This window comes from Dermacentor variabilis, chromosome 2, assembly GCF_050947875.1.
Source record: "Dermacentor variabilis isolate Ectoservices chromosome 2, ASM5094787v1, whole genome shotgun sequence".
NCBI lineage: Eukaryota > Metazoa > Arthropoda > Arachnida > Ixodida > Ixodidae > Dermacentor > Dermacentor variabilis.
In genome coordinates this window covers 25,317,218-25,461,396 of record NC_134569.1, presented here as the reverse complement: position 1 = coordinate 25,461,396, position 144,179 = coordinate 25,317,218, and the positions used below count along the sequence as shown (strand labels likewise).

Genomic DNA, 144,179 nt, shown 5'->3' with positions numbered 1-144,179 from the left:
CACACAGATTTATCAAAGAGCAATTATGCCGGTATTTCGTTTCTTTTTAAGCGCATGAACTATAAGAACTAGTATTACATTAAAGGCAACTAAAAGCGAGGCGCGTGTGGGGCGTAAGGAGAGACAGAAAGAAAACACGTCGCCAGTAGGGCCAACTAATCAGATTTCATGTTTTGTACTATACTGGTTCTGTGATTCAGTACCACACACAATAAAAGATCGCATGAGTGGGCGAGTGGCATTCACTTTGTGCTGCCGAAAACAGAGCAATCATCCGAACCACGTGCGCGTATCTAAGCAGTCCGAGATTGAAGATATAGAGGAGGTTAACTGAGACAAGGAATGTTTGTGCTCGCCTCGGGTTTGTTTCCAGAGAAGTCTGCAGTTAAAACGAACACGCACGACCCGCGCGAAATCGCACATCTGCGGCGCCATTCCTAGGGTGCCAGCGGTGTCAGCTTCAGCCTATAGAAACACCCTCCTCTATCTCGCCGGCGCCGTCAACACCGTCTCTTGATACGCGCTCGAGCAGATTGTGGACAGCAAGAAGGGTGCAAGCGAAAGGAGCAAGACTGCATGCACTTTCCGACTCCAGCGCGCGCCCACGATAGGTCACTCAAGCGTTGGAGAAGCTAACACGATCATGGTGCAGTCACCAGCTGTCTTTTTTGCTTGCATTGCCTGCATTTGTGCGCTGCGGTGTATGGGTCAAGGATACCAAGGCGAAGATCCCACTGAAAATCACCACAGCGAAGGTAGCGTCAAGCTGTGGGCGCTTTTGGTGGCCGGTTCCAGTGGTTACTACAATTACAGGCACCAGGCCGATGTGTGCCACGCTTACCACTTGCTGCGAAACCACGGCATCCCAGACAACCGTATCGTGGTGATGATGTATGACGACATAGCCTACGCCGAGGAAAACCCGACGCCTGGCGTCATCGTGAATCACATCAACGGTTCCAACCTGTATCCGGGAATGGTGAAGGACTACACTGGCGATTTGGTTACCCCGGCTAACTTTCTAGACGTTCTACAGGGCCGGAGACCACGCGGTGGAGGCACGGGAAAGGTCATTGCTAGCGGGCCACAAGACCACATATTCGTATACTTCACTGATCACGGCGCTCCAGGCTTGATCGCGTTCCCAAACGACGTCCTATACTCTAAGAACCTGAGTGAAGCCATCAGGTCGATGCACAATAAGCGTCAGTTTGGCAGGATGGTGATCTACGTCGAAGCATGTGAATCGGGCTCCATGTTTGCCGACGGCATGCTTGCGAACAACGTCAGCGTCTATGCCACGACAGCGGCCAACCCTGACGAGTCTTCGTACGCCTGCTATTGGGACCCAATCCGTGAAACATACCTGGGCGACGTATACAGCGTAAAATGGATGGAAGACTCGGACAAAGAAAACTTGAGGAAGGAGACCTTGATAGATCAGTTCAATATTGTCAGGAGGGAGACGAACACAAGCCATGTAGAGGAGTACGGAGATCTTCGCATTGGCGCCATGACTGTTAGCCAATTTCAAGGTAGAAAAATGGCAGAGCCTGTCGTCTTACCGACCGTGTCATTGGAAGCAGTTGACAGTCGCGACGTGCCAGTAGCCATTCTGAGAAGGAAGATAGAAGCAGCTACTGACCAACGTTCAAAGCAAGCCCTTGAGAGTAGGTTGGAGAACATTCTGGCTAATAGGTCCTTTGTTAGAGAAAAGGTGAGTGAGATAGCCCTCCTGCTTACCTACGGAAACACAGAACAAGCGAACACCTTGCTTACTGCAAAGAAACGCATATCAGACTCTCAGTGCTACGAGAAAGTGGTCAATAGTTTCCGCAGAAAGTGCTTCGATCTTTCCGCCAGTCCATATGCACTGGGCCAACTGCAGGTTCTTGTGAACGCATGCGATGCATATGAAGCCAGTGAAATTAAGGCAGCCATCAGCGCCGTGTGCACGTTTCCCGCAGTGAAAGGTATTGTGTAAGCAGGTTGCGCATCTGGCATTTGAAGACACTGAAAAAATTAAAAAAGGACATTTCAGCGTGTATGCGTCCGTGTCACTTTTGAGTGAAAGTGAGGATGTCTGCTTTGTTTTTGTTGATGGTAACATTTGGTGAATGTGTGTGCTTGTGCAGTCATTGTTTGGTCGAAGGATATGTCGGCTCAATGCTAGGCACCACAAGAACGAATATTCCAGACATGCATATACTGCTATATCATTTCCAATGAAGGCATGCCACTGGTTGTGACAACCACGAGGACTAGCACATAAATACATGACACTCTGAAACAAAATGTACCAATATGCTTACATGTATGTTAAACACAAATTTGTACGCAAACAATTCTAACTACAAACCGTAGCCAAGTACAGCGAGCTTGAATGACTGCTTAACACTTACAATTCACCACAAGTGTAGTTCACTTGGGTGAAAAACACAGCTATAAGATTTTTTTTTTTGCAGCATTTAAGTTACGGCAATTGCAAAACGGCCAATTTTAGCGTAAGGGGACGCTTGGCAAGCCACATTTCCTACTAAAGTTATTAAACTCTGGTGCTGCAATCATTCTGTTACCATGGGTATTTCTAGAACACTCTAACCATGAGAATGACGGGCAGTATACATGTATTTGTCGCATATTGGTGAAGGGAATCAAACTGCGCAAAAGACAGTACGCAAGGAGAGACAACAGACACTGCGCTTACGCACATGCACACATCCCTTACGTCCTATCTTTTTTTCCGATCTTTGATGAACTTTGGTATGCACCAATCAGCTCAGTTCAGAACACTTCTAAATTTGGTGCTTGTGGCTTACCATCTTCTTGCCGCTCTACTCATGACGCTTTATCTTTCAAAATTTCAAAGCAATCATGATTTTTTCTGAATATATGAATGCAATATGCATCAGCACATATGAATAATCACTGTGAATTCTTGCCTTTGTAGTGTAACATATCGTTTGAATATCGTAAATGCGCAAAGCCGCAAAGATGTTTGAAGCCGAAAGAAATGTATGCAAGTACATGTACTGTGATGTGTGGCATATACCGTTTTCAATATTCCTTGACTTTGTCGGATTTTCTATTACTTTCGCAGCGAAAATTTAATGAGTAAAAAAAAAGATATCAGAAGACAGCAATTGTGTTTCACAGTGAAGCTATTGAGGGCTGCTTTCCCCACTGTTGTGCCCGCGGGTAGAAAAAAATCCCGAAGATAGTGCAAACCGGGCCGACCCAGGAAGTAGGTGCAGTTCGCCATTAGGGGTTCACATACATAGTCTCGCTGGTCATTCTTATTGACTGAGTGGAAGAGCACTGACTTTTTCAACGCAATTATTTTTCAACGTTCAAAACGTTGGACAGCCCAGAAGAGCCGGATATTCGCAGCTTACACCACCAGCAGGAAAAAGCTAAGTAATAGCGTTTTGTTCTGTCTCCTGCAGTTTAGTTTGATATCTACTCAATATTCCCATGGCACACGATTTGTGGCCGTCACCACACGCGATGCAGTCCTACACCACGCCCCCAGCGTCACTACCCCCACTGCCGAGACGGCTGAAGAAGTGGCCATCGCCCTGGCCACTCTAGATCCCCCCTGTCACACCATTGCGTGTGACTCTCACTCAGCCGTCACTAACTTCAGCAAAGGCCGTATTTATCCCCAAGCATTTCGCATCCTCTGCCAGGCACCACACTCTAAAAACAGCATGATCTCCCTGACATGGATCCTGGCCCATACGGGCCCTGTCCACCCAATCCCAACGAAGTCACCCACTCCATTGCGCGAGGCCTAGTCAACCTCGCCGTAGTCACCGGAGACGAGTTGGACACCAGGGACAATCTGACCACTTATAACGATCTCATTAAGCCCTTTTATCTCAGTCGCCGAACCTTCCCCCCCCCCTCACCCCAAGTTCAGCCGGGCGCAGGCTACCACCCTGCGTCTGCTACAAACAAACACGTACCCTTCACCCGTCTGCCTCCACCTTATATTCCCAGACATTTACACTACCATTAACTGCCGGTGCTGTAGCATTCACCCGGCTACGCTTCCGCATATGCTGTGGGAGTGCCCAGCACAGTACACAGAGACTAACATCACGACTCCCTCGTCGAGGTTGCTTGAGGCTCTGCGGAGCTCCGCCCTCGACGACCAAACCTGGGCGACCCAGCACGCCCGTGAGGCGGCGGCGAGGCAAGCCCTCGACGTCCCCTCATGGGAGGCTTAGGTTTAGCCATCATAAAGTGCTCGTCCTACAATAAAAGTTTATTCCCCCCCCCCCCTACGCACTGCGGGAATCGATGTAAGCGAAGCATTCCGTGCTGGATGCTTTGATTGACGATAGTTAGCGGTGATGTTGACGGTTAAAGCTTAATTTCTTTAACGTTTAGTCTAACATGAGAGTGGTGAGCTTATGTTAAACGTTACCTTGCGGGCACCACTGCTGTTTGTCTGCGTAGTACACAGAACACAGGGAGAGGCGTTTGCTTGAGGCGCTGTTGCGCGTCACATATCGTAGCCTCTGAGAGGGTTGAGCATAGTCATTGCCTCACATGGCACATCGCTTTGTGTCAAAAGTATTAAACTTGAACGGGGCTGTACGTGCCAAAATCACAATCGTATAATGAGGCACGCCGTAGTGTCGGATTCCGGATTAATTTTGACACCGTGATGTCCTTTAACGTGTCCCAAAAGCTAAGTGCACGTGCGTTTTCTATTTCACCGCCGTCTAAATGCGGCTGCAGCGGTTGGAATCAAATCCACGGCCTCTAGCAATGCCATAGCCGCCAAGCTAACGCGGCGGGCACAGAAGTGTTAATTTGACGGTCGACCGCTACCGTAGTGTCGCCTGGACCCTGCGGTGTACTTTAATTAATGCGGCTCTGCTTCTGCACGCCCTGCGTAGTTTGTCCGCTTGAAATATTTGCATGGTGTTTATTTTTCAGAAAGAGCAGCAACGTACTGAACCATACCGTACCCGCAACCGCCGTCGTAAAGTAGCAGCGTTTGCTTGCCTTCTCACGTCACGTCCCCCCTCCTCCCGTGTACGGGAACTGCCTCTTCTCCTCCTTCCTCCCTACAGTTCTATCTACATCCCCTCTGGACTCGCACCTTAGCAGAAACGGAAGCGCTGCAGTTTCTGCAATGCTTCTGAGGGAATTCACGGATAATTACAGCTGTCAACAGGCTTATGTGGCGATGGCCAGGGAGCTCCAGAGGGCATTGTGCACTAAAGTGGAAAGTTGGGCTAGTTGGTGAGTGATCATCATACCTTGCTGGTGAAGCAGCGCACTGACACGGACACAGTGAAGACAAACAGGAAAAGACGACACTTGCAGCGAGTGTCGTCTTTTCCTGTTTGTCTTCACTGGGTCCGTGTCAGTGCGCTGCTTCACCAGCAAGGCATTGTACACATTCGACACGGTGGAATGAAAACGAGTTTCTAGCGTCGCCTTTCCTCTCTGACTCGCTCCTGTCATGTATGCACACGCTGTGAACTCCCCCTGACGCGGTGTGCCTGACAGCAGTAGCTGCAGCAGTGAGAAAGTCGAAGGAAAAGGCAAAGAAAGCTCCGCTTCAAAAGCGACAGATTCATGACAACACTGAGTCGAGTGTGCCGTACCAAGCAATAAAGTTTTATATGCCACACTTCAAGCACTTACCATAGATGACCTGGGTATCATCCCCGCCCGTTGCACTGAGTGGCAAAGCCCCTTCAATAAGCCCCTGCATACATATCTTTTTTTCGCTCCATCGACCCCAAACGCTCACCCAAGGCAAGCAGGCAATCTTCAACAATGCATTAGTTTCGACACTGTGTCGGTTTCAATGTGCTAACATTTGTTCCCTCACCGCAACAAGGCGTGCTTTGGCTTTTTCGGAATCGGTAAGGTGATGCGAAAGAACATCACCTCTGCTTCATCAGACCCTACCCAACTCTGTTTCTTACGAAGGGGCCTTGCCGTCTAGACAGGATTGAGGGTTGGGCATGTGAATTCAGCGCCACCACTTGTAAACATTCCATCGCATAAGTAGTTTACAGCACTGTGGAAGCTGCACGACTTCCTAGCCAATAGGAAGGCCGAATGCCCCGAGATGTGTTCAACCGCGCCACGTTGTCTGCTCAGCGGCTGCTGAATTCGCTGTATACGACGTGCATGCCCAACGGTCCTAACATGTCACGTATCGTTAAAAAGTATCATGTACTAAGAAAAAAACTCCCTAATCCTACAATTAGTCAGACAGTAACTCCCGGAACTATATTAGCTGCGCAAGGAGCTGTGTGCGCCTCGTACGTCTAAAATGCTGCAAACGACTTGTGAGGCGTAAACGGCCACCAACCGATTTCCTACCTCACGGCTGCTTGGTGCAGTAAAATTTGCGATGTCCGTTCGTTTTATATTGCATTATAGTGCACCATATTGTTGCGCCATAGTGCAGCGGAGCCCAAAGTACCGGCAAAAGTACCGGTACCGGCAAAGAGAGAGAATCACTACAAAAGCGTGGTCCATTGTCACGACGTGCAAATTTAGTTGGAAGCTTATAGGGGTACGAACCAGGGGTTGGCTAACATGCGAAGTTTCTAATACGAATCTATTATCACGAAATAATAATTCACATTCGAAAATGAAACATCTTCGAATGCGAATAATTATTGCGTGATAATAGATATTTTCGAATGCTTAAAACTTGCCAAATATTTCGCAACAGACGTCTGTTAAGGCCTCGTTACTGTTCTCCGTTTGCTAAACAAAGTATCGCAAATTATCAGAATGGAAACAACCGAAAACGTATTTCGTTATTATTATTATTATTATTATTATTATTATTATTATTATTATTATTATTATTATTATTATTATTATTATTATTATTATTATTATTATTATTATTATTATAACGAGATACGCTTTCGAAGCAATGGCGAAAAAAAGTGGATAATGCAAGCTTTGCTTTCGGTTTCGCGGCGGAAGCCTATAGATGACAAGCCGTGATTTTAGCTTGTAGTCTGTAATTTAATGCATTTGGCAGTCTAGTACTGTATAGCAGTTTTACAATCGGCCGCCACTTCCCGCTTTTTCCCAATGAGCGAAACCACGTCGATCACGTTTTCATGACCAAGCCAGTGCTGAAACAACTAGTGAAAAGGTTGGCCCGTGCGATTGACCCCTGCGCCACGTCGCGTAGCACGTACGCGCAGGTTAGTCTCCACGAGGCCAAGGACACGAGAAGGAAACAGGGGAATAATTTAGTGAACCTTGCCAATTTTTCTCGCTCGTCACGCTTCCCTCAAAGAATATCTAAGTCTGAACAGCGCGAAGGGCGGGACACGAACGACAAATCGCTGACCTACCTTCAAATAACGTTTATCACGTGCTCCACGCGGAATATAAGTACACAAAAGAGGAAGGAAATTCCGACATCAATACAAGTGAATTCGTATAAATTGCCACAATTAAAGGAGAGAGAGAGAGGTAGCCCCAACAAAAGCATGATCACAGCCATGATATAACAGTAATAATAATATTCTTCTTTTACTAGTGCGGCTGCTTCTTTAAACAGAACTTAGGACCGTTTTCCGAGTGCACCAGCTGGAAGCTCGCAGTCTTTAAGCCTACAATACCGATTTTGCTGCTTAAATATGCGGAAAAGGCCAGCGCGCTCCGCTTACGTGAACACTGCACTAATTTCGATGGCGAAGCCAGCGCCTGAAAGGAAACGGCAAATTCTAGCGACTATCGTAAACCGAATTGAGACTCTAATTGTCAATTTTAGAAAAGCGCCAATGATCGTAAAATTCAAGCATGTAAAAACTCTTCATTTCCATCTGTGTAGTCAGAATAAAAGACAAATATCACGAGGATTGCAATGTGGGCTTGTTGGTAATGCATCTTCAAGGGGAGTACGGTAGCGCGATTAAAAGACGGGACAAAAGAAGACACATAGGGGCACACACAGCGCTAACTTCCAACAATGTTTATTATCGAAAACCAGGTCATACTTATACACTCAGCCAACATGAGTCACAGCCACGTGAACAGATTAACAATCAGAGCGATACATTTTGTGATATGTTAAGCCATGCGCAAAAATTTCAGTTCTTTTTCAGAGAGCGCCAATGATGGTTTGCTGATACATGAATCCCCTAGGGCATCAATCTGCTCGGCTTCTATTATAAGTCTAGTGAGTTCGCACTTATTTCTACCGGTAATTATTGTTGATTCGAAGAGAGGGGAGCACTTATGTTGCTTACAATGAAAGGAGAAAAACCCATCTGATACGAGTTTGTCGACTTTATTTTTGTGTTCGCGCAGTCTATCATTAATCCATCTGCCCGACTGTCCGACGTAATACTTCTCACATGATAAGGGTATACGATATATAATTGATGTCTTACATTCTCTAAACTTCTTCCTGTGTTTAACTTGGCACCTAGGGGAACTATCTTTCTTTTCTGGTCTTGTTTTCCTGCACAGGCTGATTAGTTTGTTGGGTGCTGAAAAAACCACATCAGTGTTACCTCGGCGGGCAATTTTCTTTAGGTTGTGCGACAACCGGTGGATATAAGGTATCACTGTTGGTCTTTTTTTCTCTCGGTTACTATTTCCTTCCGCTCGTTCAGCAGTCGCTGATTGCTGCACTTGCCTAAGTATTCCTTAACGTCATCGAAAGTTGCTGTAATAATTGGCCAATGTCCCTCAACGTCAAAAAAAACGTCGCTACCTACTTTCCGTCGTCGCCAATAATTTATTTCAGCTAATTACGTTATCGCCGGTTCGCAAATATGTGCTGTGACTTCTTATAAGTACATAGGCATTAACTTGTCCAATAACCTCGGTTGGTCCTCGCACATTTGCAGCATTAGCAATGAAGCCAATCGTGTACTATGCTACCTGCGCCGTAATCTACGTCTTGTTCCCCCCTCTGTAAAACTACTTGCATATTTAACAATCGTTCGACCCAAACTGCAATACGCATGCTCAGTGTGGGACCCACATCAATCTAACCTGGCAACAGCACTGGAATCCATACAGAATCGTGCAGCAAGGTTCATTCATTCTGACTACTCTTGCCACACTAGCGTTACTAAACTTAATCTCTGAACCTTCCAACCCTCGAGCATCGCCGCAAAACAGCAAAACTGTGCCTCTCTTACAAATTTTATCACTCGCTGCTTCACCAGACCGACATCACGCCTGCGCATCGCACTTCATCCCGTCATAGTCATTCAAAGGCTGTTTATCCCCCTCCAGCTCGCACCACCGCTCATCTTAACTCTTTCTTCCTTCAAACAGCGAAAGACTGGAACCATCTACCTGCCGAAGCGGTGCACCACTCCAGTTCAAGGCATTCACTGGAAATGTGATCTAAATGTGCCCATCCACCATGTAAAACCCCAAATGGAGTATTTGATGTACGAATAAATAAATAAATAAATACTGAGGCAGAACAAGCGGATCGCAGAGCGTGATAAGGTAAGCTGGAACATGGCAGAAAATGGCATAGTTTCGGTACCTGCGCACGTGACTGCACGACCGTGGGAACAAGCAGGCGAAGCGGAAGTACATCTTTCTTGCTTCGGTGCGAAGTAAAACAAAAAACGCGCACACATTCCGTTTGTGTGCTTTATTAGTTCTCTAAACTTCAATTCGTCAATTCAAGCAACAGATCACACAGATAACAGATGTTGTCTTGAATAATTCTCAAAGTCACGTGTCACCACGAGCGACGTCACACTGCGGACACGATTACGTAGGCGCAGGGGGGTACGATACGTCACCGTCCAGCTTGGAGCGCGGCGGCCGAGAGTGAAGAGGGAAACGGCATTCGGATTGAAATTTCAGATCTTTCCCCGGCGCGTAGCGATGTAATATCTTGCAGACACGATTGTTATCGCGCAATGTATGCTCTGCGCTTGTCAGCTCAAGATGGCCAGACCTGGTGAGGGGCCCTTTAAAACTCCTCAATGATTAAAAGTAGCGCCATCTCCGCCACTCTCCCCCGCTTCGCGCTCATTCGCGCTCATCTTAGATGGAAATAAACATATAAAATAATGTATGCTTTGGATTCACGACAGGGATAGTGTGGGCCCATACGTTCGCGTCTCTGGCTGGACAGGTTTTCGCTGAGTACAGTTTGTGAATCGTCGCTAGTAGCTGTGAAGCGCGGCTGCCTCGAAGTGTTCATCAGAGGTAGAAGCTACAAATATGTTTTGAGTACCGCCGACTGTAACCGCTCAGTTATACAGCTACGTCGTTAAGGCGAGCGGAAGCGATGACTGGAGCAACATCAGCCAATCTGGCATGACGGCTTCGCCTAGCGCCTTACAATAAACATTAAATTTGTTACGTTGGCACTGACTGTGCGCTGATAACCTTAGCTGGGTACAGCGTCCGGCTCCTGCTTCTTTTTGCCGAAATCACGCACAATCAAAGGCTCAAAGTGGTCATCAGAAAAATTATCCTAAATATTAAACAAAAGATAAAAAACGTCCTACAGGAACTAAACATCATACGCCCCGAAAACGATTCGCCGCGGACCAACATTATTGGAAAAAACTCAATAAGGATATCGTAAAGTTTGATCGAATGAGCAGCTTTTCCCACAGAATTTTCACAGCTGAAACACATATTGCAAAAGTGTTATCGCGTGCAAGTCTGATTTGTTTCTTGAGTATTCTAACAGTTTAATTGACGCTGCCTTTTTTCCACGGCTATGTTCAAGTTGACACAACCCGAAATTGCAAGTTGGCTTACACCCAAGTTATAAATTGCCCCTCCCCCCCCCCCCCCAAGTACAAGTTGGCCTTATCGTTCCTTATCGCTTATAAAGTTACTAATTATCTACATTTAAACAACTATAACGATTAAATAACTTCGCAAATTACGCATTTTTGTGCAGATACAAGCCATTAGAGATTTCGCGTGACGGGCAAATTTTCCTTGGGTATTCGCCGAAGAATGCTTACGCATTAAAAAACGTGCGCACTACTGCTCAAGGAAGGAAAACTGCGTCGACATGGTGCACAATGAAGGAGCGCACGAAATCCGCGGTAACATCGTACTGTGTGAAAGCATGGAAATAAATACCTAGGATACACTGCGATGAGCAAAACGTGAACAAGGTGAAAGGTTTCGACAAGTGGACTTGTCTTCTTCAAGGCGACGTACGCTTTCCTCGCCACAGTATATATAGGTGGGGTTCTTCTAAAGGGAATAGGGTGTGAGGGTGGAGGGTGCGGAAACGAGGGAAGGTCTGTCATCGTGTCGAAATGAGAGTAAAGGAACGCCGTGCACAAGGTCAAAGCCGGGGCCACCCCGGTCTGTCAACGCACGCGTGTTAGCCAGCGCATCAAGGGCGTCTGACACGCTGGCTGAAAAAAGAAAGAAAAAAAAGGAATGGAAAGGGGAAAGAAAGGGGGGGATACGCCAAGAAGTAAAACTACGTGTTGTTGCCTATAGCTTGAAGTTTAGCATAGCGAATAGATTTTAAAGCTCCCTTTGAAACGTTTATGCCTATTGGTTGCAATGTCTTGAACTCATGGATAAGGTATGATTCTCTGTATTTTCTGTACGTCGCCTTGAAGAACACAAGTCCACTTGTCGAAACTTTGGCTCCTGCATTCACCTTGTTCACGTTTTTCTCATCGCCTTGAATTTCCATCTCCCGCATTCCCCGTGTTTTTCCTAGGATACACTGCGTTATTTAGAAACCTGCTTACCTCACGAAGGCGCGCGGATGTTGGCGCATTGAAGTTTGCGCAACCGAACCAGTGAATCCACATCATTCTTCGCTCCCCAGCATACCTGGCGGACGGCAGCGTAAAAAGCTTTTTTTTTTCTTTCACTGAACCGATTACGTCAACCGTAGGCCCGCAACTCATGACGAAGACTAGAAACAACGCCTAGCAATGCGCTGCTTTATGTACGCGCTCACGACGGAAATTACCGTCCCCATTTAAACCACTACTACGTACTGTACGGCGCGTATTCATTCAATGAATGGAAAACGGCGCCGGAGAGACTTCTGAAAGCGCGCGCTTTCTTCTCAGATAAAAAAAAAGCAACAGAAACGGAAAAGCGCGCGCTGTCACGTAACGGCGGTAGTCCGATCGGAAATGGCAGACGGGCTGCGGAGGGTGGGGCGATACAAGAGCTCACCTCTTTCAGTGACTGCGGGGGTGCTGCAGGGGTTTGTTGTCAGCCCCTTCCTTACCAAACTCGCCCTGTACCGGCTGCCCCTATAGCCCTGCCGATCGACCCCCACTAGCACGTCTATAGTAGGATACAACTTACAAAAACTGCAGTTGGCAGCCATGGCACACGGACCTCGCGGGGTTGTGTTACAGCGCCTGCCAATCACAGAAGAGAGAAAATCGTCGTCATGCGACATTTTCTAAATGGCGTCGTACTTGATACCTCTGGAGCGCCTGCTCTTCTTGAAGAGCGTTTTCATCGGCGGAAGCTATGAGGTGGGCAACAGACATGTACAAAGTGTATGGAGTCTGAGCATTTCACTGTTCAAATGTCCGCGGTACAGTTCATTTCACTGCTGACCCCGCTTTACGCACGAAACTTCATTGCTAACTGAAGTGAAACTTGACAATAAATAATTGCAGCGAAGCAAGCGTTTTATTTCAGTTCAATAAAGAATTTGACTTTCACCGTTCCGCTATAATAGACAAGTGACAACGTACAAGATTACGCGCTTACAATTTAATTTTTGTGGTTACTGCCTTATTTAGGCAATAGGGAAAGATTGAAGTACGAACTAAGGGCGAGGGCGGGGCTTCACTGCAGACTTGAGTTGTATCCGACTATAGTCATCCATCTACGCGGGTTGCATAGCCCTGTTGATGCGTGCACCGTCGCAGTCTCTCAACATGGCACGTCTGACCCTCCAAAGAGCCCTCGACACCGCTGCCGCCTACTTTAGCAGCATTGGTCTGACCATCTCGGCAAACGAGATAGAGGCCCTGTTGCTTCATCCGAAAGCAGCTGCCCGCCGCTGTGCTTGCTTGCTCTGATTGCGACCTCCGAACCCTTCCCAGCCCGCTACGACGACTCGCTTTGTAAAGACAACAATGCGCCTCAACATCCCAACGGCACCGGCATGTCTCGCCACGTTCGGCGGACCGAGTATTGTTAGTAGATTCGCTGTCGCCTTCACTGTTTGCTTGGAGCAAGAGAACTCCTGGAAAAGGATGTTTCGCGTTGGTTTCCCACGGACCCCAGATGTCGTCGCAGTCAATGGTCAGACGCGGTGGCTACTGACTGCGGGGTCAGCTCTGGGATAAGAGGCACCTGCTCGGGTCAAGACCCCTGTCTACAAGAACCCTCTCACGTCGATGTGTTCAATGAAACCAAAGTGCGGAAGTGAGTATCTGAACCCTCCCCCTCAAAGGCGGGTTGACTACGATGAGCTTGGACGCTCCCATTGGTCGAAAGTTGAACGGCCGTTTTCCCTCACCTAGGGATCTACGGAGGACAGTGTTTTTAAGCAGCCGTTCTGCGGCTGCTCAGTGTGCTTTCTTTTTCAGTCATGCTACACTGATGAAATGTAACGTTCCCCCCCCCCAACCCTCATGTATATACTGTAAATAAATACCATATTCCTCGTTCTCAATAAAAGCAAGTCCCTCCCTTCAACAACGTCCTTAGCGTGGATGAGTCGGACGACGGCATGGGCTAGCTACCATCTATTTCATGCCCGACCCAACACTTACAATACCATGGATCACGGCGGTCAGGTACCTTGATCTACGGATAGTCTACCCGCTGACGTGGTTCCCCGCTACAAAGGGGCTGCTTGTCCACACCACTCGGGTTCGCAAGGCAGTATCTCACCTTCTTGCCCAGGGGACACATCTATACATCCAGGTGGGCCCTGTGGCTCTATGACGCCGCTGCCACACCACGCCTGCGGTACGCCCTTCCACTGGTTGCACCTTCCACTGGGCGTCTCGAAGAGACGCTCCCCAACCACTTCCCTCCAGCAGACGGCAGTCTCTCTCCTCCACGAGAGGCACGGGGAGCACCTCCACATTTTTGCCGACGGCTCGGTGGTACTATAGACACAGGCTCATCAATGGCAGCCTGCGTAGCACCCGCTCTACAGATGAGTAAGCTGTGTCTCCTCCCGGTACATGGAAGCTCAACAGGAGCGGAGGTAGCAGGCCTCCACCTTGCCGTCAACCTACTCGCGGAAGAGATGCCAGCAACCCCGGCAGCCATGTTCTGCGACTCCTAGGCGGGTGTTCTCAGCCTGCAGATGCCCAAGGGGCCCAGCCTGGGGGTCGCCCTACTCTCGACCAGACCCGCCTTTGTTGCTCAGTGGCTATGGTGTTAGGCTGCTGAGCACAAGGTCGCGGGATCGAATCCCAGCCACGGCGGCGGCATTTCGATGGGAGCGAAATGCGAAAACACCCGTGCACTTAGATTTAGGTGCACGTTAAAGAACCCCAGGTGGTCGAAATTTCCGGAGTCCTCCACTACGGCGAACCTCATACTCAGAAAGTGGTTTTGGCACGTAAAACCTCACATTTTTTTACTCTCGACCAGGCTAACGGCACTCCTAGAAGCGGGCTGCTCGTTGTCCTTGCGCTGGCTTCCAGCCCACGTGGGGATCACGGGCAACGAGAAGGCCGTAGCCCTTGCAAGGAGTGCCCACCACTCCGCGGTCTTTCTCAGCTTTGCAGTGACAGCTGGAGACTTTACACGGCACAAGCTGCGACGACATCTACTGGTTTGCCACCCGGACAAGCGGATGTACCTGGGCCGCCCTCCGCGGCCACTGCCGCAGCGTGGCCTTGCTCGCAGGAATACTTCGCTCTTGCTGCGCTTGAGAGTCGGCTGCTGCTGGACAAGGGCATATCGCTACCGGCTTGGGCTCGCCGCTTCACCGGCCTACGGCTCCTGTGGGGAGCCTAAACACTCTGTGAAGAAGATTGTGAAGACGCGTTTCGCTGTACCGTCGCATCGCCAACGCGCGGCTCGGATCTGCGCGCGCTGCTGGTTGCTGGCGTCGTTTTGGACGGTGCCTCGCCTTTCCCGGTCGCTGTGCCCTTTGCATAAGGAGCCGCTAATAAATCTCTTCTCAACTGGGACACCTGCTCCTGGCCTGCCCGGCGTACCTCTAACATCCGTGCGTGCATGCGGGTGCGCCGGAGAAAATAGTGTCCTTTCTTTTAACCAGGCCGGTGCAGACGAGTGTACTGGGGGTAGAGGCTACGATGTCGCATGCTGTACCTGACTGACTGAACTGTGGCCAATCATAACAGGCTGCGCGTCGTTTTCGGCATTAGTAGACTGAAAGCGCCTATAACGTTGCACTTAACCCGACTTCGCACCCAGATGCGTATATTCCCTTGCCTGAGCACTAAACGCCGATGTGTTTCCTTTCAGCAACAAATTTAGACAAACTGCAGCTACATACGTGCATCGCAAATGCGCAGCGCAGCGCCTGATGACAACTCCTGTATGCATACAATACAGCGCGCAGTCTATAACAGCATGGGGTAAGATTATTTTACCTTCTAAGAAGATGAGCTCACCTACCTCTGTGGCACACGGTCACTCCAGCGCTCGGCTGCCTAGTGAACTAGAATATATTCTAGTTCACTACAGCATGGATATTGGGGAGATGTTTTCACAATTCGCTCGTCTGTCTAACGAGGGGCTCCCGCGCCCCGCCACCTTCATAGACGACACACGTCACGTGCACGGCAGCTTTTTTTTTTTTTTTTTTTTTCCCCCGTTTGCTTGGCTCGCGACGAGTGTTAACCGGGCGCGTTCTCGCGCGCAGGATGGTTCGCTTTGCTCCACGTGCGATCGGTCTGGCCTGTTTATTAACAGCTAGAACGATCACTGGCTGCTGCCAACGTGCGATTCGCGGTTATTTCGTCACGAAGAAAGTCGGGCGAGTGCGCAAATCGGTGGCGATTCACACCGCTGTCAAGGGGACACTTTCGATCGTGGACTACCTCGATCCAGATAGAACTAAATTCGGACCGAGCGCTGCTAGTCATTTTCAATCGCAATTGACTTTGTCCGTCCTTATCCAAAGTATGATCTAAACGTTTGATTCGGATTGACCCCAATCGCTAATGAAAGCAGAGAAGCCTGTATGCAGTGAAAGCTGGTGTTTAGAGGATGAACGTTTGCATAGTTGCGCGTGACTTGCTGCGCCTACTTGCGTGAACGGCGCGAATTTGGGCACAGATAGTGTTTGATGATCTCTCTTAAAGCGCTGTAAATTTGTTCGCTTATCACTTATAGTTTTCGTGCTATAGAAACGAAGGAATTTCACATTCTTATCTAAAGCAAACGAATGTATGCTTCTGTTTTGACGGGTAAACCGAAGGCATAGGTATTTAATCAATCTTTTTTTTTTTTTTCAGAGCCACTTAGCCTTAGGAAACAGTTCTAGAAAGCCATTATATATAGTAATCCTCGGTCCGTAAGCTGCGTAAAATTTTTTGTCCAGTCCATGCTTAACAAAAAGAAAAAAGGATAAAATGTAAGAAAGAAAGTGGGGCGGTTATTGCCTAACTTGGCTATCTTTTTTTTTTTTTGCAGTGTTTACATTGCGCCACATTTTTTTATCCCTCTTTGTTCGTTCTTTTTTTTTTTTTTGCTTTTTGCCTTTAACAACTGCATAAATTTTGTCACTCCCGTTGTTATATCTGTTACACTATATCGATTAGAGCTAGTTTGTTTGGTTTTTCTTCTTTTTTCTTTTCGTTATAATTTGATTTTCTTGCAACTAATATATTATTATGCTATCCACTGTTATGCTGCCAACTATGTCACAATTCTGTTGTAGTTACTAACCGAGGGTCCCGTTTTCAGTATCATTACTTTGGGACCCTCGTCTGTATATTACATTTATGTACCTATGTTTTTTTTCATATGAGTAAACTTCAACTTCATAGTGGATATGGCGTTGCACTGCTAAACTCAAGCTCACGGGTTGAAACCAGGTCGCGGAATTTGATGGGAACGAAATGGGAAAACACTCGTGCTTGTGTTTAGGAGCATGTTAGGAACCCCAGGTGGTGAGAACAATAATCATATCGCCAGACCTAGCACGCCCGAATTTTTTTAATTAAAGAAAAAGAAGGTAGCTGCGTCATTCGACGTTTTTCTAGAGGTGTAAACGAGAGAAATTATTCTCGAGTCTGATTTCTGAGAAAAACACGTTACGCTTACCTCACATTTCATACCTAAATGTAATGCCGGCCGTTCCCAAAAATACGTTCGCTCAACTGAACAGCTTCTGCATTAAATACGGCTGCTTTCATTTATCTGATGCACTATCACAAGGACAACAATGAAGCAATTAAAAGAACGGCATGCCTCACATACACGTAGAGATAGTTGTAGATCTTGTTTGAAGTCGTAGGCGATCTCACCGCTGCCAACCAGATGTTTGGATCCGGCTGCTGGTACGATCTGTTGGGAACTCGGCGCTGACGCCCGTGGTTGTACCTGGGTCGCAAGCCCCAAGGGTAGCGTTGGCCTGGCGGCCTGGGGTACAACTGGAAGCATCCGAAGGTCCCGGCAAAGCATGAGTCGACTGGTAACAACGAAACAACTTGTTTATTTTAACATCGCAAAGAGTTGGCGGTCAGGTTTGACCGTAGTAGAGAGACGGGAGAGCACTTCACTCAACAGAAGAAATCGGAGCCCTCCTCTTGGCGTCCGGGGGCAGCTGTTTTTATACTCTCGCAGTTGAGGGCAAGAAGGAACCCCTCAAAAGACGAGCACGTGAATGTACAATGGGCTAATGGTGACGCACACTGTCGTAGCGATGCCGTAGCACCATGTCGAGCACGATCTCGTAGCACCCCGTCGTGGCGCTGCGCACGATCTCGTAGCATCCTGTCGTGGCGCTGCGCACGATCTCGTAGCACCCTGTCGTGGCGCTGCCGGTCGGACACAATGACTGAAACGAGAGGATGGTCCCTGCTTTGGCATCGCCTGTTTCGGGCACAATGACTGGAACGAGATCCCTGCTTTGGCATCGCCTGTTTCGGGCCCAATAACTGGAATGAGATCCCTGCTTTGGCATCGCCTGTTTCGGGCACAATGACTGGAACGAGATCCCTGCTTTGGCATCGCCTGTTTCGGGCCCAATAACTGGAATGAGATCCCTGCTTTGGCATCGCCTGTTTCGGGCACAATGACTGGAATGCGAGGAAGATCCCTAGGCGGTCGCATCGCCGCAGACGCACCTGGAAACACCTGGCGATGAGTGTTGCGGCGCCGACGATCGGGCCAAAATGTCTGCCGCCCCGCCGCAGTCGCGCCGGCAAAACCACGTGTCGCAGGCGAAACGCAACAGACCGCCCCGCCGGGGGAAGGAGATCCCGATGGACAGGGGACTGCATCCGCTGTCCGGAGGGATGTCGCTCGATGATGCTCATAACCGAAGTCGGGCGTCCCTCGACGTTTCTTGAGCGCAGCGCACAGAGAAGGCCTCGTTCTCTTGTTCAGGTTCGCACGGGACACTGCAAAGTGACTTCGGGAGAGTTCACATTTTTGTTCTCGTTCCCGGCAAGCGTTAGAACTACGCTGAAACTCAACCGCTCAGTCAGCAAGCACGGCACAACCCTCACTAAGCCCTGCCAGGCTCTTTCCCCTTTTTATACCACTGCCTAGTTCCTTACAGTAGTCTAGCATCACTCAGAACGCGTCCACAAATTGAAAAATTGCACTAGAAAGCATATCATCACTTTGAAACACTAAACAAAAGCAATATGTTAAAAAAAATCCTGCCTCAGGAAGAAAAACATCAGTAACAAACAATTTTGAGGCTGATTCCTACGTTAGGGGCTTCGACTTAAGCCATCGGCGTTACCGTTGAGACTCCCCTTTTTGTAACGCACCTCAAAGGAATATTGTTGTAAAGCGAGGCTCCAGCGCAGGAGGCGGCCATTTTTGGGAGAGATGGTCTGCAGCCATTGGAGAGGGCAGTGATCCGTCTCAATGATAAACCTCGAGCCGGCTAGATAGCATGACAATTTCTGAACGGCCCACACGAGACACGCACACTCTTTCTCGGTGGCGCTATACGCCTGCTCACGACTGGTCAGCTTACGACTAGCATACAGGACGGGGTGTTCTACTTCTCCATTTTCCCGTTGGCACAGTACAACGCCCATGCCTCGCTCACTAGCATCGCACTGAACAATGAACCCTTTTGTATAGTCTGGCGATCGTAGCACAGGCTGGCTTGTTAGGGCACTCTTTAGGGCGCTAAAAGCTCTTTCCTTGGTCTCGTCCCAGACGACTGTTTGAGGCTCTGTCTTTCTTAGAGCATCCGTCAGGGGAGCCGCGATATCAGAGTACCTAGGGATGTACCTCTGATAGTAGCCGGCGACACCCAAGAACGACCGAATATCGGTCTTGGTGCGCGGTTGCGGAAAGTCTCGCACAGCGGCCACTTTTATTTCAGAGGGGCGGCGACGACCCTGACCAATCACGTGACCGAGGTAGACAACCTCGGCCTGTGCTAACTGGCACTTAGGAGCCTTGACTGTCAAGCCCGCTTCGCGCAGGCGGGTTAGCACTGCCCGCAAGTGTGTCATATGCTCAGACCAGGATGCGGAGAATATCGCTACGTCGTCTAGATACGGTAAAGCGAATTCTTGCTGTCCCCGCAACACTTTATCCATGAGACTTGAAAAACAGTATGGCGCGTTCTTCAAACCAAAACTCAACACTTTAGGACGGAATGTTCCCATTGGTGAAATGAACGCCGCATACCTACTAGCCTCTTCTGTAAGTGGAACCTGCCAATAACCCCTGACAAGATCTAGGGTGGAAATAAACTGAGCGCTACTAACTTTCTCAAGGCGCTCCTCGATGTTAGGGATCGGATAAATTTGATCCTTAGTGATGGAATTAAGCCTGCGGTAGTCGACGCAAGGACGAGGTTCCTTGCCCGGTACCTCAACTAAAATCAAAGGGGAGGTATAATCACTCTCACCTGCCTCAATAACACCGAGCTGGAGCATTTTCTTTACCTCAGCCTCCATAATATCGCTCTGGCGGGGTGACACCCGATACGCCTTGGATCGTACTGGCTCTGTGGAGGTAAGTTCTATATCATGAGTAAGTACAGAAGTCCTACCAGGCCTCTCAGAGAACAGACCTTGAAACTCTTGTAATAGCTGGTGTAGTTCGGTTTTCTGCTCGGGCGACAGCGGTGCTTTACTGATAAGGTCACTAATGACTTGACCGGTGTCTTCCCTGTTCGTCACTGAGCCTAGTCCCGGAAGCTCGACCGGAAGCTCTTCAGGAACGTTTACCATCATGCACACCACTGCTTCCCTTTGTCTATAAGGTTTGAGCAGATTACAGTGGTAAACTTGCTGTGCTTTCCGCTTTCCTGGCAGACTTATCACGTAGTTAACGTCCGACAGTTTCTGAACAATTCGTGCTGGGCCCTCCCACTGCACGTCTAGTTTGTTGTTTAGCGATGTGCGCAATATCATGACCTCATCGCCAACCTCAAAACGACGGGCCCTGGCTGTCCGATCATAATAAACCTTGGCCCTCTGCTGGGCCTTTGTCATTGCTTCACCTGACAACTCCTGTGCCCTTCTTAAGCGTTCGAGGAGCTTAAGCACGTACTCCACCACGACTGGGTCGTCGCCCCTACCTTCCCACGATTCTCGAAGCATGCGAAGCGGAGATCGAAGCGAGCGACCGTACACCAGTTCAGCTGGCGAAAACCCCGTAGCCGCATGCGGCGCGGTCCTTAAAGCAAACATCACCCCAGGCAGACACAGCTCCCAGTCAGTTCGATGTTCAAAACACAACGCTCTCAACACGCGCTTCATGACGGAGTGGAGCTTCTCAACGGAATTCGACTGTGGGTGGTACACTGAGCTGTGTAGCAGCTTTACCCCACACCTTTCGAGAAAAGTTGTCGTCAAAGCGCTAGTAAACACTGTGCCCTGATCTGATTGGATTTCCGCAGGAAAACCAACTCGCGCAAATATGGACAGTAGTGCATTGACTATCTCAACTGAGCTGAGTTCTTTAAGCGGCACTGCTTCAGGGAACTTTGTCGCTGGGCAGATCACAGTCAAAATGTGTCTGTACCCCGTGGCTGTTACCGGCAGAGGTCCCACTGTATCAATAACGAGCCGTCTAAAAGGCTCCGTTATGATAGGTACCAATTTCAACGGCGCCCTTGATTTGTCCCCTGGTTTGCCCACCCGCTGACAAGTGTCACATGTCCTCACGAAATGGTCTGCGTCCCGAAAACACCCTGGCCAATAGTACTCTTGCAAGAGACGGTCCTTAGTTTTCTTAACTCCTAGGTGTCCGGACCACGAACCCCCATGTGACAAGCGCAACAGATCCTGACGATAGCATTGAGGCACGACCAGCTGATCGAACTCCACTCCTCTGCGGTCTAGATACTTCCGGTACAGGACTCCCCCTCTTTCCACAAAACGCGCAGTTTTCCTGGCGATACCTTCTTTGACATTGCAGCGCACGTTTTCCAGGCTGCCATCCTTTTTTTGCTCGGCTATCAAAGCCGACCGGCTGACTTTTAGCAACCTATCAAGTCCGTCTGACGTAGGCGCGATGAGCAAATCAGTAGATAGCTCTTCTAACTTTCCCGAATCGGGATTTTCCTCTCCAGTATCTGGCGCCTTCAACGCTACAGACTCAATTTTATTCAGTTCGGGCGTGCTCTGAATATCAGCTTGCTGCGCCTCTGACCCTTTTTCGTTGTTTGATAACGTCGGCCCCGCAACTACCGCCTTTGCAGCGAGCTCCCGAACCTTCGATCTGGTTAAGGCCTGAACACTAGCTTCACCAAACAAAAGCCCCTTCTCGCGCAGGAGGTGATCGGACCTGTTTGAAAATAGGTACGGGTACTGGGGTGGCAGCATAGATGACACTGCGGCCTCCGTCTCAAGCGCTCCGAAAGGTCCTTCAATAAGCACTTTTGCTACCGGCAGACACACGCTATGAGCTTCCACGGCTTGCTTGATCCATGCGCACTCGCCCGTGAACATATGGGGTTCTACGTAAGATGGGTGAACTACATCCATCGTAGCTGCGGAATCGCGAAGCACTCGGCACTCTTTCCCGTTCACGAGGAGGTCTCGCATGTAAGGCTCGAGAAGCTTCATGTTCTCGTCCGTGCTGCCTATTGAAAAAAACACAACTTTTGGTGTTGTTTCCGGACACTGCGCCGAAAAGTGACCCGGCTTCTGGCACGTATAACAAACGCCCGCTCGCCTCATCTCGAACCGCTTTCTGCGTTCGGCTTCGGCTGCCGTCTCTTTACGTTTGGTCGGATTGCTTTCACTCGCATCCCCACTACGCGTGTCCCCCTTAAATCTCATGGGCGTGAACCTTGGCCTCTCAGACTTGGAGCCAAATTCACCCTTTTGACCGTCCTTAGCTCCGCGAGCTCGACGCGTCACAAACTCCTCGGCTAGCTCAGCGGCTCTAGCCACCGTACTCACGTCTGGCCTATCCAAGACCCAGTATCGCACGTTCTCCGGTAACCGACTATAAAACTGTTCTAGCCCGAAGCACTGCAGAACTTTATCGTGGTCACCAAACGCTTTCTCTTCTTTGAGCCACTCCTGCATGTTCGACATAAGCCTATACGCAAACTCTGTACATGACTCACTTTTGCCTTTCTCATTTTCCCGAAACTTCCGACGGAACGCCTCCGCAGACAGCCGGTACTTTTTTAGCAGACTCGATTTTACTTTGTCGAAATCCTCTGCCTCCTCTCTATCCAAGCGAGCGACTACGTCGGCCGCCTCGCCGGGTAACAAAGTGAGCAAGCGCTGTGGCCACGTTTCCCGAGAGAACCCCTGCTTCTCGCACGTTCGCTCAAAGTTAACCAGGAACAAACCAATGTCCTCTCCAAGCTTAAACGGCCGCATCAGGTCAGTCATTTTGAACAATACGCGTTCTCCTGCACCGTGTGCCTGACTTCCATTACGAGCGCGTTCCATTTCTACCTCAAGACGCTTCATTTCCAAAGCGTGTTGACGGTCACGCTCTTGTTGCTCTCGCTCTTTCTGTTCTTTACGTTCACGCTCTTCTTTTTCTTTTGCAGTCTCCCTCTCTTCAATAGTCTCAAGGCATTCCGACAGCTCGTCATCCTCAGCCTCTAACTCAAGAATAGCCTTTAGCAGTTCTGGTTTTCTGAGTTTGTCTGAGACATCCAGACCCAACTCTCTTGCAAGCTCCAACAATTTCGGTTTGCGCAACGACTTCAAATCCATGGCTGCTCTGAATGCTGCTTTCTCTACTGCTTACTATTGTCTTGCCGCAACTAACCCGGCAGCAACGACAACCACAATTACCAGCTCTGTTTCTGACACTAACAAAAAGCCTGGCAAAGCTCAGAAGAAGAAAGTCCCGCACTCACCAAACCTCGCAGGCAGGAATTCCACGCAGTCGTTCCGCTGCAGGCAACCAGTCGTCACACAGGGCTCGTTGCACTGCTCCCGGATCGTCGTTGAGCTGCTCAGCATACAGTCAACTGCATCTCTTCGCTGCTGGCCTCCGTTGTCGCGATCTCGCCGCTGGCAGACCGTTGTTTGAAGTCGTAGGCGATCTCACCGCTGCCAACCAGATGTTTGGATCCGGCTGCTGGTACGATCTGTTGGGAACTCGGCGCTGACGCCCGTGGTTGTACCTGGGTCGCAAGCCCCAAGGGTAGCGTTGGCCTGGCGGCCTGGGGTACAACTGGAAGCATCCGAAGGTCCCGGCAAAGCATGAGTCGACTGGTAACAACGAAACAACTTGTTTATTTTAACATCGCAAAGAGTTGGCGGTCAGGTTTGACCGTAGTAGAGAGACGGGAGAGCACTTCACTCAACAGAAGAAATCGGAGCCCTCCTCTTGGCGTCCGGGGGCAGCTGTTTTTATACTCTCGCAGTTGAGGGCAAGAAGGAACCCCTCAAAAGACGAGCACGTGAATGTACAATGGGCTAATGGTGACGCACACTGTCGTAGCGATGCCGTAGCACCATGTCGAGCACGATCTCGTAGCACCCCGTCGTGGCGCTGCGCACGATCTCGTAGCATCCTGTCGTGGCGCTGCGCACGATCTCGTAGCACCCTGTCGTGGCGCTGCCGGTCGGACACAATGACTGAAACGAGAGGATGGTCCCTGCTTTGGCATCGCCTGTTTCGGGCACAATGACTGGAACGAGATCCCTGCTTTGGCATCGCCTGTTTCGGGCCCAATAACTGGAATGAGATCCCTGCTTTGGCATCGCCTGTTTCGGGCACAATGACTGGAACGAGATCCCTGCTTTGGCATCGCCTGTTTCGGGCCCAATAACTGGAATGAGATCCCTGCTTTGGCATCGCCTGTTTCGGGCACAATGACTGGAATGCGAGGAGGATCCCTAGGCGGTCGCATCGCCGCAGACGCGCCTGGAAACACCTGGCGATGAGTGTTGCGGCGCCGACGATCGGGCCAAAATGTCTGCCGCCCCGCCGCAGTCGCGCCGGCAAAACCACGTGTCGCAGGCGAAACGCAACAATCTGCTGTGTCCGGTGAAAAGGTACCACATTTGGTACCCAGTCTTAATGGGTTAACATGGCGAGACTCTCAAAAAAATGTTTTCGTTGCCTGAATAAAGTTAGCAGATTTACAGGCTGCCACAGAGTGGGGCGTTTATATTGAATGACGACTAGGAACTCGTTCAGCAGAACTGATTAGCACCCTCTCGGGAACGATTGCGCCTCTGCGCAACAGCCTCGGCTCTCATTCGTAAGGAGTCCTCGCTTGCATCGGCCCCTAACGATCGAGACTTCAAAAATGCTATTACGCGTTACATACGAACGAAAACGGCTGTTCGATAATTTTAATATTGAATTCTGAAGTCGAATACGACCAGCATATACCATTCGATTAGACTATATGTTTCTACTTCATTTCGCCTGCTGGCACATTGAAGGAGATCGCCAGACAAGCCACAGAGATTAAATTTGTAAAGAGTTCCCGGTCTCCCCGATTTAGTCTGTGTACATAGGCAATATTTGTTCTCTAACACTACTGTTCATATTAACGTCCAAAAATTGCCTTGATTCCTCTTCTCCGAAAGTCGACTGGTTCACCTAGTGCTATAGTGCAGCGTTTAAAAGGAACACGGCCATTCCGGTCGGGAGCTTTCACTTCTTCGATCTGCGCATTTAGACTAGTTGATATTTTTCTCTTGCATATATGCCGTGCATATATATGTCTAAGTACCCCTAGATTTACCTAGAAGTGCACTGGTCATCTCCATCTCTTTCCGCCACGCAATTAATAAACCTAGTTTATTTCACTATAATATTGCTTTCTGAGATCATTTTCCCTGATCAATATTCCATCAAGGAGAAGCGCGCGTAAAATGACACGATATCAATAAGAGAGAGAGAGAGAAAAAAAACATTTATTCGAACCATCGAGGTGGTTGCTCTTGAGGTCGAGTGGGTGGTGTCCTCATTCCAGGACTCCACTGGCCATGGCTGCTCGACGTACTTGCTGGACGAGAGCTTCTTGTCCCGCCAGGGTATCGCCGGTCAGCTGTACCTCCCACCGCTCAAATGACGTGCTAGGCGTCTGTAAGTGTTGAGGCTTGCCCCCGCACCCCCACGAGATAGAGAAGAGTGTAGGGCGTGTGTCGCCGCACCAGGGGCAGATGCCGCGATATGTATGTGGGAACATTTTACTGTATTTGTGTAGGTTAGGAAATGTGTTTGTCTGAATAAGTCGGAGAGCTACGGCATCTTCAGTGCTGAGCTTTCTGTGAGGCGGAGGATAAATCCTGCGGTTGAGTCGCTGGATCTCGAGTCGGTCGCAGTAATTGGACGGCAGGGGCATGAAGGTAAATGGTGGGGATTGATGAGACGATTCGTCTTGCCCCGCTCGATTGATTAGCGCTCGAGCTAGGGCGTTCGCCCTCTCGTTTCCCTCCAGACCCGCGTGGCCCGGCGTCCACGTGATTTGATGGTATTCTTGCAGCCTCAGGCCTAGAATCTGAGCCGCCAGCAGCGGTGTTCGTCCGTTGGTAAAGTTACGGCAGGCCTGTTGCGAGTCGGTAACGACATGGACTTCCCTGCCTACCCTGTCTTCTTGCTTTATTACCAGCGCCGCGGCTGTGGTCTCAGCCGCAGCTGGGGTCTCTGCCCTTACGGAGGCCGCGAGGGTCAAGGAGTTGTCTCTCCCGTTCACGGCGGCTACCGCGAAGAGGCCCCCTACAGGGTACGCCGCCACGTCCACGTACGTTACGTACGGGTCACCCTTGAATTGTCGGCGCTGTCTGTCGACGCGAGCCTTGCGTCGTCCTTCATGGAGTTCATGGCTCATGTGCTTCGGTATCGGGTTCGCCTTGATCTTGCCTTTGACCTCAGGCGGGAGTGATCGTTGCCCATCGAGGGCACGGAGATCCGTTGCCGTTCCGGTCCGGTGGAGGATGGCTCTGCCCGCCGCCGTCTTCTGTAGTGTGGGCTTTTGCGAAGCCATAACCGCGTCCGACAGCTCAGCGAAGGTGTTGTGGATCCCGAGGGCCGCTAATTTCTCGTTTGAGGTAGTGACAGGGAGACCCAGGGCCGTTTTGTACGCGCCTCTGATAATGGCATCGGCTTGTTCTTGGTCGCGTTTGTTTAGCGAGTGATAGTGATACGGCATGCTATACGTGATTCTGCTGATCACCAAAGCCTGGAAGAGGCGAAGCGTGTCCTCTTCTCGCATGCCCTTGCGGCTCCTTGTAATTCGTTTTATAATCCGCGAGATCTGGTTGGTGGCAGACCTTAGGGTTTGGATGGTGTGGGAGGCTTTCAGGTTGCTCTGGATCCAAAAACCCAGAATCCTAGTCTTATTGCCTTCCGTAATCTTCTGGCCCTCAAGATAGAGGTCGATAGGGCCGGGGGACTTGTAGATTCCTCCTCCGTGCACCCGGATCACCTCGGACTTTTCTGGCGCACAACGCGTCCCGCTCGCTGCCGCAAATCTCTCCGCGGCCGTCGCGGCCTCTTGAAGGGTCGCCTCTTTTCGCGCTAGGGAGCCCTTGGTGGCCCAGAGCGTGATGTCGTCTGCGTACAGATAGGTGGCTCCTGTGGCAAAAGTTGCGTGTTACTTATAGAAAACAATGTTAAATACAGCAGTTAACCTGCATAAAACTACAGTTGTACCGACCGACAAGTCACGGGTGCACCAAAGCAAATAAAACCATTAAAAAAATTTACCGCACAGACTTTCTGCGAAGAAAACTGGGCGTCCGCCAGCGCCCACGCAACGAACGCGTGCTCGCTATAGCAGACGATGCCCTTGACAACGGCAGAAAAATTGAAGACGTCGTGTATAACCCATGCCTCAAACATGTATACGTAGCAAAAAGTGGGAGTATAAATTTGCAGTTGGAATAAAGCACCATTATAAGAGCGTACCTGCATAATCGGTCTCGGCGCTCACAGCGAAATTAATATGCTGCGAAGCGAGTCTTCGCCCCAATTCAGTACCTTAAATCCAGTTCGCTCGCAGCGCCCTCGCAAAATTTTTCCACTCGGCGCTTCAGCGGGAGAGCGCCGTTCGCGCCGTTCTCTGCCATTGTTTAGTACACTAATTCTGGGGCTTTTCCCCAGCCCCAGAATCTATTAAGTACGTTCAGGGGTATGTGAAATGCGCGGTTGGCATTGTCTTACGAGATTAAGCTACCTCACGGAGGAAGGAAACTAAGGAGAGGCCCTGACGTCACTCTTTGTGAAGCAAAAGTGAAGCCGGAAGTTGGCGTTGCTCATGGCGATGCTCCGCCTTTTGGGCCCCCCTCCTCTCTTGTTTACATCTTTCGCGAAACCACGCCGCGCTGCGCGTGGTTTCGCGCGCGGAGCGCGTGCGCTCGCGCAACATCCGGCATAGCACGGTGCAGGTAACACAGCGCAACAAGACACGGTGACTAACGCAAACCCGCCCACACAGCGCCTACCACCAACCTACCAGAGCAACACGTGTGAGCGCTCAAAACCATAACAGCGCCGCCATTGTGGCCCAAAAGGCGTGGCCATACAACAAAAAAAAATAAAAAAGCTGCAAAAAAATGAGAACCTACTACGTCATTTCCGCCACACTTTTCTCCTAGCGCGCGGAGGGGGTAGGGCCTCTCCTTAGTTTCCTTCCTCCGTGAGCTACCTTGTGGAAAGTCATATGTAGGGAAAACCGGACGTTGTGTTAACGATCGTTTTCTAAAGATGAAGTGCCAACAGAGCCAGCACACTAATGAAGAAAGAACAATGATAGGTCAAGGTGCCTTGTCCTGTCATTGTTCTTTCTTAATTAGCATGCTGTCTCTGTTGGCGCTTGATCTTTTGAAAGCTATGAACCAACTAGCTCCACAACATGTGCTACTTAATGATTGTGCAAGCGAACATGCACTTTTAATTAAAAGGGAATGCACATTTGCCTGTGCATTGTCAAGCTTGCATGTGTTCACGATTTCCAAAAAGTAAAGATCTTGGGTAAAAGCTAAGATACTCCTGCCCAAGAGCTGATGGAAGCTTTCTATATACCTCTTAGAGGGAAGGCTTGCGTAAGTGACATCTGTTTCTTTAATGGATAGTGAGAAGCGATATTGACATTGAATCAGCGCACTTGAATTTGACACGTTCACGCACACATAGGGACATATACGGCGCCTATGTATGTCCTATTTGCGTGTGTGTGGACACGTCAGATTTAAGTGCACTGCTTCAATATCACGGCTGGCCAACTAGCCCGTTAGCATCTATTAAATGAGAAGCGTTTTTTGCACTGCTTACCCGAATCTGTGGTTGTAACAATGTCATTACATGCTTCGCACATGTGCAACTGAGAACATATATTGACGAGTGACGAAGAATAAAGGTAGTTTAACATTACTACTTGTCCGTGCCCCTTACTGCGTCCTTGTGTTGAATTTTGCGTAGTACATTTATTTCCTCGCAGTACAAACCAACTCACCCAACAACGTCTTATAAATAAACACCCAAGTTAAGAGGACGAATTGATAGCCAGCGCCGTAGCACAACTGTGCAACGTACGCGTAATGCTAGGTTGTGGGTTCGGCTCCCACCGAAGACATGTTATCTTTTCGTCCACTTTCATTTCCCTTTTCATCATTCCAACTTAAAGAACAATTAATTTGCCCGATGCTTTCCTTGGCTTCGTCTGTTGGCTTCATGCGATCATGATTAACAAAATCGAGCCCCTCAGTTCCCCTTCTTCTCTCGTTTAGATGTGTGCATCTTTTCACACCAGAATTCCGACATGTCGCTAGACTAAAGCTACCTTCGCTAAAATAGCTTGATTAGGAGCTAGATTTTGAAGAGAAAAAAAAGGCGCTAAAACAGCTACTTGTACTAAATTAAATTTTTGGTAGCTAGTTGAGCCCAAAAGTAGCTAGATTCAGCTATAATATTCCTAAATTGGCAACACTTGTGTCAGTCTCACTGTCGCTCCCACATGATCACACATTGTCATGACATGACAACACAGTATCGTCCTGGGAAACAATAGCGAAACTGTGTAGAAAAGCAACTATAATAAATTATTTGCAATGTTCTGAGCTAGACTTGTGTAAGTTTTTTCTAGCATTCATTTAATACAAAAAAAATTTTTTTTAATTGGGCCTAGAAGTACAACTGTACCAGACAATGAGATCACAAAATACAAGCCTATAGTTTCTAAATTATCAAGACTTCTGTGGGCAAGTGCACTTATGTTTATGTGGCTGGATTATCACGTACATAATCGTGCAAGCAGATAGCATCGAACAAGAGCAGGCGAAACCTCACAAAACGTTTGAAATTTTGAGCATCGCTACGGTCTGGCTCTATGGAACGTGGCTATACCCTAATAAAATGCAAATTTTAACACAGCGACAGTGTGCAAAGACCACTTACAAAGCAAAACAATTTAAAATGAGCAACAGGGCCACAGTTGAGAAGAAAACCAGCTTGTAAATACCAGATGAAAAATTTCATCTGTGCAAAACAAGCTCATTGTCCACAATAAACGCTACGTGTACGACGCTGCCGGCAGCAGCATTAAAGAGCTAAACCCGCCCATTTCTGGTGATTCAACTAACAGTGTATCGCGACCTTCAGCGCCAAACTTGACTGGCAAAACATCACCATAGGTAAGCGCGAGGAGACGTGGTGGTTTGTTGCCAGCACCCAGTGTGTCTGTACTTTTGGCAAATGTCAGAAGCGTACTTAATAAGCGTGAGTCACTTGAATCAGTTGTTGACATGTGCAATTCATCTATCATTGCGCTCACCGAAACCTGGCTTCACCCAAACATTACTGACAACGAAATATTTCATGACGCACCTAGCTTCAGCATTTATCGCTGTGACCGTGAATCACGTGCAGGAGGCGGTGCTATGTTGGCTACTTCGTGAGCTATTCCGTCTTCCTATATTTCTGTTTAATCTAATCTAGAAATTGTGTGGGCGCACGCTTATATCTGCCATAAAAGCTTTGTGTTTGGGGTTTGCTATTGTCCACCCAATAATTGCTCAAATTTTGCTGCCCATTTACATGATGCCATTGACACCATTATTGAACGTCATCCTAACGCTTTCATTTTTCTCCTGGGAGACTTCAACTTTCCCAACATTTCCTGGTCTTCTGAGCCCCCGGCTTTGAAACCGTTTTCATCAGAAAGCTTTGACTTTATTAATCTTTGCTCGGTATTTTCTCTTTATCAGCTTGTCTCTCAATCTACTAGGCTATCGCACAATACAGCAAATACGCTTCACCTTATACTAACAAACTGTCCTGATATGGTCTCTGATTTATCGTATCTGCCAGGTATTAGCAATCACTTAACGCTGTGTTCTGAAGTAAAATATTGTCAGTCAATAAACCGGAGTCCAAAAGTCCCTTCGTAATTACAGTAAAACCAACTTTGAAGCTATTTAATAACGAACTGTCTACTTTTCTCAATGTTTTCTTAGATGATTTTGAAATCCGTACTGCTGAAACTAACTGGAATATGTTTACAACAAAAGTACATGAACTAATAGACAAGCACGTACCTATGCGCACTATTTCTTTGCATTCAAAAGCACTTTGGTATAACTCGAATTTAAAACGACTTCGTAACAAAAGCATTCTCCCTCCGAGCAGCGGTGGGATGCATATGTGAAAGCGAATAATGCTTGTCTCCGCATTGAAATGTTCTCGTAATAATTTCCTACAAAATACTCTCCCAACTATGCTCAGTAATGATCCAAAAAAGTTTTGGTGAACCATTCACCCCAACCTTAATATCGAAATCACGTTACTTGACCCTTCTGGTGACGCGATTCCAGTTGCCGACTGCTCTGTGGTATTAAATTATGTATTTTGCCGTAATTTTGTAACAACCTCGACTACAACACTTCCCAACGTGCAGTGTTTTGATTGTCTAACAATGGATCCAGTAATTATTCAACCCCTTGGCATCGAAAAAATTATAGAATCATTGAAAGTGTCCTCAAGCCCAGGAATTGACCTCATCAATGCGAAATTCTTAAAAAGTACCAAAATATATTCTACTATTATGCTATCCAAAATATTCCAACAATCAATTGATGAATCCTCACTGCCATCCGACTGGAAAGTTGGAAAGGTGGTCCCAGTTCTTAAATCTGGAAGTAAAAATTCACCCCTAAACTACCGCCCAATTTCACTAACTAGTATCCAGTGCAAAATTCTCGAACATGTTCTTTACACAGACATTGTTAATTTCCTTGATGCCAACTCGTTCTTTTCGAAAGCTCAACATGGTTTCCGCCGATCTCTTTCCTGCGAAACACAGTTGGCTTCCTTTACACACAAGCTACATACAATTCTTGATTGTCGTTCTATAGCTGACTGTGTCTTCCTAGATTTCACAAAAACTTTCGAAAAAGTTTGCCACAGTTTACTTTTCTTTAAATTAAGCAAATTGAACATTGATAGGAAACTTCTCTCCTGGATCAAATATTTTCTAACCGGACGCTCACAATTCGTGTCTGCTAACACTTATAGTTCCCCGTTGAGGCCAGTTCATTCTGGCGTGCCCCAAGGTTCAGTGCTCGGCCCTCTCCTGTTTCTCATTTATATTAATGACTTGCCGCAATGCGTGACCTCTAACATTCACTTATTCGCCGACGATTGCGTAGTCTTCCGAGAAATTATTGACCAAAATGATGTTACGATCCTTCAAAATGATATCAACTGTATATCTAATTGGTGTAAAGTCTGGCTGATAGAACTCAACACAACAAAATGTAAGGTATTACGCATCTCCCGTACAACTTCTTGCCCCATTTCCTACTTGCTCGAGAATTCCGCTCTCGAATCTGTAACATCCTATTGCTACTTAGGTGTCCACATAACTTCCTCTTTCTTGGTCTCTTCATATTAGCAAAATAATTAGCAATGCAACCCGCTCGTTAGGTTACCTCCGGTGCAATTTTTCATCTGCTCCTGTTTCTTTAAAACTCCTCCTTTACAAATCTTTAGTGAGAAGTAAACTCGAATATGCCTCTTCAATCCCGGGCCCCAGCACGGCTATATTAACCTCTGCCCTCGAGTTTGTCCGAAGTAACTCTGTTCGCTTCATTCTAGGAAACTACAGTCGTACTGCCAGTATCACTTTAATGAAAGAGTCCCTACAGCTTGCGTCACTCGCCTGTCGCCGCAAGTTTTCTCGCCTATGTCTCTTCCACAAGATATACTACAGTCCCACCCTACACAACGACCTTATTCTCTTCCTCCATCATACATTTCCCCTCGTTTTGATCGTGCACAAAAGGTGGGAATAATGTCATGCTTAACGCAAACATGTTATCAATCATTTGTACCCCGCACCTCACAGGACTGGAACCACCTTAATGGAGCAATCACGTCCACTGTTGACTATTCCCAGTTTCATAATGTTTTAAACACAAGTGTATTGCAACGTAACTAACCAACTATGTAATTATATTTGTTATTGGTCAATTGCTTGAATTTTTGTTGCTTCCCGCAATTATCTCATCATTTTAGCTAACATTGTATTAGTAGAAGAAAAACCTGTATGGTGTCTCTTTTCCCGTATGTTCCACTCCCCTCTGTAATGCCTCTGGCACTGAGGGTAATACTAATAAATAAATAAATAAATAAATAAATAAATAAAAGTGCTACTTCATGCCAGATGCACCAGCTGTTACGTCGACCTTATCCTACCAATCTCAACCAATTAATGTTAGTCTGCTCTAAAGACTAGACAGTATCAAATTCTTTATGATGACAAAGCACTAATGCACTTAGGGACACAACTTATGTGCAGACTAGAACCTGCACGAACATGTGCCAGGTGCAACAGTAACTCTATGGAACCTTATATACATAGTTTCGTTTTTCACCATGCAGAGTAGGAAAAAATTCGGCTATTTTCTGGCAGTACTTGCTGCTTATTTTATTAAGCAGAGTGAGAACATGATAAGTTGCATAGTTCACATCCGTGTGTTCACATGACAAACTATAGATGGGATGGAAGAAAACTATGAAGGTGGAGTTGGAAGCCTCCTCCACTACGCCACATAATTGATAAAAGTACAAAGTACTAACACATTAGAATTTTTAAATAACACAAACAACAGTATTGAAAATGCTAAATTGCAAGTTGAGTCGTATTAACAAGCACATCACAGAGAAATTGGACAATGTGCGCTGCAGCAAGCAAAGTGGATGAATGCTCTGCTGCCACTCACTACACATTGTTCAACAGAGGGTAGGCGTGGCAGCCTAAAATTTATCCAACAGCAATCCTTTCTACTTTACCAAAGGATGACATCAATCAAAGCTTGTGAACACAGCAACAGGACATTAGCAAATGATTCAAGGCAATATGTGCAACAGAAAAACTCAACCTGGCTCTTCCACGTTCCCTTACAAGGTAAGCAGACGAATTATTCTTTATAGGCTTCTAAGTCAGAGCTTCTGATACTGATCTCCGTAAAGTTCTAAAGCTTTCCAGAACACTCTTAGGGTCCAATACGCTAAGTGGATGTGCCTCTATCCTTCTCCTTTATTACTGCTGTAATGTATGCATTATTCACTTGCTAATGATGCTCATTTGATTTGATTGCAAACTTTCATCTGCCACTTGACTGACCAAGTATGGATGCATTTTTACATAATAGTCTGGGTAACAATATGACTCATCAGGTATGGATATTTACTAAACTTCTAATCTTTTCCAAAGAATATCTTGGTAGGCAAGAACATTCAGTTTGTAGTACCCGATGTGCATGCCTCAACACTATGTGAAAGCCCTAGAGATACAGTAAAAACAAAACAGTCTGGGAACTGCTTCAACAGTGAGGGTTCAAGAACTGTGCAAGAACTGCAAGATGTACTACTATGTTCTTGGACAAGGTCCTTCCTCAACACACAGCCTGGCCGAGCTACTCTTTGGGCAGTGAGCCTCTTCCATCCAGGTCCACTGTTTCCATACCTGCAGCATCGTCATTTTCACTATCATAATCCTCCTCGTCCTCCTCTGAACTGTCCTCATCCTCGACGTCTGATGTGGTCACCACTATCAGGCCAGTAAATAATGACAGGCACCGGTCACACTTCTCAATATGGCACACACGAACACGACACTGCCGCATGTGTTTGTCCTTCAGATGTTCAGCCAAGTCCTCCACACCCTTCTTACAAGCAACACACCAACCAAGCGCAGGGACACCTATCTCCAGTGGAACAGAGGGGGCTGGTTTCATATGAACTGCCTCCTCCACTTTTATTTCAGGGACTGTAGGCTTACAGACAGGGTTTGCCAACATGCTTGAGCTTTCTTTCAGCTTAGAATTTGATACAACAGTTGGAAAACTTGTCGCCTTAGTGACTGCTGTAGCTGCAGTGGCCAGAGCCGAGAGAGGCTGCTTTGTAGGCAAAGAGGCAATTCGCTTCATCTCAGAGCTAGGCACACCAGTTGCTGGAATGGCTAGTTTCTTAGCCACCGCAGAAGTAGACGGTTCACCCGAAAATTGCTGCTTTGCAGAATTTGAATCGCCACTCACAAAAGCAGGGCCTGCAGCTAACAATGGCCGCTTTACAGAATTGAGATCAGCACTTCCAGGAGTAGAGGCTGCAGCCAAGAATGGCTGCTTAGCAGAATTAGGATTGGCAGTTGCAGAAGTAGAGGTTGTAGCCAAAAATGGCCGTTTTACAGAATTGGCATTTGCACTTGCAGGACTAGAGGTTGAAGCCAAGAATGGCCGCTTTGCAGAATTGGTGTCAGAAACTGCAGGACTAGAAGTTAGAGCCGAGAATAGCCGCTTCGCAGAATTGGGCTGGCATGTTGTGGGAGTAGAGGCTGCAGCCAAGCATTGTCGCTTTGAGGAACTGTGCTGAGCCATTGTGGGAGTAGAGGCTTGAGCCGAGAATGCCCTCTTTACAGGGAGATCCTTTGGGGCTGCTGCAGATGACTTGTTTGTGGTTTTAGCATGTACTTTGCGTACATGGTTTTCAAAATGCTCATAGAGGCCAAATGCTGCAGCACAGACAGTGCATTTGTAGGACAGGGTGGCCAACTTTAATGCCATTTTATGCACCTGCAGAAAAACCAAAATGCAATACATTTAGTGCAGGTTTACAATACTGAGTCAATGCAAACAACTGTTACAGGTTATAACAAAAATACGAAAGGTTAGGGCTACAATATTTTTAGAAAGATTGGCAATAATGGCAATGCAAACCTAGCTTCTGAAACAGCCGTGATGTGGTTGCTCATTCACAAATACCTTATAAAGATCAACTTCGTGATGCAACGAACAAATGCATTCAGACAAAAATGATAAAATGACTGCCACTTGATCTGTGACACTCACTATATGAAAGGAAATCTTTGTCCTTGGCGCAGAATAAGTTAAAACACTGAGCTAGATTTAAACACCAATATAATCTTACTAGCATGACTTCTTGCAAATTTTTGTAAAAGATTTCAAGGCCTACATGAGAACCTGCTTTACTCAGCACATGTTAATACCCTTTAAAGGGCAACTACGACGAAATTTCACATTGCATAAAATTGCACATATACCACTGAAGCAATTTTGGCAAAGCCACAAGGCTTGTAATTGTATATATATGTTTTTAATTATGCATTTTACACAGCACCTAAGCAGACAACATAAGCACCTGGTCCTTGTCACTACGAGTTAAGACCCAGCAAGACGCTTCCAAGATTTTTCAGCATACTACTGCGCCACTTTATCTTGAAGGCATGCCGAGGAGTCGCACATTTTAGGTCAAGCGTCACTTCCGGCGAGAGGTGATGATGCTTATTTGAGCTTCGGTGCCAAAACTGGTTATTTTTCAGCTGTTCATCATGTTTCTGCTTGTATTTCAAATAGGAAGTTTTGCATGGAGGTTCCTTTAGGTCTACACCATATTAAAATAGGCTTTTTAAGTAGTTCAATATTTCGCTGCAGTTAGCCTCTAAATGAGCAGACGTCATTAAAAATACTTCTGTGGATACCTAATAAAACATGTTTTTCTTTTCCAGTGTATATAGAAAGGAACTACAAAGGTAAAGCATCCTCATAGGTGGCAAATAGCAAACTTCTTACCTCACTCATGTGAAAAACCAGCTTGGCAGCATAAATGCGGCCACATATTGGACAACGGCCGGCATCCTTACTACGTTTTGCCAAGGACTGCATGTTGGGTGTGATCATGCCATGAGAGCCTAGCAAATGGCGTTCCAGCCCCTGGTCAGTGAAAAAACGCCTCTCACACTTCTGACAGTTGAGTGGCGGGCGACAGGACAGCGTGGCACGATGGATCACCATGTGGTGTATCCGGTGCATATGCAAGCGCAGGTGCCCCAAGTCTTTGACGTAGCCATCACAGATCTCACAAACGACAAATGGGATGCTTGGGCCAGTGGCCTCCACGGACTTGGGTGCTTGTGGTTGTGTCTGCTGCTGGGCTTGCACAGGAGCTGGGGCACGAGTATGCAGATTCGGCATGTTGAAGGGTGCCTGACCAAGAGCCAGAGTCTGCCTGGCGCTTCTGTTGTGCAGTGGGATAAGTTCTGAACCATTCCCTACAAGCTGGAACACTTGGTTCGATAAATAATCTGGCTGCATCAGGGCTAGCCTAGAATGTGCTTGTCCATGATTACGGTTCAGCGTGGGAGCTGATCTTGGTATTTTGGGTGGCAGTGGCACTCTTCCCCGAGGTGCTAACAGCGCAGGAGCTCCCCTTTGACTACGTGTAGCACAAAAGCCCTTCTGTGGACCTTTAGCACCGCAGCCTAATGTCGACAATGTTTTTTCATAACTCCTGACATCATCTAATGTAATGGGCTTAGCTGTGACTCCTGGAGGCTCTAAGTCATAAGAGAGATGCTGGTTGGCAGCAATACTGAAAAGTTTTTCACAACGACTGACATGGGATGCAGCCTTCGTTTTCAGATTGGTCTCAAAAGTACAAAAAGGGCACTGATGAAGGAGCAGTGGGGGCTCTACAGTTGCCTGTCGGTTGTGCATAGCTTCCACATGGAATACAAAGGCTTGCCTATCCCGAGTTGTAAAGCCGCAAAAGCTGCACTGAAGCTCCCGTCGTGGTGTCAAGTGTGGTGTCAGTAGGTGGCCTTCTAGAACAAGGCTTGATTCAGTCTTAAAATCGCATAACCTGCATGACCTAACTTTGAGATTGTAAGGAGCATTTGCAATTCTAGATTTTTGGTACACTTCAGCCAGCCTTCGACAGTCATCGATCATCTCTTGTGGACAGTCACCTGCTTTCTTTATCTCATGTTTCTTTAGCCTTAATTGCTCTCGGTTGTACACTTCTCGTGCTCTGCACAAGCCAATACCAATGAAGAATTCACCAACTGTGCTTCCAAAGAAGTCATCAGTGGAGCTGCCCACTTTACCCAAAGGCAACACTCTTTTCTGTTGTTGCTCTCCCTCGCAGTTCTTGTTTTCTGTCAAAAAGTAGTCTGGTTCTTTTACGAGTAAGGGCGTCACCAACGAAGGAGCTTCAAGCACGGCGTCGGACTCTTTCATGCGGAAGTCACCAGCCTTCGAAGTAGATGCTGGTGTGTACCTGCCAATTTTTATGAAGCGATGAAGAAACTTTGACACATTAGGATGACATTTCCCTCCTTGGTCCTCTTCATCTTCACTTTGCTCTTCTTGTTCTGTTACTTCTTTATTTGTTTCAGTGAAAGAAGAGTTCTCAGACTCCTTTGAAGGCACATAGTCATCTACACCATGACCACATGGTTCAAAACTACTTGATGCTTTGAAGCATGTTTGGCTGTCACGTAGCTCAGATGAATTGCTAGCAGGTTTTTCCACCGATGCCTGACGTTTGTCTTTGTGATCCCCATGTTCACTTTCACTATCATTATCTTCTTTTCCACCTTTGTGTTTCCTAGGTTCAATGGAAGAAGAGCCATGTCGATCACTATCATTTTCCTTTTCCTTTCCTGCTTCGTTCTTTTTAGGTTCAATGAAGAAAGAGCTATGTCCTTCACTATCATTTTCTTCTTTGCCAGTTTTATTTTTTCTTGATTCATTGGATGAAGAGTGATGTTCTTTACTATCATTTTCCTCTTCGTTTCCTGCTTCATTTTTTCTAGATTCACTGGAGGAAGAGTAACATCTTTCACTCTCCTTTTCCTCTTCTTCCCCTGCTTCATTTTTGCTAATTTCAATGGAGGAAGGGCCCTGTGCTTCCTTATCATTTTCCTCCTTTCCAGCTTTATTTCTTCTTGATTCATTGGAGGAAGAGCGATGTCCCTTGCTATCATTTCCCTCGTTTCCTGCTTCACTTTTTCTAGATTCACTAGAGGAAGAGTGATATCCTTCGCTGTCCTTTTCCTCTTTTTTTTCTGCTTCGTTTTTGCTAGGTTCAATGGAGGAAGGGCCATGTCCTTCATTATCATTTTCCTCTTCTTTTCCTGATTCATTTTTTCTAGGTTCAATGGAGGAAGCACCATGTCCTTCACTATCATTTGGCCCCTCTTTTCCTGCTTGATTTTTTCTAGATTCAATGAAGGAAGAGCCATGTCCTTCACTGTCACTTTCATCTTGTTTTCCTGCTTTATTTTCTCTAGGTCCAAATGAGGAAGAGCCATGCGGATTGTCTGGGCAAACAGTCATCTCATCAGTGGCACTGCTACAGCTTGTCTCAGGACAAGTTGATTCCATAAGATTAATGCTGCATAGTTTAGGTGCAAGGCTGTCATCTTTACCCAGCTTTGGCAGAACTTTGCAAATGCAATAACCATCCTCACTTGCACTATTTTCTTCTGCTGACTGTTCTGCAGTATTTTTTATTTTATTGTCAGAAACATTCTCAGGCTCTGTTAAAGTCCCATAGTTGCCTTTCATACCACCACTGCAACTTGGCTCGCAACAGGTAGAATCTGCAGCATTACTGTCAGAAGACTTGCATGCAAGCCTACAGTCTTCTTCTGCCTTGGGCCAAACTTCTCCTTTAACATCCTCATCTTCATTCTTCTGTTCCTCTGACTGTTGTACTTTTTGGCTAGTTTTATTGTCAGAACAGTACTGGGGCTCTTTCGAAGTCACATAGCTAACTTGAACAGGACAACTCAGCTCAGAGCAAGTTGAATCCAGAATGTTGTCACATGGTGTAGAAGCATAGTTACCATTTCCTTCTGCATTTGGCTGAACTAAACATTTAAAGTCTTCATCTTCAACTTTTACTTCCTTCTTATTGAACTGTTTTGCTGTATCTTCATTAGTTTGCATGCTAGAAGGGCCCCCAGGCCTTTCTCTGATCCCACAGCTGTCTTCAGCAGTACCACCACAACATGCCTCTGAACTAGGCGAACTGATGATGCTATTGTCGCATGGCCTTGATGCATGGTTGCCATCAGCTTCTAACTTTGGCCAAACTTTACCTTCACAGTCCAAGTTATTTTCATTCTGCCTTTCCTCTTTGGTCTCTTTGCTAGCATTAATGTGAGAAGGATTCTCAAGCCTTGATGGAATGGCAACATTACAGTCCAAATTTCTATTTTTATTCTGCTTTTCCTCTTCAATCTCTTTCCCAGCTTTAAAGTGAAAAGGATTCTCAGGCCTAGATGCAATGGCAGCTTCTTTCTCCACGTCTACATCCGCTGCAGCTGCTTCCATGTTGCAAGTGCTGCTGTAGGGAAAAAAAAAAGAAAACACACTATAAGCTTTATTTACTGGCTTAACGTGAAAGTGCATTGAGTCAAAGAAACCACTGCATATTATGCTGCACAACATGATGCTGGAATAAGGCTCCGAACTTGCTTAAGTGTCTGGATCTCCTTTAAAAGGCAGCTGTGTGCTTCTGTGCCTTTCTAGTGCATGAAACATAAGCATGACAGAGTTGAATAAAAATCCTCATACACAGTAACACAATAACCTAGCTAGCCAATCACTTGATATAACAAGAGGTGCTTGAAAGTATCGTTACAATTGCAGCAAGCATTTGTAGTAAAGATGCACATGAGCGTCCTGGGACCTAGTAAGCTTAGCAAAAATTATTCCTAATATCATGTACAACTTAGATGGCACAGACATTGTTCTGGTAACAATGAATCAAATTTGGGTGAGCTTCTGTAACTTCATGCTAGACTAAACTGCATAAAAACAACAAAACACAAAAAGCTAATAGGTTTCATCCCACAAAATAGAGATGGCTGCAGGACGTCAATACACTTAGAAGCTTCAGTACCCCTCCCCCTCTCCTTTGAGCAAAGTAGCAGGTTAAAGGCTATTACCTCAGATCAATCTGTATGTTTCCTAAATAAATTCTCTCCCTCCGTTTACAAAGCCCATGTTATCTCATACACTTGCCTTAGCTACTCCAGGGTAAAACAACACAACAGTTGCATGCGAATTATGTTTCTTTCTTCCCTCCATAATTTTCTTGAGAAGCAACCCATCTACATTACCAGAAAGAGTGCGTAATCACACGAGACCAAAAGTGGGCAATCACAATCCTTGCTTTAAGATGGCCCTAGATGCTTGACCCCAACCAGCCCTGATCGCAATGGTCAATGAGCACTATGAGTGAGAATGCTTTTACTGCCTCCGTAAAGCATTATTTGAACCAAGATGAGGTAAAGGTGTAGCACACCGGCAGCCAATCTGGAATCTCAAATTAGTGTTTAAGAAAAGGAGATAGGGCCCACAACTCGCTCTATTTTACGAACTCCTTTGAAGGCATATCTTCTCAAGAACCACAGGGCATGGCACACTAAAATATTATACGTGCCAACCTGTGAACATTAAAATTTGTGATATTCCCATGAACCTGACACAAAAGAGGGTTGGATAGCAGATATTTTATTGATGCAAAAGCATCAAATGGCTCACTGAGCGAAAAAGCAAGCATCTGTTGTCTGTAACAGCGAAACAGCAAGTAAATTCCCATTGGCTGCGATTCCACAGCATGAGCATGCCTTGATGGAGCAGTGCAGGCAAAAGGGAACAACTGCTGCTGCGGAAGTGCACCAGGTGTTGCATGGGGGTAGAGGGCATCGCCATGACGCTGTGTCACCATCGCTCTCTCTCTCGGAAGCGTGTGTTATCCACGCTTTCCTAGTACATGCAACCTCTCACCTAGGTTCTAACTGCACCTCAGTAAGGCAAAAGCAAAAGGCACCAAGCTTCTCAACCTGCTCGCTTGCCCACGAGGAGTTTCTAACTCAAAGGAGCACCAATTGGACATTAATGCTTTCAAATTCACAATTCATAGGGGTGTTTAGGTGTCCTCGAATTTTAAATACTATTTTAAATAGATCTAGTATATGTCTTCCTTTTTGTCCTATAAAGTCTTATTGACATGATATCTCCGACTCATTTGATATAACAGCTGAAACGGGAAAAAACGGCAGGAGAAGATGAACTACCAGTCTATTTAATCAAAGATGGTAGAGACATAATGCTTGAACAACTAGCGGCCCTTTATATAAACTGTCTATCGACTTCAAGGGTCCCAGAGAACTGGAAGAATGCCACCATTATACTAATTCACAAAAAGGAGACGTTAAAGAATTGAAAAATTATAGGCCCATTAGCTTACTTCCAATATTATATAAAATATTCACCAAGATAATCTCCAATAGAATAAGGACAACACTGGATTTTAGTCAACCAAGAGAACAGGCAGGTTTCAGGAAGGGATACTCTACAATGAATCACATCCATATCATCAATTGTAATTGAGATCTGCAGAGTATAATCCGAGAAATACACAGAGTATAATCAGCCTCTCTATATGGTGTTCATAGATTATGAAAAGGCATTTGATTCAGTCAAGATACCAGCAGTCACAGAGGCATTACGTAAGCAAGGAGTACAGGACGCTTAGGTAAATATCTTGGAAAGTATCTACAGAGATTCCACAGCTACCTTAATTCTCAGCAAGTAAAGTAGGAAGAGACTTATAAAGAAAAGGGTCAGACAAGGTGACACAATCTCTCCAATGCTATTCACTGTGCCCTTGGAAGAAGTATTCAAGCTATTAAACTGGGAAGGCTTAGCAGTAAGGATCAACAGCAAATATCGCAGCAACCTTCGATTTCCAGATGACATTGTCCTGTTCAGTAGCACTGGCGATGAGTTACAACAAATGATTCAGGACCTTAATAGAGAAAGTATAAGAGCAGGGTTTAAAATTAACATGCAGAAGACAAAGATAATGATGAATAACAGGGCAAGGGAACAAGCGTTCAGGATCACCAGTCAGCCTCTAGAGTCGGCGAAGGAGTATGTTTACCTAGCTCAATTACTCACACGGGACCCTGATCATGAGAAGAAAATTTCAGAAGAATAAAAATCTTGGGGCACATTCGGCAGACACTGTCAGATCCTGACTGGAAGCTTACCATCATTAAAAAGAAAGGTGTACAATCAATGCATTCTACTGGTGCTGACATATGGGGCAGAAACTTGGAGACTGACAAAGAGGCTCAAAACCAAGTTAAGGACCGTGCAAAGAGCGATGGAACGATGAATGTTGGAACGATGAACGATGAATGTTAGGCATAACATTACGAGACAGGAAAAAACTGGTGTGGGATCAGAGAGCAAACAGGGATAGCCGATATTCTAATTGACATAAAGAGAAAGAAATGGAGCTGGGCAGGTCATGTAATGCGTAGGTTAGACAACCGGTGGACCATTAAGGTTACGGAATGGATGCCAAGAGAAAGGAAATGTTGTTGAGGACGGCAGAAGACTAGGTGGGGTGGTGACATTAAGAAGTTCGCAGGCATTGGTTAGGACAGGACAGGGGTAATTGGAGATCACAGGGAGAGACCTTCGTCCTGCAGTGGACATAAAATAAGCTGATGATCATGATGATAATGATGAACAGCTTTCTGACAGCCAGTTTCAGTTCTGTTTCTACTGTGTTGTGACGTCATGGTGCAGAAGGTGGTCACGTGGGACCAGGCTATTGCAACCTTTTGACACTCTCTCCGGCTCGCTCGATCATCTGCTATGCTGCTACATCAGCCGTCATGAGTAGTAGCATAGGAGGCAACCGAGCGGGACAGAGCGAGTGTCAAAATTCCGCCATGTCCTACTCCCACATGACTACTATCCCCATCATGAGATCACGACCCGGTAATCTCCTGGGTAATGAAACGAAAACTGGCTGTAGAAAAGTTCTTATATTGAATTATTACGGGCACTTCAAGGCTTGCCAATATTTCTTGTAGGGTTTAGAGCTCTAAGCCCTTCTGTTAATGAAAAAAAGAAAGAGTCGAAAATATTGTCAGTGCTCCTTTAACTCTCAAACAAACAAGTAGTTGGCATTACAATGTCTTAAATATGAGTAATACTGTAGAGAAAAAATATGCCGATGGTCATGATACTCCCTAATACAAAATCTGAGTGCAGCTCTAGACTTGTTTTCACTTCGCGATATATTGGCTGGTGCAGACATTCTCCTCATGTGGCACGTTGCAAATGAAGAGAAGTGTGGTGTGACTGCCTCCTTATTCGGGAGATCACGAGAGGCAGTGTGTGAATGACGCATGGGCACAATTCACAGCAGCTGCTGCCAACAGACCTCTACTCATGCAATGCAATGCTTTGTTTCCATATATGGTACTGGTGGACACACTCGCTGCATGCCTTATCGATGGCATCATCGGTGAACAGGTGACGTGTGCTAATCTGGTGCTATCTCTTGCGATCATTGCTGCAAAACACGTCTCGCGCAGCACTACGCTTTTCTTCACATGCTTTCACCATACCCTCCTTCTCCACTGCACCTGCCTCCTCCGATGCGCCCCACGTTCGCTCTTTCATCCTTCGCTGTGCTCATTCGCTCGGTTGTGCCAACGCTCAATGCAGGAACAAGTGCCTACGAGCTGCGCTGAAAAAATTTTTTTCCTAACCTGAATAGGACCACTGAGAACTACTCCAGGCATGCCCTCAAGGCGGCTCACGCAGGCCTCAGGTAGTGTCACCATGGCTGGTGTGAGCCATTGTGAGAGCACTCTCAGGGCAGTTCTCAGTTCTGAGGCTTTACTGATATAGCAACCTGCACTGTACACGAATATAGTTGGCCTTGGACCTCCAGCACTGCTTCCTGCCAGATGGCACCAGATGTAAAAATCGCCTTAAGCGTTGAGCACCTTAGTTCCCCTACCACCATTGTCATCCTCACAGGGCAAAGAAGTGGCAAAGAAATGGCAAAGAGCTTTGAAGCAGCTCTGGAAGCAGCAAATTGGGCACTTTGAGCAGGCTTACAGCAGGAATTGTCAGTTATGGAGCAGAAGATACTCATTTAGGAACACGCTAGGCAAAGCTCAACATGAGTGAAATGCTGGCTAATCGAGAAAATGTGTTCCTTATTTGACTTTGCGCAGCACTGTTAGGTTCCAGCAAATCGGTTCTGCAAAAGCCTGCAAGTTGCAGGAAAGTTCATTAAAGTCAAAATTACCATAACCTGACAAAGGATATTCATATGCATATAACAGAAACTAACTTACATGCTGGATGTGACAACTAAATAAAGGCAAGAAAAGGATTACCAAGGGCTTTACGTGAACAGCTCCCATTGTTTGCTGATAGGCTTTTGTTAATGCAAGAGCTTTTTTTTTTCCACTGAGCACAGGCAACTAATATTTAAGATTAATTAGCTAACATTATTCAATTTAGTTATTAGATAAGGTATCAATGCAAAGGTTGGGAAGGACATTTAAGAAATGACCGATAACAGCATTTAAAGTAACTTATGTCTTTGTGTGGTCCTTTCTTCCGACACACAAAAAACAAGAAATTTAAAGGAAAAATCAGTGTGACGACATGTCACCGTGCCAGGGATATCAGAAGGGTTTGATAAGACCGAAGATGCACACCAAAAGCTGCTGACACGTTGAGAAAAGAGCGTGGCTACTCATTCCAAGTGCTCATATTGGACAAGGTTTGCGTTGAGATTGACACAATCTATAGGGCGCAGAGTTACCTCCTTGGTCATGGCATGTTTGCCAGTATTCCACATAACTTGGTGAGAACAAAAACAAGGGAACTCTGATATTTACGAAACTAATAAAGGAAATAAAATGTTCACTAGCTTTCCAATCCACATCATCAGCCAATATTTCGCACCAGCTCAATTATTAGGGCTGCCACATAAAGCCAATGTAAAACAGCGACCAATATCTCGGACACCAAATGATGAATTTAGCTTGGCTACTAGGGCTAAATGCTAGCCAACACAAGGCTGTATGGGTACCACTGAAAGCTCACATCCTGCAAAATTTAGAGTCAAACTGAAATTTGTGTTTTGGCACAGGTTGGCCCAGCTCAAGGTATCGCGCAAGATGGCACAATTGGCACAGTACTTCTATCCCTGCCCTCACCATCAAATCAAGTAACTCTAGCACCCAACCACTGATAAGCTATCACAGTAATTATGACCAGTTTCCTAACCCTGACGATACAAATCTTTTATTCCAACAAGAACGAGCAAATAGACTTGCCGTGATAGGCTTGGCAAGCCAAGTAATCCTGTGCTCTTTTGCTGCTGTGCAAAGCCCACCTCACAACACAAACTGTCACACACTGCCCATATGTCTTCAGCCCAACACAGTGATGGTGGAGATAAAAACTTATGTTATTTTACTAAGTAGTTTCCTACAGTGGCCTTAATACCATTATAACTTGTTGTTGGGCAAGTTGGTTGATATTTGTTGAAGCGTTAAGGCGCCCAGCAAGAGCGCCTTAACGCGGCAGCGGTGAGCTCTTCATATGTGTTAGTCAGCCGTAGCTCCCGGAGGGGCTTCATGCTAGTGCTTGCCGGAAGGCCAAGCACCGTCTTACAGGTGATTCGAATCAATTTGTCCACCTGGTCAGTCTCGCTGCAGCATGTGGCTTGAAAGGGCAGTGCGTAAGTGGCACAGCTAATCACGAAGGTTTGCACCAATCGCAAGGTGTCCACCTCCGTCATTCCCTCTTTGCTGTGCGCGGTTCTGTTAATAAGTCTGGTGATACTGCTTACCATGCGTTCAAGTTTGGAGAGCGTGATGGAGACACTGCCTGTCTCTTACATGTGCGTCACGAGAACCCGCAGGTTTGCTGTCCTCTTTACGAGTTCCCCATTGAGAAAGAGTTGTAGGGTCGGTGCTCAGGGGTGCTATAATGTAAAGCTATTCCAAAATTTTCTATTCCAATTCTGCAATAAGCCCTCCGCGATTGGTCAAAAACTTTTTTGAACCACCCCCACTTCACCTGTCAGTCACGCGACGTCACGAAAACCACGATAGCTTTCCATCTGATATGACACGTACACACTGATTATGCATGATTGGACGGAACAAAAGAAAAATAGTTATTTCTGGTTCGACGCCTTTTCGCCATTAGCCCTCGGCTATTGGTAAAAAATTTTCAGGCTGCACCCACTGCACCTGCCTGTCACGCGACGTCACAAAACCGCAAAAACTCACTGCGTCGAAGTCGGGTGTACGTGTTAAAGATGCATTAATATGCCAAACAAAACTGAATTTCCTTCTGAACAACTGCAGGCTGCTCCGTACCGAAATGAATAAAAGATGGCTGCTGCCGATCGCTCAGGCACTGGCTAATCGCACCTGCCGGAGAGCTTGGGTTTTGTACAATAAAACTTTTTGCATGGCCATGTAACATTTTCGAGCACTTTCAGCACATTTATGACCTCGCCCTGATTCTTCTTTGCTGAGGTTCCGTTTTAGTGGCATTCTTAATCTTCTGCTGCATGCTGCCGCAATTTCAGACCAGCCACCTCAAGCCAAGTAAGGGAAAGCAGATCAATCACACATGCCTGCACCAGGCTCTTCATCCGGTTATCGATTTTCCGTGCACTGGCTCAGCCCCATCAAATCCCTCTCCACTTGAGAGTGCTCCTCGCATCTTGTCAGCCAGTTATAGAAGAGAAGCCGCTCACTGTAGGCAATGTTATTCGTTTTTAAAGCAAACAAAAGTGACCTTTTATAAACGAGGAGAGCGTTTGACTGGTCCGTTCAGACAACCCTGTGAGTCACCGCCAGATGCTTGTGCCGGCGGTTACACAAATCTGACATCAGGAGATTGGAATAAAAACATATTGGAATAGTTTTACGTTACAGGGCCCCTTTTCGCTTGTGTATTCTTGGATCTAATGTGTAGGTATGCCGACTTGGTTGGGGCACATTTCATGCCTGCTTGTTCTGTGAAGGTATGGACCATGTCAATGGTTCTTTGGAGAATGCCTTGCCAGTCGCCGTACAAGCCTCGAGTGGCCCATGATGTGATGTCATCAGCATATATATCACATCCAAGATATTGGTGCTCCTCCAGTTGTAGTGCCAGTTTGCGTAGGCCAATGTTGAATGGGAGCGGTGATAGTATAGAGCCTTGAGGAGTGCCTCATCGCGGCAGGTCATATGGGAGTGAGCATGTCGTACCTATCCCAATATGGGCAGTGCTGTTGTTCAACAAGTCTTGCTCGTAGCAATATATTCTATCACCACATCTTACGTCCTTGAGCCTCTCAAGAATCGTGGAGTGTGAGATGGTGTAAAATGTTTTTTTAAATGTCGAGTGTGAGCAAGACCCTGTCTGGACTTCCTGATGGGGTGTTCAGGACTTTGTCTTTCAGCAGTAGGAACGGGTCTTGGACCGATGCCCCTCTCCTGAAGCCAAACATTGTGGCCGAAAACAGGTCGTTTCACTTTATGTGTCTCTCGAGTCTGGTGAAGACGACTCATTCGAAAAGCTTGCCCAGACAGTTGGTGAGCAAGATGGGTCGTAGTTGGCCTAGTTCGCGTGGTTTCCCCAGCTTTGGTATTCTAATAACGTTTGCCGTTTTCCATTCTAAGGGTAGTTGGCCATGGGGTTCCCATACCATGTCATTAAAGAAATCGGTTAGCTGTTGGATGGCCGAGTCACTCAGGTTTTTCAGCATCGCATTGGTAATTCGATTAGGACCAGGTGCTGTGTTCTTAAATGTTTGAGTGGCGGCGTAGAGTTCTGTGAAGCTGATAGGGGCGTCCACGTCCACATCTCCGTTACCTTGGCTGCGATAGTTTCTGGAGCTAGGTGATGGGGTCTGTGCTTCTCTAGTGTAAGTGTCCTTTAGTAGTTGGAGGAGCTCTTCTTCCATTCCTGGGTATTCTCCAACGAGTTTCCTCATGGATGAATCCAGCATGCAACGGAGGATAGCCCAGGTTTTCTTGGTGCTCAGGGTGTCTTGTAGGGAGTCGCAAAAACATCGCCAATTGTTGCTATCTAGCTCTAGCTCTGGCGTAGGTGTTGGCTTCTTCTGCCAGTTGGTCCATCTGGCGTCGGAGTTTTTTACAGTTGTGTCTTTGTCACTTCCAGCGCTTTGATAGACTTCTGCAGGTCTCCCAGAGGTGTGCCAGGTGGTTGTCCACTGCCAACGTTTCCGGCATGGTCTGATCTTTGGTGGTGGCATGGTATATTTTTTTAAGAAAAGTGCTCCATTCTCCTGTATAGGTTGGTGTTGAATGGGCTGTCTACTGTTTCTCTCTGTAATTTTTTCAATCAGTGAGTTTGGTCGTAACCAGGGATTGCCGTTCTTTTGCCGTGTCGCAGGTTATATTTATAATATGGTCACTGCCTAGCATCTCTTCCAGGCTGCTCCTAGCATCTCTTCCAGGCTGCTCCAAGCAACTCCTCTGTCGTCACTGCCAAAAGTTAGATCAGGTGTATTATCACAATTCACACTGTTGCCTACCCTGGGAGGGACGCCTGGCAGCATGATAAGCAAGAGTTAGAATGTATGTGTCGTCCTGAGAAGGTTCCAGTCCTTCGCCGTGTCTCTCATGTATCCCCACTCTGAATGCCAGGCGCTGAAGTCTCCGAGGAGAAATAGCCTATCATGTCGCACCGAGTAGGGTGGATATGTGGTTCAGTAACAGTGAGAAGTCGGCTTTTTGGTCTCTGGGTGAACTGTAGACGTTAGCCAAGACGCACTTTGGTCATCCTTTCTTTACCGGCCAGATTGTTAACCACTTGCTGCCTAGAGGACGTCTTTGAGTAGGTCTCCTTCTGAAGCTACACAGTACTGAGTCCACTTTATCGCATCTTCAGTGGCTTGCTTGATGACCAACACTGGAATTCTATGGCAGAGATTCATTACCCTTGCCTTCAGCTAATCAGACATCTATCTCAATAATGTAAGCATGATCTTTCATGCAACCCCAAAGAAAGAAATAGAGTGGAGAGAGGTCAGGTGACCTAGCCGGCCAATTTATAGGCCAGTGCCTTCCAATTTGTTGCGCATGAAATGTCACATCCAGCCAGTTTCGTGCTCGGCTGCTGCTGTGTGCTGGTGCCCCACCTTTCTGATACCACATAAGTGGAAGATGTGACAGCGGGACTTTGCTGTAAAATTCATCCACCACTTCTTGAAGGATTTCGTGAACGTAATGCTATCGAGTCAGTGTGTGATCGAAGAACATGAGACTAATTATAGCACCAGCGTAAATTCTGTGCCACACATTTAATGACCACTGGTACTGGTGCCGATTACGCTTACCCAGTATGGATTGGAGTCACTTTAATAGTGTGTATTATGCAAACTTAGCTGGGTCCCGCATGATAGCATGAGGGTATGCAGCCATAAATGCTAGAACATGCATGCATAGGCTAGGACTCAAAGATGGAGTCTTTGCCGCTATTTCTTGAAGCTGCAAGTTTCTCTCAGGTTTTCATAATTTCTGATGATAGTTGTTGCGTTTGGTCTACCATCACACTTCCATAACTGATATATATTTGCGACCTTCCTCATGTTGCCATTTCCAGCTCCCAAGGCAAGGCCCATGTTTACTTTCTGCTCATTAGAGGGACATGGCGACTGGGACGAAACAAAAACCACCTTTAAACCTTTTCACTGACATTGTCAATTGTGACATTGTGACATTGTCAACTGTCAATTGCTTTTGTGGTGATAGGTTCTGTGGCAAAAATAAAAAAAAAGTACTATCCCTGCACTTTATCTACGCTAAGACAACAGCTATCACAGCTTGTTTCCAACTAACACCAAATGTGACGTGTTACTTCAGCCGGGGCGCGGCAGATAAGGAACTAGCTCGATCAAGATATTTTTCTTTATTTGCTTTATTTCGTTCCAGCTAACTGGGAGGGAGCCTGTTCGAGGGCGCTGCTTTATGATGCAGGTAGGAGTGCAGTCACATGGTATTTTCCGTGTTCGCGAGGTTTATTTATCAGTCGGGAAAATTAGCACGAAATTTGTATGTCACTATAAAACACCACAGTTAGATGTCTCTTGGTTGAGCATACAAATGCCTCATTGACACTGCAACAATTAGGACAGTACGTCCTGAGTTAGATAATTATTTAGTTACCTAATAAATCTCAGAAAAAATTACTGGAAGCTGCTCCACTGTACTGGAAACAATATGCACTACGTTTTCGAGTAATGCACGGCTCTTTTTTTTTTTTTAATCTTGGTGCATGATAGTTAATCGGGACACCCTGTATATATTTATGACCTTGGCAGCAAGTGACATTTCCTTACCTAATAAATGTTGTAAATTATTACGTTTTTTTTTTCATGAGTCATTAGCATTGCTTACTGAAAAGAGAAGCAATACTAAGACACATATCATGAATGAATGAGGTTTTATTATTAATAGACAAGATATAGTACAAGGCAGTATTATACAGGAGGAGGTCCCGAGGTCAAAGACTGTAATGGGACCTCCTGTACATCGTATAAGCAAAGATATAAATAACAACAGTTGCAACAAATAGCGTAAAATATTCAAAAGATAATTAACTTAGTATTGTTTTAGGTTTGGCAGTACTAAACAAATCAGCAGCAGACATGCTAGTAAAAAAGTATAATTATTATTCCATTCGACTAATTACAGAACTATAACACCATTTTGAAAGTAAATTGATAATGAGACCTAACCAAATGAACTTTAATTTGTGTTGTATAGCCAAATGTACATTTGGAGGGGAAAATATACTCATCTAAGTGGTTGCAGATGATAAAATGTGGTCTTTTAGTTGTCGTTTAAATTGAAATGATTTGCATGACTTGATATTAGGAGGCAGTGTGTTGCAGAAGGAAACGGACGAAAGTTATTTAGTGCAAATCACGTAAGATTAGTATTCATTAGTCAAGACTGAGGTATCAGACTGTTGCGGTAAGCGTTATTTAGTTGTCGATATAAAAACGTACCAAGACTAAAGTTAATAAGCTCGTCCACAGTAAGAATATTATAGTTATGTAATAAGTATTTGGAATTGAAATGGTTAGGGCTAAATGTAATTATTCTAACAGCCTGGTTTTGCAGTACTTGTAATGATTGTAAGTGGGTACGATACGTATTGCCCCAGCATGCAATGCAATATTTTATATGTGAATGGATAAATGAGTAGTATAAAGAGAGTAGTGTTTCCTGGTTAAACACACACCGAGTTTTTAAAGGTGTCCTTATTCCATATGTTGCCCTCCGCCTAACGTTGACTACATGTTGATGAAATTTAAGGTTAGGATCAAGTTCTACACCCAAGTAGTTACAGGAAGTACTACACGGGATAAGATTATTACCAAGGTAGAGCGAAGGAATGAATGCGGATGAGCGTTGGTGGGACGTCAATAAAACAAATTTAGTTTTAGACGAGCTTATATTGAGCTGGTTAATATTGCACCAATTTAACACGTTATTTAATTCGGTATTAAGTTTAGAAACTAGGCTCCATACACAAATGTCAGAGTTAATGATAGTTGTGTCGTCTGCATAAAGAATGAAGTTAGAAGAAAGCAGGCAATTAGGCAGGTCGTTAACATATATTAAAAACAAGAGTGGGCCAAGTATGGATCCCTGAGGTACACCCATGTTTGTTGTCATTGATTTAGAAAGACCACCATTAACTCTAACTTTTTGTGTTCTATCTTTTAAGTAATCTTGTATCAAAGTTAATGCAGGACCTGTTATTCCGATAGATTCGAGTTTAAAGGATAAAATGTGGTGGTTAATTTTATCAAATGCTTTAGTTAGATCCACGAACACTGATCCAGCATACATGCCCTTGTCGATTGCCATCTTTAATTGTTCAGTTAGGGCGATAAGAGCAAGTTCGGTTGAATAGCCCTTGGATTCACAGCCCTTGAATTCACATGGATTTCACACGCAGTTGACAAAAGACTCTGCTGAAGTGGTCACTGAAGTTTACAGGCTCTTTTCAGGGTCAAAAAAGCATGCAAAGCAATTTGAAATGAGGTGAACATACAGCAGCATATTCATTCTCTAGAGATAGGCTATCCATACCCTTAGATATAATTGTTAATTGGCTACCTCCTTCCCTTTCAAAAATAAACTTTATCCTGTTCATATATTTAAACATATTGTATATGTGTATGGTGTTTACAGTGGAAAAAGATATAGAAGAGGCAGCCGCCGCTGATGCTTCTAATGTGCCTGTCCTCCTATTGTCAGGATTTGCAGAAATAATGCGAAAGCATGAATTAAAAGCTGTGCACGTCCATGCCAACAATGAAGTGGTAAGCTATCAGCTACAATAAAATTTTAGGCGAAAAGGTCGAGGTAACTCCAAAGAAACCTCAGATGATGTGGGTGACAAAACTATGCCAATGACACTTTAGGTAGCAGGGGGGGGGGGGGGGGGTATGCTCTGCCCCCTCCAGAAAACTCCCAAGGGGGCTTGTGCCCCAGAGCCCCCCGTAGTCGGCACCTATGGGGTAGATAGCCGAGGGACCATTAGTGTTAAAAGATGGGTGCCAGGGGAAGGGAAGTGCAGTCGAGTACAGCAGAAAATTAGGTGGGGTGATGCAATTTGGAAATTTGCAACTGCAAGTTGGAATCAGCAAGCCCCAGACAGGGGTAATTGGAAATCGCTGGAAGAAGCCTTCGGCCTGCAGTGGACATAAATAAAGGCTAAGGATGATGATCTCAAAACTGGTATCATCCTGGGGAGGTGTTCTCTAGGAGTTCACCTAGTGGAACGTCCATTTCGGCCACTGCTGATTGGCTGGGGCCACTCAGCTCCTCCTCTCTCATACAGCTGCATCCAATCAGCAGTGGCAGAAATGGACAGTCCTCTAGGCAGACTCTTACAGAATACCCCCCCTGTAGACTAAATTCAAGTGGATCCGTCTTGCAAACTTACTGGCTACAATGTGAAAACTGCAATATGTGCCATATTGTACCTAATTAGGAAGTTATTTAGTGCATTCTAGTTAAATACCTGGATATGTGTTTCAATTTCTCGTATTAATAATGTCCACCTCTTCGAATAATACAGCTCAAGGACTAGAATTATGCTATCTGCCACAGGTGATTTCTAAAAATTCCCTCAAAAAACCTAGACATGATCATGTGTGTGTGTGCGTGTGTGTGTGTGTGCGTGCGTGCTCGCATATGTGAACGAGAAGAAAGGGAACTGAGGGGCCCAATTTTTATTAATCGTATCATAAGAAGCCAACAAACAATGAGACTAAGGACAACATAGGGGAAATTACTTGTACTTAATAACTGAATTAAAGAAATGATAAATGACTGCAAATGAAAGTGGATGGAAAAACAACTCACAGAACACTGCACGCATAATGAGATGACGTGGGTTAGTATCCCACCTGTGGCCAGTTGTTTTTTCATCCACTTTCATTTGCATTAATTTATCATTTCTTTAATTAAGTTATTAAGTACAAGTAATTTCCCCTATGTTATCCTTAGTCTCATTGTTTGTTGGCTTCTTATGATACGATTAATAAAAATCGGGTCCCTTGGTTCCCTTTCTTCTCATTCATATTATGAGGGTCTCGAATCGTGCAACATTAATGCCTTCAGGTAGCATGTATGGGTTTATTGACCAGTCGCTGGCACCCAAAAAGATCATGCACTCATGAGGCCTGTTGAAGAAAGGATGTTCCACATCCGCCACCAAGGTTTGTGAGCAGTGGCACTGGCTAACACTCTAAGGGTTAATTCTAGTAGTAAAACATATCATCATCGTCACTGGCCTATTTTATGTCCACTGCAGGACAAAGGCCTCTCCCTATGACCTCCAATTACCCCTGTCCTGCACCAACTGATTCCAACTAGCACCTGCGAATTTCTTAATTTCATCACCCCATCTAGTCTTCTGCCGTCCTCGAATGCGTTTCCCTTCTCTTGGCACTCATTCTGTAACCCTAATTATCCACCGTTTATCTTACCTACGCACAACATGACCTGCCCAGCTCCATTTCTTTCTCTTGATGTCAATTAGAATATCAGGTATCCTAGTTTGCTCTCCGATCCACACTGCTCTTTTCCTGTCTCCTAACGTTATGCCTAACATTCTTCGTTCCATCACTCCTTGCGCGGTCTTTAAGTTGTTCTTGAGCTTCTTCATCAGTCTCCAAGTTTCTGCACCTTATGTTAGCACCGGTAAAATGCACTGATTGTACACCTTTCTTTTTAATGATAACCGTAAGCTTCCAGTCAGCATCTGACAATGTCTGCCGTATATGCTCCATCCCATTTTTATTTTTCTGTAAGTTTCCTTCTCATGATCATGATTCCCTGTGAATAAATGACCTAGGTAAACGTATTTCTACACAGACTCTAGAGGCTGGCTGCCAAGCCTAAACATTTGTTCCTTTGCAGGCTATTGATCATTGCCTTTTTCTGCATAATAATCTTCAACCCCACTCTTACACTCTCTATGTTTGGGTCCTCAATCATTTGCTGTAACTCATCCCCAGTGCTGCTGAACAGGACAATGTCATCTGCAAATTAACCGAAGTTCGCTGAGATATTTGCGGTTGACCCTCACTCCTAAGCCTTTCTAGTTTAATAGCTTGAATACTTCTTCCGAACATGCAGTGAATAATATTGGAGAGATTGTCTCCTTGCCTCAACCCTTCCTTTATAGGTAACTTTCTATTTTTCTTGTGGAGAATCACAGTAGCTGTGGAATATTTGGAGATATATTCCAAGATATTCACGTATGCCTCCTGTACTCCTGGATTATACAATGCCTCTATGACTGCTGATACCTCTAATGAATCAAATGCCTTCTCATAATCTATGAAAACCATATAGAGAGTTTAATTGCACTCTGCATAGTTCTCGATTACCTGACTGATTACATGGATGTGATCCATTGTACAGTACCCTTCCTGAAGCCAGCCTGTTCTCTTGGTTGACTGAAGTGTTGCCCTTATTCTACTGAAAATTGGTGAATATTTTATATAATACCGGAAGTGTGCTAATGGGCCTATAATTTTTCCATTCTTTGACGTCTGCCTTTTGTGGATTAGTATAATGTTGGCATTCTTCCAGTTCTCTGAGACTCTTGAAGTTACAAGCCATTTCGTAAAAAGGGCCGCAAGCTTTTCAAGCATCATGTCTCCTCCATCTTCGATTAAATTGACTGTTATTCCAACTTCTCCTACCGCTTTTCCTTGTTTCATGTCTTGTAAGGCATTTCTAACTTGATCACTAGTTATAGAAGGACAGCAATTAACAGAAATTAGAAAATTAAATTATGGGGTTTTACGTGCCAAAACCACTTTCTGATTATGAGGCATGCCGTAGTGGAGGACTCCGGAAATTTTTTCCCCCTGGGGTTCTTTAACGTACACCTAAATCTAAGTACACGAGTGTTTTTGCATTTCCCCCCCATCGAAATGCTGCCGCCGTGGCCAGGATTCGATCCCACGACCTCGTGCTCAGCAGCCCAACACCATAGCCACTGAGCAACCACGGCGGGTCGTGATTAACAGACTTCGATGGGCTAGTTGGTTGCTGACTTGATGGAATATGGTTATAACAGCGCATTTTTTAGAACAGGACACGGAAAGAATGCACACAGAACAAACGCCGAAGGAGCCTCTGTAACCTGTTCTTTACTACTTAATACCCTAAAATACCCCAGAAAGTGGCTGGGAAAACGGCGCTGCGGTAGCTCAACTGGTAAGAGCACTGCACGCATCATGCGAATACATGGGTTCGTATCCCACCTGCAGCCAGTTGTGTTTTCATCCACTTTTACTTCCTTTGTTTGTTGGCTTCTTATGATATGATTAATAAAAATTGGGCCCCTCGGCTCTCTTTCTTCTCGGTGATTCTGATCATGAATAAGTTTCATGCTGTTGCACTTGCTGTCGGGTTGAGAGCTCATGAAACAATTCACAAAGCAATCAGTGCAAACCGGCTTAACGTGATGTTACCTTTACACACCCTCACAATGTTCTCCTCCTCCTGCATATCAGGCTCAATACGCTTTAAGGTGTTTTGTCAGCTTAGACACCTATCCAACATGCTCCAGCAACTGTTTACATGTTTACTCGCAGCCGTTAATTCCCCCCTGAGCCACACCAGCATCAAATCAAACTTTGGGGTCTTACGTGCCAAAACCACGATGCAATTGTGAGGCACGCCATAACAGCGGTTATTGCATTAATTTTGACCACGAGGTTCATCTGCAATATTCAACCGCATTCCTGCAAGCTCAGTGCAAGCAGCTGCACAAATCTCAAGTCAGCTTTAGGGCTCTCCTCCCTATTTTGTATGTCAATTTCATTCGTACAACCCTTGCACCGTTTCTCCGTGCTTGCAATGTCTATCCAGTAACCCAAATCAGCATTCCTTCCATGACAAGATCAAACGCAGTCGCTTGTGCACGCAGCAATATAAGCTTAATAATGCCTTAATAATCTGATTGAACTTTCAAAAGCTTTCAACTCAATAAGAGGGATAACTAAACTAATTTATTCCTTTTTATTTTGCCAATTTGTATTTGCCCTCTTGAATATGTGCGTAAATAAATGGTGGTTTCCCCGCAATGTTTTCATAGTAAGAACAGCAACAAAAGAAACCGATTATTGCTAGCACCATCATACCAATAATGGTTGTCACGTGGCCATGACACGTGCTAAAACACCACGGCCAGCATAATCATTTACCAGGAACGTCTAGAACGACATTGGCAAATGAAAACAACTACTATAAGATGAAATACCGCGCAGGCGGAGATAACATTAAGGCTATCGCTATCAATCACAAAAACAGCACTCTCCTCAGTTAAGGTGTTACAATGCGTGGCAAAAACTATGAACAGAGAAATGAGATTGAACATTTGAGTGGCGCGGGATCGGATCCCGACCGTGGCGGCCGCATTTCTGTGATGGCGAAATACAAAAACGTCCGTGCACCGTGCATTGGGTGCACATTAGATTAACCTCAGATGGTCAAAATTCATCCCGATTCCCCCACTACGGCGTGCCACATAATTATATCCTGGTCTTGGCAAGTAAAACCTCCGAATGTTTTCTTTTTTTTTTCTTCTTCTTTTAAGAACATTCGAGCAAGGAATACAAACACCGCGCAGCAGGCTCAGATAGAAGGATAGAGCTTAGTACACTTGCCACTTGATGCGAGCACACTATGCCAACTACGTTGACACTAAACACATGGACAGCACAGCAGAACCGACACGCTAGTGTACTTGCGCGGAAAAAAGGCTTTCGTTCAAGATACTGTCAAAACTGCGAGAGTGGCGCCATTTTAGAAAGGGCTGGCGCGCGGGCGTACATACGTCAGGTTCTGGTTGTTGGTTCTGATTGGTTGGCGGTTGTCTGACCAATGTCTGACCATGTTGCCAGATGGAGCGATGACAACGCTGATCGGCTGCTGAGGCCTGAGCTAACACAGTACCGGTGCTGGTAGTACAGGTGTACAGGGGACAGCAGCTTGATCAAAACGCACAAGATGCATTTGATCGAGCGTCCGTGGTACGTGCTTTCGGTGCCTCTGAGCAATTATGCACACAGTCTCTCGAGCACTGACGTGCGCATAGTTTCTCCAAAAGAACTCAAGAAGTGAACTGAGGTAAATCCAAGGAGGTTAAAACCAAACGCCGGCCATTGTTTTTACGTTTCTGCGAGTTCACCTATCCCACAAAAAAAGTGAGAAGGTTTCTCATGAATTACATTCTTGTATTATAGCTTTGAAAGTTTGAAAAAGCATGTTTCTAAAGTTTACACAGAACGGCAGAACACACATATCAGTGCATTAACATTTTGTGACTGATATGAACCATATTTTCCTGTAGCTTTTTATTCTTCATTCCTTTTTTATTCCTGTTGTCTCTGGACGAAGCCTGAATCATTTAATAATTCTGGTGCAACCATGGTGGATATATTTGCCCACCCACCGCATCGACAACATTGGGAAACTCTATGCCGACAACGATCGACTCTCACGGGCTGCAGGGTTTCGTTACTGCGCCAGCCAATCACAGTATTCGAGTTCTTAGACTTACAAATTTCCTTCGAGATGCTTGATCATGTGTGGGCCTATATGCCGCGTTCTAAGACCATTTTATCGTTCTCCTCTTCACACTCGAAACTAATTAAGAGAGCCGTAGCTGTCACCTGTTTGAGGTCAGCCCTTTTGAAGTCATGCCCGCACAAGACAGCTGAAAGTTTTCAGACCCAAGTAAATAAGTTGAAAGAGGCAATCTTTTCTTCAGCCCTTCTTCAGGCGCTGTTGTGGAAGCTGCGGCACAAGGCGCGTGAGCAGGAGCAGCTAGGCGACCCCCCTCAACAGAGGCCTCCTAGAAGTCATGCCCTAGCTATGTGCGCAAAATGGCACACAATCTGAAGAACGTGGCGGTTAGACAGGACATTGGACTCGTGTTCTCAACCCCCTGCAAGCTATCCCAACTATGTAGGCGCGTGGCGGATGGTCCGCGCAAGGTCGCCTGTACTACTAGGCACGAGTACCAGTATACGTGCTCTGTGCCACCAATGTGGTGAACCAGTTTCCGCTGTGATACGGCAGTGTTTACGTTGGCCAAACTGGCTAATGTATTAATAATAGACTGCGGCAGCATTTCCGCTCCTTGAAGGGTGATAGATCTCCCCAAATACCACAGGGAATGCAAAGGTTGCTACGCCAAATTCAATCAAGTCATCATTGTCTATGGGAGACTCTAGACTTGAGCGAGAAATTACGGAAGCGGCACACATGCGCAGACCTTGCTTAGATGCGTGTGTAAGTGAGCCTTCAGTGGCTCTCCTAGATAAAGAAATCCGGTTTTTGATTAACCTTCGCACTTTCCATTGTTGTTTAGGATGTTTTCTGCCCCGTGTGTTTCATCTTGTTCTTCAGTATGTCAAGGCACGCTGCGCGCAGACGCGACCTTTTGCTGCTATGAGTTTCATGGTAATTACACGTAATAAACCTCAGTTGCTAGCTAGTTACCGCTCCTCCTGTTCACTCCTTCGTCTTACGTCCCGTCTGAAGTCGCGGGTCTTTTCCTCAGTACACTCTAGTAGTAGAAAGGTTCGATTCACCAATAAAACCGAAACTAGTTCGGCAGAACCGGAACCGGAACTGCTAGAATGGCTCGTAGCAGCTACGACTCGAGCTACACTCTACACTTCCCAACAAATGCGCGTGCGTGAGTTGTCTGTACTAATCTAGCAGACGGCATACATTCAGTTCGCCGAGTGTTTAATTTCAATCGCCGACCTAAACGTCGTCGTACATGAACCGCATCGAAGGTAGGAAGTTGTTGTCATCCCTAAGTTGAACGAATAATCGCCTATCTTTTATGCAGGTTTCTTGAAGACGTTTCTGCTGGAAAACCATAAGCATGATCTTGAGGCTATTCTGGCATCTGACGATGACAGGCGACATTATTGCCTACGAGTCAAGTAAGAGAATATTGGGATATTAATTCTTTCACCATCATTCCTGTTCTTCCATATCAGTACCACCTGCATTAATTGCTGTACTGCTGTTGGTGCAAGAATGAACCGAGTCCTGCGTGTTGGCGTGTGACATTATATTTAGCATTGTGTTCGGATATGGCACCATCTTCTATGTGTACAATTATGCTTATTTTCTTTTAGCGGTACTACACTCTTTGATGCCAGCGTGGAGTTCGGGGAATCCCTCCTCTACTACCCTCTCAAAACCCTTGATTCCATGAACACATCCGTGGCTTTGGCATTGAGAGATGCTCTGGATGATTGCTCAGTTGGAGACAAATACGTGAGGCTGGCTTTGATATCACTCTCCCTTTCTCTTTAATTACATATGCAATCACACTCTATAACCATGGTTTGAGTTGCTATTTAAATTTCTTCATATTTATTGCACATGTGCTTATTGCCTACACGTCTGCTTGCGTGTTGTCTTTTGCCTTTACTAGGTAAAGATTACTGACCATTGGAACTGGCTCATTGTCCAATTCTCAGCTATACAGCCGGTTTCCTTTTAGTGTCGGATGGTTTTAGCTGGTGTTAGAGCAAGTATAGTCCACTCGATCGGACCGAATGAACCCTTTTACTTGGGCGCCATTCTTTTGTTTGTTTATTTACTTTCTTACGCGAACTTTACAAGCTCTAGAAGGACCATTCTGTGAGGGGTAGCGCTGGGGTTAAATAATGTAAAGAAAACAGCATAAACGAAGAGAAACATGGCTTGAGAACACAAGAAAAGCAAAAAGCAGATTAAAGAAAGCAAATCCCGTACTGTCGACAAAAACTGGACGATTTTCAAACACAAGTTGTTAACACTAATGAATACACATACACCTTTAATTTCATTCCAACTTAACATATCAAAACCGTGGTATCATAGAGCTGTGCGAACTCTACAAAATAAAAAGAAACGCTTTTCAAAATATTTAAACTACTAAACACTCCTGCATCTTGGTTAATTAAAACAAAAATACTGCGAAACCGCATATTGTCGTGCTGTTTGTAAAGCTAAGCATAAGTTTTTTTCGCATGACTTACAGTTCCTAATGACTAACAATCCCAAAACATTCTGGCGTACTGTTTCCCCGGCTTCCTCTCCGACTAACTTAACACTACAGGATGAAACCAGTAATTCGATTCAACAAGAAAAATGTGCCGATGTTTTGAACGAGTACTTTACATCTGTATTTACGAAGAAAAACTGCTCAAATATTCCTAGTATTGCTGATGTCAATTATAGGTATATGAACCGCATAGAGTTAACCGTAGAAGGGATCGCTGCCATAATAAAGAAATTTAAATAATAAAAGTATCCACAAGCTCTGGTATTGATGAAATCAACACTAAAATCCTCAAACTAACAATAATCCCTTGCAGTTTAATCCTTTACCATATCTTCACTCAGTCATTATCTACTGGTACACTTCCACATGATTAGAAAATTGGCAAGGTGATACGCATATTCAAATCTGGAAACAAAAGTAATGTAAATAACTATAGCCCCATATCCCTGACTAGCATCCCTTGCAAAATACTTGAACAGATAATTGTATCTAACATTGTGCAACATCTAGAAAATTACCATTTCATTTTTTACCAACAACACAGCTTTAGAAAAGGCTTGTCATGTGAAACCCAGCTAATAGAATTCACCCATGACCTATATTCTAATATGGAAAGTAACACACAGACAGATTGCATTTATGTCAATTTTTCTAAAGCTTTCGATTGTGTAGCACATGGCCGTTTAATTACTAAACTGTCGTCCCTTAACCTTGATTCTTTAACTATATCATGGCTCTATAAGTTTTTATGCCTACGCAGATGGTTTACTTGGGTTAATAACACCTCATTTATGTTATCTGATGTTACTTCCAGCGTTCCTCAAGGCAACATCCTGGGTTCTTTATTATTTCTTATCTACATTAATTACCTTCCATTTTATATAACATCTAGCATCCATTTGTTTGCTGACAATTGCATAATATACTGTAAAATTATAACTCACGCAGATCATCTGGTACTGCAACAGGATCTTGACAAAATCACTCTTTGGTGCTCGCAGTGGCAAACGACAGTTAACGCTGACAAATGCAAACCAATGACGTTCAGCTGAAAGCAATCAAACTCAACTTACACATGCACTCTTAACAATAATTCTATATTGGTAATGCCCAATACAGATACCTTGGTATTAACTTCACGTCTAATCTTTCTTGGTCGACGCACATTAAAAAAATTACTCCCATGGCATCGCGCACACTAGGATACTTGGAATGTAGTCTTCATGTGGCACCTTCCATAACACGGAACTAGCATACCAGACAGTTGTTTGTACACAACTCAAATATGCATTATCCGTCTGGTCACCTCACCAAGTCTATCTAATCAACTTACTGGAATCTGTGCAAAACCGTGCTGCACGTTTCATCGCTCGAGACTATAACCGACTCTCCAGTGTGCCTAACCTGAAGACTACATTATTATTATTATCATTCTTGGAATCACGTAGGAAAATAGCCACTCTCTGTTTATTGCATAAAATAGTCTACAGTGTGCACGAAAATGCCTTACCACTATCAAAACCACATCAAATATCTCGCAGGCTTCGTAATCAACTTAGTTTTACTCGTCTTTTCAGCCGTACCCAAGCCTTTAACACATCTACGCTTCCACGTGTAATTGGTCAATGGAATGACCTCCCTGATGATGTCGTCTGTATTCATGACCATATGGCATTTAGAAATAAAATACTAACCATCTATGACTGTTTTTGCTAACCACATGATCACTTAAAATCATGTTTATAGGTTTTATAGAGATATCATGTAGACCCACTCAATTTTGTATAAAACCTACCAAGTATTCTATTATTACAATGTTACACCATATCTACTACATTTTACCATTGTATAATACCTGGTTCTTGAATTTCTTATGTTTGTTTTCGTGTTCTTGTCAAAAATTATTGTCTAGTACACGTTACATAATAATCCTACATGGAGCCTGTGAGGTATTTGTAAAATAACATAAAATAAAAATTAATATGAAATATGCAGGATACAGCAGAAAAAAAAGAAAATGTACAAACAGCTGGCATAGATAACAAAAAATGAGACAGACGTTATTATGTGGCAACACTTCATAAAAGGTTAATTACCTGAAGGCTCAGATATCTGGAAACGACTTCATCACTTCATCGGGAATGCTATTTTAAGGACAAATGACCCAAGGCAGCATGGATGAGTTGTTTGAGAGTGGCCAACAAAAACATGCACCTGAAACATAAATGAATATGATATGGCTTGGCAGAATGGTGCATTGCCAAGTGGCTTAGTCAATTTTTGTCATTGTAAGAATGTGCTTTATTTTGCCATACTGTCATGCAAAACTCCTCAGTATCCTCATTTCTATTTTATGGCCACTATGCTGTGACTTTGCCCCTCCTGCATACATTATTTCCACCACCTTAATGTAAAAAGAAGCTGATTAGCTTGGCTGCTTCTGAAGCCTTTTTCCTTTGGCCTCCTTATGTTCCTTATATAATAAATATGCATTCTAAAAAGAATTCCGGCAGAACCCATCTGAAGATGAATGTACGATTAGCATTAAAGCAACATAGCGACAAACCGTATTGCCACAGTAGAGACACAAATTTATTGCAGTCTCGCTGGCAACAACAATGCTAAATGATACCATGGCACAGTATATCTTGTTCTAATCATGCACTGCACAATAGATGAAACTCTATAGTATCGCTAGTATCCTCGCTGCAACTTTGTTACAATGACTCTCCATTAAGGTCATCATCATCATGATCATTAAGCGGCCGTGTTCTGTCTATTGTGGATGGGGCTTTATCGCTTTAATGTATTTAAGGCCACACACCCCTTGTGTCACCTTGGCACATCCATTCTAGGAGATTGGTCAAGAATGGGCACATACCAATGTTACATACACAGTGCTGAAGTTGTCTCTTTGGGCACATACCTAGTGGTGCATACCGATTGACCCAAGTTGTCTACTAGGCTAGCCAGCAGTGAGTTCTCCATTCGGCCGCATACCCAGTGACAGGTACCTCGGCAAGACAGCAGCCAGCACACACCTAGTGGCCCAAGGTAGAAGGCAACTTTGGTCACTGGGTGAAAGGGGTTACATCCAAACTGAAAAGTGGGTCAAGTTACCAAAGGATGCTAATTGCATTAAAAGGAGTGGCACATTCATGTACATGTAACAAATTATTAATTGAATTAGCGTTCTTGGGAACTTCACACACTTTCAGGGAACTATCTTTCTATCTGTTTTCCTGCCAACTTGAGTCACTGGGTAGTCCGATGTTTAATGGGTACAGCATTGAGTTGCTGTTCTGAGGAAACAGGGTTCAAAGCCAACTGTCGGCCTTGGGTCACTGCGTATGAGCTGCTCTCCAATTACAAAAAAATCATTAAATATTTTTCTGCTGCTGGGTAGAATTGAACCCACATCATTTATTCTCGGGCAATCTTGTCTGAATATATATACGTATGTGCCACATGCAAACATTGCACAGCGCCATGAGATGGCACGGCGTGTTCATTGGGAAGCACGGTAGAGGAACCCGGTTGCATACACACCTCATAGATTATGCGTACTTGTGGCGGCAATAAAGTGTGTCACTAATTGCTTTAAAGGGGCCCTGAACCACTTTTTATTGAAGTGTAGAAAGGCAGTTGAAGTGAAAATAGGCTATTTCAGAAATACTTTGCCACAAAAAGTACCTCGATGCGTTCAGCAGAACCAGAGTTATTGGCAATAAAACATGGCTTCAGCTGTAATCCTGTTCCTTCTTCAATGCCTTGCACTGTGAAGGCTATGATGCAGTGGGGCATGCCCACAATGCTCCACCTTCTAAGTTTCACCATGGCGTGCAGTTCAAATTTCATTTTGGATGTTAACATAGACTTCTGCCTTTGCTGCCCACGACGCGCTAAACATAAGCATAACACGGTTGTCCTCAGCCAGCCACAGTGTGCTTCACCAGTGGACTCGTGGCAGCACCCTGCGGCAGCCGCGGTGTGTCTACGCCATGTAGCCGCCTGCAGCTTGATGTCAGCTATTGGCCAATAGCAGCTGTCTAATGGGAATGAGGAAATAAATTATCCAATCGTGAAATAAAGCGTCCGGAAGAGAGTGAGGACAGGGCCTTCTGTTGGAAAGAGAGCGTTTGAGAGAAAGATTACTTTGCGGTCCACTTGCAAGCTCCTCTCACCACATACAACAGCAAAACTTGGCTGAGATGTTCACAGCAGCATATGCTACCCGTGGACTATGTTGTTTCATCAAGCCCAAGGGGTGGTTCAGGACTCTTTAAAGCTAATCACATTAATGTCGTGAGATGGGTTTTGCTGAAATTTTTTGTTCGTGGAACTACCAGTGAACGCAACTAATTCTCATTATTCACGATGTGCCATCAGAGTTTCATCCATACATCATGTTGAAGTGGCTTGCCCTAATTGCATGTAGCTGCTGTATAAACTGTGAAGCTGTATATTATAACGGTGAGGAAGCAGCTTGCTTGCCTGCTTCAAGCTGTGCAGTTGACTATCAAAACAGCAGTAGAGTTGTTTTACATTATTCTGCAATGTTAATTCTCCCCATGAGATATGGCTTGACAAAACTCTTTTTTTTTTCTTTTTAGTCTTGCAGGAATTTGCTCAGCAGCTGCAACAGTTTAAGCACATATATTCTGTTTTTGTAATGAAGAGCCAATCTCGCTCTCTGTCATTGCCTCATAGGCTATATTTTGCTGCTTTTTCAGAATTTGAAAGAGAAAGTCCATCTTCGACTTGTAAACCTCCCTCAGTTCATTCAAACAGCCACACTGCCAAAATGCAAGCAAGTCTCAAGATTTCAGGCCATAACTGGTAATGTCCTGCACGCATATGCTCCTGTGCTCACATGTTAGTGCTGTGCATAGCTTGTTTTAAATTAATCATGGACTGGACTGTCAGAAAATTCGATATGCCTGAGTGTTTATATTTGTTTTTAACTGAAAAGCTGAGCGAGTATAGTATGTGGAATTTTGTTTTTGCTATAGAAGACAGACATTGCATGCAATCTGTAGTGTGATATTTAAGGTGGCTTGGAGCAGCAACATGCTGCGGTGCCTGTTTTTGATATCATATCATGACACAATTGGCAGATATATGTTCATTGTCACTTGAGATATAGTGGCTTTTGTGTATGTATGACTCCCCTGTTATAGTCGTTTGTCCACCGGTCTTTCTTCTTTGCAACAGTTAACCTGTTACTCCCTTTTTGTGCACAATGACCTTCCTTTTATTCTCAGAGGTATATAAGAGTGTTATAGGCGTTTGCTCCTAGAGAGTGCAGTAATAAGAAGCATTAACAGCAGCCATTGTTTATGCTATATATTATTCCTCATTTGCTTTCTCACAGGAACAGTTTTGAGAATAAAAGGAATGAAGGTATTGGAACGTTCGAGGGACTACCTGTGTGTTACGTGTGGCTACTCTTTCACCATCAGGGCTGACTTGGTCATGTTCTGCATGCTGACCAAGCCTACCACATGTCCAAATCCAATTGGTTGTCGTGGCTCCAAGTTTATGCCTTCCTCAAAAGGTATGAACCATCTTGATTTGCTAGCTGGTTGGACTCACCAACTTTGGTTGCTTACATTTGAGCATTGTAGATGCCACATGGGACATTCCTTCAGAACTTGTACCATATCGTGAGAACTTGTGTGACAATATTTGCAGGGCAAGTGCTCAACTGTCTCACTGGTCCTTGTATTTCATGTTACTTCATCTTTACTGCTGTAGATAAAACACACAAGGCAACCAACCAACTAGAACAGCCTTCTGGCTCATCATGGAAGCTTTGCACCTCAGTACTAGCATGGGGTAATTGTGTGTACTAAACCATGAAACTTTTGCTGAACCTCTAAGGTAGCTTCTTTGCACAGCCAGAATCCTTCACCAATGCAGAGCACAAGAGTCTGCTAGTTTGTTTTCCTTGCTCTCCTATAGAAGAGTACAAGGAAAACAAACTAGCTTGCCTACATAACCTTGAGGTGGAGAAGTACACGTGATGATTATATATGTGCATGTGCCGCATGCCCAAAATAATTCCAAGTGTTGCACCTAATTTTCTCTGTCCCGGCGGCTGTAGAAGGATTACTTACAGTGCAAGGAAGCTGGTTCAAGGTGACCAATCTATTTGTTATGTCATTTGAAAGCTGGGCTTCTTGCGCTTACCTGGGGAAGGTGAAGAAAGACTAAACAGCACTAATTGCTTGGGTCAAACAAGCTGGACTGCTTCTCCTGCCTTCACTAATTCTTGCTGTTATAAATTTGAGTGCTGTAGTTGAAAAGATGAAGGATGTTAAAAATATAAATGTTTGGGTGCTTACCTGAATAGGGAATTTCTAGCAGTCTCATCTTATATGCAGTTGAATATTGATATGAGGAAAATAGATATAACAAATTATTAAATATAATGAAGTAAATATAAAGTATGTCTCCCATGATATCAGTGTGTAACGAATATATGCTTATAGGAAATACTATCATATAATGAGGGTAATTTTGGGTTGGATGCAACTTTGTTATAATGAAGTTTGACTTTATAAGCTGTGAGGCTACATTGATGTTGGTTAAAAGACAAAATAAGATGGATGAAAAATGAACTAGGGGCAAGGCACTGCACAGTATGGTTTTTAAGCTAAGAGACTGAGAAATAAGTAGGTAATGAGGCATACTTGAGAAAACCCACCAATAGTAGTTGCCTCTTTTATTGTACTTTGCCCATCTCCAATACACGAATTCATTCTTCCCTTGGCCATGTGATGTTCTCAGTAGCTGCAATAACAATCAGTAATCCTTACTTTTTTGTGATTGGTACTAACGTCCACTACAGTACCTCACTGTAACAAAGGGCACTCCTTGTCACATAGCATCTGTTGTGCATTTGTCAGTGTACTCTACAGTAATACCAACTGAGAAGAGTGCTGACAGGAAATATGCATGCCTACAATTTTAAAGCAAATAATTATTTGTTTACTAATTTAATCCACAGGTTTGAAGCTAATCCCACAGGTTGAGTTCAACAGCTATTTATACATGTCTCGCTGTCAATTGCAGAATAATCAGTGGCACTTGCATATAATTCGAGAATGTATAACACCATTTGTGATGTACAGGCTCGTCCACTCTTAGGGTGAACACGGCTCACCGTGGCCGCGCTCCGCGGGGCGCCAGTGCGTCCGGCGCGGCGGCGCATCGAAGCGAAGCGGCGCAGGCGCACACGGATCCAGGGGAGGTGCTTCGGTCTGCTACAGCGCTGGAGCGCGCCGCATCTTGCTTTGCTGTACACTTCGCTAGACCCAGGTTACTGAGTGCCCGAGGCGGCATTGCGGGAAGGCGCACTTTACTAACTTTAGCATTTTCCAGCTGGTTCCGTCTACAGCTTGTGAACAGCCTGCTTAATCAATATACATAAACAGAAGCAAGCTTCTCACCACATAAGTTACTTAGCGTGTTTTTCATATGGGATGAGGGTAAAAATAGTCATTTTTTCGCGCTCTTTATTAGGCTGGGGCCCTCTTATTTTCCTCTCACAGCACTTGGTGTAGTGCATACCGAGAAACCTATTAGGCGTGCTCTTCGTCGGAGTCATCATATGTGATGAGCCTAGCGCGCCGTTTCGCGCATGTCTTGATGCTAGAACTAATGTGCTTAATTGACTTAAGAAAACGACCGAAACCCGCTAAAAATTTCGCAGAAAGTTAGAGAGCGATTGTGCAATCACGCATCATCATGTTTGCCATGGATTTTACCATTAAGGAGGGCAATACTATTACTTCGACAACAACTAAGAAGTGATATCCGCTGCTTCGCACTCTCTTATTGACGCGTTAATGTGGCTGGTAGGAGAGCATGGAGCGCGTTACGCGATGTAGGAAAGTGCTCTCCCCGGCATAGCAACTGATTTGGCGGCAATTTTACTCCCCCTTTTCATCTTTCTGCATCCTATAAAAAAAAACTAAATTAATTTTTGCTGTCACAGCTTGTGTAACATCACCGAAGCGATGCCGGTCCTCTGACGGCTACCTGATGCGAGATGTCGCATTCTCATTTTGAAGAATCACCGGTCAATTATTTGATTACATTGATTAGGTGAAGTAAAACATATGGCGCCGACGTTTTTTTTTTTTTTTTTTTTTTTTTTTTCTCCTTGGAATCAATGCACGCTGCATGCGAATGCTGTTTCCGTCCGTTTCGAATAGGTAATTAAAGTGGAAAATCTATAATATACATGTCTGTTTTCTAGTTTAAATTACATCTTGCCGGGTAATTAAGTCGTTATTCGCTTCTATTTCATTTTAGTACTTCCTCAGAATGGGCCATATGCATATTCTCACTAGCACATAATAATTTGCTAATTGTGCGGTATACGTCCCGAAGCGACACATGGAGTTACGCCATAGATGTGGGCATCGGATAAATTTGGAGATTAGGAGGAATTTCTTTTTTTTTTTTAGGGGGTAGGCGGGGGTGGGCTGGGCTGAGTGGGTAAAACCCAAATATGAATACGGCGCAGGAACCCTTGCCGCGGACAAGCGATGCTGTTGCCGTCGTGGGGAAGTGGCCGGTCCGTGTGTTGGACGAAGGCGGCCACGACATTTAAACCGACGGTCATGAAGCCGGCATGGTGTCGTCTGCCCACAGCATGCCGGTGGTCGGCCAACGGACTCGCCATTTGTAAAAGCTAAGCCCGGCCCAAGCCAGATTGCTGTGTTAAGGCCAGTCTACTTTTTAACTGACCATGGGCGTCAGCCCGATCAACCGCTGAGCCCCCCCCCCCCCCTTTTTTTTTTGCGTAGGTCATGCTACCCCATCCTAGCTTAATATGATGATGCGGTGCAGCCAACGACTAACTCCTGAGTGGCCAGTCACTCAGTTGAGTACAGATTGTGGGATGACTCGCCAAATCGAACGACACCAGAGGTGGTTCCATTAAACGCATTTCCGTCGACTTGCATGATGAATTGCATTTTGTTCGGTTGCTGGTTGCCATGGCACTTCGGTGATAAAAACGCTGTAAAAGTGCAGGATAATTTCATTTCCCCGGTGCGATTTGGAAACTAGCCATGTCGCGGGTACTGGAAAAAGAAAGACGACGCATTGTAGATCTGTGTCTACAAAACTATTCTTAACGCGTTATATCGGAGATGACAAAAAGGCCACTGAAAACTGTAAATAGAATCGTCCAGGCTTACAAGAAGGGCGGAAGAATTGCGGATGCTCCCCGTAAAGCCCGGCAAAGAGTTACCATTGTTGCGGCGGCTGCTGCAAACCCGACCTCCACCGTTCGAGAAATTAAGAACAGCCTCAGGCTAGGTGACGTCCCTGACACGACTATCAAGCGTCGCCTCTAGGCCCCAGCCTAATTAAGAACGCGAAAAAAAATGACTGTATTTTTAGCCTCATCACTTATAAAAAACATGCTAAGTGGTTTATGTGGTGAGATGCTTGTTTCTGTTTATGTATATTGACTAAGCAGGCTGTTCACAAGCTGTAGACGGAACCAGCTGGAAAATGCTCCAGTTAGTGAAGTACGCCTTCCCGCAATGCCGCCTCGGTCACTCAGTCACCTGGGTCTAGCGAAGTTTACAGCAAAGCAAGATGCGGCGCGCTCCAGCGCTGTAGCAGACGACGCGAAGCACCTCCCCTGCGTCCGTGTGCGCCTGCGCCGCTTCGCTTCGATGCGCCGCCGCGCCGGACGCACTGGCGCCCCGCGGAGCGCGGCCACGGTGAGCCGTGTTCACCCTAAGAGTGGACGAGCCTGTACATACAATCTGACCAGACACATTTGCTATAGAATTGGCGACAATGTTGAGGAAACTTTGGGTACTGTAGGTGCACGTTTTGCTGAGTGACAATTTGATGACAGTGTTAATCTAATAGAAACAAACTCCAGCAAAAAGGAAAACAATGTAGTAGGGTAATGATTTGAAGGGTTAGTATAAATTACTTTAACTTAAATACTTTCCCTGGTGTCTTGTACCCATTTTTCAAGATAGTCACAGCATATTTCGAAATACGAAACTGTCTGAAGGTCAGATACATATTTTGAGAAACAGCCAGTCGTGTGAACCAATAAGTGATTTTCTGATTGGCAGTTACAGTAAATTTCACATCATATTTTTCGTGTCAGCATGCGTCTGGCCTGTACATAGTGTTGAAAACTTGCTCTGAGGTTTCAAACAGTTGCTTCAAGCAGAGGAGCTGAGCAGCAAGCTGAAACTTGGCTCAGATATAATGTAGGATATGAACAGACTCAGAGCTTTCAGAATTGAGCTGGGTGATTGTGACAGACATAATTATAATTACTGAAACACATAATTTCCTAGCAAGCTTATCCATAAGGCACAAGTGTATGCAATTTGTAAACAATTGCTGCAGACTAAGGAACTGGGTTAATGAGCTGCAAGTTAGCATAGACACAGTGGACTCCCTTCATTCATTTTGATGCATAGTCTTGATGAGTTCCTCATGCAATTAAACATAATTACGTAAAAGTAGAAGTCTTAGCAAGATATGCTCTGTAAGATGCTGTGGTGAGAGCTGTGCATGAAAGTGACAACAGCAGTTCAGAATAGAAAAGCTTGCAGTTGTTTGAGGCAATGGTGCAACATGGTGGTAGAATATATGATGTCATTGGAGGTTGTTGCAACGAGGAGGCTGAAAGGAGGCAGGCAGCCATGGTGGTGAAAAGTGAAAATTGTAGAGCTGACGCAGAAGCTTTGCCCGTGATAGGCACAGAATGCGGCAAAACATTTTCAACACAATAAGCAACACTCTAATTGGGTGTTCATGCCGTAACTATCAGTTGCTGACAAAGCATGTGATTTGTGATTCCTACAGAGTCACACATATTGCTAAGTATTTCCTTGAAATTTTTGGGTTTTCTTGTTGGAACTTGGCAATGTTGTTGTAACCTTATAAGGTTATTTGCATCTTGGAAGTATGTTTATGTCAGATAATGAATTATGTATGTATTATTCAGTATAGTACTCAAATACTTTCCAGAGTTTGGTAATTTTTACTCCATTTACTTTCCTAAATTGCTTGGAACAAAGTAAGTTAATTTTACTACATTTTTCTAGCGTTCTGTACAAGTTGGGTTGCAAGTGCTTGCAGGAGCAGAGCAGTCTATTGTTGTTAACTTTACTTTCATCCATTAAGCATGACAGCAACTCCTCTGGAACAATGTTGCAAAAAATGTTGTTTTAATCAGAAGACTTGCATAAATAAAAGGAAAATGAGACATCCACCCAAATGTAGCTAAGTGCTACAAAAACTCTTGCCTTTGCTTCTGAGTTGTTGATAAATTCAGCTTCGCCTGCCATCTGCTAGCCACCTGGTTAGCTCAGATGGTAGAGCAGCTGCCTCGGAAAGGCGGTGGTCCCGAGTTTGAATCCCAGACCAGGACGAATTTTTCAACTGCGAAGCTTTTCTTTCGGGGAACCTGTATGGGTTTCCTTTGTAGCACTTAGCTACATTTGGGTGGATGTCTCATTTTCCATTCATTAATTACTTCTCTACACCTTGCGGGTTTCTGCAGAACTATTACATCAGACTTGCATAAAAGAGCCAGGACAGCTGCTTCCAATGTTTATTCATAATGTAGCGCCGTAATATAGCGTAAAGGCACAATTACAAAGAAGAGACACAGAACACATCACAGGCTGTAGCATGAAGGCACAATTACAAAGAAGAGACACAGAACACATCACAGGCGCCTGTGACATGTTCTGTGTGTCTTCTTTGTAATTGTGCCTTCGTGCTACATTATGTCAGTGAGCAAATACCAATGAGACCAACTCCTTTAGCCTTTCATATTAGAAACACAGTTTTTGTGTGGTTGACTTCTCTTTTTCATGTTCTTTCTGCTTCTCTCACACAGAAACAGACTTGTCCAAGTGCAGTGACTACCAGGAAGTACTGATTCAGGAGAAAGCCAACAACCTTGTTCTTCGCAATGTTCCTGGAAGCATGTGGGTTGTCCTTGAAGATGACTTGGTTGGATGCTGCAAGCCTGGACAGGAAGTGGTGGTCAGGTTAGTCTTTCCATCACAAGCAGTTATGCCATGGGCATATCTCTGGACATCGCATTAGAAGTACTGCATTTACACAAATATGATGTGAGGGATAGTAATTTTTTGACCAAGAGGAAAAATGGGATGGTTATAATTGTAACTAAAAAGCTGCAATGCAACTGTAACTCTTATTTGTTTGTTGTCTAATAACTGCGGACAGACGGTAATATTATGTTAGAGCCGGCTGCTACCCCAGGACACAGTTTAAAAACTGAGGCTACTCCATTGCCCATATAACATGCACATGCATACCACAAGCACATAAACATATTAGGCTAGGAAAATGTAAATATCAACAAGACAAGAAATAAAGCTAACCAGAAGGAGTGGCTCATATGCACCTGCATTAAGTAACACAATGGAATTTCATTGTTCTTGCTCTGTGTATGGCACACATTAATGGAGACAAGAGGAACACTGAGTAGGAATGAAGACACAAACAGCAAAAAAGTGCAAGCTGCCAACTGGTTTATTGTCAGACCAGATCATATATTTAATTGAGCACAATGCGTATGTGTGGACAAAGTGGGGAATGAAATCAACAGATCCTCTCAGATTGCGTCCTCTCTGATCCTCTCAAAATAAAACAAGGAATGTATACCAACCAGCCCAATTCATCGTTTTGTTAAAAATAGTTGAAGTTAATTTCCACTCTGCAATAAAAATGATATTATATGCACACGCATGGATGTTATTGTTCATGTAGTCCTGAAAAAAAAAAAAGACACAGTGTAAGTAGGATTTGCAAGAATCCACAAATAAGGTCAAATTAATTAGCTTGCTCTTAGCTGTGGGCATTAAGGGGCTCTAAATGCCCACAATATTATGTCAGCATGGGCTATCAAAGTATTATTCCAAAGACCTTGTGGTGCTTGTTTCAGTCCAATAAAGGGCTTAGTATCAGAGAAAATCGCAACTGGAGAAATAAAAGGCAGAAATAATTGCTCAGGGAGTTTTTGAGAATTCTTATGTGAAATTTCAAAGAATTATGTAACGAACCATGAATAAAAAGAATAATTTTCAAGTGTCACTAATAGTACTGGGTGCAAATAAAATTTTGAGTATACCAAACATTTGCCGTACTTCTGGTTTCTATCTTCTCCAAGTTGGACAAGGTAAAAGAAATATTGTGCAGGTTTGCTGGCATGAATGTAAGCCATAGTGATGCCCCTGCTATGCGAGAAAGCCATGGATTTACAAATTTCAGTATGTATGCACCTATTATACAGGAAGTGTTTGTCTTGGCTCCTTGCAGCAAGCATGTAGTTTCTTTATTTTTCAGCATTCTTTAGGTTTTTGAAGTGATAATTGTCATGTTGGGGAGATCCACAAGTCTCCTTGTACTCGATTATCGCTCGGTTAGTTTCTCTCTGTAAGAAAGCTGGCTGTTGTGCACCTTGAACTGTAGCTGAAGACTTCTCATGCTTTGTGCAGTACAGTCGAGTGTTTCTACAAGGAATGCCTCTACAATGAAATGACCTTTAAAACAAAGGAATAATTCTGTCCCGGTTCTCGTGTGGGCCCTGCGGTGTGTGACCTTTATAACAAAGCGACCTGTATAACTAATTATTTCGGAGGCCCCAAGCACTTACTTATAAAGTCGTTCGACTGAATTTATAATTTGTTGCGCAGTAATTTGCAGTGTTGCACAGTTTTGTACATTAATAAATAAAGGTGTTTGCAGAGGATATGTTCTAAAAAGAAAGGATCAGACTGCTAGTCAAGGTTCTGTGAAAGGCTGGTCCGAAGTCGACTGCACGCTTCTGTGTGAGGAAAACTCCACACAGCAGGGATGGTTTCTCATAATATGTGTTACATATGCTGTCCAAAAGCTAATGGATAAAAACAACTTATTGCAGGAAAAAACAAAATTGCACCTAATATTATTCAAGCACAATAATGCAAAACAACATGCTCTTCTGAACATGTGCTGGTGTTTGAAGCATTGTTAAAGCAGCATAAAAATCAGAGCGAGAAATCAGACATCTCGAGAGAAGCTCCCACATTTTCACTGCTGCTGTCGTTTAAAAGATATGCACCTGAGTCGGCCAAAGTGCATTGTTTACAAATTTTGCATTGTTTGACTGCGGAAGTGCTACACCCGGCAACAACTTTCTGTGACAGCGCAGCGAAAGCTACGGAGCTGAAGCACACATTTTTTTACTGCACATCTGCATGCAGTAAGCGAATGTAAGCAACCGCAAGCTATGTTCCGTTAGACAAACTATAGCACTTATTATGTTTACTTTTTTGTTCAGGATTTATTTCATAGCAAATAAAAAGATTTCTTAAGGAAAGGATTTCCTTTTCTTGCTGTTCCTTGTTTTCTGGCTTTCTGGTATCCACATCTGGTTTTCTTTATCCTCTAAACTGCCTGCAAAACTTCGGCACCACTTGGCGTTGTAACACAAGAGCAAACGCTCCGCATGTAAGAGTGCATGTGCATAGCTTTGGTTGCGCTGCCACAGAAAGTTGTCATTGGGTATATTATTACAGTCTACGCTTATTGCAACGGAGCCGCATACAACAGATTTTCGGATATAACGAACCATATTTTGGCCCAGTAGTTTGTTCTACCTATTTTATTAATGCAACTAAGTTCGCTTTTAATGAGCTGCGTTACAGCAGACTATCGACTACAGCGGACGAAATTAGCGGCAATTTTTGTCAAAATTGGTCACATAATATGTAGTTCTGCGTGTCGGCATGGGCTGGCAAGTGACTTGCTAGAGTGAGGCGATGATCACGGCTCAATATCTTGCACACAAGGGAGGCAGGAAAGTGAGGCAGAAGTGCACAGTCTTTCACGTGCGAGGCACGAGGGGCAGGCGAGGGAATGAGTGGGGGAGGGAGGCTTCTACTCTGGTGGCTGCTGTGCTGTTAACAGCTTGGCCACGCAGGTGCTGTATCTTGAAAGCAATCTGCGATGTGGACTGAGTGTGTGCCCACGCAGGGATCGTATCTTCAAAGCGATCTGCGATGTGGACAAAGCACACCCAATGCTGGTAGCTTCATATGCGCTGTTCTTTCGATGTTTAGTTTGCATTGGAGCAAGAGACAGCACGAAGGTCAACTCGCTTGCTGCTGCTGCCGCGCTTATCTTGCTTAAAGGGATCCTGAAACGGTTCGGACAACTTTTGCAGACGAGTAGGGTACAGCTAAAGTTAATCATTCGCACCACAATTTGTGTGAAGTGTCTCATATTAAGAGAGCTATGGATGATTAGGAGTTACCCTCCTCCATACCCATGCATTTTCTCCTCAACTCGTTCGCCGAGTTATCGGGGCTAAGCTCCGCCTTCACTGGCTCTGCGTCGTGATGGCACATAGTGTCATCTACTTCTGCTTCTCTAGCAGCGTGCGTGCAAATCCTTTCCAACCTCTTCGCCAGCTGCTTGGCAGTTGACCACAGGCGAGATCTATTGAAGCAGTGTGCGTTGCGAGCATTCTGTCACAGTGCCGAATGTGTCTGATATTCTGGCAACCACAGGTGAGCTGGGCGTTTCGACGGATCAGTGGAGGCATAAACCCAAGCTGATGAAGGAACTTTAGCGTAGTCCTACGTGAGCGGCCTGATCGGTGTGCACGGTCCAGCCACCTGTTGGCACGGAACGTAACCACCCAAACAAAGAGCTAATATTGCTCTAAACAAGTGTAAAACATTTTAAACATTTACAAAAACAATGTGCTAACGATTACACTCCCGTGAAAAATTTACACCAACAGCAAAGAAGAATGCACTTCGTTACTGCTACTGTGTTTAGTTGAGCTCTGTTCCAGCAGGTGGCTGCACTGTGCAGACCACTCACGTTTGCGCTTATGCTCACCCGGCACGGTCAAATGGTAAGGCCTGGTCCCCTTGCACTTATGTTTATCCAAATACTGGACTTGCGAAATTCTGTTGTGGTAGTGTTCTTGCGGTGTAAAATGATGGCTGCGAACATGCAAATCCTGGTGCCGATCGGATAGCGACAGCCCGATGCGCTGCAGTCACTCCACTCCGATGCAGAGCACTTAGACACGTCAATTAATGATCAAAAGGGCCTACTCTAATGATTCAGTACGTTTGTACAAAATCATCAAAATCGTTTGCAATCGATGCTTCGCCTTTCATGCAAAATTGCAACTTCTTTGTTTTTTTTACTTTGGATCTTCGTAACTCACTCTTTGCAATAAAGCTGTTAGACATTGCAACGAAAGTTTCGGAAGTGAGGTATTTCGGATATTACGGACTTCGGATAAAACGGACCTTTTTTGTTAGATCATCAGGGTCCATTGTAACGAGAGTCGACTGTAGTGGAGGCCAGTTTCAACAATACCTCCTGTTGAAGTTTTATTTTTCAAAACTTCCCAATGTACTGAAAATGGCCAAATGTAGCCATAAGTTCAGAAGTGCAGAAGTGCAGCCTTCATTTCACATGGTACATAGAGTCGCTTGTGGGGGCATTTCGACGGCAACATTTGACAGTGTGTCAAAAAGATGTCAATCAAAATTATGAATATTTCTTGGCCCAGTAAGGAAAGAGTTAAAATGTGTTGCACATATGTCTAAACACACTTCTGATTGAATCTGCATAATTGATTATAGTATGTGTAAAGTATGCTAGAGAGAATAGTTGCCACATAAATGTCTGTTCGTTCACTGTACCAGTGCGTGGTCATGTAGAGAGTTCTGTCTGTTTATTTTTTTTTTAAGAGTAATGATTTGCATCTGTTGAGAAAAGGACCCAGCCAGGAATAATGACGAACAAGTGAATGTTTTCATGCCTAACATGGCAACTGAAAATGCAGCGTTCAGGTGAATCTGCCTCTCACAAGCCTGATAACTTGCAAAGTTCTTCTTATTTTGTTTTGCGGAGACAATTCACAACATCAGGCCAATTCCTCAAGTGGCACGGCATTTTCCAAGCACATCACAATCAAAATAGTCAAATGCATTTTATGCATTTCTGAGAGTTGAAATCTGGAGCCCGGAGAGTTGAAAACTGTGCACGTGACGAAGCATGCGCAAAAACTGTAATTGTTAATTAGGTATGCTGCTGTACATTAATACTTAATGATGTTGAAGATACAAGAAACATTCATATGCTGAATTTTCTACAGATAAATTATTCTGCACCTGAAGGTGTCACAACTTGAGTGAATCTCATTTGCGCAGTGGCATTCTCTCTGCACGCCAGCACAAGTTCATCCGTGGGCAGCGCCCTGACGTCAACTTTGTCTTTCATGCGCACAATGTGGAAGTTGCCGAGGAACAGTATGCTTCACAGGACGTCACTGCAGAAGTGGTAAGTGCAGCTCGACAGAGCTCACGTAAAGGGGGTGACCTGATGTGATGCTTCAGTCTCTTCTTCTGGTAAAGTCTCTCCATAAATTCTCCATGAATTCTCCATGAATTCTCATGAATCAACTGATTATTTTTTTGTAGAAACTTTGATTTGGTAAACAAGTCCCACCTAAAGCCAGGTTTGTTATAAGAGGGCTCTGCTACATAGCATGCTGTTCTGTTTTGTGCAGAAGAAAGAGTTCAAAGAATTCTGGGACGAGCACAGGGATTGTCCGCTCATTGGAAGAGACCTCATCCTAGCCAGTGTATGTCCTCAAGTGTATGGCCTATACCTTGTCAAGCTGGCTGTGGCACTGGTTCTGGCTGGAGGTGTTCGTGTGGGTAACATTTTATGTCTTGATTTTGGAACACATTTTCCAAACACTTTCTTTTTCAGCATGTGATGTCACTGATTATTTCTTCAACCGCTTTGGCTTTGTGGGCTCGTGCCTGCACAATGTTGTACTGTTGCCACTGCTTTGAGCTAGGCATCCATAACATAATGGAATACCGGCTAACCCAATCTGTTAGTCTCGTTTGTAGGAAGTAAAAAAAAATTTCAAGTTTATTACATTATTGTGACCATGCGGGTACCTTAAACAGAAAATTGTTGGGAAGAAATATTAGTAAGAAATGTTGCATTCTTATGAAAAAGGCTTAATTTCAGAGTTTTGGTTTTCAGGATTATGCCAGATTATCATTAGTGTGAAAGTTTCAACGCAAATTATTAACTTGAATATTGCAAAAAAGTATTGGTAATAAAGTGCCCGTGGCTCAACATACTGTGCTTGGTAAGTGCCTGCCTTTTCTTGTTGTAGTCATCACCTAATACATATTTCACTTTCGTGAAGAACTAAAGCCTCATAGATGAGACGTGTCAGGAGATGAAAAGGACTTTTGTTTTTTACACGGATTTTCATTTCCCGTGCGCTTTTCAATTTTTGAAGTTTGGTCAGTATTAAAAGTTTGCGCCCACTGTTTTGCATACTTGTAGTTATCATTTGCTTGATACTTTAACCAACTTTTCCTTTTTAACTCTCACTGGAGTAAATGCTTTCCTGAGGTTTGTTCAAGCATAATTCAAGTTGATTTAGGTTTTTCTTTAGAAATGTATCAAATAAAGATGTTTGCAGCTACTATGCTAGAACTTAGCACATCAGAAAATGTACAGAAGTCTAGCATTTTCTCATTTTATGCCTCATATAAACAAATGTGTAAGAAATACATTAAGGAAAAGACAGTTTTGGAAAGCGCAAAAAAAAAAGAACACCCTATTCCTAGCCTAAGCTTCATGATCCCTATGTTGACCAGTTGGTGTTGCCAGGATACATTGCCCTTAAATAAAACTGTAATCTAAATAAAACATTGTTTTCAGCTTTCGGTTGCTCTGCATGCTTGAAGTGGCACTTCAAGAAATATATACTGTATATGTGCATACCATGTCTATTTGCATAATGAATGCATTCATATACTTAACTACCCTTCCTATTTGGTCACTAAAAAGAAGCAAACTGCACGGATTACCTTGGCTCTGAGCTCATTTGCTGTGACAGCAGCATTCTCCCACTACTATAAACACTACCATCTTATTTTTGTTTGCCTGCTTCTTCCTCAAATAATTGTGCTCACTCACTACGGGGAACTGGATAAGATGCCCACCATGGTGGCGTAGTGGCTTTGGTGTTGCACTGCTAAGTCCGAAGGCATGGGATCAAATTCCGGCCCTGGAGGCCACATTTTGATGGGGGCGAAATGTAAAAACACCTGTGCACCATGCATTAAATGCACGTTAAAGAAACCTAGGTGGTCAAAAGTAATCTCGAGTCTCCCAGTACAGCATGCGTCATAACCATGTTGTGGTTTTGGCATGTAAGAGCCCAGAATTTAATTTATTTAACTGGCCAAGAAACTAGTAGCTGTAGGGTGGTTGGTTGTCGGGGAGGCATGCAATTGCATAAAAATAAATAATTTAAAGTAAGAATACAAAACATTTAGTGATGTTTAGTATTTAAACGGTAAATATAAGTTCGATGATATTACAGAAGGAAAAGTGTAGATTAGATAAATAAGTGGCGACTTTATCTCCCTAGGAGTGTATGCAACTTCTTTATAGTAGTGCATGCTCTGGAGTCCAAAATATGTGCATGGACAGACTTTACCACACTCAGACTCCCCATGTCTAAATAGTTTAGATTTACTTAGTTGAAATCTGTAGCTTTATGCCTTCTGTTTTCAGCAGCTTGGCCGAAGGCTTATGTTACATTTCTTGTTAAGGGCGGTAACATTTTACTATTTCAATATTCAGACAATTCATTCAGACAATTTTGTTGCATCATGTTTATTTTTGCTTCTATTGTGTGTTATTATGGAGAGGTTGTGTTGTGGTCAGTGTAATAATTTTAGAGAACTTCTGTAAAACAGTCATATTTTCTGTTTGCTTAAGGGACCCTGAAATGATTTTGGTGATCTTGTACAAACATACTGAGTCGTTATGGCAGGTCCTTCCGATCATTAAGTGACACATTTAAGCACTCACCTTGAAGCATGTAATTAATTATAAGGTTTTAAAAATGTACAACGCTACTGATTGCAGCGATACCGCTCCCTTTAGTTTACAGCCACCCCACTCCAATTGACGCATGTTGTGCATCTGATGTCAATGGGGCAATCTATCCAATTGGCTACCTAAGTCACATCATCAATAATTTTTCCAGCTTTATGGTGAACAAATGTTGTTCATAATAGTTGGAATGTTGGTAAATTTATTTCTATATATATATATATATATGTGTATATATATATATATATATATATATATATATATATATATATATATATATATATATATATATATATATATATATATATATATATATATATATATATATATGTAACAATTAACAAGAAAGAAAATATACAACAACAATTTATCACTACACTCAAGCACTTCTGACACACAGCAAGTGTTGTCTGCTTGTGTTACAACGTGCTCCATGTTGATGTGAGCTGTGCGGTCAGTGTTAATCTGAAGCATTCTTTTTGCAAGCACCGCGGCTTGCCCTTGTTGCGTTATGGGCTGCAAACGTAGCAATTGGCGATATGCCAAGGTAAAACATCATGTCCCACTGCAAGGTAGCAGATGAGCGGAGTGACTGCAGCACATCGATGTGCCAGTATCCGATTGGTGGCAGGATCTACGTGCTTGCAGTTGTCACTTCATGTCAGAGGATTACTACTATGACAGGGAGTTTTAGCGTGTCCGGTATTTGGGTAAACGCAAGCGCAAGCAGACTGGGCGTTTTACTGGATGAGTGGAGGTGCAAACATGAATGGTCTGCATGGTACAACCACCTAGTGGCATGGAGCTCACCCAGACAAACACACAGAGCTATTACAGCAGTAATCAAAACTATTCTATAACTTAGGATTTTTGGCGCACGAAAAGGGATGCGAGACAATGTGGCAAGACGCGGACACAGCACTGTCTGCCACTGTCTTGCGTCCCTTTTCGTGCGCTAAAAAACTTCAGTTATGGAATACCAATACGCCCTAACCTATGCTCTTTCAAGTCTATTCTACTTTGTTACTGGGGTAAATTTTTGGCAGGAACATAATCATGGACACATTGTCTTTTTGAACGTTGAAAATGTTTCACATTAGGTTAGAGCAGTAGTAGCTCTGTGTTTGGCTTGTGAGCCTCTGCACCACCAGGTGGCTGCACCGTGCAGGCCACTCAGGCTGCTCAAACCACTCACGTTTGCACTAAAGCACCTTTATAACATCGGTAGTAGTATGGAGGGCCTTAATTTACGCCTCCGTCCACCTGTAAAAATGCCCAGCTTGCCTATGATTACCAGAATACTAGATGTGCTTGGCACTGCGACACAACATCGCAATGCACAGCGCTTGGATAGCTCTCGTGGGGTATCGGTGGCCAGGCGGCGAGCGGAGAGGTCGGAGAGGCTCCAAGACAACCGGAAGTAGATGACATGATATCGCATTACGATGCAGAGCCTGTAAAGGTGCAGCTTAGCCCAATTTATTTGGCAAACAAGTTGAGGAGACAAATCATGTTTAGGGAGGAGAGTAATTTGTAATCATCTGTAGCTTTCAGCATCCATAGACGCATCTAAATGAAGCGTCCTTAGACACTTCACTTCAGCTCTAGGGCTATTGTTTTACTGGTGCTGTACCCTACGCATCTACAAAATTTGTCCAAACCATTTCAGGGACCTTTTAATTAATTAGGACAACGTTCAAGCACCTACCTGGCCGACATTTTGGCAGCGTGGCATATAAGAAGACCTCTAAATGTGAAGTTTCCTTATGCCATCTCTCAAATTTGTGTAAATCGGTGTTTAAGTGGCATTGTTGAAGTTATGTGTTAGACTTCTAGCTTTTCGAACCCCAAGAGTTATTTTGAAACCTCTGCCGAGAGGTTAATCAATTCTGAGGCCAGAACATTTACAACTGATGTCGTAAACGAAATGTTGCATTGCCTACAAGATTTCAGCAATTTCTTTCCCCCTGTACATTGGCCGCGCTGGGCACTTTGTGGTTGTCGATCCTGTGAGCTACTGTTTAAACTATGTTGCATTATTGCTGCGATGTCGTCGTTGGCATTGATGCCATCAAGGCATTTTTCATTGTCTCCCACCAGCCGCCTGATTCTTGGTGCAAACTCTATTGTGGGTATGTGCCGCATGCCTTCTTTGTGTCACTGACGCTCTTTTCATGAGCATGACAATGAAGGATTTAATGTCAACACACTGCCATCTTTTCAAGAACAATTTCTATGTGATACACATACTGTCATCCTCGTCCGCTACAGTATTGCTTGTTTGGCCTCCGAAATACATGCACAGGCATTAGCGCTGCCCTGAGTCTGTGTGAAGTGCAAAACCTTGAAATAATTGCCCAGCATTTTTGTTGACAGATAGCATTGTGGTTAGCATGCCCAACTCCCTAATCAGCACTGCTTGATTAACATCAGTTCGAATCCCAGTGATGGCTGTTGTAGATATGTGAGTAAATACAGTCTATAACATGAGTTTGTTTTATGTAGTTACCAGCCAGAGAAGGCACCTTGCATTTCATTCTAAATCATGCTGTAGGATTTTGATGTGAAACATCTTTAAAACCAATCAGGGGTGGTCACTTGCTAAAACCGCATGTAACAAAAACGTGTTATTGTTATCACTTATACCTTTGCAACAGTACTATGCACACGCCTTGCTTTGGTATCATTGTCTAAAGGAAAGAAGCCATTACTAAGTCTTGCATGGGTCGTGTGCACAGATATCACCGTTGTTGTGCCACCCCTGACACAGCTGGACCTATATTTAGCCTTGCATACGGCGTTCGGAGAGGCATAGCTCGACAGTACATCTGTCCATCCAAAGAGGAATGGTCGCATTTGAGAGAGCTCACTGTGCCTTAGTAGGTATAATCTATCAATCTCAAACTGGTGCTCATCAGGCGTTATAAGGCCTACAAGTGTGCAATTTGTTGCAGAAATTTAATGATTGCTCAGGTAGGGACCCCCTGCATCCAATGTGTAGAGTCCAGAAGTGGTGTGAAGAGACTTGGGCAGCAAAGCAGATGGATATCCAACCCTCTTTGTCTACGATGGAACTTGTCCATCTCTTTAGAGAGCGCAGGTGCAGGAAATTAAGGCAAATGGAGGAGCCCCAACCATCTACAGGGAATTTGTGTGTGCCATCAGTAAGGGGGTCATTTATATACCCTAGTACCCAAACACTCTCCGAAAAACAAATGAGACCACTATAAATAGGGAGTGAGCACGACTGAAAAATTTGACCATAAAAGCCCCGCTACCTATAACATAAGTTAAGCATGTAAGCTTTATAATGCTTGAATAAATGTAATATTTATTTGGTTGTGTCATTTCTGTACCCTAGTGTCCACACACCCTCGAAATGTTTCAGGTACCCCACTGTGGATGCGTCCCTGACATACAACCTGCCGAAGTTTTTCTCCTATTTCAAACTTAAATACAAAGCTACAAAACAAATACAATACAATACACAGTAAATAAACTAGGTTAGTCGCTACATAATTCTGTCATGAGCATTTGAGCCTAACTTTATTCATCAACTTGCAGCAAGGAGCCTAAAGCTTTGTTCAGAAGACCATCTGCTCTTTGTTTTAGCTTCCTGAATTGCCTACCAAGTTTCATCTATATTTTTGCATACTCACAAAAGCAATGGCCACTGGGGGTAAAAGTCACACTAAAGCAGTGCTTCTAGCAGAAGCATAGATCTTGAAGGCCATAGCACTGGCACAGCAGTATACTTCACCACCAGATAGCACGACGCTCCATCAGTTATGATACTTCTCCACTTTTGCTTCTGCCGGAGGCACTGCTTAGTTGTGACATGTATAGAAAGCCAGCTGATGCCTGTCATAAAGGTGTATCTGAATGAACACAAAAAGGGGCAGGGGATTGTAGGAGGTGAAATGAAAGAGAAGGTGGTTGAAGATATAATGCAGCATGAGGGGATGAGGACAAAAACATACACAATAATATTAGTGCCGCTGTGTATGTTTTCATTCTCGTCCAATCACGCTGCTTGTATATATATATTCAAAATGAACGAACTCGCATAAATCGAGTTGTTGCTGCAGCAGGTAGGCTATGAGTACAGAAATACCATTAGGCCCAGATGATAATGACTTCATTGCCTAGTGACTAAGATGTTTATCTAAAATGCTCAAAATGTGTTTCAGAGCCCCTTAATGTCTCCGCCTAAAGCCTCAAATATGTGATGAATGACTTGCTAGGCAAAAATAGATGTTTGACGTATAAGGACAACAGCAGCTCAGCACGGGGCACGGCTATAAGATATAAGGAACTGGTGAGCAACACAGCACACCAGTGGTTATTGGGCATATCACCTCAGAAAGTCTGTTGGGCCCTAAAGATTATTCCTGCACAGTTATAGTAAAAGGTCACACACAAGGCAGAGTTGAAATGTGTGAAAGGCTCATGTGAAAGTGGCTGTAAAAGTGATCATGAATCTTCACAAAGTATGTATGAAAACAGTGCCTCTGACTAATTGTTGCAGTAATATCTACACTAAAAGTGGACATGGAGGAATTTGGCCTTGTGTTAGGATCAATTGCCATTTGATGTTGCACTTGTGGAATGCCATAATTTCTAATTGCCCACAGACAAAACATTTGCGCACATACTTTTCTTCAACAGGGGCAGTAGAAGCTTGCACAGTGGACATCGCAAATTTTTCACAAGAAACTAATTACAATCACACGGCTACTGGAATCGCAACCTCTTCTTTTTTTGTAAATAATATCAACACTTTTCTTTAACTTTTCCTTCAAGACTTATACATGCCTCTTCTTTCATCTGACAACAAACACATGCTCTTTCACAAACAGCAGTGACCAATGTGAATTCATGCTGGTGCTAGTGTGATGATAGCCGAATGGTTATAGTACATGGCCTGGAATCCTGTAATCCCAAGCCAGATACTATTTTAAATCAGATGTAATTAGAAAACAGGAAGGATTCTGTGTTTGAATCCCAGTTCTACCAAAATATTGATTGGCATTTATTCTTCCTAAATCTTCAAGTGGTAAAAAATTCTTGCCAATTACTCATGTTATTTCTATATTGCACCTTTAAAGCTTGGAAACTATTTTAACTTCCAGCATTGTGATACAAGTGGCACTCGAATTCGTGGCGAATCCCATTTGCTCCTTGTCGGAGATCCAGGTGAGTTTTGCAGCTATTATGTACAACTACCAAGCCCTGGGTTACTATTTTTGTTGTGCTCCTAAAAAGGGTCCTGCAATGCTTTTTAATGCATTAGCTTAAGATACCTGAGGCACTTTTCGCGGGCTATGTATCTATGTTTCTATCTTTGTGTCTAGGTATGTTTATTTGTATCTAACCATTTTCCCACATACTTGGGTATGTGGGTACGTCACTGGGTAGTTTGTCATTGAATGGGTAGCACATCGAGCTGCTGTGCTGAAGTATTGGGGTTCGAAGCCAACCATTGAAGCAACTTGGGTCACTCAATATGTGGCAATGCGTACATATGTTCCACTCTTGAACTAACCCGTTTCATGCCAACATGGGTCACTGCAGATGTGGGAGTGGGTCGGTACCGTGTTCAAAGAAACTCTTTGACACCAGCTTGCAGTACTGTAGACACGGGACTGGGTAGGTACTGCTGTTTGAAGAAACTCTTTGATGCCAACTTGCAGCTCTGGGTATGCTTCACTAGGTCAGTGCCGGTCTCCAGTGGACCTCTTTGATGCGAACTTGGGTAACTGGTTTTGTCACAAGGGTTCCTCAAGAACAGCAAGCTGACACATAAGCAGGCTGTGCCACAAAATGCACTGGTTGTATGTGCCACTTTTCAGTGAATGCCCTTCACGCCAACGCTTTAGTGAGCTGTGCCATGAATGCACTATGAATGTGCATAAATGCACTATGAATGTGCCACTCTTCTGTGAACCTCTCACTAAGTTGGGTCACTGAGGATGTGCCACTGTGTGTGTGACAAGCGAGAGAGCAATTCTCAGTGTCTGCAGGCACTGGCGCACTATGCCTCCCATCTCAGAGGCCACTAAATGGTGCAGTGTGTCCAAAAGGAAGCATGACAGAGGAGCGTGGTTGCTGCATGGCACATTTTCCAGCATTCACACACACCGGTGTGCCCTGCATTTTGGAGGCCACATGCAGGTTTTGCGGTGGCAGCACTAGATGGCACTGAGTATATGTAGGGAAGTATGAAAGAGGAGTCCTGCTGCAGTACGTGCCTCTTACATAACTCGTTTTGACGGTGGCAATACGATACGTTGCTATATTGATTCAATACTAATGCATTACCTTTGACAGTCATTGTGAGATGGGTTCTGCTGCAATTTTTTTAATGTGGTGAATGCTGTGTTGCATCCCCGACTTTCATGCATGAAATTATCAGTGGCTTCAGGGGAGAAAGGTATAAAAAAACTAAACTGATAAATAAACATGTTCTCTAATATAATAAACAATTTTATCTGTTGTTCAGTTGGCATGTGGCTTCTGACATACCAGTAAATAAGCCTTCCCTGTCATGAAACAGGGTTCTCATAAACCTGCAGAGAGCCCACAATTTTGCTTGCAAAATTACCTACCATTTCCTGTAACTATTTGAAGTCTCTGTCACCATTTGTGCTTATTATAATAATGCTTGAAGCATGATATATATTGATAAAGCTTCTTTAGACATTATGACCAATCACTCCTTACTATCAGTACTACTTTGTCACCTTGCTGAATGCAAATGGTAAGCGTCCATAACATCAAAAAGTGCATAAAAGTGATCTAATCTTGTATTTCTGACCTTGAGTGACAATCGCTTATTTTGTGTTCTGCCAAGTCCCTCTGACTGGACAATGCTGTCATTCGTTGCTAAGGTTTCTGTATCCAACGACGCTGTACATTTGCATGCTCCAGTGCCTTTCGCACCTATAAATTCTGTGCAGTCATTGTGAAAAAATGTTGAAGTTTTGAATGTAGGTCATTCCTTATAAACAGAAAGTTCTATGTGCGCTTCAGTGTAATAGGTTCTGCTCATGCTCGAGTACAACAGTGGAATGAGTTGGGAATGTGGTGTGTCAGCTACCATGTTTTCTTAACTTAGCTAGGTCCAGACGTGACAACTCTGTGCACCGTGGCTCAGTGTTAAAGACATCTGCACAATTATCTCTCCGAGTTTAATTATGTATAGCTTTGCTTTTTACCTGCTCTTATGGAAGCATCTTTATTTACGTGAACAGGAACAGCCAAGTCTCAGTTCCTGAAATATGCAGCCAAGATGAGTGCTCGTTCGGTCTTGACAACAGGAATTGGCAGCACTAGCGCTGGCCTTACTGCAGCTGCAATCAAGGTGAGTTGGCAGCAATTTGTTCCATTGTATGGAACCAATTCATACGCAATGCAGACCGAGAAAGAAGACACAACATTTCACTGGACTCGCAACTGTCTGTGTTGTCTGTGCACTAGTTCCCTAGGATGCAACAAAACCAACTTGCCTGGTTTACAATTCTTGTACATACAAATATTTTCTAGTTGTTACTCGATTCTTGTGACTTGTACTGTGAGTGACTGGAGGTAAGTGTTAATTTGTCTGCCATTACAACTGAAGACTGGCACTGGTTATCATGTGTCTGCTACTATAAATCCAACAGCCAGTACTCAATGTTCTGTTTCTTCAAAATGCAATGTAACCGCTTGTTGCATTATTTGTATGCATCTGTTTGTGCACTTATTAAAGCAGTACAAGCACTGGCTGAAAGGCACAGTTGTTTGTAGTTGTCATTTGAAGAGAGTGCTTCTGGCTGTTACTATTTCTGACAGTCAAGGAAAACTTGTAGCAACAACAATGTGAGTATTATTTTATAGATGTAGAAATACAGTTGATAGACAGAAGCAGCCAAAATATTAGATTATGTCACCAGATATCAGGTTTCGCTTGACACATTTCAATTCTTGAATGAAGTTAAGCATCAGAAAAATGTCATGTGAAATGTGTGAAGTGATAGAGAGGATCATAATTACAGATTAGAAGTGACTTCTTATCAATACAGGACAGGTCATAAATTGGAACACATTGGTGCCAGATATACAGCTGACGTCCTGTTTTTAGCTAAGAATAAACTTCAATGTATTTGCTCCCATCTTTGAAGAAAGTCCCGGAATGTCCGATTAAACACAGCTAAAAGTTTGTGAAATATATTTTAGGCATTGTATAGTATATAATTTCATTAAGCTGTGGCAAGGTTTATGTGGGCTAATCTGGCTATTGCATCATTGTATGCCTAAGGGACCATCTGGTATCCCAAAAATTGCCTAGCACATTGCATCTCGCATGGCATTGCAGGTGTGGGTGCTATTTGCAGTGAGTGTTCCCATCCTAAGGGTCCTATGTCCATTTTTAATGAAATGCAAATACTCTTGAAAAGTAATTACAGTGAAATACTGATAATCTAAAATGTCTTAATTCAAATTAATTGATAATTTGAATGTCTTTGTTGGACCCGGCTAAGTCTTATGTACTAGAATAGAGAGAAACTCCTGTAAATTCGAACTCCAGAACCATGGAACGGTTATTTCGAACAAGATTTCTCACTTCCATGAACCACTTTTCGTACAAACCCAAACCAGAAGCGAATACTCAATGTGTTGCTAGCTACCATGATGTCACATGCCATCAAAATGACGAGGAAAGATGTGCGGGGAGCCAAGCTTGAATTGGAGCAAGCTTAGCTGCGCGCACCCTACTTTTTTATCTGGTTTAGAAGGAGCAGGAACGAGCCCCCATTGCGCACTTGATCCCGTTATCTCGTGCTCACCTGCCCTCCCATCTCCATCACCTCGCTTGTTGCTGTTGTGCACAAGATTGCTCCCATGTGGTTCATACTAGAAAAATACTCATGATGAATGTCAGCCAACTACTGTAGTGCCATACCACATGCCTATCATCGAAGCGACGGGAGCTGCCATACTACGTGCCTATCATCGAGGCGACGAGAGCTCCCACTTCTCCGCAATGAATCAAGAATTCGACACAGGAGGGGACTTCAAGAAGCACCCAGCCATCTCCGCGACGAATCAAGAATTCGATGTGGGTGATATCATCCGCCCTACCTGGTTCCTGCCGACGACGAGTCGCCAAAGGGATTTAAGGGAGAACAGGCCCATTGTGAAGAGAGAGTCGCCTCCAGCCGCCCAGTCGGTCTGATGTGCTCTTACAGCTACATGTACGCTATCATCCACTATCTGTAAATATTGTAAAAAATTTTTCGTTTCTTCCTCGTCTGCAGAAAGAGTCCGTCTCTCGTCCTCCACCCCAAAGTCACAACTCTACCCTGCTTATCCATCTTGATGAAATGTTTTATTTCTTTCTGATGTAGCATATTGCACCATAAGCTGCAGCCAGTATCATATCTTTGGTTTTTGTATGCACCACTTGTTGAATAACTTGCGACAGAGCTGATTACAACAGCTGCAGCAGCTTTTATTGACAGTTGGGTCTTGGGGATCAACAGTCCACAACAAGTATCTCCAGGTGCCAGCTATGCCACCTTGTTTGTGATAGTTCTACAATGGTACTAAAGAAAAACAATGTGTAATGAAAGAAGTAGCACATGTACTTCCTAGATGTTGTGGGGATGCGCGACTCTCGCACGTCTCCAGATATCTTGTTTTCCCCCAATCTCCTGCAATCCCGCTTCGCCGCGTGGCCTGCGTGACGCCCGCGGCGGTCGATGTGGTTGAAGCGCAGCGCGATAGATGGCGCGAGTGTTGCGCTGCTACCAGCGGGGTTACTTGGGTGCGGGAGCGAAAGGCGCTTCCTCTTGGGTTCGGGACAGCAAGCAGTACGGATGTGGCGTGCCGCGCGTGCGCCAATCCATGCTTCTGCGAGACTGTCTCGCGTGGCCGCCTTGGAACGTGCCACCGTTCGCGTGACCGTACGCGCGAACGACCAGGCGTTGGGATCCAGCATGGGGCGAACATATTCGCTCGCTGTCCGGTCGCGGTGAGTCGGACTTCTAGATTTGTCACGCGCCCATCGGCATGTTTTGTGGATAGCCACTCGGCTAGCAGGCATTGATCTATGAAAGGTGCAATAAATGCCCTTGTGATTGTTTGCACTACTGTGTTGTCGTTCTTTTGTCCCAGGAGCACGGAGGAGAACGCCAACAATGGCTATTCTGGGTGTTTCACATAGCTTGAAGCAAACCTAAAAGGCTTTTACTTAATATTTAGAAACAACAAAGCCCATATGTTGATTTAAAAGGGACTGGACAAAAGAGCTTCATTTGGCTCTCATTACTCGCTCTTAGGAATCTAAAGAAAGGGATAATGTAATAGGTAACCTTATAAGAACAACTGCATTAGGTACTTCTGAATGCATTTTTCAATCTTCTAGAATATTGGGAGAATAGATGGACTGCAAGATAATATTCTGAGTTGATCAAGATATCTACATACAGTTTGCAAATACCAGTTTCACCCATCAACAAAGTACTATTTGTTCAGAGTTCATAAATGGGAACCAAGGGTACATGTTATTTTCCTTATACGGGTTCACATTTTGACAAAGTCTTATTTATTTATATCTCCTATCAGCAGCAGAATCAGTTTACATGGCAAGTGTATCTAGTTTGCTAGTATGAGCCACTGCGTTTGCCTTTAGCATGCTTGTGTTGAAGAGTCATGATGACACAGCTTGTGCGTCAACCATGCAGGATGGTGGGGAATGGCAGCTGGAGGCTGGAGCTTTGGTCCTGGCAGATGGAGGTATCTGTTGCATCGATGAGTTCAACAGCATTCGAGAGCATGACCGTGGTAGCATTCATGAGGCCATGGAGCAGCAGACAATCAGTGTGGCGAAGGTGTGCTACTTCGGCTTTTCTTGCTGAACGCTGTCCACTTGAGCTTGCAAGACAGCACAGTGACTTAGCGAGTAAAATATATGCCTAAAGGATGCACATTTTCTAAATGAAGAACAAACATTTCCAACCAGACTACAAATATCTTTCGTAAGTAATCTAAAGAAAGTCAGATGACAGCAATTTAATAGTCATTTTGGAAATCACCAAATCTGTCAAGTCATGATCATTTATTCTGAAATAGTTCTTAATTTTGATTAATTAAGCTAACATTAAAAACTTTTGCTTGGCCATGTGTGTCTCCGGGGTATTTAAATAAAGTAATTTAATTCAAGCAGGTTTTAGTTGATTCAAACTTTTTTCTCCAAGCAAATACCTTTAAAATTAGGTGACTCCTCTTAGCAAAAAATGAGTCACATAGTGACCGCACATGCTCATAGAGCAGTAGATAATCATTATATGGCTCCTATGCAAGATTCTCTTCCAAAATCACGTGCTGACAAAACAGTCACCTATACAGAAATATTCTAAAACACATAGTGACTCACGTGATAATATTTTCTCTAGCACTATATGTGTGTGATATGATTTTATTGGGTAGTTTTGAAGGAAGCATATGCTCTGTGTGTGTACATACCTGTGTATATGTTTAATCAGTATATAAATTTTCCAGTAACCTAATTTTAAGGTTGTTCAAACCAGCATCTGTGGCCCTTAGTAGTGCTCAGTCTGTGGTCTCAGGCCACAGACTGAGCAGCTAAAGGTCAGGTGCATGGTTTTAGGTGAACATAGCCAGTTTTCAGTGGCTAGACCTGCAAGTTAAGCAGTTCCTCATTCCTCTACTTGTAAAGTTTAACTTTACTATAAGCATACATGCTGGTATTAGTGAGAAAAAGTTTTGCTATTGGGTCTCTGTGAGAGAAGTGCAAATGTAATGCCTCTGATAGGCCAGCAGAGAGCCTCCTGTTGATTTTGATGGATTGTTAGTGGCTTGCCATGGCGTCTTGCATTCCCCCATAATTAAAGCATGTTGTTGCCCCAGCTGCAAAACCTACAGGCACCTTCAAAGTGACATTAAAATTAAGAGCACTGCAAATAGTTATACACATGAATTCAAATCTAGCTTCACTTGTACAAGTTCGGATGTGATTTATTTGCTTGAATGTTCCTTCTGTAAGAAACAATATATCAGTGAAACGGGGCAATCAGTGAACGTCAGATTAAACTGACATTGCGCGGACACAGATAAAAAGCTTCCCAAAGCCATCACCGAGCATTTCAACCAACCAGGTCATAACTTTGATGAACTTAAACTCTACATCTTACAGTCAAATTTCCATTTTGAACCAGAAAGAAAATACAGAGAATCATACCTCATCCATAAGTTCAAGACATTGCAACCAATAGGCATAAACGTTTCAAAGGGAGCTTTAGAGTCTATTCGCTATGCTAAATTTCAAGCTATAACAACACTTAGTTTGGTTTCTTAGTGTTTATTTTCTCCTTTTTTTTCTTCTCCTTTCCATGTTTTTCCTTTTATATATCATTTTAGTATTTTTCTTCTATTTATTTATTTTTTTCACAGGCACCGGTTTCTGCCACTCCTATTATCTCTTTCAGAGACACTATAGCCCACGACCATAATAGAGGGCTGCTGTGCATGCCATTGACATGCCGGCTGACACACGAGCGTTGACACATGATTGACAGGCGGCCGTGTCCCTGGCCTTGTGCACAGCACTCCTTTATTCTCAGTTCATTACCCTCACCGCTAACACACCTTCACTCGTTGCTGCAAGCACCCGCCTTACGACCTCTCCCCTTTAGAAAAACCCCACCTATATAAACCGTGGCGAGGAAAGCATATGTCGCCTCCAAGAAGACAAGTCCACTTGTCGAAACGTTGGCTCCTGCTTTCACCTTGTTCTCGTTTTGCTCATCATGTTGATACATGGCACATGAACAGTGCTAAGATACAAATGCGCTTTTAACCGTTGTCAGTATGCAGCTGTGCAATATACATGATCATAGGGGATCAGCATGTTGGCTTGCCAGCTGCAGGTCAGCCAAGCCAATCCATTGGCCAAAATGTGCATGCATGTCTAGCTTCAGTTACCATTGACGATCCAGCACTCATGTTTTAAGCGGTCATTCATTTTTTTTTCTTGCTCACACGTTCTTCTCTCTTTCTTTCTTTCGTGGTCGCATCTCGTACTGCCTCAACCTTTTATGTTACAGGCAGGCTTGGTGACCAAGCTGAGTACGAGATGTTCTGTGCTGGCAGCCACAAATCCAAAGGGCTCGTGCTCAGCAGATGGGGTAAGAAAGCTGAATTCACTAGCTTGTATGTGACAGAAGGGCATTCATACCAAGGACGAGCCAGGCTAGTTGTCAAAATTTGTACCATTCCCACTGAGAACAAGTTGAGCTCATCTATACGAAAACCTACACACACAGGTTTGACTTCACCACGTTCTGTAAGTTTGCACATAAGTTATATAGGTGTTCATCAGAGTGATAGTACCGCTCTATTTTAATGCAAAGAGTACACTTTTCTCAGCTAACCTCATAGTTTTGAAGCCCTGCAGCAAAATTATTAGTACTAAAGTTAAACAAACTCTCAGTTTAGTTTTTTCAATGTGTATCTTTTAAAACCCTGTTCTGAAACAAAGATATTCAATAGTATGTATTTCTGGCTGTCTCATCATCATCATCATCATCATAATTTATTGACCCTTAAAGGCCCCTGTTGGGGTATTACATAAGGGGGAAGCATACATAAGAAAAAGAAACATACAAACATTCATGACTAAAGTAAGAAACAATAATAATAAACATTCAGAAGGGCAAAGAAGGCGCAATCAAATGAATGTCAAACACAAAAAGTAATAACCAATGCACTCAAGAAAGTGTGATGTAGTAAAAAGTAAAATCCATTAAGCATCAGTACTCAGAAAGTTTGTTAGTATGTTTTGAAACTTGGTAGGGTTACGTTCAATTACTACGCGGTCCGGTAAACTATTCCATTCTACAATAGCTACTGGCAAGAAAGAGCTGTTGAAGGATTTAGTAGAGCCATGAAGACGTTGAATACTGAGGTTGTTTGAGAGACGGCGTGAAGTACGGTTGGGTGGCAAGAGAAGTGTCACACGCAAATGCTGGAAATTATAATAGAGCTTTTGAAAGAGGCATAAGCGCGAGATTTTTTGGCGATGTGCTAATGATTGGATGTGGAGGGATGATTTGATGTTTCTAACACTTAGCCGATAGTCGTACTGGGACGTAATAAACCGGGCTGCGCGATTTTGGATGGCTTCCAGTAGCTCAACAAGGTACGCTTGATGGGGATTCCATATTGCCGACACGAATTCCAGTTTAGTACGGATAAATGTTTCATATGCTAGTTGACGGATGACAGGGGGTGATGATGATAGTGACCGTCTTATGAATCCCAGGGATTGAATAGTGGCAGTAACCAGATTTTGGATATGTTCTGACCATGTAAGCTTGCTAGTGAAGGTGATACCAAGGTACCTGTATGATTGAACCAGCTCAATAGGAAGGGAATGCAAAGAGTAAGAGTATGACAAGAGAGAGTGTTTCCGCGATACGTGCATGAACTTACATTTTTTGGCGTTTAGCTGCATGAGCCACTCTGTGCACCATTTTTCAATTGTAGTGAGGTCATGCTGTAAAAGCAACTGATCATTGTATGAGTTTATGCGGCGGTACAGCATGCAGTCATTGGCAAAGAGCCGGATGGATGACGAAATACCAGAGGGGAGGTCATTAATGAAAATTAAAAACAAAAGGGGTCCTAGGACTGAACCTTGCGGTACTCCATATAATACTTCGGTGACTGCAGAGTAACGGTGTCCAATCACTGTAAACTGTGATCGGCCAAATAGGAAGCACCGGATCCAGGACGTGATTAGAGGATGGAGACACAAGCTGTTCACTTTGATCATTAGTCATTTGTGAGGTACACGGTCAAAGGCTTTCGAAAAGTCTAGATAAATTACGTCTGTTTGGAAGAGAGAATCAAGGTTTAAATGGAGGTCAGTAGTGAATTCAAAGAGTTGAGTTTCACAAGAGTGACCTGTTTGGAAGCCATGCTGGTTACAGAAAAGGAAAGAGTTAGCTTCAAGATGAGAGGCAACATGAGAATAGATTATACGTTCAAGAAGTTTGCAGGCAATGCAGGTGAGTGATATCGGGCGATAATTCGATGGATCAGTTCTGTCACCACTTTTGAAAACCGGGACAACCTTGCTTAACTTCCAGTCATTAGGAATGGTACTGGTAGTTATGGACTGCGTAAAGATGATTTGCAGAATTTTACTAGTAAGCACCTTAGTGCTTTTGACGACTTTAGCGGGAATGTTATCCGGGCCGGGAGCACTGGAGATCTTGATATTATTGATGAGGGCCAAAATGCCTTCAGATGTGACGTCAATTGAAGGCATGCAGGAAAAGTTGCTGTCGGGAAAGGTACTCTTACCTAAGGCGGGTTCTTGAGTGAAAACGGAAGAGAAATAAGAATTCATGACATCGGATCGATGATCAGTAGAGACAAGTGATCCATCAGGATATGACAAAGCTATGTTGTGAGAAGCACTGCGGTTTGTAGGTAAATGTTTCCAAAATTTCTGTGGGTTTTCACGAAAAATACTAAGAAGGTCGACATGAAAAAATTTCTTTTTTGATTGCCGTAACAAATTTTTGTATTGGCGGAGGCATGTGAAATACTTTTCCCATTTGGAATCGCAGTCCGAGAGTTTAGCTGCGCGAAAAAGGTGCTTCTTTTTGTTTACGAGCTTCCTAAGGGAGTTGGTGAACCATGGTTTACTGACATCGCCCCGAATGTGGACAAGTAGCACATATTTCTCGACAAGAGACAATATCTTCTGCTTATAAAGTAGCCAATTGCTCTCTACACTTCGCGAGGAAGCGGACTGCTCAAAGGAGCTGCTACGTGGTTTCTATATGTTTCTTTGAACAAATAAATACATTCGGTATATTCGGATTGTTCTTGCAAAGAATACTCGATAGCAAAAGGGTAAATAAAAAGCCAGATAGAAGATTCATCAGTCTCCTACACCATGCACCCTTTCATATAGGCAATGTCCACATTGCACCCACCAGTAACAGCTTCCTCTGGATAATAGAAGCCTATTGGATATAGCATAGAAAGGATACAAAAATAAATGTAGGGACATGGGAAAATGGATAAAATAAAATGGAGGCACCCAATGTCGCAATTGCTGAGGCAGCCAGCGGGGAGGCATAAATGGCTGAAGAAAAAACGCCACTAGCTGGGCGACATGGAGGCAAGCAGACGCAATCACAGAATGGAGAAAGAATGAGTTTATGATCAGGGGATGGTTGGTTATGTACAATGATATGACAAGATGTCACAGGGTGTAAAGTGGTTGGCTGATAGAGGTGCTACATAACTTTGATACTGAAACCAAAACTGGATAAAAATTCACTACACTAACAACATATACTTTTGCAGGAGCTGGATGTGAACACTGGCATTGCCAGTCCTTTACTTAGTCGATTTGACTTAGTTCTTGTCTTGAAGGATTCTCATAATCAAGACTGGGATCGACTGGTCTCCAAATTTATTCTTCGAGGACAAAACCCACTTGGTGAGTAAAAAAAATTATGTAAAGCCAATATCTGCATCAAATATATGTACATTCCAGTCGCAATAATATTCGTACTCTTTGAGACCACTGAGATTTGTTAAGACTGATGGAAAGATTGAAATATGTGAAATAAATTCACAAGAAATTTTATAGAAAGCATGGTTTATTATAAAAATAACTAAACACATGACGGAAACTTCTGTACTTAATATGCTTTTTACTGGTAGGTTGCTTTTAGCCTTTATAATTGTTAACAATTGTGAAGGTATGCGGCAGTGTTGTAGTTTGTAGTCTGTTATTGATACCTCACTTTTTTTTTACTATGTCAGCTTATTTTTTCTTCGTAGAGTATGTTTTATGATTTCCATACGGAGCATGTGCTCCTCAATATTGGGAAAGGGGTGAGATCATTGTGCTAGATTTGCTGAAGTGGTTTTAAACGTTTCCAGGATGGTTAGTGGTGGCACCTCTACCTTTTTGAGTTAGCGCTGCTACTTTATTCCGTAGTAATGAAGTGCTTATCATACTTGAACATTAAGCCTGATAATATTAGTTACAGTGAAAGCAGTTAAAGGGGTCCTGAAACAAATTTTTTCTGACCCGAGTCACACACTGAAATGTGTAACAGGAACTGACAGTTGGGCAAGTTGGTGTACCTTTATCTTGTCCTACAGCGACACCTCGGACTCATTTGGCATGCCACTAAGTGTGCACATGTTTTGTTTCATTCCATCCCCGTTGCAAGTAGAGAGATGGCTTTTAGCTGCATGTGCTAAGCATCATGACAACTTGCGCTCTTGCAATCACATGTAATCAGTATGCTGCTAGGCATAATGTATATAAAACTTGCGGGACTGAGATAGAAATTTTGATGCCACAGTGTGGATGATTTCGCCCATAGAATAGCGTTACTCAGATGCATCATTCAAACCTCCTTGTCCCACAGCCACTGGCAGAGTGGCACATGCTCATGGCACTTGAAAACCTTTCTAGACTTTTTTGTGTCGTTCAAGCTGTGATGACACTATTTCGACACAAGGAGAAGGATAAAACAGTCAAACTTCGATATAATGACCACAGATATAACAAGTTATTGGATATGAAAAGTACATCCAGAATTTGGTTGACCGTGCTTTATTTTAATAGGGTTTTCTGTCATAGCGAAGCTGAATATGCAGGACCACACAGAGTATCATTTATAGTGAAGCAATTCTTTATTTGCACATGGCCAATCATATACCTTCTGGTGGCAAAAATGTCAATTACTGCCTCCAACCGATTTGTAGACGCCTAAATTTTTGGACCAGCACAACTTCTGCGGCATTGCTGCCCACCCCTAGCACCAATGTATGATGGCAATAGCCGACGTTTCGGACACCACACAGTGTTTTGAACATGTACCACACACACACAATGTTGCAAACGTAGTGGCCATTTGCTGCCATGTCTACCATGCACTAAATCGGAAGTTTACCGGTTGACGATTGATGGAAACAGCTCTGGTTATAACCAGGTTTGAGTTAGAACCTTAAGCAGCGCTGCTGGCAGAGTAGTTGGTGACAAGCCATCGTGGGAAGCTCGCCGTTAATGCGTTTGCACTCTCAGACATTAGCAATAGAGTGTGAGATCATGTGCATGGGCATGACTGATCGATGTAGTCGCAGAGTATTCACGTGTGGTCCCCTCCATGTCAGAAAAGTCTGATGACATCAGCAATGGCATGGCTTGGTTGGACTGCAGTCAGCAAGCCAATGCGCCTACCCGTGTAACAACACCTATTGCATGCTTGCATATCCGCAGCAGTGCAGAGTGCATGTATGTAATTTATTGTCATTCCTGTGCCTCACGTCACCATGGCAAGGTATCAACAAGCCATCAAAATCTAAAGATGACATTTTTATGGCCTATTGGAGGCACCTTGCTTGCGTTTCCTTTACATAGCTGTGATCACAATTTTTTTTACTGCTGATATCTGCATGTATGCTTACCGTATTTACTCGCGTATAACCCGCCCTTGCATATAACCCGCACCCCTAACTTTGAACCCCATGAAATAAAAAAAAATATCCTCGCGTATAACCCGCACACTTACCTGAAAAAATGAGGACTAGGAAGTTACAACTGAGCAAACAGTCACCATTTTAGTTTTCAAAACAAATATATTTGAAAACGACTGCCGCAACGTTGTCAGTGCTGTCGTTCAATTGTCAATCGTCGCCACTCTCACTGCTGCCGTCTGAGGCTTCATCGCCGCTCTCAAAGACGTAATCATCTTCGGTACCATCTAGGCTGTTGCTTATGGCACACTTCTTGAAACTCCTGCGTACCATGTCGGCCGGGATCATCCCCCATGCATCTACGATCCACTGGCACAGCAGTGCAATATCTGGCCTTCGCACGCGTCCCGTCGGCGTAAGGGCGTAAAGGCCATCGGCCATCCACTGGGCATATAGCCGCTTCACGTGAGCCTTGAAAGGCTTATTGATGCACACGTCGAGTGGTTGGAGCATGGAAGTCATGCCGCCAGGTATTACGACAAGGTCTGTGCCGTTGTCAGCGAGGCGAGCTTTCACCGCGTCAGTGCAGTGGCCTCGGAACGAATCCAGCACCAGCATCGAACGGCGTGCCAACAAGGCACCTGGTCTTTTTTCCCAGATTGCTTGAATCCAGTCAATGACGAGGTCACTGTTCATCCACGAGTTATCTTCCACTCGCACAACAATTCCTGGGGGAAGTGGTGTACTCGGTAGAGTCTTCTCGCAGCAGCTCTGTTGCCGATTTGTTCAGCAGCGGCGACGATCCTGAGTTTCTCCTTCGCCGTGAATGATTGCCGCCGAGACACACTCATGATGCCTAGACAAGGCTGGCGAACTGTGCAAACTGGGCGTACAAGAAACGGCACCTTACTCAAGGCCCATCAACGTCTGAACAAAGCGTATGCTTAATATTAATATGCACTGCAACACACGTTGATGTCGATGGGGATGCGGACTCTGCACGGCAGGCCGCGCGTTGCCGTGAAGCCGACCCGCCGAGCCCCCCTTCTCCGGAATATTCGCGTATTACCCGCACCCCCACTTTTTAAACACATTTTTTCAATTTTTGGTGCGGGTTATATGCGAGTAAATACGGTATAATGAATACCAGATATAGTGAAGCTACTTTCCTGTCCAAATACAACTTCATTATAATGAGGTTTGATTGGACTTGTTATTTGGTTGCAAGGTAGGGGAATTTAGGAAACACTGGCATGTTATGCAAGGTTCCGGTAAAATCAATGCCATAAGGTCATCTAATGGCATTGATTTCTCCTTCTCTTGATTTTGATTTCTCTGCACTTCTTGAAGTTGTCCAGAACTATCTTTCAAACATGCTGCAATACTCTTTGGTGCTTCACATCTTAAAAATTACCAGATGGATCATCAAAACTGTCATATGCTTTGCATTTTCCAGAAGAACGGGAGGACACTGGATTTTGGTCCATAAGCCGAATGCGCTCCTACTTTTTGACGATCAAAACTCTCACTCCCAGGTTGACTGAAGATGCTCAAAGGTAGCATTTGTTTCTATTTTTGGTAGTGAGGAGTTCAGATTTTCATTGAGCTTACTTGGTGGCTAGGAGCAAGAGCTCAGTACTAATTAAAGTACTTTCCTTCTTAGGTTCTTAGTTGCTGCACTAAACTTTGTTGTTATATTCTTATACTTATTTTTAGAGCAGTTATTTTCATTTCCATCTGTGATGGCCTTGATTTGCTGAAAGCAAACTATCAGCAAACTATCAAACATGTGAAGGCTTGTCACATCACTGTAGCATGTGGGTGTGGGTGAGTGTCAGTTGTTTTGCCCAGATGAAATACAAATTGAAATGCAATTAATGTCAAACTGAAGCAACATAATTCCAATGGTTGATAAGTTTACGGAAAAAATGAAGAATTCAGTAGCTTTGATTTCCTCAACTCGCAGCAAATAGCACTTCAACATTTGCAATAAATGTGCATGCTATGTGAGCTATTGTCACTCACCTATACTTTACTGCTTCACAACTGCTGCTTCTTTACAAGCTTCTTATTTTATCCTTTGTTTCATTCCTTAAAAACCACCTTCTTGCACTGAACAAATGCAGAAATAATGCAATCCTGCCAGTCGACCTTGAATTAGTACTAGCTTTTGTTAATGTTCCAGGTATAAGAGCCAAGTACTATGTGTAACTGCAAGGACCCCATTAACTAAAAAAAGATTCAGTGCTGTGTGCCTTGTGTAATGTAGTTAGTCTAGCTGCTTTTGTCAGTTGACTGTAAGTGCGATGGCTCGAGAACTGCTGCAACAGCTGTTACTTTACCTGAGCACAGCTAGCTTCTTGTGGTGTCAGTTATTCAGCAAGAATATAGTTATTTGCTTCAGAAAATGATTGCAACGTGCCCGTCTCAAGTGCTATATGTCTGTTACCAATGCTAATTCATGGTGTATTGGTTGCTGTTATAGAGTTCTGCAGGAGTACTACAGATGTCAGAGGAGTGTAGCTCAACGTGATGCTGCCAGGACAACACTGCGACTTTTGGAGAGTCTAGTTCGACTGTCACAGGGTATGAAGCCCTCAGACTATTTCTTTGTACCATCTACATGTGAAATGTTTGGAAATGTGCAAAATTTATTGAATATGTGAAATTCTGCTAGTACATTTCCTCACACATCTTGTTTGACCCTTCACAAAACGGCATACATCATTCTATATATAGTGGGAATAAAGCGGGACTACACAAGCTGGTGCCTCTACCCTTGCAGCCATCTTTTCCTCACTACATCCTTGCTGTTTACAAGCCTACCCCTAGTTCAGTAGTGCTATGAGAGTGAGGTCGGCCATATCGTGTAGGGCAACGTAATATAGTGCAGAAAAGTCATGTTTCAGTATTTTGCATGTCCCCTACTGTGTAAGAAATATTAAGTGAGCATAAATATAAATATGGTGCCACAATTAAAATTTTAGCAAAAACCATCGACGATGATTGCCAATGTAAGCGAGTAGCTGAATGCTTAAAGAAAGCTACTGTTCATTTTATTAAAAGAATGGTGTACTTGGTGACATATATTTGTTGCAGTGAAAACACTTAGGTAACGTTTATTGCTTAATTGCATGATTCTACGGAGTACAGAGCTGTTAACCAGCACATCCCTAGCAGTAGAATAGGTGGACATCATGCGCACTTCAGAGAGCTATTACTGTTGGCGTTCGGCAATCAATGCACCCTGCAACATGAGGAGTGCGTGCCCTTTGCGTAGGTGTTGTTTTTCCAACCTGCTGCCATTAACCTTTGTTCAACGACCTCTGACTTTCTTTTTCAAAAGTGCAACAGACAAGGACAAGATGAGTGCACAAGGACAACACGAGTGACTTTGTCCTTTGCGCTGTTGAAAAAGAATATCACACGAACTTGCCCAAGCTTCAACAGTGTCAACCTCTGACCACCAGCCACCAACCACGAAAACAGACGAAAAAACCAAAGAAAGCTTTTCACTTTAATATAATTACCCTTTTAAAAGTGAACTTGCTTATCTTGAAACAATTCAATCCATGTGGAAGAATCGAGAGCTGGTCAAGTTGGTACATTTTGGAAGACTAGAAACAGCACACAAAGGGCTAAGGACAGTGAAAACACAACACAGCTGGCGACTCGCAATGCTAGATGCTTTCCCACTAAGTATTCAGTTACGAGTCTGCACCTGTGTTGTGTTTTTGCTGTCCTTTGTGCACTGTTTCTAGTCTTCCAATGAAATGTTTACAAATTAGATATTGAAAGCATGACATGCACAAATAATGGCTGTGAAATCCTAGAGTGCATTTTTGTCCCATGCTCCAAGTGCAACAAACTAAAAAAATATTTTTAGCTAGTGTACTTGCTACCCCTGCCTCATTTGAAGTAATATTTGTGGACCATTACTTAGGTATCATAACTTATAATTGGTTTCACACAAACTGTTTCTGCCTGGTGCAAGTTCTAGACTCATGTTAGGCAGTTAAAGTATGGTCACCGGGTGTCTTTAGTGCCAGTAATCAATAAACTCCTCAAGCTAGTGCTTAGAGGTGCAGCTAAGATCCACTTTTGTAATGGCCAATGACTGAAAAAGTAACAGATGGAAAAGTGTCGAGATGTGTTTATTTTGTTTTTGGATTGACGTGTTACTCTTGAATGGCTGATTGTGGTGTCACCAAGGAAATCTTACTGTTGTGTAAGCTTTGCCTGTTCAAGTGTATTTAAATGTTTAGTTAGCTTGAGAACCATATTTAAATTTGACTAAAATATTTCTGAGAAAGGTGCAGCTGCAGCTTTCTTAGCAGAAAGAAATTTAAGGCCAACTTGCACATACTTCATGATACACGAATGTGTGGGCTCATAGAAAACTACTAAAATAAAATAATTTAGAAGAAAACAGCTTGCCCTGTCTGCTGCTCCTGAGTATTGCAGGCTAACTTGGATATATGCAGTAAAACCTCACTATAAGTTAAAGGGCAAGCAGCAATTATTTTGCTTATAACCATCGTCAGCCTCACAGGCCAACATTGTATGCCAGGGCGGCAGACAATGTTGGCCTGACTTAAAATGAAAGCTTATGGATGATGTAATATATTAATCTCTGGTTTTAGGTTGTGAAGTAACTGTCACGGTAGCGATGAGAATGAACTCACGTAGGATCAAACATCATCCATGTCACCCGTAGCATGCGGAATAAGGGCAGTGTAAGGCAGCTAATGCAGATGCTGTAATAAAAAACGTGCCTTTACCTGTAATGGAACATTGAGTTGAATCTGAATGTCTGCATTCAAGCCTTTCCCATTTAATTACACATTATAATCTGCCAATGTATATAACAGCTGTGTCTTACCAGTACTCACGTATGGGGCAGAAACCTTACGAAAAGGGTTCTACTTAAATTGAGGACGACGCAACGAGCTATAGAAAGAAGAATGATAGGTGTAACGTTAAGGGATAAGAAAAGAGCAGATTGGGTGAGGGAACAAACGCGAGTTAATGATATCTTAGTTGAAATCAAGAAAAAGAAATGGGCATGGGCGGGACATGTAATGAGGAGGGAAAATAACCGGTGGTCATTAAGGGTTACGGACTAGATTCCAAGGGAAGGGAAGCGTAGCAGGGGGCGGCAGAAAGTTAGGTGGGCGGATGAGATTAAGAAGTTTGCAGGGACAACATGGCCACAATTAGTACATGACTGGGGTAGTTGGAGAAGTATGGGAGAGGTCTTTGCCCTGCAGTGGGTGTAACCAGGCTGATGATGATGATGATGATGATGATGATGATGATGATGATGATGATGATGATGATGATGATGATGATGATGATCTGCCAACAGGTCATGCAAGGCTCATGTTTCGAGAGGAAGTTGGTGTCCAAGATGCAGTGGTCGCCGTGGCACTTATGGAAGTGTCCATGCAAAGTTCAGCCCTTGTGGAAAATGTTGATGCATTGCACACTGGATTTGTAACAGACCCAGAGAAGGAGTATCGAAATCAAGGTAAACTGTATTGTAGTGCAACATCTTTGCTTTTTACTGCAGCCACTTTTAGTTTTGGAAATGCACTCATTCGAAATCCCATGTGCCTGTGAAATGCTCCAAGACAATGTTCAGATACGCAGTTTCTGTGCCTTTATTGCACCTCAACAGCAGCATTGGGAATAATGAGAAACACTCTAGTGCTCTGTCTTATGTACATTTGAACACTGGCCTCTTTCAAAGGCAGATATACTTGGCATTTGGGCTGGCTTTGCAAAGTGGCATGTGGCTTCTGAAAAAAACTTTCTCACTAGCATCATTTCATATTTTACTTATGTACAGTTGGCATCAAAAGTTTATGAGGTGTAAGTTCTATGTGAATACTAAATTTTCCTGCAGTTTGTTCCTTTAGACTGTCCAAGGGGACACCAATATGTGAACCACATAGGTATTTCACTCTAGGGTGAAAACATTAATCCATATTAGGCTGCGAGCCCACAGTTAGCCAAAATGTAGCCCTCTCATAGATCCCATGTCCTGTAGCAAACTTCTAATGCTAATATTATGTGTGATACGCATGTACATATAGGGAAAACACAGGGAAGGTGGTAGATGGAAATTCAAGATGATCTGCGAAACGAGAACATAGTAAAAGCGGGAGCCAACATTTCAACAAGTCCACTTGTCGAAACGTTGGCTCCAGCTTTTACCTTCGTCTCGTTTTGCTCACCATATACATACAGGTATACAGGATGTCCCAGCTATCACGTAACAAGATTTAAAAATATGCAAATGCCACTAGCTGGACAGAACCAAGGTAATGTGGTTTGCCGTTCCTTGGAGGTACTCAGATTATTTCTTGCATTCTACCTAATTACATAATTAGTCTTAAATGATTAATCAACCTCTCAAATATTATAATTAGATTAAAAGTGTCAATCAGAATATTGTAGAGCAACATGAAAAACTCGCAATACAGCTTTCTGTTTCCCAATACGTGTTAAATAAAAGTGTTTTTTAGAGCATGAAAAAAGCCAGCGAAAACACTCAGTGCTTTGAGTGACCAGACGCACAGTAATTTTGCATGTATTAACGCGATAGTGTCAAGGGCCCCTGTGCCGCAAAAGATCCACTGTCGGCATCGGACGTCGCTTGGTGAAAAAATTCTGAACCATAACCATGCAGGCCCTCCGTGTGGTGCAGAGGCATTACTGAACTAATTGAATTTCTCAAAGTAAACTACATCAAGAAATCATAAAGTACAACCTAAACACAATCTAGAGACGTGATAGCATCAGAGTTTAATTTTAATATTGCAGAAAATATCATTCTGTTATACGGAAGTTCAAACACAAACCCCTTTTTCGAGCGGCGTAGTCTGCTCGGTTCCTTGTAACACCACCATCGCGCTCACCTCCGCACCAAAGCTGCGGTTGCCGGGAACCGTAACAAGCAGTCGGGGATCTTCGAAATCTATCGCGTTCTACTCTTAAAGGCGAAGCTTAAGCATCCTAAATTTTTATGGTTTTCTTTCACACTCGGGAAAATACTTTTATGTAGCACGTATTGAGCAAAAGAAAGCTGTAGTGGGCGTTTTTCATGTTGCTATACAATTTTCTCATTGACACTTTTCATCTAACTATAATATTTGAGAAGTTGGTTAAATTATTAGGACTAATTATGAATCAGATAGAATGCAAAAAAAATAATCTGAGTATATTTCCAAGTGATGGCAAACAGCATTACTTTGGTTCTGTCCAGGTACGTGGCATTTGCATATTTTTGTATCATGGTGCATGATAGTTTGGACACCCTGTATATATTAGTATGTATATACAGCGTGTCCTAGCTAACTTCAGCCAGAGTTAAAAAATATGTGAACGCCACGTAGCTAGATAGAACCAAGGTAATGTTGTTTGTCGTTGCTTGGAGATACTCAAATTATTTTTCAAGAAAAGCTTGTATTGCCTCCCTCGTGTTGGCATCAGTAATGCCGTACGAAAAAACTCAAGCTGCACAAAAATAAAAATTGCTTGTCGGGCTGCAGATTTGAACCAACCACCAACCTCCCCGGGTTGCAAGACCACCACACTAACCGATTAAGCCACTGTCGGTTCATCATATACGGCCTTCAAAGCGGGGTTTTATATGCATGAGGAAGTATACACAGCGCAAGGCGCGAGCCAATCACAGGCATCCCGTCCCCTCTCTCCAGAGGAGGGAAAGGGTGTGATAGCGTGTTCGCTCCATCTCACGCCTGCAGTTTCCCGCCAGTACAGGCCCGGCAGTCAGATGGGGAGGCCGCCGCGTTTGGTTTGTTCTGCCGAAGAGCAGGCTGTGTTGAAAGAACGGGAGCGGGCCATGCGTCGTGCATTCGGCTGAAGAACATGCAGCGTTGGATGAACGCCGCCAGGAACTCGCTCGAAAAAGGGCTCATCATCGATGTGCCGACCTCGCCGTGAGGGAGCGTGAAGCTGAGGTGTTATGACAACGAAGAGCTGCAGATCCCGAGCTTCACTTGCACCCCTCTTCACAGTAGCGGCATAATGTGTCTCAAATGCTCAAAAAAACTAACCGGCTGCTCCCCTAGGGTTGCACAAGCTTCGCATGCACCCCTGTTCCTGGTAGGGGAGGGGCTATAATTTTTTTTTCATTCTACCTAAAAACATAACTAATCCAAATTAATTAATCATTTTCTCGAATATTATAATTACATGAAAAGGATCGATCCGAAAATTGTAGAGTAACATGAAAAACTCCCGATACAGCTTTCTGTTGCACAATACATGCTTCATAAAAGTGTTTTTCCAAACGTGAAAGAAGCCTGCGAATACACACAAAGTGCCTCGAGTGGCCAGTCGCGCGGCAATTTTGCGGACATTTGTAGGCTTCTTTCAAGCTTGGCTAAACAATTTTATATAGCCTGTATTGAGCAACAGAAAGCTGTATTGGGAGTTTTTGATGTCGCTCTACAATTTCTCATTTACACCTTTCATCTAATCATAATATTTGAAAAGTTCCATAATTAAGACTAATTATCTAATTAGGCAGAATGAAGAAGATAATTTGAGTATCTCCAAGTGATGGCAAACAACATTACCTTGCTTCTGTCCAGCTACATGGCATTCATATATTTTTAAACTCTGACTAAAGTTAGCTGGGACACCCTGTATACATATTTACAGGTCTGATGATATTGAAAAGCTCTCTTCAAAGTTACATTGTGCTTGCATTGCTGCATCTTTCTTGTTCTTCCAGCAAAAGTTATTCTGACCCGTCTTGGCCTTCTTGACATCCTTGACGAGGAACTAAGCCACTGCAGTAGGAAGAGTCACCCATTCCACAAGAGCAGTGATCACTCCCAATTATCACTACAAGACAGGAGCTGTGATGAGCACATATGTGCTGCCCCAAAACTGAACCTGTCTTCTAATGATGATTTTCAAGATCAGTGTGTTAACATGGCTGGTCGTATCAGTGACACATCACAGAAGAGTAACACAGGGCAGCTGAAGTCACAGGATGATGAAGCAACTAAGAGGGCTCGGAATCTTGGCATATCTAGACTGGCTGCATGTGCAGAATCCCACAGTGGTCGAAAAGGATCAAAAAGAGCGAAAGAAAAGCATCAAAGCAGTTCAAAAAAAGCACGGCACAGTGTAGTTAGTGCAGATGAAGATCAGTTGGAAGGTCTTGACAGTGAATGTAGCGCTAGGCGTACTTCGGAGGCACATCAGGCTGAGGAAGCATCAGAGGAGTGTGCACCATTTGGAAAGACGAGTGATGTCTACCCCAAATCTGATCTTCATCAAAGTGTTGACATTGCAAAGCTACTTAAAACTTTTGTTCGCAAGCCAAAAAATCAGGCCTCAGCACATGAGAGGAGACCTTTCTTGGGGGCCAACTCTCATGCTGAAGATAACTTGCACAGAGTGGTACATTCCTCAGAGAAAGTGGCAGAGCATCCTGCGATGTCATCAGGGCACTCAAGTGAAGGTGATAAATTGACACCCAGCCATGAAAATCGCATTCAGCCTTCCCAGCAAAGTGTCACTGACTGCACACTACAAAAGACCTCAGGTGATGTCAGTGGCTTGAAGGAGCAAGTTAAAGAGTGTGCCTCATCAGAGAAAGCATCAAAACAGGGACCAACTACTTCTTTCAGTAGTGCGCAAGAGAAGTTAAAAAGGTTTGCATTGGTGAAGACATGTCAGACATCGCCACATAGCACCACTTTGAAAGCTGTGGCAAACGGGACTGTTTTAATAAGTAGCTCTTCAACAAACACCACAAGTCCATCTGAAAGTGCAAGCAGTTGTGTCTACAACACACTGTCATTTCTTAACCAAAGTAAACCATCAATGCAGGAAGTGACCGCAACGCACACTTTAGGAATTGTCAATGATGATGAACTTGGCCTGAATGATGATGACTGGATGTTTGACCGTGTACCTTGTGACAAACGTCGGCGGACAAATAATGAATAGCCATTTCAGTTGGCTGATGGATAACATAGTAAATTGATGTGGTGTTTTGTGTGTAACCTGCATAAACGTGCGTGTGAGTTGCTTCGCCATGTTTCAGGTGTAGGTTGCTGTCTTCTGATACTTCTGTACAAGTTGTCATGGCTGACATGACTGAATGTAAGTGAGTAACACATTTGTATATGTTATATCTCAAAACGTTAGTGAACATGATCATTACTCTTGCACAGCGTGGTATGTTAGACTTGCGCAAGTGCAATGTATCTGCTCTTGTCTTTCATGTGGCACATTGTTCTCAATGTATTTTGTTGAATGTCAATCTTCTTTGAATTATTTAAGAGGGTACACCACCCAAGTGACAGCAGACTTAGGAGAGATGAATTACCTTTGCATTCAACGGCACATGACTCATAGGTAATAGGTAAGGGTTTCAGATCCAATGACATCAATAAATTCTACTTAATAGAGGTAAGTGTAAGTGTGTGGTAATGATAATTAAGTTCAGCAGCTTGCTTAATGCTAAAGTTGCTTTTGCATATGAAGGACATTCTGCTTTCTGCAGCAAAAAATTGTCACATGAGAATGTTTCTTGAATACTCTCATTCTAATACTTAAGTGCTCCCATTTAAGCCTTTTTGTTTACATTTTGCTTTATGTGAGTATAATTTATTCTTGTGTGTGTTGTGTACCTAGCTAGCAGGTGGTCATGAGTGTCAGTGCATAAGCAGTGTCGCCTATTTATGTATATAAACCCCAGCTGGATTGGGCTGTATGTCTTATTGTATTCATATTGGTGTGCAAGCCACTGCCGAATAAATGTGTCTTCTGCCTGGTATACGTCTGGCCTCTAACAGTGATGATAGGGATGGATAAATAATCCACGGCAGTCTTGAATGTGCAGAAAATTCAGGCATCTTGCCAGACGCAAAAGAAAGTACAGACGCCATCTAAGTGCTCATGAAACACCTGCTGAAGTTCTGTCCAGCAACAGGTAACCTGAAAGCCTACATTGAATGCTTCAAAGCATTTGCTAGTGTCAACAGTTTCACTCTGATATGTTTATCACAGTGCTGAGGAAAAGTGCCTACGTGACCCTACACAATTTGGTGTTTCCTGAGACCCCTGGAAAGAAAGCATATGAGCAGCTGAAGCAGTTGCTTCTGAAGTATTACCCACCAAAGAGGTTTATTTTTTGTTGCAGCAGAGCAGTTTGGCTTCCACAAATGCACACAAGAGTTGGCAGACAACATTATTGTACAACTGAAGAAGCTGGCAATGAACTGTGAGGTAGGCATATTTTTGGAATGAAGCACTGTGGAATCAACTGGTTGTGGGAGGGCACAGCGAGGACGTCCGATGCAAGCTGCTGGCTATTGAAGACAGCAATAACGTGGGGAAAGGCTCGCACCATGTCACATCTATGGAAGCTGCCGAAGAACATGCAAAATTCATGTGATCGGGACAGTTTCAGCAACGACCGGCCATGATGGACCTTCATAGCAATGTGTATATCACATTGCATTTGAAAAACATGCTGAGGCAGGGCCTGCCTCGACCCAGTCTACTCTGGACACCAACTAGCCATGGGGAAACAAGCTTCGTCAGAAAACTATGTTGTCTCGAAAGAGGATGGCTGGACTACACAGTGGACCACTGTGCTTCAGATGTTGGCAAGAGCATTGACCCCAATGCTGTCATTGAGACACTTTAATTGCTCTTAGATAAGGCACTTGGCTAGCATGTGCAATACTAAATGGAACAGTTTTGTTGAAGAAGATGAAGTGTCGAGTGTTCAATTGTACATATTTGGCCCGTAAGCAAAATTGTCCGTATACAGCACCTTCAAGTGTGCATACAACTAGTGCTCTTCCTTTCTCACCTCTCCCTGTTTGCGTTCCTATATCCCTTTTCTGCAGTGTAGGATAGCAACGTATGTCTGGTTAACATCCCTGCCTTTCCTCTCTTAATTTTCTCTCTCTCTCATACAGGGTTCATTTGAATGTGAACAGAAAGTGGATTTCAGTGGAAATAGACTCTGGGTTGACCATATCTATTATTCCAGAAAATGAACTGATCAGGCATTTTGCTAGGATGCAGCTAGAGCAAGTTAATTTCTGGTTGCATGCTTACAAAGGCACAAATGTCAGAGGAAAAAGCAGCATAACATTATTGTATGGCGTGATGGTGCTTGTTTTAGGCTGTCGTTGGTTGCGGCACTGGCGGACGGAGAGCGGACAACTTGGATGACCTTGAAGCCAAAGGAGTATTATACTCGGTGCAGGAGAAGGGGAATAGGTGACACCTCTTGTAATTGTTCCCAAGAGTGATGGTGCAACTGTCAGGTTTCGCGGAGACTGTCATGTAGCTTTGGGCCCCTGTCTCACTATGATGCATTACCTGATACCTTTGTAAGAGGATGTCTTTGCGTCCACAGCTCTGCCATTGTATGCACTGCCATGAAGGCAGGACCATTTGTTAGCATGGACATTTTAAAGCAAATAGCTTTCTTGGGCTCTTTCTGTCATTTTTGTGGCAGGTAAGTTGTAGGTACGTCGGTAGATGGCGGTCGGACTCGGTAAGGAAAACATTATTTTGCTCTTTCTCTCGCTCATTCCCTTATGTCTCTCTCGCTCTTTTGTTCGCTTGTGTGTTCATTTGGGCTATTCATTTACATTGAGGATCACTGCGAGGAAATAAATTTACTGCACGAATTTCAACACAAGAATATAGTAAGGTACACGGACAAGCGCTACCTTTCAACTACCTTTACTCTTTGTCACACTACGAACCAACTTGCCTAGCAACAAGTTTTATTGAGAATCATCGTCGATGATTTGTGATCAACTTTTTTACCTTGTAATACACACGGAATAAAGTGCATATGCCTATGTAATAATATAAAGACTGCGATATTAAGCAATAGGTATGATGTGCCTAATAACAGCAGACTTACAAACAGTAATCTGATTGCATCTATCTCTAGAACCAAGGTTTCACCACCAGTTTGCACGACATACTGTTCTTCGTGACTTTTTCTTCCAATTTAGAATTATAATTGGTCAGCAAGAGTTAGAGATAATAAAATGCTGATCATCAACCATTGACTCAGTTCAATCCGAGAAGGCATTCTCCAAATGGCAACAGCACAAGTGGAATGATGAAAAAACTTGTTTGCTTCTTATTGGTACACACCCGAATATAAGAAACGGCCAAGTGTCAAGCATGCGGATGTTTCATCATGCCTTCCATTAGTGCAACAAATCAATTTTTTTTCTAGCTGTTGATAAAAGCGTTTTTCACTGCAAAAGATATTGCATAAGAAACAGAAAAAGACGTGCTACTTAAAGCAGTAATTGACATGAGGTGGTGAGACTAACCAAAGGAAACGAACCAAAAGTACTGTGCATACTTCTCACATCAGCATGTGCTCTGTATTGAGCAGGGGTGTTTGCTATGGAAGATCAGAGTTGTAATACCACAGGCACCAAGGCCAACTGTCCTGGCACTAATGCACGAAGGACACCCCGGCGTTAACAAAACCAAGATAATGGTGCGTGGCTGGGTTTAGTGGCCAATGTGGATACCGACTTGGAACGAAGTGCCCCAACATTTTTGCGTATTTTGCAGGCTTTCTTTCAGGCTTGGAAAAAACCTTTAATAGGATGTATTGAGCAACGTAAAGCTGAAGTGGAAATTTTTCAGGATGGCCTAGAATTTTGATTAACGCTCTTGCTCTGAATATAATATTTCAAAGGTTGATTAATTAATAAGAACTAATTAACAAAAACTAAATCCATGGCTTACAGATAGCCTTCTGAAAGCAATGCGGTCTCGTGAAAATTTGTATAAAAATACTAAGAAGCAACCTTTCAATACTAAACTACTTGCCCGTTACAAAAAATGTTCTAACTCACTTTCTGCACAGCTGAGGAGTGCAAGGAGGAATTATAACGAACAAAAAATGATAGAATGTGGTAAATAGTTAACACCTTTTTAAACCATAAGTCTCAGAACGTCATTTCAGGAATCATTCACAATAACATGGTATACATTAATCTGCTTGATATTGCAAATCCTTTTTGTGGTGCTTTCTTCAATAACAATTCTGATTCCGCTTCATACTGTAACATGTCCTTTGACCGCTTACCTCACTCATATTTCCTTTTTTCCAACAACACCTGATGAAGTAATTCTAATAATTAGAACCCTTGAAGCCACTAGTGCTGGCCTAGATAATACTAACGCTTATCACATTAAAATGATCACACAAGATATTGCTAACATCCTCTCGGCTATAATTAAACTGACTTTTAAAACCGATGTTTTCCCACGAGAACTCAAACACCGTAGAGTCATTCCTGTTTTCAAAAAAGGTGATCACACGCCTACACAGAATTATAGACCCATTTGCATTCTTCCATTTTTAATAAAGATATTGAAAAATTTATAAAAAACCGTCTAACAAAATATTTACATAAATTTAGTATTCTTTTGCCTTATCAGTTTGGCTTTCGTTCTGACTTTTCAACTACTCTAGCACTTATATCTCTTACTGATTATCTCAAAAAGTGATTGATGAAAGTAAATTTGCGGCCTCAACATTCATTGACCTATCCAGGGCCTTCAACAGATCTAATCACACAATTATTTGTGCTAAACTTTAAGCTATTGGAATACCTGGACCGCCTCTATTTCTAATGCTCTGTTACTTACAAGATAGAATTTAAAACAAGTTGTTCACGTTTCTGAGTACTACGCTAAAGAACTACTACTAACATTGGTTTACCACAGGGGTCCATATTAGGTCCCCTACTTTTCCTAATTTGTATTAATGATGTGCCTAGTTCCCTCTGCTCATCGAAGTGCATTCTGTACACTGACGACACTATTATATATATTTCTAACCATTGTGTAACAACGCTAACAAGTAAGCTAAACGAAGATCTCATGAAAATTTCCACATGGTGTGAACTTAATAAACTGCAGGTTAACCATAATAAGACCAATTTTGTTGTCTTTGCCTCGCATCAGTGATTGCCTGAGCTCCTTCAGTCTTATTCAATCAAGAATCACCTAATCACTGCATTAATCATTGCATCTATTTAGGCGTGGAATTTGATCGCCACCTTAAATTTCACCTTCACATAGCCAGTAAAAAAGAAAATGGCATGTGGAATACTCGTTTTTATCAAAGCATGACCATATTTCTCATTTTCTACTCTTAAGTTACTTTATTAGGCTTTTGTTCATTCTCATATTATTATAACATTGAATCATGGGGAAACACTTATAACAGTCACCTAACTTTGTCTCAAGTCGTTCAGAATTGAGCTATTCGCCGAATAACATTTTCATCTCGTAGAATTAGCGCAAATCAGCTGTGAATGTGACTGATCTTGTTAAATATAACCTTGCCATATTTATTTTTAGGGCATTAAACAATGAGATTTCAGTAACCATCATACCAAAGACATCCCTTACTAATATAAACAATACTAGATCTTCAGGCAATATGAACTTCATTTTACCCTTCGTTCGCACCCACTATGGTAAGTAGTCATTACACTTTCCAGCTTCATCTCTTTGGAACACATTACCATTCCCTTTAAAATTGTTCAAAGCTCACAAATTTCGTACAGAACTTAAGCACCTTCTTTTAGCTTTCTCCGACTTTCCCATTTGAGTGTAGTATGTGTTGTATTTTTAACTTTCACTTTGTTTCTATATTTGTGTCCCGCATTTTTTTATTTACTTTCTTTTTCTTAAGCTCCCTTCGTATTTTCACCTTTTGTTGACTAATGTGAAGCCGTCTTCTTGTTTAATAAATTCTTCTGCTGCTTTTCTGTTCATTTATGCCTTGTCTCCTAAAAACTTTTATCATCATGAGTTTTACATGTTGCCATTGTTGTTTGTATTATTAATTTTACTCATCATGCAGAGGAGGTCCCATTTCAGTCTCTAACTACGGAACCTTATTCTGTAAATACTTAAAATGTAATTATCCCCATTTTTGTCACGAATAAAACTGATTCTGATTCTGAATTATGCAATTGGGCAAAACACAATATATAGTCCAACTTGCTCCAAGCTTTACTGCAAATGTATGAACGGTTTAACGGTAGGGGTAAACAAAGACGTGACAGGACAGACGCTCTTTTCTGGTTTTCGCAAAACTCGGCCGCGTGCATTGAAATACCGTAGTTACTCGCTTAATGGACGCACTCTCGTAATGAACGTTACCCCCTCCCCCCATTTTCCCAATCAAGAAGTATGTTTCTTTTTCTCGCATAATAATCCCACCTTAAACTTGCTGCCGTGCAGCAGCAGACACACGGTACGGTTCGGCGTTTGATATGGCGTCCAGCGGGTGCGATTGCGTCCGACGCCGTGTCGGACGCCGAATCGTACAGCGTCTCCTACATTTATTCCGATGGACGCACCAGACGCATTTCTGCCGCAGTCGCCGCCATCGCCGCGCACCGCATGGTGTAGGTGTAAAGCGAAAGCTCGCGAGGAAAGCCGACGATCGCAGCTCAATCTCGCGCGCCGTCTTTCGTCGCGCGAAAGGGGGGGTGGAGGAGACGGCGGTGTTGTACTCTGGCAGTGACTGCGTATTGCACAACCGTGGCAGAGGGGCGCCGACGATCGCAGCTCAATCTCGCGCGCCGTCTTTCGTCGCGCGAAAGGGGGGGTGGAGGAGACGGCGGTGTTGTACTCTGGCAGTGACTGCGTATTGCACAACCGTGGCAGAGGGGCGCCGACGATCGCAGCTCAATCTCGCGCGCCGTCTTTCGTCGCGCGAAAGGGGGGGTGGAGGAGACGGCGGTGTTGTACTCTGGCAGTGACTGCGTATTGCACAACCGTGGCAGAGGGGCGCCGACGATCGCAGCTCAATCTCGCGCGCCGTCTTTCGTCGCGTAAAAGGAACACCCCCCACCCGGGGGTGGGGGGGGGTGTCATTATGAGAGGTAACATTTTGAGCGACTTTTTTTTTTCCGCGGTCACCTCTAGAAAGGTCAGTTTCGCCCGCAATACTAACCATCGATTCAAATGTGTAGACAGCTGCAAGAAGTAAGGATAGCGGTTTTATCGACCGTATACACTTGCAAACTTTCGCTTCAACGCAAACTGAGCGGCGAGAACGCAGCACGAGCAGAGGTATGAGCCGCCATCGATTCAGCCCCCGACGCAGATCGCTTTGAAGATAGGGCGCGCAGCGGCCGCACAATGCGCAGTTGCTGCGGAAAAGTGGCAACAACCGATAGGTGTAGAAATTATTCAGAGCTTTAGTAAATTTAGAAACTAAGCGCATTCAAAAGCTATCGCACTTTTGTCATGTGGTGCCCGCTGTTAGATACGGGACCTTTTCCTGAGCCTCCTCCGTGTTCACCAGACCACATCGAATCGCGCCACACCTAAGTAAGGAACGCAGAAGCAGATCTACCACGTTCCCGAAGCGCAGCACGTCCATACAAGTTGGCGTCCCCCACCTCGTGCGCCGCATCTGGAGCTATTCACTGCTTGACTCTTACCGAAAGTGTAGCGAGAGCCTGGCACCGTTCCAGGTAGCGTGGGTCCCGAGGCAAGACTGCTATAATGCACCGTGAAGCCCTGGCAGCAATCCCCCCCATCCGCCTTTGTGAAGGCAGTTGCAGACCGGAAGGCAATACCGCAGACAAATAATTCCTCGGACAATTGGAGCCCAAGGAGTGACTCTGAGCCGAATGTCACGTACACTCGCACGGGCGCCTACCATTGGCCGAAAATGACCACACCTGAACCGGCTCGCTGATTGGCCGAAAATGACGCCACCTGAGCGGGCTCGCCGATTGGCCGAACGTGACGTGACTTCGAGACACGGAAGGGGTTAAAAGCCAGAGACCGGGAGCAGCAAGAGAGCATTCCTTCATTCATCTCTTTCAAGCTTCTTGCCACGGGCCGCAGCGTCCGAGTTGCTGCCGGCCCGTAATGACTTTATGACTGTTAATTTCTTTGTACTCTCACTGTAAATAATGTAAATAAACCTCCAGTTTTTCATCTCAAAGTCCTCCTCAACCTCGGCCAACTCCCGCACCCAACGGCAAGGTCCAAAATCTGGGGGACAGCAATTGGGATTGTCCTCCAGATCTAACTGGTGGCAGCGCTAGGGATGAACCTTCGTCCAAAGAGATCCAACAACTGGTGGCAGCTCTACGGATGAACCTTCGTCGAAAGAAATCCTGAGGAACCGGGAACAGCGAAGAAGAGAGAGCCTTCGTCGAAAGAAGTCCTAAGGAACTGGGAACAGCGAAGAAGAGCGAGCCTTCGAACCAGAGAGTCCTGAGGAACCGGGAACAGCGGACCAATGAACCAGATGACAGGTTGCTGCAACCGTAAGTGAGTGTGTGGTTTTTTTCCCTTTTGATTCGCCAGACTTCAAATGTTTTGTTTATTTTGATAGTTCTAGGAATCGGGAATTTGTTGCATATTGTGTGTTTGCACAAATTAATTAATGAAAACAGTTCTAACCACCAGTCGGAGCAGCTGCCATGGATCTGAGAAGGTTGACGAGGTTGGACTTGTTGTTGGTGTGCGACGATTTGGGAGTTAAGGCGGACGAACAGATTAAAAAGCCAGCTACCATAAAGGCGATTCAAGATAGTGGCAATGATAATGAAGGCATTGAGATTGCTTGGGAGGTGATAAAGAACCACGGGAGCGTGAGCGTCGTGAACGTGAGCGTGAGTATCAAGAACGTAAGCGTGAGCGTGAGCAAAAGTACGAGAAAGAGAAGGCAGCATCGGAAAATCAGATACAATATTTTCAGCAGTTAAAGGAACAAAGACAACGGCTGTCTGAAAATTCTGTAGGTAGTACAGAGCAAAAGAATGAGGAAGTATCTAGCGCATTTTCACCAAAAGCCGACGAGAAAAGTAGTGCCTGTGAGATTAGCGGCCCATTCATAGGCGAACTTAAAGGGCTAGCTGCTAACGATGCCGTAGTGGCAACAGATGCCGTTAAAGGACGTAGTGAGAGTGACGAGGTGCTGTGCCAACAGAGCACTGTAGAGACAGCTAGGCCAGCTGTGAATGAATTGGCACAGTCACGGCGCGCGTGCGTCGCAGGTAATGTTAACGAGTTAGTTAACGAAGTACAGAGTACCGCTGACCCGACAGGCGCGAGCACCTATGTCGAGATAACTGTCGAGTCGGATCTGCGTGCCGAAGTGCAGTGCCAGCTGGACGATGCAGCTGAGGGCAGCTCTCAGGATTGCGAGCTGCGTAGCTCAAGAGAAGACAACTGCATTGTTCAGGGTTCGGTGCAGCTCTCCGCCAGTCTAAATAGCCAAGAGAGAGTAGATTTAAATGGAAATCACTCAGACAGTGCAGGTAGGAGACCGATCCGGGCCGACGAGATGTGTACCGGCCAACACGAGGCGCCAGAGGACGGCATGAAAGTGAGTGCGAGGAAAAAGCGCCGTAAAAAGAAGCGCCGTAAAGATCAGAATGCGGTGAGTAATGTAACGCCGCCAAAGACGGCGACAAACGCAAGAAGGCAGAACGCGAAGAAAAGAAGGGTGCGGTCGTCGTTGAAGACGTGTGCGCATCAAGCACGTTTTAGCCAGCGGTCCAAAGGAGGCCGTGAAGCATGCTCTGCACGGACGCGGACAAAGGGCACGGGGCAGTTATGTTCCTCGTCGTTCCGTCGTTCTTTCCGGAGTGCAGCATGTAGTGCGAAGGAGCGCAAGGTGGCAAGACGAGACGAGGTGGTAGGGAGTCGCGACGCGGTCAGTCGAGTTAGTAATGAAAGCGCGGCGCCAGAACGCAAATTAGCCAGAAACTGTAACGTGTTGAAGGAGCTGCTAGTGTGTCGGCCCTTTTGTTGTTCCGGGGTAGCCAGAATAGCTCTCGAACCGCGACCATCTCGGGTACGGCTCAAAAGTATGAGTCAGTCGTAAGCGTTTGGAACGGGAGGGCAAGAAAGCTTCCGTAGAAGTAAAAAGTGTTGTTTTGTTTTATTTTTGAGCATTGGATAATTTTCGCGATTTGAGACTAATTTCTTTCAATATGTAAGGTATGAGCTTTCTTTATGTTTTGTTTTAGAAGCTCCGAGAATTGAAAGACGCGTTTTATGTAAACCTGTAGTTTCGCGAGGTGTTCATTAATGAGCAGATAGGCTTTCCTTTTTTTGCGTTTGTGAGTAACCTGAAAGTCAAGGTTATCGTTGAGAGGCCTATGGTAAGCGCGTGTGTGTTGTTAACCTTTCTTTTTATAAGTGTTCTTTTTCTCCCGAAATTTCTTAGGTTAGGCGCGTAGGTTTTCAGTTAGTGCATCATTTGCACTGAGAAGAACTCTTAGGTCCATTAGCGCGTGTCCTGTGTGGACGGAAGGAAGCAGGTCTATGAGTGGGTTGCTCGTGTGTGTTGAGGGCGGCCGTATTCTGATTTCCCTAATAAGCGTGCTTGGAACTAGTTATTAGAATACGCATTTTTTAAGGGTTCTACGGAGTGCGTAAGTTACGCAAGTGTAATTGTTCGTTTAAGGTACGTGTCCTGTATGGACTAGAGAAAGACACGTGAGTAAGCGTAATGGAACGTTTGCGTGCGACGCAAGTACGTGTTCGGAATAGGGACCACAAAGCTAGCGCGCTTGTGATTACGTACTTGTAGAGTTGACCGGACTGTTCAGTGGCCCCAGTACGTGCGATAAGTATGCCACTGTGATAGGATAGGAACAGGCTGTTCGTGTAGTTAGGCCACTTAAGTTATGTTCGGCTGTTTTCATTTTTTGTTTTGCAGCAACGTCACTCTGGCCTTGTCGGCATTCGGGGAGAAATTGATAGCAGTTTAGAAAGGTGGTTGGAACTGCTTTATCAAAATTGGGGAAAGAAAAGATCAGGGTTCATTTTGACTTAGTAATAGCCTGGCGAGTCAAGGGTGAAGAGCCTGCGCTTAAACGTGGTGCAGCGCTGTGTTGTTTTGTTTGTTTGACGTACGTTCTCCAGGGCCCAGGATCCCGAAGTTCGTCACACGAGGCTCGACACCAGTACCCTCCATGTTCTTTCAGGGTTCCTCATGGCCAGCGAATTGATTTTACCGGCCATTCCGAACTTCCGGGGCGAGGAGCAGCTGTTAGATACGGGACCTTTTCCTGAGCCTCCTTAGAGTTCACCAGACCACATTGAATCGCGCCACACCTAAGCAAGGAACGCAGAAGCAGATCTACCACGTTCCCGAAGCGCAGCACGTCCAACCAAGTTGGCGTCCCCCACCTCGTGCGCCGCATTGGAGCTATTCACTGCTTGACTCTTCCCGAAAGTGTAGCGAGAGCCTGGCACTGTTCCAGGTAACGTGGGTCCCGAGGCAAGACGGCTGTAATGCACCGTGAAGCACTGGCAGCAATCCCCCCATCCGCCTTTGTGAAGGCAGTTGCAGACCGGGAAGGCAATACCGCAGACAAATAATCCCTCGGACAATTGGAGCCCAAGGAGTGACCCTCTGAGCCGAATGTGACGTACACTCGCACGGGCGCCTAACATTGGCCGAAAATGACGACAACTGAGCGGGCTCGCCGATTGGCCGAACGTGACGCGACTTCGAGACACCGAAGGGGTTAAAAGCCAGAGATCGGGAGCAGCAAGAGAGCATTTCTTCATTCATCTCTTTCAAGCTTCTTGCCACGGGCCGCAGCGTCCGAGTTGCTGCCGGCCCGTAATGACTTTATGACTGTTAATTTCTTTGTACTCTCACTGTAAATAATGTAAATAAACCTCCAGTTTTTCATCTCAAAGTCCTCCTCAACCTCGGCCAACTCCCGCACCCAACTGCAAGGTCCAAAATCTGGGGGACAGCAATTGGGATTGTCCTCCAGATCTAACACCCCTAAACCGATGCGTACCCGTCTTTATGTATTCACTGTTGCAGCCTTCTGTACTATTGGAAACAATACTACAGCTGAGCACGAGGTCGCGGGATCGAATCCCGGTTACGGTGGCCACATTTCGATGGGGGCGAAATGCGAAAACACCTGTGCGCTTAGATTTAGGTGCACGTTAAAGAACCCCAGGTGGTCCAAATTTCCGGAGTCCCCCACTACGGCGTGCCTTGTAATCAGAACGTGGTTTTGGCACGTAAAAACCCATACTTGTTTTAACAATAGTACATCCAGGTACCACATATGAAAGCATAGAAGTCACTAGGAAACTTGTCATGTTCGATTTGACCTTGAGCCGAAGACTGCCATTGTCTCATATGACAAAGGTCCCAATACGTCGCCTTCAAGATTTTTCACAGCGCCGCGGGCAGTGCGAAATTTCGGAGGTCATGCCGAGAAGCCCCACGGTTCGAGTCATCCATCACTTTAATGAAGGGTAATTGTGGCGTTTATTTGAAGGAAAGTTTAATTGCCTTTTCCCTGGAATTTGGCAGTCGTCGTCCTCGCAGGATATATTATCGTGAGCCGGCTCCAACTGAGGAAGATGAAGTAACTGCCGCATGCTCCCCGGCGCTCGAGCCAGGTGGCACCCGAGGAGAACAGACGGGGCATCCAAGGCCCCTTTGTTTCAACCTTAGGGGCAACAGCGCAGCTAGGGATCGCTTGTGCATTCTCCAGCTCAGCCCTACGGCCAGCCGTCATCGCAAGGCCGACGACGACGAAGCTTCGCATCCGCACGCTTCCCGCGCTCGAGCCAGGTGGCACGTGAGGATTACATCCGGGTCATCTGGACATCAGCGCATACCGGGTCTCGAGGCCACCTACGTGCGCGCGACAACTTAAATAAAAACGTGGGAAAGAGATCCTCTTACGGCTTCGCACACAGAAATGGAGACAACTTGTACCACTGGTTGTGTGCTGGCTGCTTTCTGCCAACATTGAGATTAGCTCCCCATGACGCCATGAAACTTGTTGTCGAGCGCTTTGGAATTAATTACTTATCAACAAACAAGGAGTAGTTACCTTTCTAAAGGAAATCAAGGCTCAGCCTAATAGCGATTTCTGATAACTTTTTCTTCACCAAACTGGCTGAAACATGCAAAATTACTCTGAGACTTGTATATGTCACAACGATATGCCGGCATTGCCTTCCGAACGCGAAATAAAAGAAAAAAGAACGAAACTTTGTTTTTTATTTTCTCTGCGAGTAATCGGCCCATTGTCGCGAAATGCATGGAAACTGAGTCTTAATACTTTACCTGTTTAAACAGATACTGTGTTGCTCTTCAGTGACTTCAGTAAAGCGCCAAAGAGATAATACATTACGCTGTATTAGTACAGTAAATTGTGCTTTTGCAATAGCGAAACGGCCATCAATGGTTTTCGCGTTGCGCTGCTAAATACGAGGTTACGGGATAAAATCCCGGCCGCGGCGGCGGCACTTCGATAGGGCGAAGTGCAAAAGCGCTCGTGTATCATGCATTGGGTGCACGTTAAGAAATCCCAGGCGGTCGAAATTAATCCGGACCCAACTACTACGGCGTGCCTCATAATCAGATCATGGTTTGGTACGTTAAACATGACGAAACGTGAGGTTTATCATCAGGTATTCATCGAAATTTAAGTACAAAAAGCCGAAGCCACAATGAAGCGTCTGTGGCAGTCTGTGGAAAGCAAAATGGCCAAAGGGATAGAGAAGGCGGATCATAGGCGGGTAATTTGCATGTTTAGCTGTGTTTCGAATTCAGCTGTCGCTATAAAACTTCATTGCGAAATACCGGGTTACTGTAGGCAACTCCGGCTATTTTTCGATGTCCACTGACCTTAATTGATGTTTGAACATACGTTCTCTTTTGCACTCTCGTTATCAGCGCCAAACTATATGGCTGCAAGTTTTTTAGTTTTCCTGAAAATTAATTTTAGAGATCGGTTTCGTGTTCCGGACTCAGGCCCACGAATGTATGACTATTTACTGGCCACCCTCTGTTTGTGAGGTCAGAGACTACAACGCCACCAACGTTTTTAGATTAGGACTTAATCTAAAAACGTTGACCGCCACTTCGCCCAGAAACGACGAAGCTGGCTCCTTTTTCTACGAGACGACGGTCGACGATCATTGTTTTGACAGACGTGATAACCGGTGCTTCTCTTCGTCTTGACGCAGCATAATGCCTTGAGCTTCGGCTCGTCAGTTGCTCAAAAGCGGCGATCTCAGATATACAGTATATATAACCTGTAACGAATCATTTATTCCTAGGACGTCTCAGGAATGGAACCACCTTCCCGGCGCAGTTGTCACAATCAAGGACAACTCAAAGTTTCGTTCGGCCTTATCAGACATCATCACTCCCGGATGCAACTAACTAATCAATTTTGCTGTAATAACTAACCATGTTTTGCTGCTTTGTTATTTACTTGTGTATGTTTTTTACCTACTGCCCTCTGTAATGCTTCGGTCTTGAGGGTACAATAAAATAAATAAATAAATCTAACTTTCGCTGAAATTTTCGCTGAAATTGTCGCTGAAATTGCCGCTGTCTAGTTCAAAAGAGCTGGAAAAACTCCCCGGGTCATCAGGAGACATCATCAGCTTCACTTTTCTTGGCGTTAGCGCCACGTGTACTGCGTCTTCAGCACGCGTTCTGCGTGTTTACATCACGGTGGTGTGGGATGTGACGCAATCGACCCATCCTGAGGTCACACGAAGCAGCTACCCGTTTCAGTTTGGTACCTAGTTTATTGGTTATTTAAAATTATTGATGAGTTTCTAAGCAAATTGAACCACCCTACCGGTGACAAGACGTGCGGGACGCTATTACATTACGCTTTGAATTTCGCATACATATCGCACCTAAGCAAGTCTATCTGTGTGTGCGTCTGGAAAGCGCGAGAGGCAGCGCAATAGAGGCCAGAGGCGCGTAAGGCCCCTCGGAGCGCGTTGTCTTAGTATTAGAGTTACTGTATATGTCACCACAGGTATATACAGTAACTCTACTTAGTACTTTCCATGTGCACCGATCTGCGGCAGAACAGTAGTACAAGCTGTCTACCATAGAGTTAGTAGAACAACTCTAGAGGAAAAGCTGGGCCGGAAAAGTGGGAACCTCTAGGGCGCCGCCCTGTTGCTACTGGTCAATGTGGCCAGCGCAATTACTATTGAAAGAGCTGAAAACAAGTACAGGTCACCATATAGTTTGTCATCTAAAAACGCATACCTGATGGCTTTATGAAGGTGGTTCGTCAATATTAAGTTTACAGAAAGCGATCGCTAAGTCCGTGACTTATGTAAATCACGATGTACGCATTCATGCAATAAATGATGACGCGAATTTCGGTTTCGAATCTGTTTTTTGGATGCGTAGTAGTTTCGCACAGTTTAGGTTTGACATGCGATCGCGCGTCGACAGCGGACGCTAAGGCACACTCGCGTTATGTGCCACCGAAGCCCTGAAGTGCTCTGGCATATACCGTCACATGTAAGTAAACGAATGTATCTCCTTGTTGAGACTATCACGCGAGTATGCAGCTCTTGTGGTGCATCACAATCGTTTGAGAAGCGTCACAGTAGAGCATTTTTCTACATGCGAAGCGGTGTTTTTATTTGGTTTCCCTTCAGTAGGAAATTGCTGGACAGGCGCACCAGCGCAGTGGAATTGTGCTGGCGAAGCCACAAGCAACTCATAGAATCTGTTTAATTGTTGCACTTTGAACAATCATGCTTCTACAAAGGCCACAGCAGAAAAACAGTGTGATGCCGAGTATTTCTGTGCCACGAAGTAATCAAGAGGCGAGTGCCTAATGCGGACGAAATCGAGTGAATCGAGACTTAGAACGACAGAAAGCTGGGCTAGTTGGTAAGGATTCATTATGCAAAACAGAGGTGAGGAGTGCAGACAGGACACAAGAGTAGAGAAGTAGGCAGCGCTCGTGTTGTCCACTTAGACTCTACTCTTGTGTCCTGTCTGCACGCCTCACCTCCGTTTTGCATAACGAGTGCAGCAACCCACATAATTATAGCGTAGGCGTTTTATTAACTGTCCAATATTTTCAACACTTCCTTGCATGCCATTTCATGTGGCATATCTTTTCTGGTCACAAATATTTGTGCAGCGAATCTATTTGCATGATCGACTCCGCGCCTGTGGGACCGTTCACTTGCACTTGATGGTGAGTCTTTTACATGTATCCATAAACTGCAGATATTCACATCAGATCCCTGCGAGCATTTTCAAAATTCAATTATTTTAGACAACAGGCACATATGCAATACTGACATAATCTCAAATACCACTAAGCAGCTGGGACACATTTTTGTTGACCATACTCGCAGGTAAAATAAGTAGATCATGTGGACAGCTCCAGCTCATTTTCCTTAAATCAGTGTGTACAAGGGGTATGCAAAAATAATTTTTTTCTCGCGCACCGATGATGTTGCTGTATGAGCAAGAGAACCCACCACGCTAGTGTAACATATCTTGTACATCACACTAATATGTGCTTTAATTTACCAAGTGAGATGAGTTACTTTTATGGCTCATTCAGTCAAATCATGCTGCAAGCTGCATTCATCAATCTTCAATTGGATTTTGCAAATGTTTAATGAAACATGTTTCCCTTTTATGCAGATATGCAATGGCAAGCCCTTCCGTGTGTTCCAAAGGTAAAATTTAAGCTCTAAATTAAAGAAGACATTTCTAGTCAGAAACAAGCAAAAATGGTGAATGCAGAGTATCAGAAGCCCAAGGTACAGAAATTATGAGAAGTCTTAAATGATTTTAAGGAAAGAATGCTATTTCAAAATGCAAAATTCTTTAGTGGAGGTCAAGCAAGTCACTATAGGTAGAATACTCTGCAAAATTATGCGAGTGAGGGGATGTCAAACAATGGGTCAGGAAATGCATTGTTTTTCTGCAAAACAAAAAGCTGATTGCCATTACATGAGTCACTTTCGCATCATGACACTGCTGCTTGATAAATTCAGAAATAAACCAAAAACAAGACACGCAAAAATAAAAAACAATTTAATGATGCTCTATCCACACTGGGTAAATAAAAACAAACACATCAAATCTAATGTGGACATATTATACGCTTGTGAAACACTAAAGGAAAAATTCAGTTTCAAGCTATGGTACTTGCCGCATAGATGTGGGGGGCCTTGCACTAATAGTGATGGTTACCACTGCATTTAGAAATTGAAAGCATTCACGCAGACAAGGATGATCCTTTATATTTTTGGCTACCACTTCAAATGCCTCCACCAAGTGTTACAATGCTGCACGCAGCCATACTAAGGATCTCGCAGCAACACCTGCTGGTAAAAAGCAGAAGCAGTCAAAGTGTTGGTGTGTTCTGGACACTATGTTTGAAAACTTTTAGGCAAGAAGAGTGCAAGAAGCAGACATAACAACTGCATTTATTTCCATAATTCCCCATTTGAATGGCCTTTTCTTTTCGCTTAGATAATGCCTACGCCTAGCCACAGCAGCTCCCTCATACAGACTCCGCAAGCCAAGAGGCCATGGAGGCAAATGCAGGTAAGAGGCAAGAAGCAATAGCACTGTTATCGACATTCATATAATTTATTTCTTTTTCTTTCGTTTAGGCAGTCAGCACACCTCGAACAGCCACCTTGACTGCGGATGTGTCTCCCTAGTCGCCAAGGAAACATTTGAGGGAAAGCGACAAGCAATGTGATCAGCCACTTCTCCATGTAAACGATACTGTTTCTCTCAGATGACTCCTACGCCTCGCCACGCCAGCACACTTGAGCACAGAGATGCCGCGGAGGCGCATGCAGGTCAGAGGCAAGAAGCAGTGGTACTGGTGTCGACATTCACCCAATTTCTTTTTCTTACACTGAGGCAGCCAGCACACCTCGAACAGCTACCTTGACTGCGGGTGTATCAGTAGATTCCTGTTGTACATATGCTCATAATAAACTTCAGTAAACTTGAACTTGATAATAAACTTGAAGGCAAATGGGACGTTGATGCATTGTTCTTTTGAACATTTATTGTACACATACAATATATGTTATACTTTGCAGTGCTACAGAGCGTATTTTGAAGCTTCCCCCTATATTTTGCACCTTTAATTACGTATGTGTTGTGTGGCCCTCAATGCAGTTCATGTTGTAGCAGCTGCTTTGTCTGTGTATCGCACATTGGCTTAAGCTTGTGATATCCATACTTCTCTCACATATACAAAATAAAGTTCCATGTAGTCCTCAGTGTTACAACAAAAAGTGAAAGTAAGCAATCCGATCGTGGAATTGTATTTATTACAGTGATTCCCATGACAGTTACTGACAAGTTGAAAACTTGAACTGGTCAATCCGTCCACAGCCTCCTCTATTTTTCAAAAATAAAGGAGGCTGTGATCCGTCATGGCAAGGAATTGTATGTATACATTAAAAAAAAAACGTGTGTGTGAGTGTTTGTAGTGGGGGGTATAGGATTAGGGCGGTACGAAAAAATGTACCAACACCGTCCTCTAGTCCCATTCCGTTAAGGTACCGTAACAAGGCGTATTATGCATAAAGTTCATACAACCAACTCTGATATTACTACACACGCCAGGCGACGCGAGCTACATTTGCCATGACGCATTCGCGACTGCACCGGACGCCCTCCATATTATTCTCGTTAATCGTGCTCACTGCACCGAGGAAAAAGAAAGATCATGGGCGCAGGCGCCTTTAAAGTATCTCGACCTTGCGAGGCACACTGCGCGTGCCAGGGGAGCTGTCCGTGCGAACACTCCCTGGCACACACCTGCCTCGGCGGCCCCAACCTACGTACCGTTCTGCTTCGAGCTTTGATGCCCCCACTGTCCCTTGGGTGCCCTGGAGTTCCTGCGCCGCCTGCTTTATTATAATCTCAGGTGCTCTCCTGAGACTTCCGTTTGTCGGTTACATGTGCCCTACAGCTGGATCAGTACTTATAATAATAAAGAAACCCGATTTATCGTCGCGACGATAGATCGCGAAAGCGGCTTTTGCAACATACCGCGCCCGTGCGAAGAGAATTACGGAACGCCAACGAGGAATCTGACCACAGCTTCGAGCTCGTAACCTCGTCGAGTGACACTCCTGCAACAGGCGTGACCGCTGAAAACCGCATACCGCCGGAAACTTCAACAGGATCATCCCTCGGTTGCATAACTGCCACCTGTACGGTCAACATGGATCACACCCACACCGTCCCGCAACATAGAATAAAGAACCAACTTATACCCGTGTCACACGGGCACATTTGGAAGGCCTTCCAGTCGACGGCCTTCGAAACGCCAGAACTCTATCGACTCAAAGGAGTTGTCGCGCTGCTACACGGCACTTTTGAAAGGCCGTTGAGTGGTTCCGGCGTTTCTCGCCAAATTGTGTGGCGTTGCGTATCTCTATTTTCGTTTTCATGTTACAAAAAGTTAAACAACATTAAAACCACTTAAAATCACTATAATTTCTTTTATGTTTGTTTATACATTGCCTTACATATATGTTTAGTTTTTAAGTTGTTGAGTAGCGAAACTGCGGCAACGAACTTTGCGTCGCTGCACGTCGCTGTTGTCGAGAGTGTGTGTAGTTCGCGCATATCAAGTGGTAAAAATACTTTATTGAATAATTGATAACACTCATATATACTATTTTTAGAGCTTTTTGGTTTGATTTGTTCTTTCTAACCGTGAGTTGGAGCACACTGTGAACGAGAGGGCATGTTCGCGCTGTTTCCGTTTCCGTTGCTCAAAGGCCATCGAGATTTCGATAGAGTTGTAAGGTGCTCCTTTGACTCGATAGACTATTGACTCGGCGGCCGTCGAAACCGCCCGTGTAGCAGCTCGAACTTGACCTTTGAGTCAACTGACCATCGGTTGGAAGGCCTTCCAAACGCCCGTGTGACACGGGTATTATAAAGCCCAAACACACGGCAGCACCCACACATCACGACACTACAAGCGCGACGCCATGCTACGCTGCTATGGTTGCCGGATTAAAACTGACTACTGTCACCAAGTCTAGCAAGCGTCTCAGGAGCTGGCAACCTCGGCGCGTAGCAACATGGCGCCGCTCTTGCGGTTCCCGATTTCAATGCATGGGCCCTATGGGTAGCTTGTCCTCTAGAGTCAGTATAGTAACTCTATGCTGTCTACCGTAGCCTCCGAAATCTTGCAATCACAGAGGCGATATCCCATCGTCGCGCCTATCTCACGACTTTACCAATAGGTGGCACTGGCATCTCGGAGGGTGGATGGCCTCCTTGAAGCCCTTGGGTTCAGCGAGAGCAGGGGAAAAGAAAACGTCCGCAGTAGATATAAGTAAGAGGCGATCGGAAGAATGGTGGAAGTAGGGAAACGACAAATGACGGAGACGTACAAAAGCAAAGTTCGCAATAGGTAGTCAGAAAATTTGGTTGTGGGAGTTCATAGTGTTTTTTTTTTTTCCTTAAAAAAAAACTTAGGTAGGACATTGGGCAGTATAATAGCAAGAGTTTGGTGGTGCAACCCACCGCCCCGTTCCAAAGGGGACGCTCATAACATCCATCCATCCATCCATCCATCCATCCATCCAGGTTCGTCATTATGTTCCAGTTATGCAGTGAAGCCAGTTGTCGCGTGCTCAGGAGGCAAATGCGGCGCGGTGTGCTATATTTTTTTTTGTCTGCTGGTCGCGACCTACATACGGCAATTGTTCGCAAGCGCTGAGCCAGATGGCATTTTTTAATGCGCAGGCTACGCTCGAACCATTGGCGTAGCCGGAGGGGGGTAGGGTTCCAACCCCTTGAAATTTTTAGTTTGTATGTATATGCACGTACACAAAGAAACACACGCACGAACGTACATACAGCACCTCGGTTCCCCGAAATAAAATCCTGATTACCCTCACGGCTCGAACAGCTTAAAAGTTCGAGTGCGAACGCGCTGTACTTTGCAACAAAAAGCGGTGCAACATGCATATGAAGTTTTCTCGCCGAGGCCGGAAGGCAAGAAATGTTTTAAAAGGCGTTTAAGGAAAACTTCACGCATGTAAGGTGTAAAATTATGTGAGCGCATTGTGGGTGCCGGAACCAGCCGATTAATGATTGTCGTCAAGAGAACTATCGGGTCTGTGATAGTTAACAGAGCGTCATTCATTACTAACCGTCGCTCACAACAGCTGCACGATCTCGATATATGCAGACACGTGGATTTAAATACATTTCAAATGTTTACAAGCGCACATTTTATGCAAAGCTTATTTTTACGATTAATTTATACCGCGGACTAAACAGCCACTTCGTAGCAGCAAATCTGCAAAGGGTTTTCGTCGAGCCTTGTTCCCGCAATTCGCGCAGCTAGGGGTCGTTTTGCAGGGCGGAATCTAGAGGTTGGGAATCTACAGGGCCAGCTGGCACAGCGCCGATACAAAGATTCCAGATGCAAGAGCTTCTAGATCAAATTTATTGCGTACAAGGGAATGGATGACCGATGGCTGCTGGAAGCCGGGCACGAGTGCTGGTTCGTGGCGCCTTGGGGGTCAGAATTCAAAGCAATTGGAAAGGCAACAAGCAATTAAGAATAACAACATGTTATTTTTATTGGACTAATCACATCAAAATGACAAACTTGCAAAGTAATTATTCACACATTGCAGGCTGTAATATGACAACACATTTTTCTTCGTCTCTTCATACTACTCAGGTCAATTTACTATAACACAGCGCTTATTAAACATACAAGCAGAATTTTACATTGCTCACGTCGACTAAGACCGATCGAACAAGTAACATTGTGGGCGGTAAATGCTGAAGCTATCACAGCTGTCTCTCGCATAAGTGGGAGCGCGCGAGGTTCTCGCTTACTACAAAACAAAGAACACTAGCACATCAATCAACGTTACATAAAAAATCAGAACGCCGACAAAAAAAAAAAAAACAGAAACAGGGGAGCGAAAAACCTGGGTGCGGCGGGAAAATTGTATCTGCTAGTATTTACTCTGTTTAGAACACACTGTTCTAGAGTCGCATAGTCAGAACAATCGTACAAGCAACACAGCGAATCGGGCGAGTTGGTAAGCTAACATTCTTGGAGTATATGTGCAGCGCGACACAGACATATAGTTCATTCTTTGCCCCGGGTCTGTGTCACGCTGCACATGTACGCCAAAAATCGTACAAGTGAACAACCTTTCATGCCAGGCGTACGTACGCATCTCAGCGATAGGGATGTTACTCGAGATAAATGTTGCTTTAGTATGAACAAGGCAAACTCACCTCTGTAAACAAGGTGAACGCACCTCGCATATCGTGGTCCCTTTCGGAGCCGGCTGGTCTCGGCCCACACGGAGTACCCATACCACTCGCCGGCGCACGTCTATCCCTCCGCACGACACCGCGTAAAAGGCTTTGCCACTTTTCGTGTGATTTGTGCAGTATGGTGCGCTGCACCCAGTCATACTGGAATACAAGTGTCAATATGATGTGTTTCGTATCACTTCACCAAGGTCCTTGACTTAATATCGTCGGATGCCGTACCTGAAACACGGAGCCGATGAATGCAGCACACGTTCGATGGTCCGCTGATTGCAATGTCGGTGGCATTGACGGAAACGACGAGTCGGCATCACGCCCGTAAAGTTGGCTTCGCAACGGCACAGTTGAACATTTGTAGTCATTTTGCACCACGTGATAGCCACGTAAACCACGCAAAGACGGTAACGTAAAATCGGAGAAATAGCGCGCGTACGCTAAACGCTAAACAGTACTGGTAGTTTAGCGTGTTGCGCATGCGCATTTCGACCCCGCTATTCTGCGCTAAACTAAAGCTGTTTATTATCTTAATATGGTTAAGAAAACGCCGGAGTTGCCCTTTAACGCAATCGGCAGGGTTGTTGGCGCGACCAAGTCATGCAGACTTTAACCAAGGAGGACGCAGATATAAGAAAGTTTTAGTCTGTCTGTGACGTATTGCAGTTCACGGAATGCCTGGTTGTGGAGACGGTGGCGCGAGCGGCCAAGTAGGTGGCACCATCTTGTGACGCAGAGTTTAACCACACAGGAAACGGCTAATATTTCGGTAACCTACCATGTTCTACTTGCTGCTGGTGTATAGATTGTCGGCCGCGACGTAATCGTTAACATTAGGTCCGCATATCTTTCCTTCGACGAAAACACGCATGTAACAAACATTTCTAATGCGGTGTGCTCGGACAAAATGTCGCAAGATGTCGCGACCAAATATTTACATTAACGTAGGTGATATATTCAGGGTGTCTACCTAGTTGACATTTATCAATTCCCTGAGTTTTCCAGGTTTTCCCCGAGTGTCGTTGCAAAATTCCCTGAGTGACGTAGGACTTCGTTTTATGTCAAGACGGGCTGACACCATGTCGGCCAAAGCTTTTACTCTCTAGTGAGTATGTTCAAGAATAAAAAAAACGACTTAATCCAGTTTGAATATTAAGGAGTAGTGTTAATTTTATTAAAAAAAAAACAGAAGGGTTAGTAAAATGCACAGCTAATAAAATATCTGCGAAAGAAAGGTAAAACCTACTGCAAATCGAGTCGAACATTCTTAAATACGAATAAAATGAATATGCATACAGAAGCAAATATTTTCGAACATAGGCTATTTGTAACAACTAATAGCAAGCTCAATGGCATAAAGCGCAAGTTTTGTCACAAGTGAGATCCTCTCTCAACAGCTGGTAAGTAAACGTCAACTGTCCTGACATATGCTGAAGCAAGGTTAGCAAGGTCGCCAAGAGAACGATGTGCCCTAATATACCCTTAGCCCACACACAACGCCTCGGTGTTGCGTTTCACTGCTTTAAAGAGTTTGATAGAGGGACACCTGCATCTCGGCTTCAGCCAACACTGTTTTTTGAAATCAAGCTCCTTCAAAGAAGCGGCGGAATGTTTCCTTTCCTATTTATTCCTAAATGCGTAGGTCCTTTCCGTTCTCGTCCTCATTTCGCCGCGCGTTTGCCCCACGGACAATTTGAGGCATCCTCTTGGTCATTTGTACAGTCAACGTCCAATTTTTGGGCTCCCTAGGGGCCGCTAAAACGTCCGAAAAATCGGGCAGTTCGAAAAAAATGAATGCATGTTTTTTATTGCCCTTAGGGGCTCAAGTCCCCACAGGAACATACGAAACAGCTCCGAAGGCCTGCCAGTACACTTATTAGGCATATCGGTGCTCCTACTGTGACAGGAGATCGCGGGTGCACGCGTGTATAATTAAGAAATACGTACTGTGTCCCGCGACAATTGTCCCTTCTCACTCTCATGCTTCACCGCAATACTTTCGCGTATGCTTTACAGCGTAACATTGCTTTATTGAGGCGAAGCTGACTTTCGGGAACTAGCATTATGCAACGCACCGAGCTTTCCGAGCTTCGAAGCCAATCGCGAGGACCACAAAGGCAGAGTCGGTGCCGTTGCTGACAGCGGCGAATTCGTTCAGTGAAAAACACGGCTCAGAACGACAAGAAGCTTAATAGCGAGCGTCGAAGCAGCTAAGCCTAGCGTTGCAGCGTTAGTACCAGCGGATCTGCGTGCGAGAGAGCCGGTTCGAGGCGGCGAGGTAATCAAAATGGCGGCGGTGGTCGCTTTGATTAATGTCGTTTCGGACCTGCGGTCAGAACAAAAAAGTTCGGAAAATCGGACGGCGAAGGGTTGTTGCGTCTGAAATTTCAGACGTTTTTATACATTGACTCTATGGCGCACGTGGTGGTGCCGCGAAACCGTCCGAATTATCGGTCGACCGGAAAGTCGGTCGTTGATTGTACGCAGGAACTCCGCCAGCCGACGACGCGGCGTCCAAAACGATTCATTACGATTCCTCTGTGTGACTCGAGCCAGCATTACCGCGACTTTAGTTCCCTTTCAATTAAATTACAGCTATTTTTCGCTGATAGAAGCATAAATTCCTTGAGTACTTCTAGACTATTCTATATCTCTGAGAATTCTCGATTTTCCCGGTTGGTAGACACCCTGTGATAATCATATAGAATGGCAATGCAAGCCATAAAATGAGAACTGTCGAATTGAATGAATGAATGTTTGATGTTTAATAGCGCAAGGGCCAGGTATGGCCAACGAGCGCCATGCTACTGTTAATGAGTTCGCAGTGGACTAATGAGTTATGTAAAGTTAATGTAACGTGGCTGTAAAGGGGTCTAAAAGAGTTGATGAAAATTAAATAAAATCTACGTGCAATAATATTATGGCAATCACTTATGACGTGTACTATGAACGCTAAAATTCATAGTGAGAAAATGATACTATATACAAAATATGTGAGATGTTAAAATTGGCTAGAGCACTACCGCCTCGCCAGAGCCATTGAATCACATGGGCCTAGAGGCATGTGCTATACGAAACAACTATCACAGCGGCATCCTCTGAAGAGGGAAGCGTTATGAATGTATGAGGCTAATAACATGTAACACAACATGCTTCAGGAAACCTAGGACTGCGTTAGTGTCAAAGAGCGGTTCTGAGCCGAGTAGCATTACAGGATGAAGGGGGATATGCTGCCGATATGCGAGGATAAAATGTTTTCTCTCAGATTCGGCTTCTCGACACTCCCGGAGGACGTGGAGTAACTCCCCGCATCTACCACAGGTTGGAGGTTCATTTCCAGTAAGTAAAGTGTTATGGGTGCCAAATGTGTGTCCTATCCTAAGACGACAAAATCTGTTCAGCGTGATTTTGTTGCAGAAGGCCAGAAACCTAATTGCGGCTTTATTACGTGCAGCTTATTATTTGTTGCCATATCCCAAAAGCGTTGCCAGTAGTTTTGCAGTTTCCTGCGCAAGACGGGCCTCAGATCTGTGACAGGGACTGCAGCGGTAGGATTAACAGCATGCGATGCAATGGATGTGGCCATTTGGTCCGCTAGGACGTTACCCTCGATGCCCCTATGGCCAGGCGCCCAGCATATAACCACATGCTGGTTAGATATATACGCTTTACACAGGACGGAATAGAGTTCATTAATTACTGAATTTTTGTGCTTACAGAATGACAAGGCCTTCACAACACTTAGGGAGTCCGCATATATAACTTATTTTTGGAGTTTTGATTTCCTTATATGCTTCACAGCCGACAATAGTGCGTAGGCCTCCGCCATAAAGATACTTGTTTCCGGATGCAGTACATCAGATTCCGAGATGGATGGATCGATGGCTGCATAGGACACCCCGTCGCGTGACTTCGATGCGTCTGTGTAGAACTCCGTGCAGGAGTACTTGTACTGCAGTTCAAGGAAATGCATTCGGATTTCAATCTCTGGAGCGTGCTTTGTAACTTGTAGGAAAGATATATCACATTGTATTAGCTGCCAATCCCAAGGAGGTAGCAGCTTAGCTGGAGGCATTAAGCGATGTTTGAGGAGTGGGACATCCATTTCAACGCCAAGCTTCTTCACACGTAGTAAAAAGGGCTGTCTTACAGATGGACGATTACGAAAGACTGTAGCATATCTCATATCGTTAACGGTATTAAAATACGGATGTTAAGGATTAGAGTGAACTTTTAGAAAATATGTTTGGCTGATGTATGTTCTCTGCAGATGGAGTGACCACTCATTTGATTCTACATATAAACTTTCAATGGGACTTGTTCTGAAAGCGCCAGTGGCCAGTCGGATTCCTAGATGGTGGACCGGATCTAGCATGTTTAGCGCGCTAGGGGCAGCAGAATGATAAATCACGACACCATAGTCCAATCGTGATCGAATGAGGCTCTTGTAAAGATTAATTAAACATTTACTGTCGCTGCCCCATGTTGTATGGGATAAAACTTTCAGTAAGTTCATTGTTTTTAAGCATTTCACCTTGAGATACCTTACGTGTGGAATAAAAGTTAGTTGAGAGTCAAGCATGATGCCTAAGAACTTGTGCTCTTTGCTCACAGGTATTATCTGCCCATGCATTTCGATATTGGGATGTGCAATGAGCCCTTTGTTTCTTGTGAAAAGAACACAAGAACTTTTGTTGGGGTTCACTTTAAATCCGTTTTGATCTGCCTATTTGGACACTTTGATCAAGCCCTGTTGTACTTGCCTCTCATACACTGCAAGGTTGCATGATTTGAAACCTATTTGTATGTCGTCTACGTAAACGGAATAAAAATGGCTGGCGGTAATGAAGCACGAAGGGTGTTCGTCTTCACGATAAAGAGCGTGCAGCTAAGCACACCTCCTTGGGTACACCAGTTTCTTGTATAAAAGGTGGCGACAATACATTGCCGATTTTCGCGCGGAAGGTACATTTGGACAAATAGCTTTCTAGTATGTTTAACATATTCCCACGAATGTCCATTCCCGATAAGTCTCGCAAGATCCCGTATCGCCACGTTGTGTCAGACGCCTTCTCCATATCGAGGAATATCGATAGGAAGAACTGTTTATGTACAAATGCATCACGGATAGTTCCTTCAATGCGCACAAGATGATCAATCGTGGATTGCCCTTCTCTGAAGCCACACTGATAGGGATCACGCATATTGTTCAGTTCAAAGAAATGTATTAGTCTACGATTAATCATTTTTGCAAATAACTTATACAGACAACTCGTAAGAGCTATCGGGCGATAACTTGCCGCCAAGAAAGGCTCTTTACCCAGCTTCAAGACATGGAATAACAATAGCTTCCAGACCCACCAAAAAGACGCCGGACTCGAATCTTGTTGATTCGAAAATAAAAGTTTACGCTCTCTCCTTCCATGAGGATGGGAGGTATCCGGCAGCCCAGATAGAGTTGAAAAGTGCCAGAAGTGTCATTTGTCTCTTTGTGTAAGTTATTAATCATGTCATACATGAGTCTATCAGCTAACGGTGCAGAGCTTCTACATGTGCTCAGTGCAGCTTTAAGCTCAGTAATATTAAAAGGACGGTTTTATGATTCATCCGGACAACATTTACGATCTAGTGCCTTAAGTTCAGCTAATTGTTTATATTTGAGGAATGATTTTGTGTAATGTGTGCAGCTTGATATATGTTCGAAGTGTTCGCCCAGAGCGTTGGCCTAGTCTTCCAGGGTAACCCCTTGGTCGTCCACTAAGGGCAAAGGGTGGATTTGTGGCCCCTTTAGATTTCTTGAGCCATTCCACACTTTTGCCTCCTGTGTGTATGAATTAATGCCGGAGAGGAACCTCACCCAGCTTTCTCTTTTTGCTTGACGTCGTGTCCGTCTTCCCTGTGATTTCATTTGTTTAAACTGAATTAGATTTTCTGCATTAGGCGATATGCGTAATACGCCCCATGCCTTGTTCTGTCTCTTCCGCGCCTCTCTACAGTATTCGTTCCACTAGGGAACACGTCTTGTAAGTGAACTACCATTCGTCTGCGGGATAAAATTTTCGGCTGCATCAATAATAAAAGCGGTAAAATATGCAACAGCACCATCTATAGTAAATTCTCGTGGTAAATATGAGGATTCTTTAAAATACTCCCAGTCCGCCGATGCTAATTTCCATCGAGGAATATGCGGAGGGTTCTTACGCAGAGTTATCAGCTTTAAAGTTACAGGAAAATGGTCACTTCCCTACAATTTATTGATCACGGACCATTCTATGTGAGGCAAAAGAGAAGAAGAACCGATTGCTAGATCTATCGCTGAATATGTGTTGTGTTGGACACTGTAATACGTCAGCTCCTTCTTATTTAACAGGCAGGCACTAGAGATCAGAAGAAATGTTCAATAAATCGGCCTCTCGCGTCGCGTCGCGAATCTCCCCATATCGTGTTGTGGGCGTTAAAATCACCTACGCGTATGATGCGGTCAGGAAGCTGATTAATTAGGTTATAGAAATCGGTTTTCATCAGGTGATAGTTAGGAGGTATGTATCTAGAGCACACAGTGACTAGTTTGTTAAAAAGGATTGCCTGAACTGACACTGCCTCAAGGGGCGTCTAGACGGCGATCTGTTGACAAGCTACAGAGTTGTCTGCAACTATTGCAACGCCGCCGGAGGCATTAGCCTCGTTGCGGTCTTTACGATAGATTATATACTGACGAAGAAAGTTTGTGTATGTGGGTTTCAGATGTGTCTCTTGAACACACAGCAACCTTGGGTTATGTTTGTGTAGTTCTCTAATGTCGTCAAGGTTATGAAGAAGACCTCTAACATTCCATTGTGGTATTTCTGTCTCCATTATGGTAAATGTGTTGGGTGCTGTGTGTTTAAGAGATTGAGATTAGTTCACGGGCCCTTTGGAGGCGCCGTGACGGGAGTTTTGTCTTTTTTGGAGCAATCGAGAGAATCTCGCCGCTCCTTGGGCGCTGGTGGCGCCGTCTTGCTGGTGGTTGTGCCCATTTCCTTTTGCGAGGCACTGGACACGCGCTCTTCCGAGCGCTTTGTTGGACGTGAAGGTCTCGGAACGTTGGATGAGACCTTTGAGGCCACCTGCCCGGAGGTGGATGGCCCCTTCTGCTGGGGTGGCGGAGCAGCGATAGCTGCAACCGCCGCGGGGGCAGATGGCGTAACTGCCGACTCACTGCTTGTGGGTCGGAAGCCTTTGTGTCACTGCCTCCTGACGCGTAACATGGGTAAAAGTGTTCTTGGGCAGGTAGGATACCCGCGTGCATGCCTCCTTGAAACTTATATTTTCCTTTACTTTAATTGTTACAATTTACTTTTCTTTTTTCCAGGATGGGCGCCACCGCGAGTATGCGGCATGCTCTCCATTACAGTTTACACAGTGGAGAGAGTTTTCACAAAATTAAGAGGTGTGGTCACGGGCACTACGTTTCGCGCAGGTTTGGCGGCCAAACGCTGGCATTTGAAACATCTGAGGATATTTGGCACGTATGGCCTAACATGGAGCTTAATGTAGCCGGCCTCGATGGACTCGGGCAGGACACTTGAACCAAAGGTGAGTATTAGGTGCTTGGTTTCAATTTCTTTGCCATCCCGCCTCATCATAATTCTCTTGACATTGACAACATTCTGCTCACTTCTGCTGACAAGATCTCATCCTCTGTCAGTTAGAGCAAATCATCATCAGAGACAACGCCGCGGGTAGTGTTCATAGTGCGGTGTGGAGTTATTGTCACTTGAACATCCCCAAATGACACTAGACTGGGCAACTTTTCGTATTGTTTCTGATCATGCAGCTCTAAGAGGAGATCACCACTTGCCATTAATAATGCCTTGAGGCTTGGAGCAAGGGAATCAGTTAAAGACTTGGAAACTAAAAAAGGGGAGATTGTTCGTACTTGTTTATCTCATTTTTCTGAGTGAATGACAGGATATCGTGGGAAGTTCGGCCTTTGACGTCCAAAGAACTGGAACACATCTTCGATGCGCCCTCTTTTCTGAGGGCGATCAGGAAGGGGAGGGAAGGAACTAGCCATAGACAAATGTAATTTTCGGCAATAACGCCACCCGCCCACCCTACAAGGGAACACTTCAGGGACTGTAAAAACAGGTCCTGCAAACGCCAGGTGCATGTTATCACTATAGCCAAATATGAAATAACCTAGGTTGGCTATTCACACAGGGTTAACCCTGGCGCCTGGAAAAACTGGAAGTAAAGGGAAGCCACGAGAAGACAGGAAAGATGGAAAGTGAGAGAAAGACGAGGGCTGGAGCGAGAGAGAAACAGGAAAAGGCAACTACCGATTTCCCGCGGTTGGGTCAGTCCGGAGGTGCCGTCTACGAGAAGCCGAGGCCAAAGGGGTGTGCTGCCTCCGCCGAGAGGCCTGAAAGGTCCTGACACTCAGCATCGGCTCAACCCCCAGGACCCCTTTTCTCAGGACACGGCTAAGCCGCGCACGGTTAAACGCGGGAGGGTCCAACCCTCGTGTGCTCGGGTACGTGGTGTCGCAACACACCAAACGCCTGCTGACGCAGACGCCCCTGCGGGGAACTGTCGAAGTGGGTGGAAAAAATTACGAACCCTTCCCCTACCGAAAAATGGGGGTAAGCGAGGCTTGTCCTGCGTGGACCTGACCTTTGTCACGGTTAAGCAACCAACAAGTAAAGGTGCCGCATTTGTTTGGCCTCCCGCTCCCTCAGCTCGGGATCTTCTCGTTGCTGTCGGACTGCCTAGACTCGGCCGGCTCTAAAGGCGCGTTTATAGTCCGACGTTATCGGTGCGCGGACGAGCGTCCTTAGACTCCGCGCGCGTTGGTCGCGTCCGGTTACGTTGGCGGCGCCAGTGCCTCGAACCATCGGGCGAACCACAGACGCTGTTGTTCTCGCCAACGTGACGTAACGTGTGCGCGCGTTCACGCTACGTCGGACTATATTTAGGCCTCAACGACGGGATCGGCGCGCCGACGGCGAGCCTTTTCACGGGCGAGTTCTCGTCGCCGCTCGTCGAACGCTGCCAGTTCCTCAGAGGAACGCAAAACGCGTAGCCGTCCCATCTGTTTTCTGAGAATGAACTGAACGGAAATGAAGCCGCCGGAGTGCGCACGAAACGCTTTCCTGCCCTTTCCCACCCCTGCGGAAGCGAAACGACTCTGATTGGTTGGGGAATCCTTGCTAATGAGTCACTCTCGGGCGCCTGCGCAGCTGCAAACTCATCAAACCGCCCTTCCAGCAGCTGCTCTGCTCTGGGAGCAACTGGGTTTCTGCATGAGCAGACCACTACCGAAACTTGTGAGCCAATACAAGCTTCGCTTGAAAAAGAAATTGGAGGACGCTTAAGCTTCGCCTTTAATAGTGGAACGCGATAGCATTCAAGGATGCCTGACTACTTCTCACGCTTCCAGGCAACTGAAGTTTATGTAAACATAATCGTCACCTGGAAGCGCTCGCGGCGAATGATATATGCACGAAGGCGGGCTTTCTGGTCGAAACGCGGCCTCTTGCAGGGACCGCGACGCGGCGGAGGCGAGCGCTATCTGGAAGTCTTTCAACGAAGCGGGCGCGCTGCTCCGTGGACTCTGGGATATTTACGCGCCGGCGTGCGCAAATGGCAGACGCCGTCTCCCGTCTGTCCATTGTAGAAACGCTGGAAAAGGGGTTTGTTTGAGTTTTCGCGCAACAAAATCATGTTTTCTCGTATATTAAAATTGCAATCCAGGATCTATAATGTAAGTCGTAGTTTACGATTTTTTCACGTATTTTAGCTTGAGAAATTCAATTAGTTCATTGAATTTCTTGCGTCACATGAACGGCCTGGGATGTGTCACTCGAAAATCTTTTTGCCAACACGACGTCTGACGCCGGGCGCGGGACGCCACAGCCGACGCCGGATTTTCTGCGACACGGGATCCTTAACGCTGTCGCGTTAATATTCGCAACAAGATGAGGCATGCGTATGCTGCAGCAAAAGTCCGGGGGCCATTCAGCACGTCCAAATGGAATGCGAAGGGATTCACCCGGTGAGACCCATATGTAATGTACACCTTCCAGAAGCACTTATAATAATAATAATAATAATAATAATAATAATAATAATAATAATAATAATAATAATAATAATAATAATAATAATAATAATAATAATAATAATAATAATAATAATAATAATTATTATTATTTAAGTCTGGCGACGTGCATGCACCTTCAACTTACAAGCCGATTTCTCTAACGAGTGTGCTATGCAAAATTTTAGAACATATAATATACTCTAATCTCATCAACTTCATAGATACAAATTCATTTTTGTTATCTCGTCAGCATGGATTCCGTAAATCGTTTTCCTGTGATACTCAACTTATTTCATTTACACAAGAAATCTGTGCCGCGTTGGATAATGGATTTCTCATTGACATCATCTTAGACTTTTCTAAAGCATTTCATTTCGTCTCTCACCAATTACTTTCTCTAAAATTAAATACACTCAACATTGACCGTAATATTATCTCATGTATTGAAAACTTCTTATCCAATAGAACACAATTTGTCTCAGCTAACAATTTTGACTCATCGCTTTGTCCTGTCAGTTCCGGGGTGCCGCAAGGTTCTGTTCTCGGACCCTTGTTTTCTTCTCATTTATATTGTTACGCATGAAGAAAACGAAGACCAGTGAACGTGCTTGCGGTCCCAAGTGGAAGAAGAGAGAAGAGAACGACGCTCAGTAGATAAACCAGCTGACCGCTCTTGCGCTCACCTTCGCGACCTAAAGTAAACGGTCCCCTTCATCCGTAAGGGTTATAAACGGTCTCCTTCGCGCGTAACAAAGTGGTGGAGGTGCTGGGTATCGCTCACAACAACGGAACCATCACTGCCGCAGCTTCGTCGAAGCCGTCGACTTGCCGGCCTCCCGCCATCAGCCGTGACCATCTTCGACATGCCAGAAGAAGGAGCCACTCCGAGGGCAGCGCCTAGCAGTCCGCTGCCATACTACCGAGTTCCACCCACCTTCGGAGGCAAAGCGGGTGAAGATGCCGACGAGAGGCTCGTCCACTACAAACGAGTGAGCAAATCCAACGGGTGGGATGCAACCGCTCAGCTCACCAACGTGGTGTTCTCCCTGACCGATACCGCCCTCGTGTGGTATGAGAACCACGAGGACGCGCTTACGACGTGGGAACATTTTGTTGACGAGTTAAAGGCGTGTTTTGGGGACTCAGTCGCCAAAAAGAAGCGTGCGGAGCAGACACTGTCGCAACGGGCGCAGCTACCAGGTGAGACATGCACAACATACATCGAAGAAGTGTTAAAGCTGTGCAAAGTGGTCAATGCTCGCATGTCGGAAGAAGATAAAGTTGGGCATTTGCTGAAAGGAGTGGCTGAGGATGTGTACAATTTTCTAATTGGAAAGGAGAGCCTCAGTTCTGTGTCCGACGTCATTCGGCACTGCAGAACTTTTGAAACGCTCAAGATGCGTCGGATTGCGCCAAAGTTTGGTCGGTTGGCAAACGTTACGACGGTTGCCAGTGTGGACACGAGTCCTTGCCTCGACCTTCCTTCGACCATCCGACAGATTGTCCGCGAGGAACTTTTCCGCTGCGAAGGGTTGTTGCATTCCACTGTTGACCACCATGGCGTGTACACGTCACGTGCGGCTATGACGGCGCCACATTCGGCCCCTTGGCAACCGATGGTTACCGCAGCGGCCGTGGAGTACAGCGCAGCCCCACAGTCGAGGATGACAACACGCCCGCCGACTCCACGCTATGACCAACGCACTCAGCGCACGCCTTCTCGACGCCCGATGTATCGTCGTGACACACGCCACGAACCAACCCACTACACGCGGGAAAATGATAATATCCGCTTCATCGACGAACGACCAAGGTTTAGACCTCTCCCGGTGCGTTATTCCTGTGGTGTCCCGGGTCATATATCGCGGTTTTGCAACCAGCGTATGACCACGTGGTATGGCCAGCCGTCAGAGTTTTCTCGGCCCTCCGAACGGCCACACGGTGCCCCGTGGCCAGCACACGTATCGTCTGGCGACGAGTATTGGCCGAGCAGCTCCCGGAATCGCTCCCCAGAATCTGAAAGAAGTTTGACACCCCCACCGCAACGTCGTGCTCCCCGTTCTCCCTCACCGCTGCGTCG

The 144,179-nt window shown here is 44.6% G+C and overlaps 3 protein-coding genes, 1 long non-coding RNA gene and 1 pseudogene across 8 annotated transcripts; 3 read left to right on the top strand and 2 right to left on the bottom strand.

Annotated features, from left to right (window-relative positions):
* Positions 1–552: 552 nt before the first annotated feature.
* LOC142571531 (legumain pseudogene) lies at positions 553–2,045 on the top strand (annotated as a pseudogene).
* A 31,384-nt stretch (positions 2,046–33,429) lies between these two features.
* Positions 33,430–58,159, bottom strand: LOC142571529 (uncharacterized). 4 transcript variants are annotated; one of them, XM_075679957.1, is made up of 3 exons: positions 58,086–58,159; positions 36,621–40,182; positions 33,430–35,603 (listed from the first exon to the last, which is right to left on the bottom strand). In XM_075679957.1, the coding sequence occupies exons 1-3, from the start codon at positions 58,142–58,144 to the stop codon at positions 34,449–34,451; spliced, it is 4,776 nt and encodes a 1,591-aa protein (XP_075536072.1). In that variant the 5' UTR covers positions 58,145–58,159; the 3' UTR covers positions 33,430–34,448. The 4 variants fall into 4 exon arrangements, with proteins under 4 accessions (XP_075536072.1, XP_075536074.1, XP_075536073.1 ...); XM_075679959.1 differs by lacking the exon at positions 58,086–58,159 and adding an exon at positions 57,910–58,078; XM_075679958.1 differs by lacking the exon at positions 58,086–58,159 and adding an exon at positions 57,916–58,078.
* Positions 58,160–59,926: 1,767 nt separating this feature from the next.
* Positions 59,927–110,660, top strand: LOC142571530 (uncharacterized). The gene is made up of 17 exons (XM_075679962.1): positions 59,927–60,057; positions 60,114–60,210; positions 60,409–60,550; positions 66,059–66,164; positions 66,700–66,882; positions 73,231–73,384; positions 78,581–78,710; positions 78,940–79,086; positions 86,441–86,504; positions 88,562–88,671; positions 92,036–92,182; positions 94,418–94,498; positions 97,698–97,833; positions 101,287–101,386; positions 102,316–102,416; positions 105,199–105,360; positions 108,598–110,660. Exons 1-17 carry the CDS (start codon positions 60,042–60,044, stop codon positions 109,824–109,826), a joined length of 3,105 nt encoding a protein of 1,034 aa, XP_075536077.1. The 5' UTR covers positions 59,927–60,041; the 3' UTR covers positions 109,827–110,660.
* Positions 110,661–125,691: 15,031 nt separating this feature from the next.
* Positions 125,692–127,722, top strand: LOC142571527 (uncharacterized). 2 transcript variants are annotated; one of them, XR_012825901.1, is made up of 3 exons: positions 125,692–126,395; positions 127,198–127,272; positions 127,341–127,722. It is a non-coding gene; the product is annotated as an uncharacterized LOC142571527 (long non-coding RNA). The 2 variants fall into 2 exon arrangements; XR_012825900.1 differs by having other exon boundaries at positions 125,692–127,272.
* A 2,364-nt stretch (positions 127,723–130,086) lies between these two features.
* LOC142570816 (uncharacterized) lies at positions 130,087–132,456 on the bottom strand. Its single transcript, XM_075679133.1, has 3 exons — positions 132,244–132,456; positions 131,983–132,165; positions 130,087–131,238 (listed from the first exon to the last, which is right to left on the bottom strand). The coding sequence occupies exons 1-3, from the start codon at positions 132,381–132,383 to the stop codon at positions 131,106–131,108; spliced, it is 456 nt and encodes a 151-aa protein (XP_075535248.1). The 5' UTR covers positions 132,384–132,456; the 3' UTR covers positions 130,087–131,105.
* Positions 132,457–144,179: the final 11,723 nt, after the last annotated feature.

Excerpts from the sequence above, each read along its gene's own strand:
- LOC142571530 (XM_075679962.1), top strand. Across the intron at positions 78,711-78,939 it reads AGGACGTCACTGCAGAAGTG|AAGAAAGAGTTCAAAGAATT; the intron begins GTAAGTGCAGCT and ends TGTTTTGTGCAG. Across the intron at positions 88,672-92,035 it reads TTACTGCAGCTGCAATCAAG|GATGGTGGGGAATGGCAGCT; the intron begins GTGAGTTGGCAG and ends TCAACCATGCAG.
- LOC142570816 (XM_075679133.1), bottom strand. The coding sequence starts at position 132,383 with ATGACTACAAATGTTCAACTGTGCCGTTGCGAAGCCAACTTTACGGGC. Across the intron at positions 132,166-132,243 it reads TCATCGGCTCCGTGTTTCAG|TATGACTGGGTGCAGCGCAC; the intron begins GTACGGCATCCG and ends CTTGTATTCCAG. Across the intron at positions 131,239-131,982 it reads CGTTCACCTTGTTTACAGAG|GCGCCACGAACCAGCACTCG; the intron begins GTGAGTTTGCCT and ends CTGACCCCCAAG.
- LOC142571529 (XM_075679957.1), bottom strand. The coding sequence starts at position 58,144 with ATGGTCAGACATTGGTCAGACAACCGCCAACCAATCAGAACCAACAAC. Across the intron at positions 40,183-58,085 it reads ACCAACAACCAGAACCTGAC|CAGCACTTGCAACATGGAAG; the intron begins GTATGTACGCCC and ends TTTTCCCTACAG. Across the intron at positions 35,604-36,620 it reads TGGTTTTTCACATGAGTGAG|GTGCATAAAATGGCATTAAA; the intron begins GTAAGAAGTTTG and ends GTTTTTCTGCAG.